We start from the raw sequence: 144179 nt of genomic DNA, 5'->3' as shown, positions 1-144179 counted from the left end.
ATAATAATAATAATAATAATAATAATAAAATGAAGCCACCAGGGTGGGCCCTAATCCAATCTGACTGCTGTCCTTATAAGAAGAGGAAGGAAGTCTGGACCCACAGAGAGAGGCCAGCCGTTCATGAGCACAGAGACAGGACAACCACTGGAAGGGGCAGCAAGAGGAAGGCTGTCTGCAAGCCAAAGAGAGAGACCCCAGGGGAAAGCAGCCCCACCAGCACCGCGATCCTGGACTTCCAGCCTCCAGAGCTATGAGATGATACATTTCAGTCGTTGGAGCCACCAGTCTCTGGTGTTTTGTTATGGCAGCCCGAGCAGACTAGCAGAGCACTTTACCACTGTCTGCAGTCTTGAGGCTGTTTACTCCTTCCGTGTCTGTCTGGCAGAAGTGCCTCGTGATGGTGTTACGGCGGATCCCTCCCCATCTCCCTGCTCACTGCCATCACAGTAGCTTGAAACCGCCGTGGTGGGAATATTTACACCACAGGAATTGGCAGACGTTATAAACCAGAGCTTCCCCCCACTGCAGAGAGCCACATGGGGAACATTTATCAGGACACCGTTGCTTTTAAGGTACCAAAGAAAGAACAGTGGGAAAGCGGGACTGAACAGAGGGAAATGGAGAATGGTTTTGACTTTGTTTTTCCCTTTACTCAGTCACTTCAGGAGACTCTGTTACTTCCCCACTCAACATCCATCTCTGTTTCTTCTGTACCAGCAGGGCCCTGGTTGTGTTTAGGATAATATCACCCTCAGCTAAAGACACTTGCCTTCTCGACTCCCCAGTAGCTGGGGATTGGATTCTCTGCAGTTCGCAGCCTAAAGGCTAAATTTCTAAGTGCCTTATCTACACACTCACTTCAGGAAACTGAAAACCACTGCCTTGGGGGTGGTAGATAAGTACTAGGGAAGGAGGAAACATTCAGAAAGAGCAAATGAACCATGCTCTGGGTGTCCACAAATCATCTTAGCTAAGTGTCAAAATTCCAGTTTTCAAGAACTGGAAAAACTACAAAAACCAAAAACTTCTCTATGAAGGGTGAGATTGAAGTTGGAATTTGCAGTATTAACCTAAGGGAGATAAATTCTTTACACCTTTTGTACACTTATAAAGCCAAAGCAGAGGTACACATTGAGTCAAAATCAAAATACAAAACCAACAGTATTTAAATTAACATCATCAATTAAGGTGCTAGATCATGCTTTGCTAAATCAACTCACGCTTGTGTTTAATAACATGGCCCTGAAGCCTCAGGTCAACTTCTTCCTTAAACTGGTATGTATTTTGACTTCTGTTAAGGCAGAGAACCTCTGCTTGCATGGTATGCTGTACAAAAGGGCATTCCTAATTTCAAAGCTGTGTTTCAAGATAATCCGACCCCATGCTTAACCGAAACTCTACCAGTGGGCAATCTTCAGTGCCAAGTGAATGCAGTGTCCTTGGATCTCCGCCAAGCAGTTTTGTCCCCTTGAACGTGAAGTTAACATTGCGGCTTTATTGAAATCTGCACTAAGTAAGTATCTAATCCAATTATTACTGGAATTGGTTACAGAAAATTTCTTCACGGTGCATTTACAGCTACACATATAGCTAATGAAGTCTTGCCGAGCTGGCACGGTCAGTGGTGGGCACCACACAGAACGTCTGAGCGCCCTGCCAGTGCAAGTCTGATGTCTGAGCACCTGGCTTTTTAAGGGCAGGGGTGATGGCTTAAGCCACTCCCACTTTCCCTATTGGAACTCCAAAAAGATGTTCATACTGTGACATTATCTGGGACTTTATTTCCAGGTGAGCCTTGAGCAACACAGGTTTGAACTGCACAAGTCCATTCATACATGGATTTTTTAAAATAAATATGGTCCCTGTGATTTCATTTTACAGATCTTTAACTGCGGAGAAGTGTGTGTTTGAGTAGAGATCACAGTACGTGGAATCCGAAGAGCTAGGGTTTGAATCCGGATTCTATCCAAACTGCTTCAGCTTCCTGCCCTTGGGGGTCATTTATCAATTCCTTTGTTTTTGAGGCAGAGGAGTACATGTATTTCCTGCTGCACCTGGTGGGTGTTGGGGAGAGGGGTCGACACCCTTAACCTCTGTGCTGTTCGAAGGTCAACTGTCTGTTATAAAATGTTGAGACAAAAGCTGGGGTGTCAGAGTGCCCAAGTTCCATCGTAACTTGCATATTCCTAGCTCTTGGTCTTTGGCATGTTACTCAGACTTCCTGCGCCTCCATCGTCTCATCTATTATAGGGGAACCAATAGTATAATCCTCCTAAAATTGCCGTCAGGATGACATGAGACCATATACGTATGGGTTTAGACGAGTGTCTAGCACCTGGGATGTGCTCAGCTGAGGCTCGCTGCTGCTGTTTGGTTGTCACGATTTGGCCTTTTCTTGACATGAATTCAATCCTAAACACAAACTCACAGTGAGGGGAGGGTATAGCCCAGTAGTGGAGTGTGTGCTTAGCATGCACGAGGTCCTGGGTTCAACCTCCAGTACCTCCATCAAAATGAATAAACCTAATTACCTTCCCCCCACAAAAAATAAATAAATAAAACTAATTTTTAAACAAGTCAACAAGAACAAAAATTCTTAAAAAAAATAATTTCAAACACGGACACTTCTGATGGTTGAACTCCAGCGCCCACATCTTCCTGCAGCCTTGCTTTGTAGATTCATCCCTATATTGCATAGAATTAACCACTTTGCTCTGTGTCCAGCTGTGCCCTGTGCAATCTTCCGTTACTGAAGATACAAACATCTCCTGCCTTCCTACGTTGCTCTCCACCAGCTAAACCCAGGTTCCTACTGTCAGAGGTGAATCCTGACTAGTCTTTGTACCCCAGTGTCTGGCACAATGCCCAGCAGAGTTGTGGGCAAATTCTAAAAGAAAGAAAAGGGAGAGGAAGAGGGAGGAGGGACAGGAGGCACTCCCACACTCCCGGCTTTTCCAGGGAGATTTATAGTTTTTGCAGGGGGTAGGTCCTTAGGTTTATTTATTTTTTTAAATGGAGGTCCTGGGGATTGAACCCATGACTTTGTGTATGCTAGATACGTGCTCTACCACTGAGCTATACCCTCTCCTGCGATTTCTATTTTGAAGGGAGCCCAAACCTTATAAATAAGGCACTGATCGTGGACCAGTAGCTGCATCTGGCAGGAAGGGGCCGTGGGGGTGGAGTGGGCGCAGCAGGTGGTGTCCAGGAGCCAGCCTGCTCCGGCTCCCAAGAGCCCGGTACACATGACTCTTCCCAACTCATTCTCATTTGGGGAGCTTGAACTCCTTCCCCGGCGGGGGAGCATTTATACCACTGCAACTTTCTCAGGAGCCACCTCTCCCAGCACACCACCGGCCACAGAGTTTCTCTGTGACTTTGAAAGCAATGAAATTTTACATCCCGAGGGACAGAAGACTGCTCGGGGGCACAGAGGGACTCTGAAAGCAGAGCCACCATCTGCCCAGGCTGAGGTCGGCCCTGGGTGGGTGCCAGTCCTCTGTGCATCACAGCCCTGGCCCCAGTGTGCCTCTGGGGACCACATCTTTATCACCCTTATCAAAAGTCATCATGAAAGCACCCAGGGAGATTTTCCTCTCGCGGCTGTTGATTGCTTCTAATCTGTTAAAAGGAGGCTAAGAATAAAATTTGTCGTGTTAATGACTTGCTAGTTGTAAAGCCAAACAATCGAATGGACCATTCGCTTAATATTTTCATGAGAGAATGTGCATGTGACCCTGAAGCTTCGTGCCAGTTACACTGCTATTTACATGGAGACTGGGGACAATTAGATCATTTATCTCACTTCGTCACTAGTCCCCCTTTCTCCCGGCTTTCCCCTCCCTCTTCCCCAAAGAAATGAAAAAACGTTTTCATTATAAACTGCTATCTGTTGGTGAAAGCAGCTATTTTTAAAAAATGATGTCACAGCGTCTAGAATGCTACATTGTTCTGGTTTCAGAAAGCACTCAATGGAGTCTTTAGTTCTAGCTGTTTCCACACGTTAACTGAACACAGAGTAACCTCCCCTCCTCATTCCGCATCTTCTTTTATTTTCATTTTCAGAACTGTCATTTGACACCTAGGAAAACTTCTGTTAAGTTTATATTTTTTCCTACGCTTAAAATTATACACGTTTTCTTAGATTGTGTAAGGATATAATCATCTCCATCCTTTATAGGACTTCCAGTTACCATCTTTGTAACTCCAGCTCAGAACTTTCTTGTTACATAAGCATGTATTTATATATTTAAGCAGCTTTTACTTGTTCCACAAAACCTGAATAAGCCTCAAACACTGAATTATTTTCTGTAGGAAATCTTCAGGAATAGCCAGCACATTTTTAAAAATTTTGCAAAGAGAAATAGAATAACTTAACCAAAAAAAAAAAAAGACACTAGCAACAAATATTTATTCTCTGCCTGTATAGAAATGGAAAATTGTCTTTAGGGGTCTGTTTTCCAGCCCTATTCTTTCAAACAATGAGAAGACTAAATTGCACTTTTGCAAGAACAATGTTTTATGTGAGAAAAACAAATAAACTTCAAATTTAACCTTAGCTGAGAAAATAATCTCAGTGCCTTGAATGAGTGTGACCCAGATGCTGTGTTTAACAGGCAGGGCCTCAGTGTTTCTGAGACTCCAGCAATGCGCATATTATAGGCATGAACAACTGATAAATTGCATTAATGCTGTGACAGGGACTGAGGGATATCCTGGAACACTCACAAGCCAGTCAATTAACCTTGCCTGAATCCTCCGCAGTGTGCTTCAGCTTTAATTCATCACACTTCCTCCCCTGGTCCCACACGCATGTGTGAGCAAGCACCATCCACCTAACTCCATCACTCAGACAGCTGAGTGCTGCTCGGTCCCTGAGCAAACTGGTGCTACGTCTCCTGCGCTCACAGTGCACCCAGCGTCCCTCCGTTTCCCAGTCACTGCAGCGGCTGTTTCCACCTTTACCTGTTCTCCGCAAACCTCCTTCAACACCACAGACCACGGTCTATCTCGGTTCCTCCCCTCCCAGGCCTTGCACAGTGTCCCCACTTCCTCCCCATCCACCTAAAACCTTCCCACTCAGCCCCTGTTTTTGCTACTCCCGTTCAGCCACAGCGGAAGAGGCGAAGAGTTACCTTAACAAAGACTCGACCCTCCATGGAGTAGACACTCAAGGAAGATGTCTTTTGAAAAGGATCTGAACAGACTCACAGACATAGAAAACAAACGTATGGTTACCAAGTGGGGAAGGGGGTGGCAGGAGGGATAAATTAGGAGTTTAGGATTTGCAGATAGACACTACTATCTATAAAACAGATAAATAACTCTTACTGTATAGGACAGGGAACTGTTTTCAGTATCTTGTAATAACCTACAATGATAAAGAATATGAAAAGAATATATATGCGTAACTGAATCACTATGCTGTACTCCAGAAACAAACACAACATTGTAAATCATGTATTCTTCAATAAAATAAATAAATAAAAATTTAAATAGTTTAAAATTTTTAAAAAAAGTAACTGAACTCTGGATCTGACCAACCCACCTCTCAGAAACCTCACAGCATCTCCAATCACCTGTCTTTTGTTGTCTTCAGTGTCCCTCTGCTGACTCCATCTGGCATAGACGCAGGCTCAGATCTTCCCCGCCTTGCAGAAAATCCTGCCCCTTCCAGCCCACATCCTCCTCAGGTTAACATGCTGCTTCTCTCCATACTGAAAATTCTTGATCCCACGGCAGAGCGACCTGCCCTCCTCGCTCCATCCCATACCTTCCGTCACCTCTGGAGTGCACGCAGCACCGCACTGACACAGCTCTTGCCGAGGTCACCTCCACAGCGCTGAGGCCACCTGCTCACCTCCTCATCTCCCTCCAGGTCCTCCCGGCATTGACACAGGCAGCCACACACCCGTAAGAAGTCTTCTCTCCTCAGCCTTCCACGTCTTCACATTTCCAGCCCCTGCTGTAGGCAGTCTTCTTGTCCAGCAGCCAGTGAGTGTCCTGCTTCCTCAAAGTTCTGCCCACAACCCTCCTCTTTTCTTCCTCACCTGCACATCCATGGCTTTAAATACCACCTCAAGCTGAGCAGTCACACGTCTGTATTTCCAGCTTCTGTTTCTCGCCTGAACTTCGATCTTAGATCGCCCACTACCCACTGGACATAGTGTCTTCAATATCCCGCGGGCTCTGAATGCTCAACATGGAGGCACCGCGGTAAGTGGATGAAAGCAAGCAGTCCGCCCTAGACCAGTTCTAGCCTGAACTCGGCCACCGCTGAGCTGTGGGGCTTGGACACGTAATCTCGCTGAAACTCAGTCCTCCTCATCGGTAAAATGGTGGATAAAAATAGCTCAGCTCTTAAGGTGAGTAAGTCAATTCATGTGAAGTCCTTGGCATGCTGCCCGGTATATGGTAGCAGGGCTCAGAAATGTGAGTTACGGTGGTGAGGATTAAATGAGACAGTCCGTGTACAGCACCTGGCCCACAGTAAGTACTAAGTGTTGTCTAGTATTCTTACCTCCCAGCCTGAGCTGATCTCCCCAGCCCTCTCTGTCTCGCTCTGTCTGACAAAACTGCTCCTCTGCCAGCACGTCCTCCCTCGGCCAATGGGGCCATTCTCTCCCATTTCCCTACCCCATGGCCGAGCAGTCACCAAGGCCTGGCTGCTCCACTGTATTACCCCCTAATTGCTCTCTCATCAGTCCACCTCTTCCACCCCGTTCCATCCCATCAGCGTCTCCTTCCTGGATTACCTCCTTGCCTCCGGTCCTGCCCCTGGCCAATCCATTCTCCATGCTGCAGCCGGAGTGATTGGTCCAAGGTGCGCATCCAATCATGTAATTTCCCTGAGGGCTTCGCATGGCCCTCAGGCTAAAGTCCAATGCTCTTAATTGGATTACAAAGCCATTTAGCGTGGACTTTGCTTTCCTCTCCTGAGTCAACGCCCAAGCTCACACTACTTTCAGTCTCTGCTTTCTCTGGCCTCTGTGTCCTGTACATTCTTCTCAGACCTCCTCACCTGGCCCACCATCTCGTGCTTGTCCTTTAACATAACTTGGATGAGACCTCCTCCAGAAAGTTTATCTGACTGTCCCCAAGCTAGATTAGGTGTTTGCCCCAGTTTACTCTCCTAGAACCACGTAGATGCTTCAAAGTTATAATTATTGTACTGTTATAATTGCCTGTGTATTCCCCTCCCTCTTACCTTTAGACCATAAAAATCACCAAATAATGGTTGAATGTGTATAAGGGTAACAAACAAACAGCTGTCCTTCTTTCTCAATGGCCTGTGACGCTGTTGACTCTCACCACAATATGGGTGGCCCTTTTTCCAACCTCTTCCTCACAGCCTACGTGCAATGCACTGGACTGTACAGGTGGGAGATCAGGAGAGCTGAGTGTAAGAACTGTCCACCATTGACTAGCTGTGCAATCTTGGAAAAGCCACTGAAGTGTTTTGAGCATCAGTTTCCTCATTTTAAAAACAAGGTCAGTATCCCCTTCCTCTTGGATTGCTGGGAAACTCAAATAATGCATAAGAAGGTGCTGTGTAAACTGCAGATTGCCTCATGGTACCGATTCCAGCATTTTTAGAGGGGCAATTCTTGGTTTGCCCTCTTTCCTTCCTGAGGCTCTCTCTCCCTTTCCCTTCCTCCTCTTTTTCCCATTCCTGCAAGAGGTACCCAAGACTTGGTGACAATGGTTCTCAGAACACCCAGGGTCAGGAGGTTACCAACTGTTGAGGGCAAGTATGGAAGAGCTGGAACTGGTCAACCAGGCACAGTCAGAAGGGACACTAACTCCTTGAACAGTGTTGCCTCATCACTTCTTCCTGGGGTCCTCAGTTTCCCCCATCCTTTAGAGGCTGGGGGAGCTGCACATAGAATTTCTAGGGTGGTGGGTTGTTTCCCAACTATAAATACACTAAATCATTATCTTCCAGAGACTCCTATAGGACCTTCCCCTTCTTTGAGTCAAATCCTTCTGCAACAACTAATGTAGAATCTAAGATGAAAAGTTGGGGATTTGGGGGTTCCTATTGAGGCAAATGCAATAACTTGAGACAAAAGAAACTAAGCACTTTGAAACATTGAATATGTGCCAGGAAAGCCACATATTTTTATTTCATCTACTCTTTGCAACAACTGCGGAGGTGCTATTATTTTCCTTTTTTATAGACAGGAAAACTAAGTTTCAGAGACGTTTAGTAACTTGCCCAAGAATATGCTGTGGTTAAGTGCGAATTCAAATCCAGTTCAGACTCCATATCCCAAGCTTCCAACAATAGAAAAAGCATTTAGTTCATTCACTCTCAAGTTTACCAGTCGTTCAGAATTGCTTTCCACTCCCAACTCTCTTCTATTGTGGGTCCCAAACCCACCCTAACCCTATGTAACCTGAATATAATACAGAAATATTCCACTTAAACTGTAAGTTGACTACGGGCTATGGGAAATCATGCCAAGAAGCTAGAATCTTGCAAGTGGTATAAGAGGATTGCCATCTCTCTGCAGCCACAGCCACTCTCTGTAATAACTCCATTATTCTTAGAAATCGTGATGTAGTGGCTAAGGAGCAAGCAAGTGGTCAGAAGAAGATGGGGCAAGAGAGGAAGAGGAGGAAAAAGAAGGGTTTTTTCAGTGTGGCCCAAGGCTTGAGATGGTGGTCAGCAAAGCATTCATCCACTGCTGCCAAACTCACAATGCAGTTAACCAAGTGGAGTGCCAAAGACCATTAAATAAATTAGAAATTCAGAAAAGGGGCGTTCATTTAAGACAGGATAACCGCAGAAGTCTTCAGCTGGCCAGGCATCATGGCAGATTTTTTGATTCTTTACTCCTGTCTGGAGTGAACTGCCTTATTATGTACCTTTGCGGGAACCCCCAGCAAGAGACAGAATCTGTTTCCCCACCTCTGAATTGGAATGGTCTCAGGATCTGATTTGACCAAAAGAACGTACAGAGTGACTTTGTGCCAGTTCTAAGTCCAGGTTCCAAGAGACTCAGTCTCTCCGAACCCTCTTGGTGCCGCGGGGGTAAGCCCGGGCTAGCCTGTTGGATGAGGACAAACATATTCCCCGGTGGCCCACATCCCCCCAGCCAATGGCCAGAATATCCCACTGCTGACACAAGCTGCATAACAGAGTCCGGGTGAGAACTCCTGGAGCCTGGATTCCCAGCTTCATCCTGGCCCAGCATAAATTTACTGATAAGCAAATTGGGAAGTAAATAAGTGGCGACCGTTTCAAGCCTCTAGCTTTCGATGTGGTTATTATGTAACTATAAGCACTTCAGGGCTCAGTTTGAGTTTCATTTTCCTCATCTGTAAAACCGGAATCATAATTTCCACCCCCTTCCCAAGTGTGTAGAGCCACTAAGCAAATAGGAGGTCTTCAATAAATGTTGCCTTGGAATAAATATAAACACCTAAAAACAAGAAAAGTTTCATCCATTAGAGGGTATCCCTCATCATCTGTATCTCTGATCTGGAGAAACACAGCCCTCCTGCTTGCAAGCCTGGCATGTCCTCAGATGTTCTGCCAGGGTTGCGTGAACCAAATTCAGCATTCCCAATTACTAGATCTAATCAGTTCAGCAGCAGGCGGATTTTGCAGGATTGAACCGTTCAACATACAAGCCCAAGTGAGTTTTAAGGATGACAGATTGATTTTTGCTTCCTGAAAACAAATTTAAATTGATGAGACCTTAATGAATTCTTTCTCCCATTCCTGGGGTGGGGGTGGGGGGTTCCCATAATGCTTTAATCGCACTGTGAATAAGAACTGTTTGCCAAGCTCTCTGATGCTGAGAAGGCACTGGGTTTCCCCTGCTGAAGAATTGTGTGCTTGTTCAGTGAGAGCAGTTCCAGGGTCTAATGGCAACTGACTGTTTCCACTTTAATTGTCAAGGACTCTCTCTCCAGCTTCTCAGAAGTCAACCAACTAACAAGAATTTATTTAGTCCAAGTTACCTGTACCATCTAGGTGCTTGATGGGGAGTGAGAGAGTAGAATCCATAGGCTCTCATTCATTCATTCATTTATTCATTCAACAAATACTAACTGAGCACCACCTCTGTTCAAAGCACCATTCAAAGGATTTGGGGTACAACATTAAGCAAAACAGTCAGAAAAAAATCCCTGACCTCCTAGAGGTATTCTATTTGGGAGAGACAGATTTAAAAAAAAAACAATAAATCTAATGAATGATTAAATTTTTTAAGATGTAAGAAAGTTTTAAGTGCTGCAGAAAAACTAGAATGGAGTAAGGGGATTAGGAATGTGGAGTGGACTATGAATATCAATTTCAGGGGCATCTTGTCAACCTCAGTTGATTTTTTTTTTTTTAAAACCACGCAGCCCGCACTGAGTTAAGGATAGCAGCTGAGATGGAGAAAGCAACTGTGGGTCCAACAGAAAAGGGAGACCAAGGAAATTTGAAGAGGTGCATAATGTATCTCTAACACAGCACTGATGTGCTGGAGCCAATTCAGAACAGCTCACTACACCCAGCTGGGCACATTCCTTCCCAATTCGGTGTTCAGTGATGTCATGTCGGTAGTTTGCAATTGGTCATGATGAGGATATTTACACCATGGAAGATGGCAAATCCTACATATCAGGGCTTTAAAAAAAAAAAGAAAAGAAAAGGGCTAGTTGTTAAGCATTTCTTAGCATACCACTGAGTAGATCCCACCTCCAGCCACACCCTAGGAGGGGTGCAGATGTTTGCCCTTTAACAAGAAGCATAAATGGCAATTCAGTGTAATGTACTTATGGGGAGAGGTCACTAGGGCTAAGTTTCAGGGAAAAGCTTTTGCAAGACAGTCTCTTGATGGAAGAGCTAGGTCAAATTTGCATAACCAAGAGGAAAGAGAGGACAGGGTGGGTAAAAGAGGAGGATTGCTGGAGAATTAGGGCTGACATGGTAGAGAATTCAGCTGACAAACCAACACCAAACTGACACTGAATTCAGCTTCTAACAAGGTGGGATGGGATGCTTTCCAAAATTGAACTAAAATTATCTTGTCTTTCACGCCCCCACCAAAATCATTCCTAGCTCTCAGAAAGCTTTGCAAACCTTGATGAACATGGTCCACGTGTATCTTTAGGAATAGAATGTGGGATCCGCATCTGCTTGATTGGAGTGCTCTAAATCTCTCTCCATGGAAACATGAGCGGTAAACAGAAACTAGAAAGCTGAATGTCTGGGTTCTTTCCCCATCTCCCCTAGCTTCTTGGCTTGATAACATCAGGCAAGTTATCTCAATGCTCCATTTCCCCACTTTTAAATTATCAGTTCGTATTCTGCACTCATTGGTAGATAAACATGTACAGCATCATCTTTGGGAAATATTCCAAGCTCTTTTAAGAAAGATATAAACAGTTACATGCTTATGAGAAGTGGAATCATATTCTTTTTATTCCAAATATGAACATAAACATCCTTGAAAAGCTCAAAAGGGAGAAAGATCTCTATTAAATGTTTCCTTTGCCAGGAAAGCCTTTTCCTTTCAAAGTACTCCTCCTCCAGACCATAAATTTACAAAAGGCATTCCCACACCAGGCGGTGGTTAAACTGGTTCAGAGTATCATCAAGCTATTCAGCTGTAGGAAGGACAGGGTGTGACAGGGACATCCTATTCAGGTGCCATGGTTCACATGACATTGACTCTCTCAGATTCAACCGCCAACTCAGCATCGTCCTTGTGTGACACTCCAGCCCCGGAGGAGTCCAGCTTAGTTTCAGCTTACCCCGGTGCTTCGGGCATGGTGGGAGAAACACACCTCTTGGCAGATTGGCTGCCCTTTAAATTCTTGATCAGCAACCTCAAACGGGCATTCAAGCCCCACTCAACCAGGTTACTGTGCTTTTATAATGTGACTTTTATCCTCCTCCCCACAAAAATTACTTTATATCTCTTCCACATCTCCCTCCACCATCAGCTAATGACTATCTCAGTCAGTGTGGGCTGCTCCAACAAAAATACCGTAGACTAGGTGTCTTAAATAACAAATGTCAATTTCTTACAGTTTTGGAGGCTGGAAAGTCCAAGATCAAGGTGCTGGTAGATTCCGTGTCTGGTGAGGGCCCTCCTGCTGGTTTGTAGACGGCTGGCTTCTGGCTCAGTCCTAACACAGAGGAAAGAGAGAGGAAGCAAGCTCTCTCTTGTCTCTTCCTCTTCTTCTTCTTCTTCCTCCTCCTCTCCTTCTTCTTCTCTTTTGTGGGGGAGGTGATTAGGTCTAGTTATTTAATTATTGTTCTAATGGAGGTAGTGGGAATTAAACCCTGGACCCTGTGCATGCTGGGCCTGCACTCTGCCACTTGAGCTATATCCTCCCCTCTCTTGTTTCTTTTTAAAGAGCCCTAATCTTGACATGAGGGCTCCATTCTCATGACTTAATCACTGCCCCAAATGTCCCAGTTCCTAATACCATCACACTGGGGCTTAAATTTCAACTTATGAACTCAGAGGAGACACTAACATTCAGTCCATAGCATTACTTTGCTTTACTCCTAATTTTCAACATAGAAATCACCCAACAAAACTTTCCTCACCTTCCCACTTCTCAGTCTACAGACCTACCTGCCCATACATCCATTTCTTCTCACTTTTCTTGCAAATAATAGTCTCTTCTCTTCCCAGAACCCAATTCCTCCAGGCAAGTTGTCCATCTCATCTCCCCAAACAGTTGGACCCCAGACCATTGTCCATCACCTCTCTTTCCTTCATCTTCAAACTCTTCAAACTCAAACTTGATTATCCCTGTGACGATTCTAAGATGTGCTAGTAACTGCCATCTTTCACTTTTAACTCTTTATTTTGAACAGAATGTGTGTGGGTGAATGCATATGCATATGTGTGTATGGAGGGAGAAAGTAAGGGAGAGAGAGAGAGAGAATGTACACGGGGCAAAGTGTTAAAAGTTGTTCAATCTGTCAAGCAAAATGATCAAGTCACAGGGGAGAGAAATCAGGCTGGCCTCCGACTTCTTTGCAGCAACACTCGGTGCCAGAAGGTTGGGGCACAACGCTTAAAAGATCTCCAAGGAAAAAAAGTGTTACTCAAGAATTCTTCTGTCCAGCCAAATTATCTTTCAACTGTAAAGACCACAGACAGTCTTGAACAGGAAAGAATTCAGACAATATCCACATTCTATGAACCTTTCTTTGAGAAAACTACCAGAAGATGAATCTCAGCCAACCAAGAGATAATGGGGAAAATTATGAAGAAAAAGATTGGCAGCAAGTTTTGAATACATTTACTGTAGACTAAAAAAATAATTCTACACATTAGAATGATTTGAAGGGATGTGAAAGGTATGTGTCCTGACAATATATAAACAATGTAATTAACAAATATTGGAAAGGAAGAGAGAAAGCAGGTGGGAGGTAGCACATGTTCATGGATTGCTACATCTGTAACAACTGGAAGTCAAAAAACATTCCTCAAAATGGACAGGCCATGGGATAAATTAACTATTTTTAAGATTAAAAAAAAGTTGTTGAATCTGAGTGAAGGGTTTATTGGAGTTTTGTGTCATTCTTGCAACTTTTCTAGAAGTCTGAGGTTATTTCAGATGCCACTTCCTCAGAGAGGGCTTCCAAACTACCAAATCTGAAGTCGTTACACAGTATTGTTTTCTCTCCTAGTAGCCTGTCCTTTTCATTTATAGAATTTACTGTATCTTGGAATTCTATGTGTACGGCAGCCATCTCTGCTGTGTTTAATCGATGCCTTAGACGTGACAAAATGTGTCTGAAAGACTGATGGCAGTGGACCCAGGGCTAAGACGAGGCAGGCGAGGCACTCTCCTTGGACACAGAATTTACAGGGGCACCAACAAGTCAGAAATCAAGAGAAACCATGTTTTAATATAAAATACTAACTGGACAAAACAATGCAAAATAAAAAAAAAACCATGATGAATTAAAGTCACAATTTTAAATCAAGAAAAGATCCAAAGCTTTACTTTCATGACACTGCCTCACTCACCTTACCCTAATCCTGATGTTATTTCCAATAAAACTTTATTTATAAAACCAGGCAGCCATAATTCACCATTCATTTTTTTTAACATTTTTTTTAATTGAGTTATAGTCACTTTACAATGTGGTATCAAATTCCAGTGTAGAGCACAATTTTTCAGTTATACATAAACATACAAATATTCATTGTCATATTTTTTTCACTGTGAGCTACGCCAGGATCTTGTATATATTCCCCCGTGCTATACAGTATAATCTTGTTTATCTATTGTACATTTTGAAATCCCAGTCTGTCCCTTCCTACCCCCCGCCCCCTTGGCAACCACAAATTTGTATTCTATGTCTATGAGTCTGTTTCTGTTTTGTATTTATGTTTTGTTTTGTTTTAGATTCCACATATGAGCGATCTCATATGGTATTTTTCTTTCTCTTTCTGGCTTACTTCACTTAGAATGACATTCTCCAGGAGCATCCATGTTGCTGCAAGTGGCGTTATATTGTCGGCTTTTATGGCTGAATAGTATTTCACCATTCATTTTTAAAAATATCAATCTCAATTTCTGAAGCTTTTGGTGCTCCCTTAAAAAAATTTGCCTCACTCTGGTCCCAGCCCTGGGGGGACCCCTCTACCATTTTCAGGAAGGTCTGCTAGGGAGCCTCCAGGAAATGAGTTGAGGTGAACATTGTTCAAAGACAATGGGCTAGCCTTGAGGAGGAGGGGCAGTTCTGAGCTCAGCACAGTGTCTGTCACTCAGACCGCTGCTTCACCTGGTTGACTTAAGCACCCCTCCCTTGTGGTACCCCAGCACTCAACATATACTTTGCAAGCAGCATATGCATGTATTACCCTTCATTGAAACTATGTATTTATAGACTGTGTGCTCCTTGAAGGCCAGGTTGCCTCTTTATCCTTAATGATAGTGTCTGAGTTATTGTAGATGTAATGGGGTGCTTGGGGGTGCAGAACCTCACATTTTTATACATGTGATAAAACATTAACCGGTGGGCTGAGTGGACTCAGTCCCACTGAACGCCCCTTAGCCCACAGAGCTGTTTGGTGGTGGTTCTTGTTTGGAGAGGGTAAGAGGAAAGGAAATGAATGACTGAACAAAGCATTCAAAGGCCCTTTGAGGAGCAAGCAAATGGATTCAGACCCCCAATTCCTTTGGTTTTGAAGTTCAACATAATTGGGAACTCTCTGATGGAGTGGATGCTGGTGGTAAAAGTCCCCAGAGATGCATTCCCACAGGGAGAAGAACCTGAACTGGTGGCCAGGACTTACGTTCCCAGAGGAGAGCTGGTTCCCAGAAGGGTGTGGATGCCGCGGCATACCTCCAGATCCAACCTCCTTGGCATCGGGGTCATGATGCCTAAACACATAAGTGTGAATTTAGAAAGCTCTAAATTCGGAGTCCAAAGTTGAGGCACTCCTACCACTCGTGAGAGGTCTGGACAAGCAAACCATCCTCAGCGTGATGGACGAGCATCCATAGTTGTGAATAGGACCAATTTTTACAGCAATAGTGAGGTTCAACCTCAGCAGCACACTGATTCCACCGCTGTGCTCCCTGCCTGGCAGAACCAGGGCTAGCCTAGCTTTGGGGGCTGAACTGGTGCCTAATGCTCTCAGACAAATCAGAGGTGCCTCAAGAGGGAGAAGCTGTATTTCCTGCTATGTTGGGCATGTTGGATCTTGAAGGATTCATTGGCAAAATAGAAGAGATGTGATCACATTTGCACACCCAAGTTCTGACCCAGGTCATGCTAGCTTCATTAGATATTCAATAACAGTCTGATGAATGAATGTGTGTTGCAATCTCTTCTGCCCCATTGTCTGGGTCCATCTTTTCCCCTAGAGCATACCAGTAGAAGGTATTTTATCTCTAATAAGAGGAGAAGAGGCTAGGTGATGAGAAAGGAGGAAAAGGCCTCCTGGACCAATGGTGATTTTATCTACCAGCTACCAACCTCCATTAGATGATAAACGTTTCTATCTTTTTCAATAGGGACTATGTATTTACACACCATCTTTCCTCAAATCAGCAAATATTTATTGTGCACTTATGCAAAGTGCACCTTTACTCCAAAAAAATTGCCTATTAAAGCATTTAGAATTCATTCTCAGTCATGCTTCATTGCCATGCAGGATGAATCAGACAGAGATTTGCATCTCTCTGTGGTATCAAGTAAAGAGGTTACAGTAGAATAGAGCCCACTTATTTGAATACCCCAGATTTTCTTCTTTGTTTAGACACACAAAGCTTTTTTCACAACCAGTAATATTCTTGGTACCATAAATATGTAAGGATCTAAGAGGGACAGACCCAGGTTTCATGGACTCTCAAGCTTACATAAATTAAGGGATTCAAAACGTCACATTTTGTACATGTGATGGAGAAAAAGTACAGAATTAAAATTTGATATAAAATGAATATGTAATTCAAATAAGAAAATAAATCACAACAAATAGCAGCTTTTTAAAGCTGATACACCTAGGAAAGCTAATCGAAAAATCCACAAAATGCAATGTAATATTTTTATCAATTTGCTGCCTAGTGGTCTTCTGTACTGCATTTTTCCTAATTTTTCACTTCATTGTCTTTGATCCCTTCTTCACCTGATGATTTTGTAATATAATTTATGGAGAGAGTGGAAAGGTAAATCCCTCTTTTTTCCTAGCATTTCTTTGAAATATTTGTTTATTATGATAATTCCAATAAATACATTCAATAAAATTATTAAAATTAAAATTTAATAAAATTATTGAATTTTAAAAGTCCTTTATGATATTTCTTTCATATGAACAATAGAATTCGGAAGAATTTCCCAGGCTTAATTTTGACTCCACATTTCAAGGCTTATTTCTCTTCCACCCTCCCCATGCTTTGGGGTTGGGTGTGGTGAGACACATTTGTATCATAAGTCCTCTGGCCCCATACCTCCATGTCACCACACTTGGATGGCCAGCAATAATGTAAGTAGACTTCAAAGTGATTGTGGGCCAAAGAAATATATCCCACTAAACCCAGATTCAATCCCAGTAATGCTGAAAATCAAGTTTCCTTTAACTGGATCCCCAAATGCCCATGGCCATTCCAACACCACCAACGGGAGGGGAAATATGACAGGGGGCCAGACCAGTGGAATGGCAGCAGTCCAAATCAACTATAGCTTTTCAAAATGTCTTAATTTTGAAAATTTTACTCAAGTGAAGGCCCACATGAATGCTTCAGTAGGGCCCCCACAGGGTCTTGGAAGGGAACAGCCCTGGGGCTCAAGCTCATTTAGTTTGACTGTAAGTCCTCCTCTGTAGTTCTGGACCATCAGACCCTACCCCATCCCCAGGTCTAGGTGATTAGAGATTCTTGGCACCAACTGGACCAACAGTCAATTTCTCCACCGACCTCACCTTTCTCACATTCCTGGCTCAGTTTCTGCAAAGCTACTGCTTTGTCCCTACCATCTACCATATGCTTGACCGTTCTTTTTCCCCTAGAGTTCTCACCATTAACCCTAGCATGGCGGTAGGTCCCCTTTGTTATGGGAAGACCTGTCCATCCAAGATGATCACAGCCCACTTGCTGGACTCTGAAGACCAGCTGCCCCATACTCTCCCCTCAGTTGTACTTGACTTGCTGGATTATGACCGAATTACCTCCTCTTTAAAATGCTTTGAACTATTGTTTATAGATTCATCATCTCAAAGTTTTCCTAAACATGACACTCAACATATTAATGAATGGCATTCAACTCATATCTTCTCAAATTTTCTACGGTACAAACTATTGACCATCACTTCTTAAAAACTCTTTCCTTTGGTTTTCATACTGCCTGCATCCTCACCTACATCCCTATTTCTCAGTTTTTTCCTGGGTTTCTTTCCCTAATAATTCCTTAAATTTAGGCTTTCTTGATCCTCTTCTTCAAATGAACCTCCCTTAGCTTTAATGACAACGTCTAGAGATGACTCCTAAATATACATCTGTGGCTCGGATATTTCTCCCAATCTCCCGACTATTTTCCAACTAGTTTATAGGCATCTCACATACATGGTTTCAAACTCCACACCAGAGCTGAACTCCTTATCTTCACTCATCAAATGCTCTTTCTCACGTGCCCCACCCTCATCCCCCAACTTCCATTCATTGCCTGAAAACTCACCCTGGGCTTAGACAGCTCTACTTTTCTCCCTCTATCCTTCAGCAAACCTATTAGATCAAACCATGTTGAGTCCAAGTCCACAAAATCTCTCAAACCTGTCCCTGTCCAGTCGGTGTCCATGGGCATCTCCCAAGTCTAGGCCATCATTTCCTTGCAGGCAGACTTTCGCAGTGCTCCCCTAATTGATTTCCCTGCCTCAAGGGTTCCTCAGTCTAATTTTCTCACATACTGTTAACTTTCACTCTTCTGCATCACAGATTGGTCCACGTCATTTTTCTGTTAAAAAAAAAAAAACTTTTATACTTAGCAAAGAAAGTTCAGACTCCTGGATATGGCCTTGAAAAATCTCCACAATATGCCACCAACTTAACTTCCCAGCCTTACCTCCCACATAAACTCCCATGTACATCACAATCCAGCCACCTAACCATGCTGACCCTCCCAGCGCCACCAGCTCCATGCTTCCCCTCTCCTCCCAAACCACCCTCTGATCCTTCAAACCAACCAATCTTCTTTTTTCTCCTCCAGTTTTATTCAGCTATAACTGACATACAACACTGTATAAGTTTAAAGTGTACAGCATAATGACTTGACTTACATACATCACAAAATGATTATCACAATAAGATTATGGAACATCCATCATCTCATGCAGCTACAAAATAAGAGAAAAAGAATATTTTTTCCGTTGTAATGAGAACTCTTAGGACTTACTTTCTTAGCAATTTTCTTACATACCATACAGCAGTGTTAATGATATTAATCATGTTGTATATTACATCTCCAGTACTTATTTGTCTTATAACTGGAAGTTTGTACCTTTTGACCACTTGCATCCAATTCCTCCTCCTTCTGTTCCCCTCAAACCAACCAATCCTCTTAACTCAAGACAATTATTCTCTCCTCGGGCTACAACATTGGTCTGAAAGGATGTCAGTTTGGATGAAGGTTTATGGTTCATAAACATTTAGATGGAGACCTCTCTTCCACATGAAGCTGTGAGTTTTTCCAAGCGCAAGTAGTGGGTCTTCCTCCTCCTTGTTTTTCTTCATTCCTGGCCTTGTGCCTCTGCTCCAGAAACTCACGGTCATGGTGAAGGCTATAGTTTCGAATCCTTGAGGACAGTGTGACTCACGGCAGCGTGGCCAAACTGCTCAGTAGAAAAGACTCAGTTTTGCCATCAAAGAGACCCATGTTCAAAACCAAACTAGACTATCCTTTAATGGTACAACTTTGGGCAAATTCCTTAATCTACTTCTGACCTCAGTTTCCTCATTAGTAAAACTGGAATAATCGTAACTTTACGAAGCTTAAAAGACATAACAGGTACAAGAGTATTTGGACCTGGAAGTCTCTCAAATATCAATCTGACTTCACGCTGTCACTGCTAAGCCCAGCTCAACTTTTTGTTTTTGTTATAGTTCTTTCGTGAGGAGTAATTAAGTTTATTCATCTCTTTATTTAATGGAGATACTGGGGCTTGAACCCAGGACCTTATGCATGTTAGGCATGCACTCTACGACTGAGCTATAGCCCCTCTTTTGTTTTTGTTTTTGACGGGACACATACCACAATCCAAAATTACCTTGAAATGAAAAACACTTCAAAAATCTTTAAAAATCGCAGTAAGGGAATAAAACTAGTAGCTAACACAGTAAGATGATAATAAGTGTTGTAAAACCCTTATTATAGTGCTAACCACATCACAGTGTAATAATTTGTTCCCTGTGTCTCTCCCATGAAGTTCTCAAGGGAGAAGACTGTGACCTTTTGTCCCCAGCACCCAGCACAGTGCTCGGCATGGAGAAAGCTTTCAGTATATGTTTACTGTCTAACTGAAGAGCAGTTTCACAATCTTTCGCAAATTAAATTAGACATACCCTTTGACCTGAATATTTCACTTCTAGGAATTTATCTTACAGATTCGCTTACCCGAGTACAAACAGAAAAGTCCAAGGAAATGTGGTTTGTGGTATTGTTCATAATATCAACCAAAAAAAAAAACCAAGCAAACAAAAGACACCTCAAATATCCAAAATTAGAGGTCTAGTTAAATAAATACACACACACCAAGAAACACTAGATAATACTAAAAACTATGCAGAAGACCTTTAGGTACTGGTGTGGAAAGGTGTCCAATATACATTGTTAAATGGAGAAAGCAACACACACACACAGGCATCGCACACAGGCTCGTATATGCAAGAACAATTTCTTTTTTTCCAATGAAGTACAGTTAATTTACAATGTTGTGTTAGTTTCAGGTGTACAGCAAAGTGATTCAGTTATACTTATATTTATATTAATTTTCAGATTCTTTTCTATTATAGGTTATTATAGGATATTGAATATAGTTCCCTGTGTTGTACAGTAGGTCCTTGTTTATCTGTTTTATATATAGTAGTTTGTATCTGTTAATCCCATGCTCCTGATTTATCCCTCCCCTTCCCCCATGGCAATCATAAATTTGTTTTCTATGTCTGTGAGTCTATTTCTGTTTTGTAAATAAGTTCATTTGTATCATTTTTTAGATTCCACATATAAATGATATCATATGATATTTGTCTCTCTCTGTCTGACTTACTTCACTTCGTATGATCATCTCTAGGCCCATCCATGGCATTATTTCATTCTTCTTATGGCTGAGTAGTATTCCATTGTAGATATGTACCATATCTTCTTTATCCAATCATTTGTCGGTGGACATTTAAGTTGCTGCCAAGTCTTGGCTATTGAAAGTAGTGCTTCCATGAATATCGGGGTACGTGTATCTTTTTGAATTAAAGTTTTCTCCAGATATATGCCCAGGAGTGGGATGGCTGATCATGTGATATCTCTATTTTTAGCTTTTTAAGGAACTTCCATACTGACATCCATAGTGGCTGCACCAATTTACATTCCCACCAACAGGGTAGGAGACTTCCTTTTCCTCCACAGCCTCTCCAGCACTTATTTATTTTCAGACTTTACAATGATGGCCATTCTGACTCCTGTGAGGTGATACCTCGCTGTAGTTTTGATTTGCATTTCTCTAATAGTGATACTGAGTATCTGTTCATGGCCCGTTGGCTATCTGCATGTCTTTGAAGAAGCAAGAACAAATTCTTGAAGGGTATATGGGAACTGTTTATAGTGCTAACCTCTACAGAGTCGGACCAAGAAATCAGGAGAAAGAGGAAGAATTTCCACGCTCGTGGTTTACCCTCCCATACAATTTGAGCTTTTACCATGAGCAGGAACTCTTTTTGGAAAATGTTTAATAATAAAGTAAACAAACATCAGCTGAACAATTCTACTATGCGTTTGTCTGGGTAGAATGTGTTTGCTTGATTACTAATTTCTATCAGCAGAATAAGGAAAGGGATATCTGAAGCCCCTTTCTTTTCCCTTGACGTGAGTTCAAAGACCATGGGAACAATTTCCGGAACAGTCGGTTGCACAGCAGGCATCTCTAGTGGTTTATCGATGTCACTAGGAGCTCCCGATGCACTCATAATCTCACTCGTAAGAGTCAGTTGTGGCTTGGTTCTCTGTGATCAATTACCAGCCCCGTCTTACACTCTGTTAGCAGAAAGCACATCCTTGCCAGGACAAAAGGGAAAAAATGGAGAAAGTCAGCTCTGCCGATTGTTTCTGCAAATTTCTTACTCTTTCCCTGGAAGCCATGTGGTTGCCTTAACAGTTGTCCCAAAGCTGGCACTGCACAGAGAAGAGGGATCTATAGCAGCAAGTGGTGGTGATTAATTTTAAGCTGTCATAGAAAATTTTTTTTGCACTTTAATGTCAGAGAACTGCATTGTTATCATTGGTCTGATGTTCCCTTGCCAAAGCTTTGTGTTTGCTCTCGGGATACAAGATGAACACAGAAAGCTTTCTGGTTGGCTCCCAGGAGCATCTTTTGGAGAAAGGACCAAAGGAAAGCTGCCAAGCCAGCCAGGTCCTCCTGGGGCCCTCAGCAGAGTGTCAGGCCCTCCCCCACCCACCTGCCTCCCTGCCCCAGGCTGGAGGAGGCCATAACTACTCCCCTCTGCCCTTACAGTTGTCTAGAAGGATTCCAGTTTGCCCTCTTGGGTCATTTAGAAATCCCAAATAGTGGTGGGCACCCCAGATAAGAAAAGCATAAAGGAGGTCAAGATTCACTACAGAGAAAAGAAGTTTCGGGGGTGGGGGTTGTAGCTCAGTAGTAGAGCATGTGCTTAGCATGCATGAGATCCTGGGTTAAATCCCCAGTACCTCCATTAAAGTAAGTAAATAAATAACCTAATTACCCTCCCCAAATTTTTTAAAAAATAAAGTTAAAAAAAAAAAGGTAAGTTGCTGACAGGGCAGAAACAGGTGGAGAAGAGCACGGGGGCCGAGATCAACCAGCACACAGAGGTCTTTAAGGTCCTTACCATCTGGGTCTGAGACAGGAGGAAAACCTGCTTTCCTCCCTTCTGCACATCCATGCTTACTGCCATGTTTCACACTTTACTCTACACGGGGGAAGGAGGGGCCTGAAAACTGCCTAGCTTTTGCATTTTAATAAAATATTTATTTCTCACATAATCTGCCAGCAAATTAGACCAAAGAGCTGTCAGTTTATAAAATCCTGCAATTTACAAAAGGAACAGATTTAAAATATACTCCATCTAAAGTAACATTCACCAGGAGGCAGGATTGATTTTCCAAGCTAGAACATATCTAGGAACTAGAAGAGAATACAGAAGACAGAAACTCAGAACATTTACTTCACGGCACTGTATCAGGCCTCCTTTTTTAAAAAACTTAAGAAAATCCTATTAATAAGAATAAACTTCTATTTATTGAGTTCCTACTCCATGCCAGGCCAGGTACTTTACAAATTTTTATTTGTAATCTTAGCATATGGTAAATATAGTTACTCTCATTTTTCAGATGAGAAATCTGAGAATCAGGGAACTTGCTAAGAATGCACTAGAAGGAAGCTCAGACCCTGGCAATCAACCCACCTTCTGTCTCAAGGAATTTGTCTATTATTCTGACATTTTACATAAATAAAATCATACAATATATGGTCTTTTATGAAAGACTTCTTTCACTTAGCATAATGTTTTCAAGGTTCATCCATGTTGTAGCACGTATCAGGACTCCATTTCTTTTTTGTGGCTGAATAATATTCCACTGTGTGGATATACCACATTTGGTTCATCAACTGATAGGTATTTGTGGGTAGTTTCCACCTTGGGCTATTATGAGTAATGCTGCTATGAACAGTCACATATGGGTCATTGTGTGGATATACGTTTTTGTTTCTCTTGGCTAGACATGAGTGGAATTGCTGGGTCACATGGTGAGTTTATGTTTAACTTCTTAAGAAACTGCCAAACTGGTTTCCTGTTTTTTAAAGTAGTTGCATCACCCCAGTGATTTTTAAATCCAAGTTGTTACATTTGGTTTATGAGGCTCTTCCTAATCGGGTTGCAGCCTACCTTCACATCTTCACCTACATTGACACCTTAACTTGAACTGTACACTGTATACAGCTCAAACTGTACGCCCAACTTAGTAGTCCCTAAAAAAATATATCCTCTCTCTTATTTGGGCTTCTGTAAACATTGTTTCCCTTGCTCGGACTGCTACTCCCCAGGCCAACACCCAGTGGTGCTCAAGCCTCAGTAACTATGCTGTGTCTCCCCGGGACCCCCAACAAGACTTAAGTGGTTCTTCTGCTCCACAGTGTGTGCCCTGCATTCACTGCTCAGGCAACCTTGTCACACTGCGTCATCGTTGCCTTTGCCACGATTGTCATCACTGCTGGGCTTGATCCTGCTAACCGGGGAGCTCACTGAGGGTAAGGATTATACCTTTTTTTCCTTGGCCTTGAACTGGTAACCTGGAGGTTCCTAATACATATTCAATAAACTTAACAAAGTCCCCGGTTGTCACTTCTCTTCCCTGCAAGATGAACACTGTGATACAAGTCTCCAGAACTCTCTTCTCCCAGAGGAAATGCCCAATCCGATTTTAAAAATAAAACGTTTGTAGTTCCTTCCTAATTCTGTTTTGCTCAGGCTAATAATAAAATGAGTTGGCATTTCTTGGGTATATATCAACTGACAGTAGAGGGAGCCAAGCCAAGAATGTTAGGTAGCGGGTAGTAGTCTATGTGATTAAAATAGACCATGTGTAATAATGAAGAATTGAGAATCACTCAAATGACCAACAAGTAGGAAACAGTTAAATAAATTTGGTACTAGATAGACAGATAGATAATTAGACGAATCATAATGACGTTACAATTGTAAATACAGAAAGGTCTGTTCAAAATAATCCTTAAAAAAACCTAGAATGTTGACTAGAATAAATACATGGATTTCAACTCTGCAATATTGTGTATGGACAATGACAATGACCAAAAAAAAATGTCATGTCCTAGAACCAAATGAATAGTGGGTGTCTTCTCATGAAACTTGGAATTTGATTTTTGCCATGTATTTTAGCTTTTGCCGTAAAAATCTATAACAAAGAATTATGATGTTTTGTTTCCAAAGTGTGTATTCTAACCTGTTGAGCTTTCTTAAGGTACCTAAGGGCACAGTTTTTAATTTGTTGGAAATAGATGATGCATTTCATCCCCCAATTAAAAAATATACACCTATGCATATGTGTATGGATATGTCTTTCGTGGGGCTTGTAGAGAAGGCAAAATGTTTCACTTTGTTAGTGCACGTTGCCTCCAGCACTTCCGCAAGTCAGATAAACAAGCACTGTGGTATTATCCCCTCTGTCAATTTCACTTTACACACAAGTTGAAACAGATTTACGAGGTGACTTGCTCAAAGAGGCAAGCTCTCAAAGATCAGAAACAAGACCAGACCCTGAGTGTCTCGACACAAACACAGCTCCTTAACTCTGCCCAGAAACCCGAGCCAGGATGACCAGGGTGAGAGCAGCAAGGGATCACTTCACATACCCAGGACCTGCAAGGTTCTTTGCTGAAGCATCCCGCACAGCATCCCGTGTGAGGAGATGCTCGGCTAGCGTCAGTGAACAGGAATTTAACAGGTTGACACTGATCGGCAAAAATTCTTTGGTACACTTGGCTGTATCCGTCTTCTCTAGATCTTCACGACCACTTAGTATTTTTCCTCTACAAATATTTCATCCACTCATTTATTCATTCAGTCTTTGATGATCAGGCCACTATATGTGTAGGAAGCTGTGTCAGGAGCTTACAGAATTCCAGAAATAAGGTATTATTCTTACATTCAACATACTTATAATCTACCAAGAGAATAAGATTTGTATTTTAAAAATCACTATAATTCCTGGCAGAATATGAGAGTAAGAGGGGATAAACAGTGTTCAGAGAGTCCAGGGGAGAGAGAAATGGTGTTTAGCTAAGAATAGAGGCAAGTTTCATGGAAATGTGGCATCTCTGCAGGGCCTTGAATGATAGGAACAATTGCACAAGAAAGGATGGGGGAGGACATTTCAGGAGAAGCAAAGCATTATAACAAAGGCACCACGTGAGAATTTTCACAAAGTGAGGCCCTAAGAAACACTGTTTCCTTCGAGAAACACATTTTGGCTAAAATGTGTTCTCTTTTTTTCCACGGTCGCCTTTTCCATCCAGTCTCTCTGTCTGAGGTGAGAGGATGCTTTAATCACCTCATCTGACTCGTGCAGGTGCTAGAACCCCGGCCCCAACTACACGGGAATGTACGGTGAGGGCCTGTCTGTTCATTTCCTCTCCTTTATGAACGAGGTAGGAAGTATTATTTGCCGTGTTTTAGAGGGAGCATGAAACAAAGGTGCAGAGAGACTGGGAACTTTCTCAAGGTCACAGGATGAGTCAGCTGGAAAGAAACCCTAGAACAAGGGCTGCACCTCTCCAAAGGAAGCCACAGAGGCACGTCCATGTGAGGGCACAGCGTGTTCCCACCCAGCTCCCTCGGCATCTGTGCCCTGCCTTTCCCTAGGAGTCCAGCATGCACGGCAGACACAACACGACTTCATCCTCTCGGCACCCATCCTTTTCTCAAATAGACAAATGACAAGTCCCCAGGGGATCCTAAGTGGTTTATCTGAGAGCAGGTAATATGTTGAGTGAAGCCGGCCATTGACCCAAGAGTAGTGTCTTTTTTGACTCTTGTCTTGGGACGTAGGGCCAGTTAGAGAGGAGGTGGGCTGAAGGCTGAAAAGTGGGCCAGTCCATTTAAAACCTGAGGGCTGACCCCAGCTCTGCCTCTCGCCTGCTGTTTGATCTGCGGCAATCGCTCAACCTCACTGAACCTAGTTTCCTCATCTGTAAGATGGAAATGGCATGATACATTTATATCTCTCCTCAACACATGCTTTTAAATGCTAAGAAAAACATCTGGGAGAATTAACCCCAAATCCACTGAAAATGGTTACTTTAGAGGAAAAAGATGGTACTGATGGGTTTCTATCTGTACCCAGGGTGCTTCTATTGCATTTGGAATTGCTTAAAATGACCTAGGCAGACGAAGCATAAAAATAATAGCGCTCACATAAATTACTGTATGAAAAGCACCCAGCACAGTGATCGCCAAATACCACCCCCTCGATCAAAGTCAGTTTTACATTAAAAAATGAATCATTACGTCCTGGGGCGAAAAAGAGGTAGAATTAAGGCAGGAAATCAAGGAATCAAGAATAAAACGATAACACAAAGTTTCTAATCAAGAGCTAGATTTTTCGGGAGACAATGAATGGAGAAGAAAGAGTACAAGCCGTGGGTTTGAAAAAAAGACCCGGTTTTGAATTCAATCACAGCCACATCTGCATTCGATGCCACTGGAGAAGTTCCAGCCTCTCTGGGCCTCAGTTTCCTTATCTGTAAATGGACATCAACAGTCTCCGCTCAGAGATTGACAGTGAGAGTTCTATGGGACAAATATGTGACATGGCGGGCGGGGGGGTATAGCTCAGTGGTAGAGCTCATGCTTAGCATACACAAGGTCCTGGGTTCAATCCCCAGCCCCTCTTCTAAAAATTTATAAATAAACCTAACTACCTCCCTCCCCACCAACAACAAAAGTTTTTTTTAATTAAAAAAAAAAAAAAACCCACATGGAATGCTTTAGAAGGCACTGAATGCTATTACAGAGGGTGCGGGCCACAGAAATAAAAACTTTGTTTGCACACACGGAGCTCCTGTTTTACCTGTTTCCAGCAGGTAGAGTGTTTCTGAAGGGTATTCCAGGATCCTGTCGCCAGGGATTGCCTCCACTGTTTAAGCCACAAATTATTCTTTTAAAAATATTTTGTGTTGTATCCTTGGAAGTTATGATAAGGGTAGAGCTTTAATGGTCCCACCATAACAGCAATAAAATGGTAAAGATGTGAGGGAAAGTATGTCGGGACTAGCCTGACTATGGAAACCATTTCGCAATACACATGTGTATCCAGCCCTCACATGCTACACCTTAAACTTACACAATAGTATGTGTCAACGATACCTCAATAAAGCCAGGGAAAACGGCTTAACAAAAATAACGCTAAAGGCAAGAGAACACCTTGAACACCAGCCAAAGTGGATCTACCTCTCAATCTTTCCGATCTAGACTGGCTTTCCGAGGATCGGATGCTGACCTCAGTGACCCTGGGGCTTCCTGGACAAACTGCAACCTTTACTAACAGATGTCTTTGAAGAGCGAGAACTCAGCAACGGTAGATGGAAACGTGCTCGCTTTCCCCCGGGCTTCTTGTTCTGATTCCAAGAGTTGCTCCTGGGGAGGAATCGGGCCAGCGTGCTTGCTTGGTGTACCTGAGAGATCTTTCTAGAGGTAACTCAAAATCATGATGGTTTTTGTCCGCTTCGAATCAGAGCCACGGGTTTTCTGTTTCTTCACCTGTGAAACGGAGCCGCCTCGTTGTCGTGACAGCGTAAAATCACAGCTTGCTGTGAGATGTGAGACACCCTATGTGACAGGGTTTTGCAAACTGGGGACAGCAAGCCATCCAGGAGAAAACGCCCGCGGCGAGCTGAGGTCCCAGCGCTAGAACTGAGGGGTCTATTCCCTTGTCTGAGGAGAGGCTCAATGAAGACTTTCCCTAAAACCCAGAGGAGTGTTTTCGCTTTTGAACTTTATTTTATTTTTATTTATTTATTTTTTTTTGCCCCAAATGTCCCATTCCTTCTGACCTTAATCTCAATTGCGGGCTTTCAATTTTGATTCAGGCGTTCTACCTGTGTTTCATCTCTGCCACCTTTCTTCCTCTTCTCTTTGCTGCCATGGGCGTTTCCAGGCAGCACGGGAGAGGGGCATTTGCTTCTGACCCGTGGGGGTGGGGGAGCCGAATTTCTCAGAGGAGGCAGAGGCGGACGGGGACTGGAGGGTGCGCCCAGCCTCTCTTGCTAATTTCGTCTCTTAAGGATACCATGAAGGGCGACAACCGTTTCCTAAAAACTTGTCTTTTCTCATTTATCGAGTGCTTCCAGTGTGCCAGACTCCGTGCTAGGTGCTTCCCCCACCCCCCATCTTGCTTACAATCCTCCCGACAGCCCTTCGGAGGAGACTTCTACTTATTTCACAGAGGAGGAGAGCAAGGGTCTAAGTGAGAACTTCAGTCACTTGTTTGAAGTTACACAGCGAATTAATGACAGAAGTGGGATTCAACTTCAGGTGCATCTGATATCAAAGTTTCCTACCAAGCATGCTAAAACTCTTACGCGACTCTAAACTCTTAAATCTGACCCCACCTCCCTACCATTGGCAGGGCTGTCATTCATCAAGCCTGGGACATCCTTTTCCCTGGAGAGAGAACCCCGGCTGACTCCTGCCTGTCCTTCAAGACTCAGTCCAGGAGATGCCTTTGCTGTGAAACCCTCGCCAGTATCCCCAGAGTGACTTTAAGACTCCCTCTAGGTTCCCACAGCCCTAACTCTGTGAATTTTTATGTTTCAGTTGCTGGTTTAGTTGTGTGTCTCCCTCACAATGTGACCAGCAACCAAAAGGCACTGTGTGACACTTTCTGTGCATTTCCGGTGCTTAACCAGTGCCTGGCACCGGAATGTAGCTGGCCCTCGGTACTTGTCTGTTGAGTGAATAAATGGATTAATATATAATGAATACATGCACAGTGACAAAAGCGACAACAAAGAACAAGTCAAAGCTGCTCCTTACCTCTTGCACCCTCATCCGTATCGACGCCACCAACCAAGTAGCATTAAATCAATTCAACAGATTTATTGAGCCGTGGGGCGGTGGAGCTGAGTGCTGGCACCCTGCATCAGAACGTCTCAGATGCAAGGACCCTGGGCTCAGATTTCCTGTCTGTAAAAGGAGTATAATCAACATACCTTTATCACAGCGTTGCCATGGGGTCAAATCGCAGGATGGCTGCAAAAGCACTTTGGAAGCCTCGAAGGGGTACGCAAACCTGGGCGGTCGCTATTTTGTTGTCACTGTGTACAAGGCACTATGTCAGCTCCCAGGGGAGGGCTTAGAGGCTAGTCAGCTACTGCCCACAGGACACCCGCCCATAATGATGCACTCAGAGGACTGTGAAATAAGGCAGAAAATAATAAAAGAAGTTCGCAGGCCTAGAGGGGTTCAAAGGAGGGAGAAATGAGGGGTCAGGGTCAGGGTCAGGATGGGCATCGTCTAAGCAGTGGGAGCTGACAGAGGCTTAGTAGCAAGGTCCCCACTCGCGATTTCCAGTCACAGGCGGCGTCAGGTACCGCTGAAATGCGTGATGTTTGGACGTAGGGAGCTTTTCCAGCGTGTGGTAAGTGAAGGCATCAGAGACCTAGGCTGGATCTCAGAGTGGGCTGGAAAGGAGGAAAGGGAGGATGGAAATGGCAGGACTGAGCTCAGAGGGCCTGGGAGACGCCGAGAAGACCAGGGCAGAGGCGTCTGTGCTCCAGCGCAACCTCCTTCCGTGACCCCAGGCAAGGCACCAAAATTGTATGAAGTGTCACACTAGGTCAGATCAATAGTCCATTCAGCGCGCTGTATTTGGACTGTAGCTCCAGGGAATATTTTGGGAGAGCCTCTGGTTGTCTTATTTGGATAATCACTATCTTTAGTGATTAGGAAGATAAATTATATACTAACCCCTTATGGAGCAGTCATTCATGAATTTTTATTAACCCTATCTGCCTCTATAGGCAAACATCCCCCAGAAAGAGCATCTTAAAGGAATGTTCTATAATACAAAGCTGCTTCCATGAGTTCTCAGATGACTGACAGAGGAAAAAAAAATTTTTTAACATAAAAAGCAACCCTAAAAAAAAAATTCCCAAAACTATAGAGACAGAAAGCAGATCAGTGTTAGCCTGGAGCTAGGGGTGGGACTGGGGAATGACTGCAAATTGGCACAAGCCAAGTTTTGGGGGGAGGGAAGCATTTGAAATTTATCTTACAATTGTTGGATTTTATGAGATGTGCATTACATCTCATAAAATTTTTCTTAAAACCTATGTAAGTGCTTTCTCCAGTCCATACTCATAAAACATTATTCTTTATGAAGAAATATATAACAAGGGCAGAAATGAGAATAGGAGGAAACTCAAAATAATCATGTCACAGGAGAAATGTTTCAGGGACCTGGGGGTGTTCAGCCCGGAAAGGTGAGGGGGAAAGAGGAGAGAAAACCTGGGGGCACCTGGCGGTGTGCGGGGAAAGGATTAGAGGTTGAATCAGCCAAAACAGATAAGGGTTGTAGCTTGCTCTGAGAAGTAGGGAGCCCACCGACACGGGGAGGGTTCAAACTTAAACCGGATGCCTTGTTGGATGTTGCAGGTTTTTAAACAATGAGTGAGGACATGGAGTACCAGGACTCCAAGGCCCTTTCTCACCCTCCAAGTCTCTGATTCTGTAAATGGGCTGAAATGTGGGTTTGCCCCTTACACTGGGAGAATTGAATGACCATACCAGGCTTCTACGTCTGCAAACTTGTGTAAAATGTCCCCACAATGGGGCTGGGGAACCAAGATGTCAGCAGTCAGTGCTACCTTCCTTCCTCTAGTGTTTTATTTCTTTTTTCTTTTTTTGTCCAACTATTTTTTTGGGGGGGGATATAATTAAATTAATTCATTTATTTATTTATTTTAATGAAGGCACTGGGGTTTGAACCTTGGACCTTGTGCTTGCTAAGCACATGCTGTACCTCTGAGCTATACCCTCCCCTCTCCAGTGTCTTATTTCTTTACAGTACCTAGAGGTTGAGGGTCAGCTCTGTTGTGTCTTTGAGTCTTAAAGGCCTTGACTTGGCATCCAGAAGTTTCTGTCCGTAGAATTCTGAGGTCCCTTTCCAGCCTCACTTCGACATTCCCCACTGCAAACCACCTGTTCTGGGCAAACCAGGCAACACACCTTTCACATTTTCCATTCTGCGTCTTTCTTCAGATCATTGCCTCTGCATGAAATGCCCTCCTCTGACCCACACACTTGCTGAAGTGTCCTAAGCTGCCCACAAGGCCGAGGTCTGGCTGCTTCCGGCCTCTGCCCCGCAGGTGAGATGATGGTGGAGGTGTGTCCTGGGCGGGCCTCACCGGGAGCCGTCCACAGCAAAGGCCAAAGCTGGTCATTGGAGGTTGAGGCTACAACAGGCCCAGGGTGAACACAGTCGTGGAGACGGGGAATCCAAAATAGGTCAAAACACAGGGGATGATGACTTTGGGACAGAATTGGGGGATCCAAACAGAACACTGATCCAGTTGGCTTATTTTTCTTTCAAAATTTTAACATACATATACTTTATATGTAATATTAAGAAAGTTTGAAACAGAATAAAATTGTATTATCACCACTTAAATCATTTACTTACATAATTACCATTTTTCTTTAAGTTCTAAGGTGTATTCTGATTTCATTCTTAATTAAAATGATGCCCTTGTTGGAAATGTAATGGTCACTGAAACATCATTTCATAATTTTAGGCAAACCAGAGAGGGGTAATTATAATTTCCCAGTCTGTGGATTTCAGGAACCAACTTACTGGGTATTCTCCAAAAGGCATCCTCTTGGCCTTTGAGGGTTTCTATTTTCAAACTTAAGAGGAAAACTTGAAAATGAGGAGACTATATCCCGGAGGGTTTCAAAATTAGAAAATGTTATAAAAATTCAGTTTATATTTTTATAATCATTCATCTATGGCCTCTATAAAAATTTTACCTTCTTATTTTAAGATACCACTATATAAAGGCATGTCAGGCACAAACCTCATGTGCATAAGTATCTAATAAGTGAAGTAAAATGGTAAACGCAGCTACACTATTCCTGACAACCAAACCCACTTTTGCTTTCCAGCCTTTGGTGACACAGTTGGATAGCTTGTCAAGTTCAAGTTAATTACATCCTTGGAAAAAAAAGTTGTATCTCTGGGAGCAGAAGACTGCATCAATTTTAGGTCCAATTCCTGGAAATTTCTCAATAATCAATATGGGATAACCAAGATTCATGTATTATCATCTTCTCTCATCTCAACTCCGAAGTTGTTTATCCTCAAAGAGGTAGCCTCGTAGACGAGTGGATTACCAACAGCAGCATCAATCTTGTCACAGAGTCAGGGAAGCCCAGACAATGTGCACGCTTGGCATACATTGGCTGTGGTTTGAAATCACTGATTAACCAGCACTCGGCATCTTTAAAAGGAAAAACATGACTCCTGGCTCCAACCTCATAAGTGGTTTAATAGCTCTTTAAAGACATTTTTTTTCCTCCAATTGTAGTGATAGTATTAATAGGCAAATTGGGGCCACACGTGGCTGGTTCCATAGTGCAAGGATGAGACATAGATGACAAGATACATTCGTGAGTCTCCATAGAGAGACTGAATGTCACAGATGATATCAGTGGAGAGGCGGAATCTGTCGAGGTCAACGTAATGTAGTTGGGAACGTAATAGCTGGTGGATGTTGGAAATGGCCATGGACAACAATGAGAGACAAATGTGTGCCTTTGCAGTGTTTAATCCAAATTTCAGCCTCATCAAAGGGGAAGCCTCCTCCAATACTAGCTCCAGCTCTGTTAGCATGGGAGATGGGTCCAGCTCTGCCATCAAAAGGATGTGAGTCCCTATGAGCCCCTGTGTCAAACACATGATACTGGCAGCCTCATCAGGGTTCCTCTGTCTGAATGGCAGGGGTCACATCACTCCGTACTTAAAAAGCCTTGTGGGTGGCGTGGTCAGCATCCTTCCACATCATGGCAGGAGTGTAATTCTGTAGGTGACATGATGACCTTTTGTCCAGACTGGATTCCCCATCATTGTGCTGGAACTGGTGACTACTGGGTACTCCTCAGCCAGGTGTGGACATCATTGCCAGAGGAGATGCAGCCAATGGCCCGGTCACACTTTGCCCCAAGAGCTGCCGTGTTTCCTGGATTTTGCGTGACCACCGTGAAGTTGCTGATGACTCACTTTGAGCCCTGGAGTTCTTTCCATCTGGAGAAGATGCCTGGGTATCTTTATGCAAACACCACATCGTTTTCTCCTGGACTTGTGCTGCAAGGCAGAGCAGCAGCTCCAAAAGCAGCAGCTTGAAGGACCAGAATTAAGAAAAGAAACTTCATTTTAAACGTCTCTTGGAGCGTTTAACCCAATATACTCTGCTCCTTTTCAGTCTTCAGCTTTTGTTCCTGTCTTATACATATGCAGGCATTTCCACCCCCGGAGTCCCTGAATGTCTCTGACACCAGATCTCAGGGAACACTCCCTCCCCTGGTTTCCTTATTATCTGCAATTCCTACTTAATGATACCTTATATTATTACTTAAATTTTCGTAAAAATGATCTGATTTACCAGCTGGATTGTGAGACCCTTGAGGGCACAACAGGCCAACCTGAGTTTCCAGATGTATTATTATTGTTGTTGTTTCTTTGTTATTTTTTCATTTTATAGGCTGACATCAACCTTCCACCTCTCACTCTCTCCTTTGACTTTAAACCTCCAACTTTAGACCAAGAAGGTTTTCACAGGTGCATTCAGATGGACAATGAGGTGAGGAACAAAGAAATACTGTTCAGCCAGAGGGAAGGCAGCCCCCGCACTGGGGATCAATGTCCACAAATAATGGCATTGTAAGTATCTCAGGTCAAACCTGATTTTTAAAATCAGGGCTCTGAGGGGAGGGTGTAGCTCAGTGGTGGTGAACATGCTTAGCATGACCGAGGTCCTGGGTTCAATCCCAGTACCCCCATCAAAAAACAAATAAACCTAATTACCTCCCCTCCAAAAAACAAAATAAAACAACAACAACAACAAAAAATTAGGGCCCTGTGTATCTACAAATGTATATTCAGAGCTTTTATGCTTTATGGAGCATTTAGTTCTTGTTGTTGTTAAAGCAAATAAATTCTGTTGTGAGGGGTCCAGCCTACAGGTTCCTTCAGCATAAAAGGACTTAATTCAAACATTTTACTGGAAATCACTCCATACTCTACTATGGCTGTTATTGGTCTTGCCCACTAAGTGGGCAGCCGTCGAACTTTTCCTGAGCCCCCTTTACCCGTAGGAGGCCCACAGACATGCTTATAAGTAACCCCAGTACAAGTGGAGGTGGTTTGCACCCCAACACACACCACCTGCCATGGAAGTCCTAGAGAGGGGCCACTGCTTTATCTTTTTTTTTTTTCAAATTTTCCAAATAATTTTACTTGAAATTGTGTGAAATAAATATAGAAATTGGAAGAGCTATAAACAGTCTGCTTTACAAAGACGTTTCCGCATGTAGCACAGCTAATCTCTTCCCATTCCGCCGGCCCTTTTGACACATTTTTACTGTAGTTCCAAGGAGTTGGACCAAAATAGCCTGCCTGGACCCTCACCTCCTGGCTGCTCCCTTTTCTCTCCGTGGAAGGAGCCATCTTCATTGAATACCCAGAAGGAGCGGTTTTATTATATTTTTTCCATTTTTTCATTTTATTTTTAAATCTATGAAATCCCCAAAGTTGTATCATCACAATTGAAATAGCAAGACTGCTTTATCTTTTATTCAGGTGACTCACTCTTGCTTTGGGCATGGAATTGTGTTTAAAAAGGTCAATTAAAATAAAATAATAAAATAAAATAAAATAAAATAAAATAAAATAAAATAAAATAAAATTTTTTTTAAAAAAAGGGCCCTTAGAGGTTATTTAGCTCAAACTCCCAGCAAATCCTGGGATTCTCGTGTATATCTGGCCCCTGACCACTCCCAGTGTTGGCGGGTCACTAGTGTGTGAGGCCGTCCTGCCTGGTGCTACACGGCCAGGGTTGTCAGGAAGCTTCCCACGGCACGGGCGAGACAGGCCTTCCCAATGTTTGCCTGAAATTTTCCCCCGTCTGCTTTCTTCATTGAGTGTAGTGTGTCCACCTGCCAAGGCAGATCCAGCCCCGGGGGCACAGGACGCACGTGGTGGTGAACCACTGACTGTCAAAACCCAGTGTAGACTCTGTTGGAATTTGCGCTGCAGCATAACCTTTTTTTCCTTCCTTCTTCCCTTATTTCAGATAAGTCAGACTTAGAGAGAGTCATACAATCATTCAACTTCTAGGGGACTTTGGAGGTCATCTGGATCATGAGTTCTCAACATAGGCAAAAAAAATTTACTATTTTTGTATGCAAAGCAGAAATGTACACACAGTTCATAAACAGACATACAGTATATCTGGTGGTATAAAATTTTTATGGGAAAGGGCTATTAGGGAAAATGTATCTTTAAAAGGGCTCCTTAGGGGTGAAATAATGGGGAAAAAAATTGAGAAACACTGACAGATCAGTGTCTTTAGACCAATTAAATCAGAGTCTAGGCAGGGAGGGTATGGCTCAGTGATAGAGTGCCTGGTTAGCATACACAGGGTCCTGGGTTTGATTCCTAGTATCTTCGCTAAAAAAATAAATCTAAGAGGGGTGGGATCCAAGGAGCACTCTTTTAAACTATTTTTCTACTACAGTACAGCCAGGACTGAGAACCACGGACCCAGACTAACCCTCTTCTCTTTCACAGGGCAACCGAGGACCGAAAAAGAGAAACAACCAAACTAGACAGGAGTCCCTTGGGTCTGCTATGTCAATGTTGTTTCCACTCCACTTTGGTGTCTTTTCCAACTTTTATTCTGCACAGTTTTATTACGTATTAGCCTGCTGATAGTTGGTCCACGTTTTTAGACCAAACTTTATCCTGACAGTTTGCATGATGACTTACGGCTCTCTGTAAAAGTTGAAAATGTACTACGTGCCCATGGTTTTGAAAAATTCAAATATAAAAAGTACATTCTGAAAACTAAGTTTCCATTTCTCAACCCCAACTCCAGTCTCCCTGTCACCAACCCCCTTCGCCAGAGGCAGGCTCTGTGCCAAGTGTCTTGAGAACCCATCCAACAACTCCCGGGCCTCCTTCTATTGCTTTTGAATAATGAAAGCACTTGATAATAACACAGACGAGAATAATGCTCAGCTCAGGGCTCCTGAGTGTCTTCACTCCTAGCTTCACTGTATCCTTCTCAGGGTTTGGCAATGACAAGTTCACATCCTTCTCTAGGAGTGAGAATAGCATCATTTTGCACAGCGCTACGATTATACTTTCATTTTGTACCGAATCTGCCTGCACCGGAAATGTCCCGGCTATAAAACAGGGCTCCAACAGGCTGTCTCATTGTCCTGCTCTAAGGCAGCAGGCGTGCTAAGTTCCCCAGCATTTCACAGAACAATCGACTTAGAGGAAAAAAAAGAACCAAAAAACAAAACAAAACAAAAAAAAAACCCTTGCCTATCACAGAGTTCCTTTCCTTTCTTTTCATTTTTTTGTTTTTGTCTTGAAAGCAACTTATGGTGAAAAAGAATATGAAAAGAAATATATGTATGTTCATGTATGACTGAAGCATTGTGCTGTACAGCAGAAACTGACACAACATTGTAAACTGACTATACTTCAATAAATATATATATACAAAAATAAATATACCAATTTTAAAAAAGGCAAATTGATCCGAATCCTTTGTAACTGATATAGTTAGTAAACTGCAGAAAACCTGGTGATCTTTCAAATGCATACAAGCATCTATTAACTTTGCTGGATAATTTAGATAGTTTGACTATTGGTTCCTTGTTTTTGTAATGAGATTTTTTTAAATAGAGCACCTGTCTTCCTTCACCAGGATATTCCTGATGTCCCCAAAAGTGACCTGAGGCAGTGACAATCATCTATAGACTCTTATTCTAGGCTGATGACTAATCTCCAAAACTCTGTGACTTTTCTCTGCCCCACCCCCAACTCCAAAGTGTTACCCCAAGGAGAAAAACAATTTTATTTTGCTGGGAAGATAAATTTTAAAAACTGTTCTCTTGGAATTTATCCCTACACAGAACATGCTGACATAGAAGTGATAACGGTTAAATTTAGAAAGTTCTCTCTCGAATCAAAGAATACTCCAGTTGAGAGGAAAAACAGAACTCACTCTAGCCTGTTATTTCATTTTACAGACAAGGAAATCGAAGACAAGGGAGGTTAACTGGTTTGTCCAAGGTCATGTGGGAAAAATCACTTCTTTTTCTTAATATGTAGTTACCGGGTGTTGACCATGTGCCCTGCATGTTCCAAGCACTGGGGCACAGCAGGGACTGGGTTCCATCAGGGACAGGAGTGGCGGTGCCGGGGCCAGAACTCAGGTTCTGACCTCTCCCATCCTCCACCACAGTCCCCTCGGGGGACCTCTAGCTTTGCCTCCTCAGAGGATCAGCGTTCAGAGTGATAAAAATAAGACAATTTCCAGGAAGATGGAGCCTCATTTTTCTCAGTCCCTTCTGGCAGGAATCAAAGGACATTTGGGAGGAAGCCAGGGACACAAATGCGTCCTTATTTGTAGTGACAACACCACAGTCCCAGGGCCCATAGGACATAGGCCTTAGGTGATTTTATGGAGAGCCCTCCTGTGGTCATGTACGCCCCCCATGTGAATCAAGACGGAGTCAGGGCGAGAAGTGGACACGGTGCCCGCAGAACACACAGCAGGAGCACGCTGACCCACTCAGGGATTACAGCCAAGGCTCCGTCTCCCCTGAAAAGTGCTGGAGACATTTCAGCCACAAACAGACCAGCCCTGCCATCCGACTTTCAACCAACGACTCACTGGTTTCTGAAATGTCTATTTATTTTCGCTTCATGACTTAACAGGAATAGTGTGAGTTAAGATGACATGAATCACTTAGAGCCTTTCAGATGGTGAAGCACCAGCCTAGACAAGAATAATAAAGCAAATCATTCAGGCAGGCACAAGGCATGCACATGAGCGTATGCAGACACACATGTGCGCACACACACGCTGTAGCTAAAGCTCATCCTTGCAAAAATAAAATCTGACTGTAGGAAACCTCTTGGACACTGACTCTAGACTATCTCTATGAATGACGATTCATTTTGTTAAACATTTTTTTTTCAGATAAATGAATAAACCTTAAGGACCTCATGCTAAGAAAAAGAAGCCAGTCACAAAAAGGCAACTAGAGTATGATTCATTTATATGAAGTCTCTAGATTATTCAAATTCATAGAAACAGAAAGTAGAATGGCAGTTGTCTGGGGCTGGGGAACAGGCAAATGGGGAGTTGTTTAATGCGTGCAGAGTTTCGATTTTGCTGGGCGAAGAAGTTCTGGGGATGGATTACACAACAATGTGAAAATACTTAATAATACTAAACGGTACTCTTAAACATGGTTACAAAAGTAAATTTTACGTTATGTGTATTTCACTACAATTAAAAAATTTTTTTCAAATAGAAAAGCCATAATACTTGCTCTCCATCAAGGGTTTTCTACACAAATGAACTTGTTTACAGAGCAAAAACAGACTCACATAGAAAAACAAACTTACCAGGGGGGAAAAGGGTGGGAAGGGATAAATTGGGAATTCAAGATTTTCAGATACTAACTACTATATATAAAATAAACAACAAGTTTCTTCTGTACAGCGCAGGGAGCCATACTCAATATCTTGTAGTAACCTAGAATAAAAAAGAATATGGAAACGAATTATATGTATCACTGAAACATTACACTGTACACCAGAAATTTTTTTTGACATTTTTTATTGATTTATAATCATTTTACAATGTTGTGTCAAATTCCAGTGTTCAGCACAATTTTTCAGTCATTCATGGACATATACACACTCATTGTCACATTTTTTTCTCTGTGATTTATCATAACATTTTGTGTATATTTCCCTGTGCTATACAGTGTAATCTTGTTTATCTATTCTACAATTTTGAAATCCCAGTCTATCCCTTCCCACCCTCTACTCCCCCTCCCCCAGTAACCACAAGTCTGTATTCTCTGTCCATGAGTCTTTAGATTCCACATATGAGCGATCTCATATGGTATTTTTCTTTCTCTTTCTGGCTTACTTCACTTAGAATGACATTCTCTAGGAGCATCCATGTTGCTGCAAATGGCGTTATGTTGTCGGTTTTTATGGCTGAGTAGTATTCCATTGTATAAATATACCACATCTTCTTTATCCAGTCACCTATTGATGGACGTTTAGGCTGCTTCCATGTTTTGGCTATTGTAAATAGTGCTGCTATGAACATTGGAGTGCGGGTGTCATCCTGAAGTAGATTTCCTTCTGGATACAAGCCCAGGAGTGGGATTCCTGGGTCATATGGTAAGTCTATTCCTAGTCTTTGGAGGAATCTCCACACTGTTTTCCATAGTGGCTGCACCAAACTGCATTCCCACCAGCAGTGTACACCAGAAATTGACACAACATTGTAAACCAACTATACTTCAATTAAGAAAAAAAGATGTTTTCTATCATATATGAGGTACTGAAAATAGGTGTCAGGGAGGTAAGTTAAGTCCTTGAGGGCCTGTGAATTAAGTTGACAAAAGCTAGAATTGCAGGAGAAGAGACAATGTTTATTCACATAGGCACTCAGGAGCTCACAAAGAAAGTAGTTCAGTTTAATGCCTAACGTTAGCAGTTTACATACTTGATTTAATAGAGGAAAAGGAGGGGAGAGAAAAGGGTTCCCATGGAAAGAACACGTGGGTTTCTTTAGGAAAAACAAAGGGGCTTTTAGGAGAACAAAATGAGAGGGAAGGTAGTTTTAATAACGTTCGCTTGTGCAGGTATGAGTGGTCCTCCTCATCTTTGGAGCATGAAATGCCCTTGGAGACAGGATTCCTGGGAGCTTCATTCTAGGTCCCCCTGCAAGTGGAACTGCCCAGAAGAGGGGAGTTAACACAGTCTCACTCCCAGAATTTCCTTTTAGTCGAACAAGGGGAGTAGGGGGCACTGGGGTCAGACAAAGACTTTTTCTGCATCTGTTGATTCTCAGATGTCTCTTCAACTCAAAATAATTTTTTAGGTCACTATGGTGTCATTTGAATTGCTTTGTAGGTGTGCTTCCAAATACTAAAGGAGGAGCTGTTTATATTTCCCCAAACTTGAATCATTATGTACACCAAATGAACCTCTTCCCTCCTGGCAATGGGTTCCAACACACACAACATACATGCATATACACACATGCATACGTACCACATACACACATATATACATATATATGTATTTGTGAGACTCTTAATTGTTTGTTCAATTTTAGTCCACAAAAACCTGAAGCTAAAAGTTCAAAAGATCTTTTGAAATCAGTTGTCACTGAAGAGGAGCGGTGAAGTGAAAAAGTTGGGAGAAAATACGGTTTTACATCTGGGAGGCATCAGCTGGGTGACACAGAGAATTTGATTTTCACTCTAGATTCTAGAGCCCAGAAGAAATGACATGAGAAGAACATGCCCTCCTTGAGGAGATGTCCATTAATTCTCAGGACCGGAACAGGTCTGAGATGCTTTTAGAAAGAAAGTTTGTCTACTTAAGGGCATTTTTCAGTATTGCTCTGGTTCTTAGAATTCCGTGCGCTTCAGTACTTCACTGCAAGTATTTGGAATAGGCCGCCATTTTCTAAGATGTTTCCCAGGCAGAGCTAGAAATTTTCGAAGCCTCGCCCCTCAAAGTATGGTCCTAGAACAGCACCACGTGGGACCGGGTTAGCAATGCAGAACCTCAGGCCCCACCTCTGACTTACCGAGTCAGAATCTGTATTTCAACAAGATCCCCAAGGGATTCCTGTGTCCCTGAAAGGCTGGTGAGAAATGTGGAGTTCTGGGTTCCACCTCAGTGAATCTTCCCGAGAGTCTGAAACCCACCTGGCCTGGAAGTCTCCAGTTACTTTAAACGTTTCGTGTAAAAATAGGAAATTTCATATCAGTTCCTACGTTAACTCTGACTGCTTCTGGAGGAAAGAACAAGGAGACAAACTTCTGCATCACAGCTTTTGCATGGCTTGAATTTTTTTAAATTATGTGTCAAGATTATCTTTACCATGGTAGAGTAATCCTGAGCTGTTTCTAAGCAGCACATTCCTCAGACCATTACGATGTACCAACTACTTTCCCCTCCATGATTTCACAAATACACTGAACAGCCTTACTAAGAAGTGACACATTGAGACATCCCTGTATTACAGACGGAGATGCTGAAGGAAAGAAAGAAAGGCCATGAAGAGACACTGAAAATTAGAGCCCAAAATAGGATCCAAGTGTTTAAAATACTTTTATTATGAAAAATGTCAAACATTACAAAATAAACAGAATACTATAATGGACCTTCATGTACCCATCACTCCTCACCACCTACTCCCCTATTATATATATATATATTTTTTTTAAAGTAAAATGTACATACATTGAAATGCATAAATCTTATCAGGATCTTTTTCCCCCTTAATTCCAATCTTGTTTGGCAAAAATCTGGTTCTGTTGCTTCCCAGATGTAAATGCTATTGACGGATTTCCTGCTGTTTCCTACACAGAGTTGAATCATCCTTCCCTCGATTTAGGTTTAGTTGGAGAAGAGGAATGCTTTTGTTTTCAGTCGGAAAGCGTGTGGGGTGCTGAGTCCGGCCGCTGCATTGCCACCCGTGCACAAGTGAGACCCAGGCATGCACCTTTACACAGTCCTCTTGGCCAACAGGCAAAAGGCTCCCTTCAAGATGGAAGCTCAGAGCCCCTTGGCCGTGTTCCACCCCCAGCCAGCCTCGCACCACCCTGAGTCAGCTACGCGGGCCACCATAAATCCACTCAACAGTGCTTTTATTCAGTCCTGCTACTTGCCAGATGCTGCCTGCACAGGACCCCATCTTGAAGAGGTCCAAACTTGTAAGACTCCCTTTTCCCTTTAAAAGCTGGGAAAGAGAATATCAGCTTGTCTCCCATCTCATTGCAGGAGATGAGTCAGCAGAACAGGAAATTCTCCTTGCACAGATCCCGTGGGCTGGGTGTGTGTGGTATCGAGCGAGGGCTGGGAAGGGAACCGGCTTCTCTGCTGGAAGCTCTTTGAAAGGTGAACAATGCAAGTTGACCGGTGAGTTTAGAAGTGTTGACACACACACCTCGCCAATTAGAATGGTCCCAACACGTCTGAGGGAAGAATTCAGCCGCTTCCAAATAAGGAACAGGGCAAATAAGGAAACTGGTTGTTGCCAAAGTCTAGGTGGCTGCAGAGTGAGCGGCTGGAGGAGTTACCTCCCGTGAAACTCAAGAGGCACCTGAGCAGTAAGCCTGGCTTTCAGGATGTTTGAGGAAGGAGCGAGTTAAGGTGGGGTTCAAGGAAAGCCCTGACACGCCAGGGAAGCCCCAGTGGTGCAATTTTGCACACGAAGTGAATTACAGAAGGAGGAAGAGCTGTGAGCATTGGAAGCGCCTGCGTGACAAGGCCACCGCTGGCCTGAGCTCTAGCGACAGAGCGAAGTCCACCGTGGGAACCCCAGCTGCAGCCTGGGCTCCGCTCCTCACCAGCTGTGAGCCTGCGAATAAGTCATTTAATGTCGGCGGGCCCCAGTATTCTCCTCTGCAGAAAGTTAAAACGCCATAAACTCTTCCATATCTAAATCCTGTGGCTCCTTTACAAACTCAAAACTGGTTTAGCATTAACCCCACTTTTTCCCTTCCCTTCCATTCCTTTTCCAGTGAAACAGGGACAGAGAAATAGCTGAGTGTGACTGGGGGCAACACCAGGACTCTAAAACAGCTATTCCGTGGGAATCAGGCCCTGGGTGCTGTGTGTGTGTGTGTGTGGGTGTGTGTGTGTGTGTACACATTTCTATTGGGTGAGGCCCTGGAGAGCCGGCGGGGTGGGGAGGGCACGAAGCCAGCGCCAAAGGTTTCAGCTTTGTGGAAAAAGAAATGCAGCAAAGATTGAGGAGGGAGATTTTGCATTGGAGAAGGAGGTGGGGGAGGAGTAAGTGTGCTGAGATTCCAGCAGGGAATTAAAAAAAAGGATGAGGACGCAGTTAGGAAGGGTAGGCTGCCAGCGAGCCAAGAAGTAAAAATATGCCGGGGCTTTTAAATAGGGTGTAGCCGGAGCCGGTTAAATCCTACTCTTCCACTCCGACTGGCCTTCCCCTCACCCCACCTGGCCCCATTCTAAATTCTTTCAAGGCTCGGCTCCCTCCCCCGCCTCCCCCGCGGAGAAATGATATAGGAGCCGGGAGGAAGTGACACATTTTCCTGCTTCAATGGAGCAGGCCCTGCAGCCGCCTCTCGGCGATCGTCAGCGAGCTTATCTCGCCCCGGCCATCGCAGGCGCCCGGTTCCTCAAACAATGCTTTCCTCTGGCTGAACCCTGGGTGATGACTCCAACGCCTAGGAAAGGTCCGTGCTTAGAGGTCCAGGGCACCCCGTGCATGGTTCAAGTTCCTTTTGAGTGCAACTTCCAAGTCAATAATCGAGCACGGAAGATGGTGCCTAGAGCTTTGTCAGACCAGTGAAGGGGACTTGAGCAAATGCGGGACCCTTGGAAGGTGGAATAGGAGAATCCAACGACTGGGAGTCCTGGAGACCTGAGTTTGCAAGCCAGCTCTCTCGCTTACTAACTAGCTGTGTGACTTTGGGCAAGTTTCTCAGCCTCTCTGAATCTCTGTATCTTCCTCTATAAGAGGAAGGGGGATTGGTAATAATAACTGCCTCAAAGGGTTGAATGAGCCTTTAATAAGGCAGTTGGTGTGACCTGCTCAGAGCATTGTAGCTGTGTGAAGGAGTCCATCAGCTTCCCCTCCCATCTTGGACACCCCCCACCCACTGGTCCAACCCGCACTATTCACCTACTCCTTAGCAGCACTTTTGTTTTAGTATTTTACCCGTTTAACGATTAATTTCACACAGTTGTGTTATAGTTTAATCTCATAGATCTCGTTCCCTCAGCGACACCGAAAACTTAAATCAGCATTTCAGTCTAATGTCTCATAACTAGCTCTCAAACGACGAAGTAAACGCTATCCTAACAGAATAACAAAATTACATAAAAACGGAAAGTGACAGGGGGAGGAATAGCTCAAGTGGTAGAGCACATGCTTAGCAAGCATGAGGTCCTGGGTTCAATCCCCAGTACCTTCTCTAATAAATAAAAACCTAATTACCTCTCCCCACCAAAGAAAAAAAAAAAAAAAAGGAAAGTGACATTAAAAGCATCCCAGGTGTGAATGGCCCCTAGTTCTTCCTGTTCCCACTTCTGTTTTTGTCCTGCCGCAAAAGAATCTCTCCTACAGAGAATTTATCTTACCCTGTTGGTGGTGACAGCCGAGTGGAGACGGGACAGTGAAGGGCCTGTGTTCATCCATTGACTTATATCAGTGTGCTTATAGTTACTCTTCATTTTTTGTTTCTATTCTGATGAAAAATTTTGCAGTTTTTACATGGTTACTGAATAACAAAAAACCTGTGACATTTCACCACACGTAAGCCATTCAGTCAACTTTGGACAGTTCTATCGTGTTTCGGACACTTGTAGAAACATGTTCAACTCCTCTGGGATGGTGAGGATGTCACATGTCTGCCTTTCCATTCCTCCATGCTTCGTTTATGTCACTGTGTGACTTCCAGTGCCAACGCAGGCAGACAAGATCAGGAACATGACTGCATGGTCCCCCTAGGATGTTCTGTTTGGTGACAGAGGAGAGCGTGTTCTTCAGGAGTACTGGAAAGAGGCTTCCTAGTGAGTCACTGGTAAAGCAAGTACATGCCACTGAGTTGCAGAAGAAAGTTCAGGATTTCACAGTGAAATTCCAAATTGCAAAGCTTTGGCTGATCAAAAAAAAAAAAAAAAAAGAATGTGACCTGCATAAATATCACAGCACTTTGCATCAGTTTTTAGGAGCTAAAGGTCACAGATATTTTGGCTTTGGCCACAGAGTTGATTTTTCTGGAAGGACCTGAGTCTTTCCCTGAAGGATATCCAAGTTCTTTCTCCTTTAAGCTCCAAAGCTGTGAAGCACATCTCTAAGCATGACCTGGAGGAGGTAGCATCTTTGGGAACGAGTATGAACTGTATTTCCCTTGGAGTCATGTATGGACTGCCAGCTGATGGAAGTGGCATAAAATGGCATATTTTTCATGACTGTGGTTTCAGACTTTCTGCAGAGGAATTCAGCTAGTGACAAAGAAGAGTGGGGATGGCTCTTCCACGCCAAACCAAAGCAGCCTGCTTGCCGTCTTCAAGGTTTGGAGCTATCGGTCTGCCTTTCTTCCCAAACATGTCTCCTGTGAGCACTTAGGAAAAAGGTCATGTTCTCAACCAACTGTTAACTAGAAACTCTTGGTAAATAAATAGAAAGAGAGCACATTTCATTGCCTCATACTCCAGTTCCCTCAACTATGAGATAGTGTCATCCTGGTTGTATTTTTGTCCCCCTAAATCTCTTACCCAGTAATGATGGTAATGAGGCTGAAAACCATTACTTGCTTTACAGCAGTTCAAAATATTTGTTCCTAGTTGTCCAATCAGTCATCTCCCTTCTGCAACACTTAGGTAAGGACTAAGGACGGACCCTGGAGTCAGACTGCCTGCGTTTGAATCACAATTCTGCCACTCGTTAGCTGAGGGACCCTGTCGAATTAGTTATACTTTCCGCGCTTCTGTTTTCTTACCTGTAAAATGAGTATGATGGTCCCTGCCTTCTGGGGCTGTTGTGAGGTGCAAATGGGTTAATATACGTCAAGGGCTTGGATCAGTGTCTGGCAGAGCTGGTAAGCGTAACGCAAATATTTGCTGCTTCCATTACTGTTGTCACTCCCTTCTGAAAGCACTTAGTCAGTACCAAGAGCAAAAACTGGCCAGGCTGATTCTTCCCACGACGTACCTGTGGGCCAAAATGGGCAGCATTAACCCCATTTCATCAGGGAATAGGGCCTAATAAAAACACATTACCTTATTGGGAGTTGTCCGTTTGTAACCCAGAGCACGGACTCCTGGGGACTTATCTTAAAGGGCCAGTATTCTACCAACATAAGGATATGTGCTATCCCAAATGAATCATCTCATATCATCTTTTTCTTTCCAATAAATCAGTGGTTTTTAATATTTTGGATCACGATCTCCTTTAAAAATCTGCTGCCATCTATGGGCCCACTGCTCGGAACAATGCACATTCACATATGCATAGAACATTTTGCATGTAATATTATGGGGTTCACTGACTTCAAGTTAGGATTCCCCTGCTATAGACCCGGGAGGATGAGAAAGAGAAAGTTCTGGAATAGATCTTCTTTCCAAAATTCTCTGAAGCCGGTCTCCATGGTGACTGTTTCAAATGCCAAATTCCAAGGCTACACCTTTATAAGACGCACTTTGGTATCCCATGATATTCACATTATTTGCAACTTCCCTTCATGCAGTGGTTCTTAGTCTTGACTGTATGTTATGTTAAAATCACATAGGGAGCTTTTAAAAAATCCCAGTGTGTGTCCGAAGCCACAACCTAGATCAATTAAATCAGAATTTCTGGAGGGCAGGAGCAAAGCATTGCGAGTATTTAAAGTTCCCAGACCAAGGCTGAGAAACACTGTTCTACTGCCTGCCCGTAATTAAGAGAGTAATTCGGTTAATCTGGGCATTCCCGCCTCTTACAAACCCATGTCTTCTGTCTTCCCGTGACACTCCTGTGTAGGGTATGACAATTTCCTCTTTAAGCCAATAATTGGCTTTCACCACATGTTTACTGAGTATGTCACTAAGAAATATATTATTCAACTACCGTGTAAGGAAGACTTCATTTGACTCAGAGGTTATAATGGAGAGAAAAAGAAGCAGAGGAAAACAAGAGCTGCCTTCGGTAATTAAACTCTATCCAGTCTCCTGAGTCTGCTTTACCAAAAGAGCAAAAGACAAAGAGGAGGTGGTGGCCAAAAAAAGTTTTTTTTTAATTTTAAAGCTGACTTCAAAGAGGTAGATGACTCAGTGCATAAGGGAAGACGTCCAGAGACGAGGCAGAAGCATCTAAGCAGTGATGTTCCTTTCATCGTAGGAGGTGAGGAGTAAGGTGAAGACTGAGTAGGTGGGACTGAAGAGGCAGAAAACAAAAGCTTTTTCTGCAGTCATACTTTTAGAACTAGGAGAGACCACTGAGAGCCTCAAGCACTATTTCTTTCATGTTATGGAAGAGAAAGCAACCCAAGTTGGTGATGTCCCTGCCTGAGGTCTCAGCTAAAAGTGGCTGGGTCAAGTGTGAGTCCAGATCTTCTGAATTCAGAGGGTTCTCTCACCCTCTGTGATGTCAGACTGATTGGGGCTCCCGGGGCCAAGACCAGGTGAGCAGAGAAAGCGAATGTAGCACATTAATAACCTGACCATACACCTTATTGTCTAAACCGAGACACTTTCAAGGGTACAAAAGGACAACAGGCAACCCTGGACTTATTTCTCCCCAACACTTGTATGTTATCTTTCTTGTTTCACATTATCTGTCACCATATCAATAATTCCACCATCAGTAATCCTTTGTAGAGAGTGACTATCAGTAGCTTTTCGATGCCCTTCAGCTCATCTGCCAGCTCTTCCAGTTGAGAACGCCGAGCTGTCAATCAAAAGAGAATTTGACTGGTTCTAACTTCTGTTACTGCTCTTTTTCCTTCTTCCATCTGGATCCTAGCTTTCCTGTGTGGAAACACATGGACTCTAGAGAGAATGGTCTCACGAACACGCCTTCAGCGGTAGTAAGCTCTCAGATGTGTGTCCTGAACATCATTCTCCTCTTCCTTCCTTGCGGAGTTTCCGGGTATGAAACCTGCCCTCTGTAGGACGCCTCTCTGAGTTGACATCTCTGTTTCCCAGAGAAGCAGTGTTCTCCTTCCCTCCATAGGATTCCTTTTTGAGAAGACAGTGCTTTGATTTCTGCGACTTTTTTGCTTGCTAAAGGAGAGACCAGCCCTCTTTCCAAATTAGGCTCTGTTTGCTTAGGGCTGGATTTTAATATCTGCCAAATCTTGGTCAGTGACATCAGTGGTACCTCTCGTCAGTTTTTTGTGGGTGATGCTCTTCGGATTTACTCTGTTAAAATTTTATCTTTGGGGACTTTCCAAGAACAGAGTACCATCTCCTTATCTGAGAGGAATGCTATTTCCAAACGGGCTAATTATACATCTCTCCTGCACCACCTGGGTTTTTCCCCAAGGCGGTCCAAGGTAGTTACCAGACTCTGAGATATTTGGTAAGCACTTTATGATCTCTCTGCCCTGATGCAGAGTGAATTTCTAACATAAAACTCTTGGGATTGGCTTTTGGGAATTCATTTCTAACCAAGATCAGGACAGGACAAGCCGAGGCTACTCACTCCTTATAAAGTATGCAGATCTCAGTTATCAGTACTTCAACGTCCACCCAAGATGTTGGTCTAGGTCTACCTGAAGATGTTGCTGTCTCATCTTCAGATTTCCTAACGAAGCACCTGGTTAATTCAATTATCTGAAATCAGTGACTTACCAAGCTCTGGCACGCTTCAGTTACTTTGCTCTTACTGTAGACTTTGGCTAAATTAAAGTAGCTTAAGCCCATTTATTCTTGGATGTGTCCAGACATTAGCTGTGGCACTGTCTCCCAACTGGGTTGGAGCTGTTACTACCTTATCATGTTGTCTTGATTTTGACGAGCCTCTGTCGCCGACACAAAACCCCTGGATGAGCTGTTTGGGGCCATAAAATCTACAGCGATAAAAGAGGCTGAATCGTTGAGGTGGGTACCTGTGCTGGAGGGAAATCTTCTTAGGTTGGAAAGGACTGTGGCAGGGAACGGAGGTGGGACTGTCAATAGCATCCTTATGTGACCTTCAAAAGAACCACAGATTTTTCCTTCTGCAACTTGGTGGGGACTGCGAACTTTGCTGTGGTGGAGGAGGTTAGATAGTGGAGGTGGGTGCTTCAAATAGCATTTGCAGAGTGGTGCCTCATCTAATTTCCCTGGCTGAAAGCAATTTTGAAGTTTAACTTTTGTCATTGCTTTATTGCCTTCCAAATTAAGAAGTTATTAAATTTAAATTTTTATTGCAAAGCTACCAACACACCATGTCAGAGAGGTTTTTGCAGGTCTATTAAGTGTAAGCCGGATTTGATTCATTGAGCTTTCCATTTTCTCTAAAGCCATCTTCAAGTGTTTGGGGAAGCATTCATAACCTTTCTTTGGGGTTGGGGGAGGAGGGGTCTGCTCTAAAGATGAGGGGTATACTCGTACCAGGCCATATTTTGGAGCCTCGTAGATTAGTTTACATGTTTTATCCCCCAAGGAATTTTTATTCGGCACATTATGGTTTGATTGTTTTTCAAATGTGTGTGCTTGAGAATGTATCTTCTGTAAATTCTCTGGGCCAAGGTAAACAGTTGAGACATAAGCAGCTGGGTAGGATAATGGAAGGAACAGAAAGAGGGGCTCCCAGCTCCCAGCATTTCTACTAACCAGCTAGGTGACCTCGAGCAAGCTACCCACATTTAATAACAAATGCCTTAATCTCTTAGAACCCATCATTTATATTAAGACTATCTTTGAGATAATATACCTCACAAAGCTAATGTACTGTCCGAATGCAGAATATTATTGTTGATTTTGTTGTCATGAATAATAATATGAGATTGAAACCTGAATTATGGTAAAAACTGAAATGATCAAGGCTTTGGCTCACTCAAAAATCTGGAAGGTGGCCACAGGAAGCCTGGCTTGGGCATCCCCTTCCCCCACAGCTGTCAGGGGCTTTTAGTGCTTAAGGCAGACTCAGTGTTGGACCAGAGTTTGAATTCAGCAGTCCTGTTGCTGAGGTAGGTATTGTGAAGTCTGTGTCAACATCAAAGGCTATTTTCCAGATGGTTAAGTGACAAACTGTTTGTTGCTGAGGGGGTGGAAGCAACAGGGACTGAACTTGGATCCAGTAATCAGGGTCTTGCATATATCAGACTCAATAGCTTATCCAAGTAATTAGTGTAAAACTGATGAGTAGAAAGTCTGATGGAAGCACACAAAGGATATAGCATTTGGGGCTGAATGCCCCTTGGGTAAGAATGTGTGTAAGTAAGGAAATGTGCATAAGTAAGAATTCGTGGAAATGCTGTTTTATCAATGTTGTCGATGAGTCCAGAGGAATAATGAAGGACAGTGCAGAATCGCCAGTCATATATTTTTCAATATATAATAAATACGGTATTATCAACTATGGTCATCACGCTGTCCATTAGAGCTCCAGATCTCACTCATCCTACATAATGGCAACTCTGTACCCTTTGACCAATGTATCCCCACTTCTCCCTCCCCCCAGCCCCTGGCAACCACCATTCTACTCTTTGCTTCCATGAGTTTGACCTTTTTAGAGTTAAGTATAAGTGAAATCATGCAGTATTTTCTTTCCATGTCTGGCTTATTTCACTTACTATAACGTCCACCAGGTTCATCCATGTTGCTGCAAATGGGAGTGTCTCCTTCTTTCCTAAAACTGAATAATATTCCTGCATATACATCAAAAATTTTTTTTATTCATTCTGCTGTTGACAGACTCTTATATTTGTTTCCATATCTTGGCTATTGTGAGAATCAGGCCAGTTAGTGTCTGAAGTTCCCTCCGACTTGGAGCCTACACATTTCTGTTATTTAGACACAAAACAAATACTGGTGTCATAGCTAAACTCAAATGCCACTTTGAAAATTTACAACATGAAGTAGACATACTTCAAACAAATAAGCCTTTTGAATAATACTTTGTCTACATCACAGAGCATTTATGATCGTTTAATAAGCAACACTGAAAAGAGATTTCAGAGATAATGTTTAATTTCATAAAGTTTGCATTGTATACCAAAGAGACATTCGGGTTGTACGCAGTTATACAGTGTACCTCCCATGAAAGCATAAAGGAAGATTTTTGGTTGCAATTTACAAACAGAAGGTAATGACATGAATTTAATAATCTTGAAATACATGTACTGTTAAAAGACCGAAACAAAATGTTTCTCTATTTTATGGTAAAACCATGGATTAAATCACTTCTGTGTATAATGGACCACCACCTTCACTTTAATGTGGAAAATCTATAACATAGAATTTATCCTCATGCTCTTCGACCAGCATTAGACTTGACCTTAAAAATTAAGTTTATTCTTCTCCCTGATATATGTTGATTATAGAATATTTGGGAAAAAGCAAATGTCAAAGGAGGAAAAATCACCCATTGTGCCACCGCCCAGATACGTTTCCCCGAACACCTTGTGCAACTCCTTCCTGTATTCTCCACTCTACACATATTATGTATGTTTTCTGTACCTACTCGCGATCATGTATTGTAGCTGCATTTTGGGTCCTGTTCCTAAAGCACAAGAAATTTCCTCTGTTATCACAAACATTTGACAACTAATAATCTTCCTGGTGGATTCACTATCGTTTTCCTTAAACACTTGTTAGTGTAGGATATTTTGGTGATTTGATAGTGAGTTCTACACCTGGAACATTGTGGGATGAATTGTCATTATATCAGACGTTGCAGAGTTTGGGGAAACTGCCTTCCAAGTTGAATTTGCAGATATTAAAAAGGTATGTAAAAAGCTGACATCTGCCTATAATTTTCTCTGTAAAGTCCTTGAATCTGTTCCATGTCAGAAAGCATGGCCCTGGTGGGTTTGCCAGAATTTTAAACCACATCATTGTCTAATCAGGGACCTCTCTTTTTATCCTTGAGTTGATGGTTTTTCCTAGACACCCCGAGTTCTAATAGCCTAGAGGAGAGATCTAAATCATGTAGTTCTTGTTTACTGCAGAGGAAATTTGCGTTATTAACTCCAAGGGAAAGAACAACTTTCAAGGGCTTCTCCTCCGATAGTGTAATATTCTTTCAAAAGCCATCTTGCAGAAACCCATGGGTGAGTCCCATTAGCTCCATACTGCTGGTGACATTGTGGGAGTCCTTAGTGCCTCTCAGCTTAGGTTGGAAGCAAACCATCTCCGGGCCTTACAGACTCTGCAGGACCTCACTGGGAAAACCCAGAGGGAGTTTTCCTCCGGGTGTGCCTAAGTTGAACTCAGTTCTGCTGAGAATTCTTACTTTGTGCACCTCGCATGTGGTCATGTGCTGAAGTTCTGGCTCAGGCTCATGTGAAAAAAAGGCTTTCATGCATGCATGTGTCTCATGTGGATGAGGGAATGGTGTCCTATGGGATTCTCTTGGATAATATATATTCAGGAACAAAGGATCAGCTGGAAGTAGTGGGGACGATTCGATCTATAAACAACTTACATATTTAACTAACTATTGCCTAACAAATGTAGATTGGAATGACCAAGATAATTTGTAAAATGTCTCTTTCTTCCAGGATTAAGAAGGGTGAGTGAAAACATTTATGGGAAGCTTTAAGGAGCCAACATGTCAGTGGTTTTCTTCCCAAGCCAGAGAGATTTATTCGTTCATGCATTAACCCAACAAATTATGTGGCGGTTGATATGGAAGTGAATAAGACATACTTCCTACCCTCAGAGAACTCAGTCTAGTAACAGACACATATTTAGATAATTCTAACATGATCTGGTAAGAGAGAAGTGCATTTGATTTCATGAGAACATCTTGGAAGGGCACCTAACACAGCTTCAGGTGGGTAGGGAGTGGGGGAAAATATCAGAGAAGTCTTCCTGGAGGTAGTTACACCTGCATTGGTTTTTAGACAACCAGAAAGAGTTTTCTTGGCTGAGGAAGGAAAGAGGGATGGGACTGTGGGAGTGTTGGGATGGGGGTAGGGTAAGTGGATGGTGACATTCCAGGGAAAAAGACAGCATCTGCCAAGGTAGGGAGGGGATGGGGAGTCAGGACATATGGTCTGACAGTGCTTGTTTTGAAATGTCTATTGGACATCTGTAGAAACGTCAAGTAGGCAGGGAGAGGTGCGTGTCTGCAGTTCCAGGATGAGGACAGAGCTGGAGGGCTAGATTTGACAGTCACTGGTAAATACATGGTATTTCCATCTGTAAATTCCCCTAAATACTGAGGCTGCCTGGGAGAGTGCACAGTTAGAGAAGAGGACCCAGGGAGACAGAGCACCCTAAGATTTAGAGGGTAGCCTGGGAGGAGGAGCCAGCAAAGGAAATTGAAAAGCCTGGCTAGAAAGTTGGAGGGAAACCAATAGTGTGTCGAGAAAAAAAAAAGGGTCTCAATAAGCATGGTAATCAGCAGTTTCAAACACTTTTGAGACGTAGAGAAAGAGAAGTCCAAAGAAGTGACCATTGGATTTGGTAACATGGAGAGGATTAATGACCTTGACAGAAACTGTTTATGTGAAGGGGTAGGGACACAGCCCTTGTGCAGAGGATGGGAGATAGAATGTAAGATAAGGAAGAGGAGATGAATAAGACTAACCCTTGTCTTTGTGCTAATGGGTTTCCTGGCCTCTCTTCTTAAGTGCCATTCAGAAGAAAGAGAGGCAGCTTGTGGTCCACTGAAATGATGGTCCAGGGTCAAAAAGTGCCAGGTCACTCACACCAGGGCTCCAGGGGGGCACTGAGCCTTCCTTATTAGGCCCATCTCAGCTTCCATAGGCAGAGAGCACTTTCAAGACTCTATATAATATTCCTAGAATCAGCACATTGTCAGTGCTATATGAACCTTTGTTAAACTTATCCCAGTTTCCAGGCAAGCATCTAAGAAGAACAAATCATTTATGTAGACCAAATCACTTTTCAGGAAGTGTGAAGATACAAATCTAACACACGGCAAAAACTGAAGGATAAAAAAGAAAAATGACTTGTGTATAGAGTTGCCAGTCCTCTTGTTTAATGATCCATTCTCTCTCTCTTTCTCTGAGCTCTGGCTAAGCTTTTCCAGAGTCTAGGATCGAATTATCAAACAAGGGCAGAGAAAATAAAAAGGAAAATGAATGGTACAGGCATATCCAGAGAAATACACTTAGGAAATCAACCAAAATTGAAGTCAGCACAGCACACGGTGCATTCAAGCTTTGTATCTGTTTGCACAGGTAGCTGAAGGATGACAGATACAGGATACATTTTTAGTTTTGGTTTGTTAATCGGTCAAGTGAGAAATGTTAATGTAGGAAAAATACAGTGGTGCAGCTGTTCCTTGCGGAGAAATTTCGAAACTTGTTTTTATAGTCAAACTGCTCTGCAGATCAAGAATAAGGCAAACAAAAATTTAAAAAAGGAAGACTAAAGTAGAAAGTGGAGCTAATGGGGAGGAGGTATACAATAATCATGAAGTTCTCCTTGGCCTCTGAATGCCTTATACACCTTTCTGCCATAAGGTCAAATTCTGGATGTTTTTACAGGTGTCTGTCACGTGGGGAATGTGGTTATCTATCTCTCAGAGGTACTGCGGAGACTGAGATACGTCAACTGTACAGTATGTTGCGACTGCATCTTCAGTGCATCTTTGAATGAAGTACACATCCCTTCTTGGCTGATGGCTGGTGTTTCCAGTTTCTTTTTTCCCTTATACCTTTTAACTCCATTGAAGGTGCTTTCAATACAAATCTAGTCATAACTGCAGCCAACGTTTATTGTGTACTCAAAATAAGACATTTAATCTTCAAGACGATCCTGTAAGGTAGGGTTGTGTCCTCATCTCGCGCGTGGAGTCAGCATTCGGCAGCCTGGCTTCAGAGCCCAGCTCTTAACTACTGTTTCTCCACTTTCAGATGGACAGACCTGGGCCACTTCCTGGGCCACATTCTGCTACTAGCAAACTCAGCTTTCTTTTTTGAAACCACTCTTAACTGCCTTCAGTTGCCAAGGGCTCTCTCGCCTCAGTTCCCAGGGCCCATGAGAAGGTAATTTAATTCACCCGGATGGCACCAGCCCAGCTACGTCCTCCTCAGAACCGCGAACTTTCACCTCGGCTGAGCAGCGAGTCTGCACCACCGTCGCTGTATCTCATTGGCCTCGGGGCTGCCCCGAGGGGTCACTATTTTAAGTAGCAATACGGGTATTCTCTAAAAAGACACAGGACCCCACCAATCCCTAGAGCGAGCACGTTAACTGGACCACCGAGCCGACACGGCGCGAGGGTGTGGGTACCGACGTGCAGCAGGATCTCGGACTGGGACGGGCAGAGTGGACACAGGGGACGCAGCTGGAGACCCGCAGCGCGCGGGCCAAAGCGCCGCGCAGGCCAGGCCGGCGGGGACGCAGAGGGCGGGGCGGGGCGGGGCGGGAAGGAGCGGGGCCAGGAGCCCGCCCGGCCGCTCCCCGCCCCTTCCCCTCTGCTCCCCGCCCCAGCCCTCGCCCCGCCCCGCCCCTCCGGCCCAGCCCGTCGGCTCCGCCCTCCGGGTGACGTCACTGGCCAGGCCAGCCGGCGCCATTTTGAAAGTGGAGTCGCCTGCCCTGCCGCTGCCGCCGCCGTCGCTGTCGTAGCCGCCGCCGCCGCTGCCGGAGAAAGAGCAAGAGCGGGGAAGCCCCAGAGTGAAATCCACCATCCTGCCGGCTGGTCTGCCCGCCCCTCCTTCCTTCTCCCCCGACCCCCGCCCCCTCCCCCCACAGGTGCCATCCGCCGCCATCCGCCCTCTCTACCCCCCCATCCCCAGGTGAGGGGGGTGAGTTCAGGAAGCGGAGACCCCGAGGAACCCAGCAGGGTCACCATTTGCAGCGCAACATGGCAGGTAAAGGAGAAATCACCCTCTCCACTGACAAGGCACCGCTTCCTTCCTCCTCCCTCCATCACCCCCTAGCGACCGCCTGTGCCTCTCGGAGAGCCGCGGGGCGCCCCTCGGATTTCAGGGAATTGGTCCTGTGGGGTGGGGTGGGGGCAGGGAGGGTTCTGGGGAGGCGAGGGGTCGCTGTGGCATCGAAAGGCTTTTAAAATGAGGGCTGGAGCCTTGGCATGGGTGGGGGTGGGGTGTGTGCCGGCGAGCGAAGGGGTAAGGCGTGGGTGGGGCGGGGTGGGGGCGAGTGCGGATCTGTCCCCGCCGCTTGGGAGCCCGGTGTAACCTCCGCCCCCACCCCCGGGGCTTTTTTTTGCGGTTCTTCCTTCATTTAATGCCTATTTTCCCCCCTGCCGCAAGCCTTCTTGGATGTTTATACAAATAAATACATTTTGCACCGAGAAGGAAGAGTGCTTTTTACAAGTTAAAATACAATGGGGACGTATGTGTATTTCTTTCCACTGTGGATGCGTGTATTTTTTGAGACTGTAAGTCTGAATTTTTTTGTCTTAAGCCATCTCCCTGTCGTTTCTTACCCTTCACGTCCAAAGAGTGCAAGGCCTCTAATCCAGCAAGTTGCATGAAAAAATGTAATTTAAACTTTCCGTTTTGCATGCTAGCTTTTGTGCAGATGTCCCTTTCCCAAAAGGGTTTCTGGGAGTTAGTTAAAATAGTTGTGTGGAGTTCAGTGATATAAATAGCCTAGGGGGGGAGAGATTTAGGTAAAGGCTTGGAGATGGTGGGGGGAGGATGCAGAGAGAAAACCAGGATGGAATATTTAGCCAGGAATGGAGGTGAAGGAAGAGAAAAGTAATTGCTTTGAGGATTATTTTCGTCTGTTTTGGTGTTGCTGACTCTCTTCCTTCATCCACTAGAATCAATTTTAGATCCAGAGTCGGTTTCTTTCTTCATAGATCCAGGACGTTTCCTCCTCCGTGCTTGGAAGTGAAATTGAAACATTCGGGGGCTAAACCCGTTTTCCGTGCTTTTATCAATGTTTAGATGGATAATTCATTCCGTAAAAAAGTTAACGTGTCGGTTGACTTACAATTTGCTATAAACAAGTTGCTTTTTAGCCTTGTTGAATACTTAAGTGAGATTAAAATTGCTTTGCACGGGATGATGACAAATGAGCAAAATTCATTCTTTGCGGGGTCCTTTGGATTGTGAGGGATTAGGGTGAAGGGAGGCAGAACGGTCTTCCTTCGGCAATCTCTTCACCAGCTTTCCGTTCAGTTTCTTTTCCTCTCTGTCTGGAGCCAGTGATTTGCTGGTAATGAAATGCAAAGAAATGGGTGGTGAGGTCGTGTTTGCTGTGTGTGCTCTGTGGTGATAGGGTTCATATGAATCATTGCTCCTCACCCAGGCAGTAATGTTCCTGAAGTTTTCTCTTCGTTCCGTGTTTTATGGTAACTTTACTAACTCTTCTGCAGGCTTTTGTACCCTTAAAGGAAAACTCTCTTAACTCTGGTATTTCCTTTTTTCTGGTAGGTTTTGCTTGAATGTAAGGCTTTTTACTGTATTTGAGGGGAAGGGAAAATGGAAGGGGAGTTTTGAACACATGTACAAGGTTAACGATAGTACATGGCCTTTAAATATTTGAGACCTGGAATCTCTCTCTTTTTTAAAATCGGTACTAACTATTGGGGACTTCTTCTTCTTCCAAGTTGGTGTTCTGGGGTGGTGGTTGTATGTGTGGGCAGTACCAGGCTATTAGTGTCATGCCAACCATGGATACCATCCCTGTGTTTACGAGAGTAAACACGAACGGAACTCAGTTTTAATTGGTCTGTTTTCTTTTTCCAGGAGCTGGAGGAGGGAATGATATTCAGTGGTGTTTTTCTCAGGTGAAAGGAGCAGTAGATGATGATGTAGCAGAAGGTAAGAAAGCTTTTAATATTGCAACATTTGGATAAAGAATCTTCAAAATCTCGATTGCTGAAGGATTTCCTTGCGGTCAAGTCTTAAAGTTTAAAAACATTCTATGTTTGTTGTCCAAGGAGTGGAAAGACAGTTTTTAAAATCGCCTTTCTGGGAAATAGTCTTAAGTCTTTCATTATCTATGCCTTGTTTTATTGTTATTTTTCCCTGATTAAAATAAGGAACCCTAGATGATGATCTGTATAAAACTGACACAAGAAAAATCTAAGGCCCATATGGAAAAGGGGACCTTGCTGTGTAAATTCCTGTATACAAATAAATGGTGATGCATTTCATGGTTGTCCATTGTGTTTAGATAATTGAGTTAAATACGTGCCATCAACGTTTAGCTCAGAAATATTCTTGATAGCATCTTTCACTTTTGAGAGAAGATTTTTAGGTTTTGGTTTTTTTTTTGCAACTTGCCTACTTTGAGAGCGTGGTGTTGATTGGCATATTCTGTGAAGAAGTGCTGGTTCAAATGATGCATTTAATTGTCTTCTAAAGGTTAATTTAGGTGGATATGAAAATAAGGATATTACAGATAGATAACATGCTTCTGGGAGCTTACTGTGCAGTTGGAAGCTATATTTGATGAGTTGAAATACTTATTGTCTTTATTTTTCCCCTACATTTATTAGTGTATTTCAAAATTTCAAAATTTTGAAACTTTAGGATTTTGCGCTCATTTGAGATGGTTTTAGGTGGAGGTGGGTCTTGAGATGGAGGAGGCATTATTTCCCATAAGGTCGTTGGATTATTTCATTGTTCAGAAATACTAAAGTTTGAATTTTAATAGTATTCTTTGTCTTGAGTTGCAGTAGGGATTTTCTAACAAAACTTAGATAAATTAAAACATGTAGTTTTAATTTTCAAAAATTCATCTAGTGAAAATTTATAAATCATCTTTAGATTGTATTGTCCTCAGATTAAGATCCTATTTCTGACCTGTCAGTGTACTGTTTGTCTTGAGGATTTTTCCCAGCGATGGTAGGGTGGGGGCCTTGTGTGGAGCCAGCTGAATGCTTGAATTTGCTTGTGTCAGTGTCATTCTTGATGAAGTGTATGATCATAGTTTGTTGAGTCCTGTGGGGAACCAACTGGCATATGTTGTTCTTCTGAATAAGAGGACTTTCACATTTCTTTCTCTTGAACCCTCATCTGTTTCAGAGATGAGAAACTGGAAGCTTAAAGAAGTTGAGGCTCATTGTTGGCCATACAAATAGTGCAAATCAAGGTTTTCTGGTGAAGCCTTTGGTGCTTGACTTGTTCAGAGAAATAAATCCTAATTCAAGGGAGGAGTCAAGTGTTACTCATTTTGTAACTGCATTACCTGTTGAACAGTAGGTACTCAGATATTGGATCATTAGTTCTGTGCTGTTGTGTAATGCTCACCAAGTTATGAAAGTGCTGAATACTTGAAAAACATTCCTTGGTTGATCTCCACTTACTGCTGGGGGCCTCCTAGACACTGAGCACCAGGGGCTGCAAGGTGTCTAGAATATAACCCTGCCCTGAGGGGCTCACGGTTTACTTGTGAAACAGGCGGAAAGACTGAGTGCATGTTACTGAATCAGAAGAAATTGATGATTCCGAACTTACCTAACTGAACCAAACAATAGTTCGTGATATGTGTGATGGATAGTTGTAGTTTTCTGCTGGTCCCAAGTAGCTGCATTTTGCTACTGATTCATTAAATAATTTTAACCTGAGGTTGTTAAATACTACTTTTAACATACAGTGCGTTCCTAGAATCTTAACATGCTAAAGCTTGGTATGTCTATTTTAATAAAAACGTAACTTGTTCTTGTATCTATGTCTGTACAAATGTACTGAGTATAAAAAGCATCCTTTCAAATGACACAGCTTTAATTTGGGGATTTTTGCATGCTATAGTTTGCATATCATAGTCCAGTTATGTTTATGTTACCAAGGGAAGTTTTACTTTTCTGAAATAAAATAAGATTAGTACTTTTTCCCCTTGGTTTAGACTATAATCTCTAAACGGGTTACATCTGGCTCAACCTTTAGTTTAGCTTGCCTGTGTTTTCTGTTAATGATACATCCCAAGTTCTTTTCCATGGAGGGCTCCAAATTGTCTTTCCCCTCCTGTACGCAGCAGCTGTCATGGCATACACACCCTTTTTACTTCCGTAAGACTTTTAACCTTCTTTCCATGCCCACTGTCACCTTGGTTGTGGTTCCCAGTACCTCTCATCAGGATTGCAGTGACTTCCTAAATGATTCCTGCTTCTTGTCCTATGTTTTGCTTCTAAGTTAATCTTAAATGCAGTCCCAGTTTTAATTTCCTTATAAATCTTTAGTGTTCACTGTATCCACAGGATTATGAATTACATTCAAGCACTGTAGCCTAGAACGTGTGACTTCTTCCCTGTGCGGCCCCTGCTTCTCTCAGTGATTTGCTGGTCTGGTTTACGATCCAGCTAGATGGATACTGCTCTTCAGACAGTCCTGTACTCTCTTACTTGTGGGTCTTTTTTTTCTGTTGTTCCCACCTTGGAATGCCTGACACTCCTTCCACAGTTCTCTTATCAGAGTTGTATTCATCCTTCAAGTCACATCTGTAACCCTTTTACTCATCTCTCTTTTTTGGAAATATTTTAAAAACCTTCCTTCATAGCACTTTGTATCCCATAATATTTAGTACCCCGGTTGTACTGTCAGCTGAGTGCAGGACTGCTGTATCTTTGTGCTCCGTATGGGACATTCTATATATAAACTGCTATGCTTAGAACAAAGCCTGGAACACAGTAGGTGTTCACTACTTACTGAGGGAGGGAATAAAATTTTACTGTTACGAGGTTATGAAGGAGGCCAAGAACAGGTGAAAGGTGGGGTGGCGGAGACATACTTCTGGTAATCATGGATTTGTTTACTTGACAGCTTTGTAACTGAATCGATGGTACCCAGCTGTATAACAGAAAGAGAAAGAAGTCAGGAGACCTTGGGGTTTTATCCCAGTGACAAACTAGGATATGTCACCTTGGATAAGTACGCCTCTGGGTTCCAGTATGCGTAGCCTTAAGGTAACAGAACTGGATTAGGTGATTTCTGTTGTTCCTTATACTCTAATCTGGTTAATTCTCAAAGATGTCTTAGAAAAGAAACAGCCCCACATTATTACTACTGGTAAATTGTTTGAGATGTTGGACTCTCTGGAGGCCTTAATTTAAAAATGATTTCACTGGACTTAGTAAGTCCAGGCTCAGCATTTTTCCCTCAGTGTATTACAAAACTAAGGCAGAATTTTGACATTTGACCCGATACTCTCATTGTCCTTCAAGGACACTTGCAGCCTGTGTTGGGATACACTGTGCACAGGGCTCTTCAGGCACTTTAAGTGGTTTACCTTTGGTGTAATTACTTGCCTGGGACAAGGATGAGGCACCAAAATCGCTATCACTGGGATATTCTCATATCATGTAGTTTTTATTTTAACCTTCATGGTAGCAGTAATGACATTTTATCATATTCTTTACTTTACATTTTCCCTTTATTAACAGCTGTTCTCTCATGAGAAGCAGCTCAGAGCAGACTCTGGTGCTAGGCTGCATGGTTTGACTCCTACCCAGTCACCTGCTAAGCTGTGTGATCTTGGGCAAGTTAAGTCAAACTCTTTGTGCCTGTTTTACCCCTCTGTAAAATGAGGGTTGCAATAAAACCTATCTTGTAATGTTGTTTTGATGATTAAATGAGTTAATATACCTAAGACAGAAACCCAGCACATAAGGGTTCAGCTATCGTTGTCACGTGAACATTTATGACAAGTAAGGGAGAGTAGGAGAATGAGGAAATTGGGCAGTTGTCTGTAAAGGTCACTAAAAACTTCTCATCGGCCAAGGTGAAGAAAATGGTATGTGTATGTTTTATACATATTCTTTGAGTCCACTATTGTAAAGTTCAGAAACATTGAAAAGTAAGCCATAAGTTTAGAGACACATTTGAAGCTGATAAAATTCTAAAGAATAGCAATGAAGTAATTACTATAAAAGCCAAGATAGTGGTTGCCTTTAAGCAGTGGGAAGGAGTTGTGAATGCGAGGGTGTCTGGGAGGCTCGTGCGATGGCCAGTTGACCTGGATGGTGATTGTTCAGATGTTTGTAGTAACTGACTAACTTAAACATTTTTGTTTGGATTTTCTGTTTGTTTGTCACAATAAAAAAAAAATTTTTTAAAGTCCAATACTGTACTAAAGGGTTTAGAATGACAATGGCAGTCCCTTCCACACCCACTCCATAATCTTCCCTAGTCCTCCTAAAGACAGTTACGTGAAACTCTTCAAGCTGTATTCCCTTGTGCTTAATTACATTTTTTTGTGAGTAAGATATTTCTATTTTTCCTCAGTTTTAGACATTTCCAATTGACTTCCTTCCCTAACAGATGGAGATTAAGCTGTTCACATTGTTACTGCCCCCATGCCCAGCGCTCCATCGCGTGTATGGTTAAATGAAAAGTCAGTGTGTACTTTGTTATGACCGTGCTCACAGTTCATGACTGAACCAGTACCACTCCAGGGTTGCTCATTTCTTTAGTATCACTTCATTTTCCTGAAGCTAATGATTGCCTGTTTTTTAATTTGCCTAGTTCTTTTAGCATTTAAAAAAAATTTCATTATGGGGATTTTGAACGTTACAGGAAGTAGATGAAACAGTATAATGAACCCCCATCACCCAATATCATCAACCAGTGCTGCCCCATGTATATCTGTATCACCTGACCCCTTTCCAGTTCTTTGTTACTTAGTAACAGAAGTATTACTGGTTTTGTTTTTAAAAGCTAGATTCAACAAACTAGAAAACCAAGTTCAACATTTTAAAATGAAACAGTAAGGAATTTTTCCTCAATTTTTTTGCAGTAGCAATTTTGGTTATGTTAATTTGTTCAGATTTTACTTGTAGAAATAAATTATTAAAAATTCAAATACACATAGATAATACAAAGTGTGTAATTCTGGGTAAAAAGTAAGGAACAACCATTAAACATGGTTATTTTAATTTAATGCAAAGTTTTATTATTTAATGTAGTATAATATAATTAGCATTAAATCATAAATATTTTCATTATTATAATGTAAGTATAATTTTCCTCATCTCCGTATTTGACAAATTTAAGCTTTCTTACAAAGGAAATAATTTTAGGATATCACTTTGTTAAAGAAAGCCTCTGAAACTTGGATCCAAATGCATTGAATCTTTTCAGCACTTTGCTTCCTGTTTATTTTTGGTAGGATTTAGGCTTGTGGACTGGTTCTTGGAAAAAAATTTTCAGTGGGAGAGTCTAAATACTTCCTGAATAAGTACATAAATAAAATTTGAGAAACAAATAATCTTTGGGATAACACATAAAATATGATGGTTTTAAATCCATTCAGTATGTCTAATGAGACAATATAAGCAGAATTTAAGATCATTTGTGTTCTGTGTTTCTTAGGTAGTATGCATGTTAGATTTAGGTAGTAGGGTTGATTAGTAGAAAAAAAATAGTAGAGCCCTGTTTGCAGATTTCAGAATATTGGCACATCAGTTATATTCCAAAACCTAATGACTCATAGCAAAAGTGTTACTTAATCTAATCACTGGCATCACTACTGACAAAAGTCTGGTATAAGGCAGTACAGTCACTTAAAAGTCGTGAGCATCTGCCCATTAAATAACATGAATGGCCGTATTTATCTAGTGTTGGGCAGTATCCTTGTTTTCTTTTAAGATACTGAAATTCTTTTTATTCCTTTATTGGCTAAGAAAAATAAGAAATAATGACTTTGAAAGAGCATTAGCTGACATTTTGTCTCAGGTTATTAAAATAAACCAAAAATTAAACTTAGGTATTTCTTAGTACTTTCTTTTAGTGAAGTAAATTTTAAAATTCTTGAAAATTGTGGAATAAGCAGAATGATGAGAGATTGTTTGAAGCAAAGAATTTATTAAATCAGTAAAAGAAGATTCCCACATACTGTGTATTTGCACATCTATATTTGCCTAGTTTAGTTGAGCTGCAGGAAGAAAGGTAAACTTTAAGCTGCTTTTGCTGTTGAATAGGAAAGTTGAAGGGTTGGAGATAGATGTTTTAGCTAATATCCTCAACTATAATCCCTTTGATAATGGAGATTAAAATTGAGTGATCGGAGGTCTGCAAGTTGCTTTCTTAGTAGAAAGAAAGACAAGTAAAGGCCTGGTAATATATAATATAGATTTTTTGACTATGTGCCAGCTACTGTTTTAGGTGCTTTTTATATATTAATTTATTAATCTTTACAAAAACTCTGTGAAATAAGTAGATGCTGTTTTTCCATGCAGATGAGGAAACTGGGCTAGGAAAGTTAATTTACTGTGTATCCTTGAGCAGGTGGAGCTACAATTCTTACTTCAAACTTCTATTAAACTTCCCTAATGTAATTTTACTTATTTCAAAACTTGAGCTACTTCTTTTACTTTAGGTGAAGCTGTTTGAGGTTGTTGGAATGTGACTTGTTTAGAGTTTATTTGTAATGCCTAGTAGATTACAAGTAAACTCTAATTGTTGGTTTGAACTAATTAAATCCAACTTGGAGATTTACTGAACTTTCTGCTAGTGGAATTTTTAAGACGTGAGATAAGGGATTTTTGAACCTTCATAAGTGTGTATGTAAAGCTGTACTGTGTTTGCTTGTAATGTTTCTGGACAGAGGGGGTCCATAACCATCATGAAAACAGCAGTCATTTACTCCATTTTGAAGTGGGGCCTTGCAACCCCTCAACTCTTTCAAAAGGTCTCTGAAGTTCATACTTTTCATAATAATACTGAGACAATAGTATTTTTTCACTGTGTTGACATTTGCACCAGTGGTACAAAAGCAATGGTGGGCAAATATGCTGGCATCTTAGTGTGCGTGTATCAAGGCCTTGGCACCAGACGGTACCAGTGGTCAGAGTAGTCTTCATTGCCATGTACCAGCAGTTTTAAAATGCCAGTTTTACTTAGGAATGTCTTTGAAGCCATAAAAATTAGTTTCGTTAAGTCTCGACTCTTAGAAGTATTGACTCTTGAGTACATGTGTGTTGAACATTGTGTGTGACAGAATGGAAAGTACACCTGAAGCACTTCTGTCACAGGCCTAAGTACAGTGGTTGTCTGGAGGAAAAGCATTGGTGCATTTATTTGAGTCTCAGGCTGAACTAGCTGCTCTTTTCATGGAACATTATTTTTACTAGAAAGAGCTACTGACAAACTATAGTTATTCAGGCTTGGTAGACATTTTCTCAAATGAACAGTGAATCTGTTGCCTTGATGGATGGTATTTGTTGCCCATGATAGAATTTGAGCTTTTGAGCAAAAATCAAAATTTTGGAAAACATTTATCTGTCATCCTAAGCTTGGTAACTTCTAAATACTTGATGATTTTTTCAGATGAGATTACTAGTAATACTAATAACTGATTTTTGATAATTGTGTAATGAAATCTATCAACATTTGGAAGATTGCATAACTGAATCAGTATTTCACAAATGGTCAGTGCCTGTGATGTGAAAAGATTATGCATATATAGGATATTGGATTTTAATGTAACAGATAGCTGGTACAGTTTCATATTACACAAACCTTTAAGAGACTTGAGTTTTGTTTGATGTAGTATCGAAGGGATATTCATAACTACCTGAAAAGGTATTAAACTACTCCTCCCTTCCCAACCGCATACCTGAGTAATTATATTCTCCATATATAATTAACCTACACAACACAGTGTAGTATATTGAATGCAGAAACAAGAGAATCCAGGCATCTGTTAAGCCAAACATTAAAGAGACTTGCAACAATGTAAAACAGTGCCATTCTTCTCACTAACTTTTTTGGAGGGATGGGGTGGGACATAGTTTTTTTAAATTAACTTTTTGGTTGATGTGTAGGGCTGCTTATTACATTTTTAAATGAATAAATATTTTAAAATTTTAAGTCTTTGGGGTCTTCAGATTTTAATAGTGTAAGGAAGTCATGCCATCCGGAAATAATCTGACAACTGTAGGTTATGCTGTTAATTTCATTGTACTATACCTGAGTCTTACGAACCACAGGTGAGTGATCAGAAAGAATCACTAAGTGCTGCTTTTGTGCATGAGCATTTAAAGCTTTCTTACAGAAACTTTCCTTGACTTCAGGTTATTTCAGCCTACTCCCTTGCTGTTGTTTAGGTACCAAATCAAGTCTACCTTGAGCTCTGTCATCTGGTGATTTTGGTGAAGGATGTATACCTTTGGGACTTTAAAATAATCTTATTTTTAAATGTATCTTTCCTTTATGGAGATTAAATGCTAGGACATATTTGCCAAAATACTTTAGCCCTAAAAGTTTTTTAGGACTTTTCCGACTGTATCTGCTGAGGTCCAACTATCATTAATACTTAATGTAGGATTACTGAATCCCTTAAACCCTAGTCTAGTATTCTGGGTTGACTACCTAGTCATCAGAAATAGAATGCAGTATCAACTATTTACTGCTTTTTTATTTTCAGTGTTTTTGTGGCTATTTTTATACTTTTTAAAAACATTTGCAAAAGTATATAGGAGTTTTAAAACTAGCTTCACCAATTTTCCACCCATGTTTAAACATTGAATTTATTAAAAAACAAACAGCTAATTTTTTATTAATACGAATATTTTTAGATTATGTTAACTGTATAGTTGATTCAAATGTCATCTAGATTTTTGCCTGTGGCATATGTGGAGTTGCTGGCAATTCATTGTTGAATGCTTCTGTGTGTCACTATATATGAGGGTCAGACTCTTGTAATTTTAGTTTCTATAGGTTGACTTTCTCTTTGAATGTTTAAATATCAGCTGGGATTTTCTCTTCTGAAGTCCTTGAATGGTCTCTTTTATCCAGTTTAAGGGGGTTCATGGACCAGTGACCCTGTTTAAGAACCTCTGGTTTAATCTAAAATTTTGTCTATGGTTATATGTATGGTTAATTGGAGGAATCAATGATATTTTATATGGTAATGATAGTTTTTAGACTATTACAAGGGTATTCTTTCTTAGGAATCTTCTTAGTACTTATTGTTCCTGATATATATTAGAGGGATGCATCTTCTAAGATACTGGACTTGACAGCTTTAGTGTATTTCCATAATAAAAAACTGTTGTCTCCTTAACCATGGGTAAAAATGTTAGAGGAATATATTGGGTTTTGAACCAGTTGCTTATTTTTATTTCATTCAGAAGAAGAATACTGAATTCTTCAGTAGCCTGTATTAAGAGAGAATCCAAAGTAGGTAAAAGGGATTGGTGGGAAGTTTTTTTTTTTTAACTACTTGACGATCTGGAACAGTGTTACTTTTTAGAACTTAGCATTGTGGAATTTCAGGTCTGCCCTGTGTGAAAGTGGACACAGAACCTTTTTGGTGTTACTCTGTGTGTCTGTCTGTCTCTCTCTCTCTCTATTTTTTTCCAGCTTACCACAAAGAGTTTTTGTGGGCCTGGAGTAGATGTGTTCTTATGACTGTGTAAGAGAAATCTTTGATATTTTCTATTGACTAATAGATGGGGAAGGCTCTGTTTCAAGAGAAATAAGCTATTGTAGACAATAAATAATTCTTGTCAAATTCCTTATTGAGGGATACAACATTAAAAATGGTTACTATAGGAATTGATAGTAAAGAAGGGATTGCTCCTAGTCTTTTTTCTCCCTGACAAAGAGAATTATCTTTTTCTAGCAGCAGAATCACTTTATTAAGTGAAGTATTTTTTAGCTCTCTAATATTTTAATGTATTTTTTATGATAAAAACACAAACATAACGTTTACCATCTTAACCATTTTTAACTGTACAGTTCATTAGTGCTAACTGTATTCACATTATTGTGAAACAGATCTCCAAAACTTTTTCATCTTCCAAAACTGATACTGGATCCATTAAACAACTCCCCCTTCTCTGCTGCCTTCAGCCGTGGTATCCACCCGTCTGTTTTCTGTTTCTATGAATTTGACTGCTTCAAATACCTCATACAAGTGGAATCATGCAGTATTTGTCTTTTTGTGACTGGCTTATTTCATATCCTCAAGGTTCATCCATATTGTAGCATGTGACAGAATTCCCTTCCTTTTGAAGACGCTGAATAATATTCCATTGTATGTATACTACGTTCAGTTTTTCCATTCGTCTTTTAGTGTACACTTAGGTTGTTTCCACCTCTTAGCTATTGTGCATTCCTAGCCTTTTTATGTTCAGCTGGGGTTCTGTGGAGAGGACCATCATAAGTACTTTCTGTAAGTGATTAGAGGTGGGCAGGAAGGAAGAGCCCTGGGCAGAGCATGAAAGTATCAGATTAGAGAATATTAAAAGAAAACAGATCGGAACTGCTGTGATACAGATTTGTTACCCAGATTAACAGTTTAAATGAAGACAAGAACTGGGTTACTTTATTTTGTAGGCTATTTCAGGATAAGATTAGGCAAAGTCTAAAATTTTGACCAGAGTTAAACCTCATTTTTTTTCAGTTTCTGGTTTAAAAGTAGAAAATCCCATGGATTTTATAAGTCACATTTCATTACTATGAAACTAAGAATAGAGACAGTCAGTACTTTGTTTCATGTGTGTTTTAATTAGGCAGAGTCTTCAGCATATTAGGAAACTTTGATAACTGCACTGCATTTCTTAGCAATAGTCTTTGAGATGGACATTATTGTCATTTTGTACACAAGCTCAAAGAAGTTGAGCAATGTTAATGTAAGATTACAAGTTAGTAAAACTATTTTGTCTGCTTTTTTAGGCTCCCACATTGCTTCTGTCGAGTTCAATTAATAAAAAAACAACCATTTAATTAAATCTAAATCTCTGGTTCTCATAGGGTGTGGAGCTGAAGTGAGACCCTAAGTATATTCATCTGCAAGTCAACCAGTATATATTGAGTGCCCAGTATTGTGGAAAATGTGAGGGAAATAGAGAAGGCAAGGTTCCTTTGCTTTAGGTATATTAAAAAAGTCAATTTTGTTACAATAAGCATTTTCCATAACACGTTGTGGCCTTTGTTATTAACCTGTTCACATTACTAGGTGATGCTGAAATGTGAGTTGTAAATTATTTCTCCCTTTGCAAGCTGACATTGTCCTGCTTGATATTGGGATGCTATTGTAGTACAAACACTTACTTGTTCCGGCGAGTGTTAAATGAAAGAATCACATATGTCTCAAGTCTTTTTAAGATAGAAGTATATCTTTTGGTGGTTTCAAATGGTTGTGAGATGAATGTACTAATGAATATTATTGGAGATTGCTCCAGGCTTGTGATAGCTTACAAGCCTTTTTCTCTCTTTCCTCTGTATCCTATGTTTTAAAATCTTCATTTTAAATTTCTCAGTTTTTTAAAAAGTTGAACACAGATATACTGTGTAACCCAGCGGTTCTACTCCTAGGTATGTACCTAAGAGAATTGAAAACTCTGTTCACAGAAACTTGTATGTAAATGTTTATAGCAACATTATTCGTAATAGCCAAAAGGTGGAAACAAACCAAATGTCTGATGATGCATACAGAATAGGTAAGGTACAGTGGAATATTACACAACCATAGAAAGGAATAGCGCACTGATAAATGCTGCAATATGGATAGACTTTGAAAACACGCTAAGATTAAATGAGATGATGCACGCAAAGTGCTTACACTAATAGCCAATTAGCTAAGTTTCTTGAGCACTTATTTTATAAAATAGATCAGACATGTTTGTTTTTGACAGACAAAGGAAGGCCAGAGGGTAAGGAGACAAACAGTTGAAAACTACTGTGTGCTTTCTTATCTGTGAGTGAGTTTAATAGTACTTGAATTGTTATTCAGAGGATTAAACGTACATACATGCTTAGTTTTGACACCTACGGAGTACTCAGAAAATTCAGTAGGTGCAGTTATTTAGTTACTTAATGCATGATTAACAGAGATAACAGATTAACAGTTAACAGAAGAGTAAAAGCATATTTGAGGTCTGCAGATGAAGATCAGCCAGTTTTTATGATTTGGGGCAGATTATAGGCATTTTCAATAGATATATGTTGCATTAATGAATACACCGTTAGTTTGGTTGGGGAGGAGTTTGGGAAATCCAAAGAGAGAAGTGGAAAGATCAGTTTCATCATAATTGGGGTTAGGCTGGGGTCTGGCATTTTGTCTATTAATTTGACTAATATAAAATTACTGTGTGGCAACAGAAGTTCAAGCTTTTCTTTTTTACCCCCTTATTTTCCAATTTTTCTCAAGTTCCTCCGGTGTTTTGTTCTTCCCCATGATTGCTTACTCCATATCTTCTCTCAAGAATAATATAATTTGGGAGTGAGGGGGGCTTGAAACAGGTGGTAGAGCCCAAAGCATCCTTCACTGTTAGTTTCATTTTCCCTTAGTATGTAAGAGTGGAATTTGGGACACCTCAATGTGCAATACCAGGAAAATGCCTGTGTGACTATTGACCCTTCTGCTGAGGGTCTAAAAAGCCCCATTCACCCCCTACCCACTTGTCTAAGGCAATGGTATCATAAGTGCTTTATCCTTTTACATTATAACTATTTTTCTCACTACTCTTTCCTCCACTCCTCAGCTGTTTCTGTGATCTGAATCCTTTATCAAACCTTAAGTAGCCTGACAAAGAGATGTAGAGCTCATAAAAAATTCTGTAGGAGTCTGAAGAGTAAGCAGATTTTATTGTACCAATGAGCACCCCTATTTCTCTCCTCCATTCCTTATTCAGAAGTGCGCTGTTTTGTTGTCAGAGGAATGGTATTTAGCCCAAAACAAGTACTTCTCAAGCTTTTACGTGCTTGTGAATTTCCTGGGAATCTTGTTAAAATGCGTATTATGATTCTGCATATAGGTCTCAGGTGGAGCCTGTGATTTTTGCATTTCTGACCAGCTCCGGTGCTGGCCGTGCTGCTGCCGCTCTGGCGGCCCACAGGCTGCATCTGAGCGGCCACGCAGCTTAGAGTCTTGTAGAGGAAGGGGCACAGGTAGGGTAATATCTTAGTTCTTTAACTCAGTATTTCTGACAGGCTGAATAGATCCATTGTGCTGTTCTCACATCAGTCAACATTTGTTCAATAAATGAGTAAACACCTCCTGGGGAGCTTTGTACTAGTTGTTAAAAGAACAGCTTGCATCATAGTACTACATGTTAGCCATCCCTAATTGTTAGATTAAATTTGTGTTTGTATTTCAGTTTAGCTCAGGCTAAGCGCTTACTATATTTACTAGGTTTGCTTTCACTAATAATTTGCTTTTATAAGTAGATTGGCCCCGAGTACTGTGAAAAGGATAAATTTAAGAAGTGAAATCTTAACTTCTTAATTGGTTGTTTCATACCCTCTGACACAAGTTTTTAATAAGTATAAATGGTGACCTTTTCATTTTTCTGTTTGTGATTTTTCTGTTTGCTTTATTACCCTTGAGAACGTACCTTTTCAGTCTCCAGTCAGGATTTCTCCCTCCCCAGCCACCTAATACTCTTAGTTTTGTTTAAGGTTGATTTTTATTTTATCCATGTAGCTCATGCACACAGTTTAACAAGTCAGTAGTTTCAAAACACTTTTGAGGAAAATTAACAGTTTTCTGTCCCTCCTCACCTATCCTCATCTTGACTCCCCTTCCTCAGACTCTTTTAGCAGTTTCTTCTGGTGTTTATTTTCCTGTTTCTGAACAGTGTGCTCGTAGAGCTGTTGCTTTATCAATTTTAGACATCCTCACATGTAAGTGGCAGCTAAGAATTGAGCTCTCTTCTGCCCTCTTACTGCTGCTCCCTCAGGATTGTTGTATCACTGTTGTTTAAACCGAAGTTCAGAGTTGTGGCAGGCTGAATAATGCCCCCTTCCCTTCCCTTCCCACAAGATACCCACTTTCTAATCTAAAAGTGAATATTGTGTGGCAAAGGGATTTAAGATGTGATTAACCTGAGGATTTTCAGGTAGTTTATTTTGATATATCCTCCTAGGCCCTAAATGTGTTCACAAGGGTCCTTGTAAGGAGAAGAGGAGGAGATAAGATCTAAGGAGGTAGTAGATATGATACCAGAAGCAAGAAGAGTGATGCAAGGAAAGGGTTTGCAAGCCAAGGAATGCAAGTGGCCTCCAGAACTTCAAAAAGGCAAGAAATATATTCTTTCCTAGAGCCTCTGTGACGAGCTAGCCTAGCCAGTAGCTTTAGTGGGGTGAATCTGATATTGGACTTCTGGCTTCCCAAACTGTCAGAAAATAAGTGTGTGTTGTGCTAAGCCATCAGATTTATGGTAATTTATTACAGTAGTCACAGGAAACAAATACGAGAGTGGACAATATTATGTCCATGTAAATACTATTCACTGCTGCCGGGTAATGAATTATGATTCTTTCTGCTATGATGTTGTTTTCTCTAGAAATAATTACCGGTTAACTTTTTAAAAATTAAAAAACAGCAACTTATTTTGTGGGGGGAGGAGGGTAATTAGGTTATTCATTTATGTTTACAATGGAAGTGCTGGGCATCCAACCCAGGACCCTGTGCATGCCAGCATGTGCTCTCCCGCTATACCCTCACCCAATAATTGCCATGTTTTTTTCCTTTTTTTTTCTTTGTTTTAATCTACCATCATTGTTTTCTTTCTAAACCTTTCTATAGCCTTTCAGTATAATTTCCTGCGTAGTCAAAAGAATCATAGTCTTTAATCTTCTGTGAATCACCCTCAAATCCTCTGACAGGAGACGAGATCTCCTGACAGTATTTTGAAGCACATATCATGTTCTGCCAGTTTCACTCGCGCCTTGAGCTCTATCCTTCTGATGCTCCTGGGTGTTTTCTAAGTTTATTGTGCAGTCTTGGGAATTACCTTTTGTTCTTAACCTTTTCATGTCACCATCATGGGACTTCCTTGTGCCTTTTCTGTCTTGGGTCCCCTTGTTCCTGGCTGCCATGTTTTTTTCTTTTCTTGGTTTACTCTCTCATCTTATTAGTATACAGCATTCAGGATTTCATGAGAATGATTTCATGAGTGATAGTTCTTAAGATCTTACCTCCCTGGAAAAGATGTCTTTATTCTGCTCCCACTTTCCTGGGTGTGACTGTTTATTGGAAATCATTTTTCCTCGGAGTTTGGAAGACATTTCTTCTGTCTGCTAGTGTCCAGTGTTGCATTTGAGAAGCCTGGTGCCGTTCTGTTCACTATTTCCTCTCACACCATCCAGATGTGCCGTGGTGTGAGTCTTTTTAATTAGTTGGGCTGGTACTCATTGGGCCCTTTGAACCTGTAGATTCATTTCCTTCAGCTTTTTCTTCTGTTTGATTAGTTCTTTCTGAAACTCCTGATAGGTGAATCTTGGGCTTTCTGCATTGATCCTCTAGGTTTTTTCTTTTGCTTTTTCTTCTCCTATTTTCCATCATCTTTGCGCTTTGTTCTTTCTGGGAGTGTTCCTCAATTTTGTTTTCAACTCTATCACTGATTTTTACAATTTCAGTTACTATATTTTTAAAAGCTTTTTTTTTATTTGAGTATTCCTTTTTCACCCGCCTGTGTTTTGTAAATGGAGTATCTTTGAGAAGATAAATCTAGTTGACATTCCATTTCCTTTGAGTTCCTTTTTTTCTTGTTTGTTTAGTAGAATGCAGTATCTGGTGATCCTTAGTTGTGAGGTGCTCAAAGTGGATTGCAAACACTGTGTTTACTGGCAGAACTAATCACCTGGTGGGCTTTGCTGTAAAGCAGTGAGCCCAGGACTGGTTCATTGAGAAGGAAATCCCAGTCCTGTCTCAGAGGGAAGTGTGTATGGGTGTGGAGAGGTGGGTGAGGGCCTGTCATATCTTCAGCCTGGCCGCTCTGAGAGCCAGGACCATCAGCTCGTTGGTATGCATCCTTTCACCTTATCTTCTTTTCAGTTTGGTGCTTCACCTTCAGCCTCAGCTCCAAATAATTGTCTTTTTTGCTCAGTTTCTCCAGCACTCAAGTAGTAGGCTTCTCTGCATCTTATTTAGATGTTTCAGCCAGGGGCCCTGCTTTGAGCCCCGTGTCTCACTGTGGTCCTTTCCTGACCCCTTGCAGGGTCTGCCAGGGGGATCTGCTTGCCTTTCTTTGGCACCCCTCCCACGTGCTCTTAGGTTTCAGTTTCCTTTATTTTGCTAGGTTACCTGCTTTCCTTTCTCCAGCACATTTGTTGTTGTCTTCTGCTGTTTCCCTGCATGATCCTTTGTTCTTACTGTCTTAAAACTGTTTTTATTCATTTATTGTCATTTTGTGGTGACCTAAAGGGGAGAGATAAATGAAGTGCTTTGAATCTCCACGTTTAACATGTTTCTTTCACGTGCCGGAACACTTGGTAATCCCTTTCTCTGCCGTGAGACAGAAGAATTCACAGAATTCGTAGTTCTGATTTTTTGAAACATAAAGGTAGATTGGGTTGTTTTCTCAGATATAAATGCTAATGTTATGTACTATTATTCTTAATATATTAAATCTTCGGAAATTGTGTAATTATTTTCCTCAATTACAGCAAAAATGAAAGAAGTTAAGATACTTTCATTTTCAGACCTTAAGGAGTCAGCCAAAAGGAGTGAGTTTTAAAAATTTATTCTCATTTTTGAACTTTGAAATGTATTCTGATACATTCAACTCTACAAGGACCAGGTCTTTATTTACTGCTATTACCTTCAACACCTGCAGCAGTATCTGGCATGCACAGTATGTGCTCATGAAATATTTGTTGACTGGATGCATATGTGAAATTTGTTCACATTTAAAATGTGAGAGAAAGCCTTAGCTTTATTAGATATGAATGACTTTTAAGGGTTTTTTTTTCTGCTCCTGAAACCACTTCTAATTAATTGAAACATTTGTCCCAAAGTAAATAGAATAAGATTATAGTCAGTTACTGATTGCAGGGTAGCTAAAATCATTATTTTCTTTTGGGAACATTATTTGTTCTTGTAACCAAGGTGTAGAATTAGAGAGAAATAGTTTTTCTCTATTTTTTATCAGGAGCACGTGTCGCCTGACATTAGTACTGTAACTTTGTACAGTTAATACCAGGCTGCCTCTGCCCACCTCTGAGATCTTTTCTGTCATCTCCCCCTTGCTCACTAGTAGCTGCAGCCACAGGAGCTTTCTTGGTGGTCCATGAGCATACACAGTCTTGTTCCTGCTGAAGGCTTTGAACCTTCCTTTTTCAGCCTGGAATCTACTTTGTCCAGGTTTTGCGTGTTCTTCCTTAATACCTGTGCAGATTAACTGATTCCCCTCTCAACCCCCCAATGCACACTATGTTATCTGTTTTTTGCCCTCTTTTCCATTTGTACTGTCATTTGAAATAATCTTGTGTGATTGCTTATTGCAGACTTCCTCTCAGATGTAAAGTTTTCATGCATGAGAGAATGAACTCTTTCTTTTGTTCTGCCACTGTATTCTTAGCATCTTGAATAGCCTCAGACACACAGTGATTGTTGACAACATAACAGTTGAATGGTTAGATATGTTGTGCAGGGTGTTTTCAGAGATCATCCCATTTAAACATACTTAAAACTTCAATTTTTTATTTTACTTAATGTATATACTTTTTTTTTAACAAAACAAAATATAGTAAGCTAAAGAAGTTAATAACATTCACGTCATTCTTCTCAGTTTTGTGAACTAGTAAAAAGAGACCAGAGAACTAGTCACACAAGCTATTATAGACCAAATTGCTGTAAGAGACCCATATGCACAGTGGTTCCCAAAACTGGAAGCTTATTTCTCTCACGTAACCCACTAGTGGTAGAGAGGAGTCGGAAGTGGATAAGCTGCTTCTGCCAGAGATGATCCAGCATCCCAGGTTTCTCCTGTCTTGTCTTTACCCTTCTAGGGTGTACTGCTCTTACTGCATGGCCAGATCTGGCTCACATCTGGCTCACATCTGTGTTCAGCCCTTGGGAGGAAGGTAAAAAGAGGAGGACAAGGAGCTTCTTTTTTAGGATGTGACATGAAAATTTTGCACTCATATCTCATTGTTCAGAACTTGGTCATGTGGCCTTAGGAGAGCCCAGTAAATAAAACCTCTACTTTCCTGTTAAACCTCTGTGTGGTTAGCTGGGGGCTGGGGGTGGCAGGGTGATGGGGAGTACCGGGGTGTCTAGAACTAAAGGGAAAAAGGGGGAAATGGCTGCTTACAGGGCCAGTGAGTCTCTGCTATAGCTAGTAGTTCTTACAACTTGTACTTGCACCTGTTTACTTCTCAGTTCAGTGCTCTTTCCTTCTTACTACTTCTGTACCTAACATTAGATATTTTCTTCAAAAAATTAAAAATGGTAAAAAATGTGACGGTAGCTTTCATTGTCAGATAAAATGTTGGTTAATGCAGAATGGAATATTCTGGAGTAGTAACAGAATAGTAACAATTAAAATTTTCAGCCTTGATTGTGTCTTGATGGAAGAGGGATGGAATGTAGGCCTACATCTCCTTTTTAAGAGGCATGAGTCCCCTTCCCCCAATCACGAGTGCCCTATATAGCCTGGTCAGAATAGGGGAGATTATCTGGCTTAGTGATGGTTTTGGAGGAACATGCCAGTTTAGATCTTGGTTTTCGTACGGGCTATGTAGGAAAAGGCTGGTCTGGCATTTTTTCTTTATGGCTTCATAGTTTTAGGCCTAACTAAATATGAAAGGAGGTCAGACAGATAATATTAGATCTGTACAATGGAATATGAAGAGAGATCTGCTGGGGGCAGGAACCAGAGGGTTGGTTCTGTGAAAGGCTTCACAGCCCCTTAAAAAGACACCCAAAGAAGAGAGCTGCTGGTTTGGGGCCTTTTTTTTTTCACTACAGTGTATGGGAGTGTACCTGGAGCTGCTGTATTCTCTCTCTCTACTCCCTTTCTTCTCCAGCTCTTTATTTTGAAAAATTTTAAGCCTACAAAGAAGTTAAAAAATAAATACGAAGGTAACTGTCTGTTAATTTCCTTATGTTCACCAGTTGTGAACATTTTGCCCCATTTGCTTTATTTACACCTGCATTCCTGCCCCTAACTTTTTTGAAAGTACATTGGAAATAGTGTGATGCTTTACCCCTGAAAAACTCAGCATTTATCTCTTAAGAGCAAGAATATTCTCTTACACGACCACAATACCATTATGACACCCAAGAAATTTAGCATTAATTCAGAAATGTTCTGTTACACAATCCATATTTAAGCTTCCCTGAGTGACTCAAAAACTGTCCTTAAATTTTTCTTTTTCAGTCCAAGATCTAGTCAAAGCATTCTGATAATTTTGAGGAGTCAAAACTTGTTATGAAATACCTCACTTTCTAGATTTTACTAGTTGTTTGCTCATAATTAAATCCAGGTTAAACATTTTTGGTAAGACATATTGCGTAAGTGTACATAAAGTGTACTTCCTAGCGCATCAAATCATGCAAATTTGTCTTATTATTGATGACTCTTAGTTTGATCACTTGGTCACGTAGTGTTTGCCAGATCTGTCAAAAAAGAACCTTTAATCCCTGTGTAATTAATAAGCAGTTCATTAATGGTCCTTGCCTGAGACAGTTATTAGATTGGTGGGTGCAGAGTGGTGATTTTCTAATTTCCTGTCCTTTCTCCTTTTTGGTTGCAGTGTGCACTTGTAGGTCCTTTTTTTATTATATGTATTAACAGTCTGTTAATGCTGCCCAATGTGTTAATGCCACTATTTCTTTTGATCCTCAAGTTGTCCTAAATTTGGCCAGTGAGAGACCCATCAGGTATCCTTCCGTTTACATTCCCAGTCAGTCTTTGATAGTTCCTTTTTTTTTTTTTTTGACGCAAGATGTTTCCAGTTGTACTTTTTTTTGTGTGTCCCCAAACTGGAATTATTTTTCTCAGGAGCTTTGTGTTCTTTTAGTAGGGAATGGTATTTAGAAACTATCATGTGTACTAAGTGTATTCTTTACCACTGGAATGTCTTTATTCCTAGGCCCTGTCATTTTTTCTAGACAGAGCTAGAGAATTAAAAGGATTTTGGGGTTTTGTTTTTAAATCACAAGTTCATATAGGTTGAAGTATGTAGTACCTTGTTTTTTTCAAGAGATAATTTACAAGTTTAAAAAAATAGAGAGGGAACCTATAGATTTAAAAAAACTTAAAGGATATATCAGTCAGTTGTAATTTGAAAATTATTGGATCATAATTTAAATAGGTAAACTATTTTTTTTGACCTAGGGCAATTGGAAATTTGAATGTGTGCTGGATATTTTATACTTGTACTACTGATTTTTTTCAGGTGTGATAAAGTACTGTTGACTTTTTTCAGGCATGGTGTTTGGTTGTATTAAAAGTGGTGGTCTTAGCTTTTAGATATAACTTTTGAAATATTTATGGGTAAAATAATTTGATATTCTGGGATGTGCATGAAATAATATGGGATGACTTTAGAGATGAAGCAAGACTGGCCCTGAGTTTGTAATCGCTGTAGCTGGTTCTGGGTGCTGGGGATTCGTTTTCTACCTGCTTTCATATATGACTGAAATGCTCTGTAATAAAACTTTTAAAATACCAGTTTATTTACACTGATCTTGCCAGTTTAAACTGACTACCACAGAACTCTTCCTTACCCCGCTGTTCTATATTTATATCTTTTTCTCCCATGATAGGAACCCTGGATCCCAACCCTATTACTCTCTTTTGACAGAGTGTAAAGAGGAAAAGAACCTGGATCTCCAATTAAATAAGCCAGTGGATTTACTAACACTGGTTTTAATTGCCCTACTTTAGGACTTCTTGTGGCAGATAACAAGTAATTTTTTAATTCTGATAAAATATACGTAAAATGTACTGTTTTAACCATTTTTGTGTGTACCATTCAGTGGCATTAAGTATATAACATATTATTGTGCAGCCTTCACCACCATCCATCTCCAGAACTTTTTTCATCTTCCCAAACTGAAACTCCATACCCATTAAACGGTAGCTCCCCAGTTGTCCACTTTCTTTTCCCCTGGCAGCTCTCACTCTACTTTCTGTCTCTATGTATCTGACTACTCTTGGTACCTAATAAAAGTAGAATTATGTAGTATTTGTCCCTTTGTGACTAGCTTATTTCACTTAGCATGATATCCTTTGTATCAGTCCATTCAGGCTGCCGTAGCAAACCACCGCAGCCTGGATGGCTTAAGCAATAGTTTATTTCTCAGAGTTCTGGAAGTCCAAGATGGAGGAACTGGTGGATTCTGTAAGGGGCTGCTTCTTGGTTCACAGACTGCTGTCTTCTCACTGTGTCCTCACGTGGCAGAAGGGGTAAAAGAGCTCTTTGGGGCCTCTTTACAAGGACACACTAATCCCATTCATGAAGGCTATGCCCTCATGACCTAATCACCTCTCAGAGGCCCCACTGAAGGTTAGGATTTCAACATAATAAATTTCGGGGGAACACAGACAGTTCATAAAGTGCTCAAAACTCATCCATGTTGTATATAGCATGTGTCAGAATTTCCTTCCTTTTTGAAGGTTGAATAGTCCATTTATGTATATACCATTTTGTTTATCCATTCATCTATTGATGTACATTTGAGTTGCTTCTACCTTTCGGCTGTTGTGAATAATGCTGCTCTGAACATTGATGTTCAAATATCTGTTCAGGTCTCTGCTTTGAATTCACTTTAATGTATGTCCAGACATGCAGTTGCTGAATCCTAAGATAATTTTGTGTTTAAGTTTTGAGGAATTACCATACTGTTTTCCACATGGCTGCACCATCTTACATTCCCAACAGCAGCATTGTACAAGGGCTTCAGCTTCTCCATGTCCTCACCTACACTAGTTAAATGTTATTGTATTTGGTAATAGCCATTCTAATGGATGTCATGTGGTATCTCATTATGGTTTTGATTTACATTTCCCTGATGGCTAGTTGCACTGAGCATCTTTTCATGTGTTTTCTGGCCTTGTGTATCTTTATAGAAATGGCTTTACCTATTTTAAAATGGGGAAATATTTTTGTTGTTTGTATGAGTTTTTTGTATATTCTGGATATTAATCCCTCATATGATTATGATTTGTACATATTTTCTCTGTTTTATGGGTTTTTTCATTGTTGTGTCCTTTGATGCACCAAAATTTTTGCTTTTGATGTTCAGTTTATGTATTGTTTTTGCCTGTTTTTCCACTGTCATAGTCAAGAAATCATTGCCAAATCCAATGCCATGATGCTTTTCCTCTGAGTTTAAGAGCTACAGTTTTAGGTCTCATGTTTAGGGCTTGGGTCTGTTTTAAGTTAATTTTTGTAAATGGTGTAATGTAAGAGTCCAACATCGTTCTTTCACATTTGGATGTCCAGTTTTCCAGCACCGTGGGTTGAAAAGACCTTGTCAAGAAGCATTTGACCATATGTAGAAGGGTCAGATGTGACTTTATATGCTGTAGAATAGTGTTTGTTTCTGGACTCTCTGTTCTGTTGGGCTATGTATCTGCCTGTATTCCAGTCTCACACTGCTTTCATTTCTTAGCTTCATAGTAAATTTTGAAATCAGGAAGTGTGTGAGATTTCCAACTTGGTTCTTTTTCAGGATTGTTTTAGCTGTTCAGGTCCCTTGAGATTCTATATGAATTTTAGGATGGATTTTTCTATTTCTACAAAAAACACCATCAGGTTATTGATAGGAATCACATTGAATCTGTAGACCACTTTGGGTAGTATTAAACAATATTAACAATATTAAATCTTTCAGTCAGTGAACACAGATGTGTTTCCATTTATGCTTTTATTTTGTTACAGTAGCGTTTTATAGTTTTCATTGTATAAGTATTTTTCATCTCATTAAGTTTATTCTTAAATATTTTATTCTTTTTGATACTATTGTAAGAATAATTGCTTACATAATTTCCTTTTCAGATTGTTCGTTTCTAATGAATAGAAATACCACTGATTTTTGTGCTAATTTTGTACCCTACAACTTTGCTAAGATTACAGGTAACTTTATTCCTTAAGTGAAGTGCTAAAATGTTTGAAAATACTATTTCTTTGACTTAGAATATATCATCTAGAAATCTGATGAGCTCAGACCCAGGGTTTAACCCTCAGGCACTGTGCCTTCTGTATCTGTACAAGGTGGCTGATTGTGTAGGTTAGATCCCAGCAGCAGTATGTAATGGCCTTGTGTCACTTGATGTTTTTGTGTTAAGTACTTTCTTAATTCTGTTTCCAACGTATTCATAAGGAGAAGACAAAGAACCTGAGTTCTGATTATCCAGTACCAGAGTATCAGAAAATTTGTTGACATCTGATTGAGTTTTTGCTGATTCTCTTCCTCCCCTCTTTGTTCGTATTATGAAGAAATAAGGTGAATAAATTATCTTAAGAGGCATGAGGGTGGAGTAGAGGAATAATATGGCACAGGAAAATATTTTTTATTGTTAAACCAAAAATGGATATTTTAGGTTGTGGGTTAAAATACTGTTGGTATTTTGGCTTAAGATTTGTCTTTAAAGTGTTACATCATCCCATAGTGCTAGGTGCCCCCTGCTGGACATAAAGTTGTAGGGGCTTCTTTACAAACCTCTCTGATGAGTTCATCCTGCTGAGCAGCTGTGTCTGATTCGTTGTAAGATATTGTTAAAGTGTGTCTATGCTTACTGAGTTTTCTGATCATACCAGACTGAACTAAGTTTGATGACTCTGCAGTTTTTAGAAATCAGCAAAATTTAGTTGCTTTAATAATGACCATGGTAGAGTATATCATGAGAATTGGTATAGATTGAAGTGTCTTTGTTTTATCCAACAGCAAGACTGATTTTTATATATATATATATATATATATATATATATATATATGAATAGGAAAACCAACAAGCATTTCCTGTCACACTTAGCAAAACAGTCTTTGAAAGAATGTGTAAAGTGCTTAAACAAATAACTGTGTTGACTTTCAGTGGCGGATGATGATCTAAGCCCTTGTGTTAAAGCAAACAGACGAACACATACTGAAAAGACCAACAAGCATAATGTGGAGAGTCCAGTCTCTAACCCTGGAAGAGTGTTATAACTAAAGTAAAAAGAATTTTGGCAGGAAACGGTAGAAATGAGAAACATAGCGAGGGAAGTCCTTCCTGGCTGACTTGGTTCATTTATGTAGTTGAGAATCCCCCCTGGGGTGTGAGTAAAGGAGCCTACTTTGAGCAGGCAGAGCTAGAATTGAAGGGGGTCCACAGGCAGTTGGTTGGTGAGACATTTTGTACTTTAAAGCAGGGATTAAAAACTGAATGCCTCAGAGTGGTTCTTACCACAAGGATTATGACCAGTGGAGAGGGTGTGGCTACCCATCATTGCAGGAGAGAGGCCAGCCGTGAAGCACAGTGTTGAAACTCCCTGCTCTGAAGCTGCGTTCTTCAACTTGCAGCTCTGCTGCCTGACCACATACTGCTGAATGGATAAGCTGGCGAAGGATGAAGTGTGGCAGGCAGCCTCTGAGATGGCCCCCAGTGACCCCTGCCTCCTGGTACTCTGTCTTTTATGTTATTCCCTCCCTTTGAGTGTGGACCTGGTGACTTGCTTCTACAAGTATGGCATGAGTAGTGGGATGTCACTTTCAAGGTTGGCTGCAGAAGGGCTTTGGCTTCCGTGTTGAGCTGCCCTCTCATTTGCTCTGAGGGAAACCAACTCTTCTGTGAGGTTCCCTGTGTAGCTCATGTGGACAAGGAGCTGGTGTTTCTGGCCAACAAGCCAGTGAAGACCTGACACCTGCCAGCAGCCATGTGGGTGAGCATGGTTTGCAAGCAGATCCTCTTTCTCTCTGTCAAGTTTTGAAATGACAGAGGCCCTGGCTGACACGCTGACTCCTGCCTTTTGAGTGATCCTGAGCGAGATGCGCCCAGCTAAGCCACACGCACATGCCTGATCACAGAAACTGTGAGGTGGTACTTGTTTGGTGTTTCAGTGGCTGAATTTGGGGTCATTTGTTAGGCAGCAGTTGAGAATGAATACAGGAAGTAACAGCGTAAACATCTCCCTGTCCCCAAAGAATTGATCTTAGTTTTAAATATTTTTTGGTTGAGCCCAGCACAGTTCCCAATATTGCATAAACACAGACTTTTTGAAGTTGAATACACAAAAAGACAGACAGACTTAGTAGTCTGAAAGGTGACAGACTTACTGCGAAAAGTAAGAGGAAAATGTTGAAATTTAAAGAACAACTAATTAGTATTCTCAAGGAGACTAATGAGCATTTCAAGAAAAAGTATCAGAAATAGGAAAAGGAGTCGTAAGTGAAATAATGTGATTCTTAACTGTTGGCTCTTTCGAGGCAGGTAGCAGCAGGGCTCTAGAAATATTCCCACAGTTCAGAGGGAAAAAACAAGGTGACAATTACAGATGAAAATTTAAGAAACACAAATAATAGGTTCAGTGTAGAATACAAGTTCAGAATGAGAGAACAGACCAAAAGCGCCCAGGGAATATATCTGACATTTATTGAGCACTTACTGTGTACCAAATGTTTGGCAAGTTGAAACGTATTTAAAGTTCTCTACAACTTCCTTGTGGTAGGGCTGGTTAATATTATTTTCTTACAGGTAACTAAAGTGTCTGCCAAGCAAAATGGGGTCCACACCTGGAAATAGCCTAATGATTCCTTCCTTCCTTCCTTCCTTCCTTCCTTTCCTTTCCTTTCCTTTCCTTTCCTTTCCTTTCCTTTCCTTTCTTTCTTTCTTTCTTGTCTGTCTTCGTGTCTTCCTTCCTATCTATTTTTAAGTAGGAACCTAGTGAATTTTTAAATTCTAGAATGTAGAAACAAATAGTACAAGTATTGAGACAAGAAACAGATTACCTGCAAAGGAAGATCTATCAGGTAGTCGTTGCATTTGTCCTCTGTGTGCTAGAACTGTGCTGTCCAGCTAGTGGTAGCCACATGCCATGTATAGCTATTAAATTTAATTGAAATAAATTCATTTTCTCAGTATTACTGCTCACAGTTCAAGTGCTCAATGAATAGCTACATGTGGCTAGTGGCTACCACGTTGAACAGTGCAAAATAGACCATTTCTATGATCACAAAAAGTTTTGTTGGACCATGCTGTGCTAAAAGACAGCAGAGTAGCATATAGAAAACTCTGAAGAAAACCTAAGAATTTTAAATTGGTGAAACTGTCCTTCACATAGGGCAACAAAATAGCATTTTTCAAGCTTGAAGTGACTCAAAGTATATCACTCAAATGCTTTTCTTGAAAAAAATACTACTCTCAGTGCACGCAGCCAGCTGAGAAGTCAGCAGCTCTGGAACATGATGAGTCAGCCCCAGAGTCCTGTCTGGTTAACTCTTTGTTTCCCAGAATAACCCAAGTCGTATAAAAGTAAGGGGACATCTTCATCAGTGGCAGGCATAAAAGAGGATGCCCTTCATGGGTCACATTTCAGACTGTTAAAGAAGTGATTTCAATCCTAGACAGCTCAGCGCCAGAGCTGTTTCTCCTTCTGGTAACTGTAAAATAAAGCCACAGAAAACAGATTTTAAGGATGCTAACCCACTGAAACCACTTTTGTCACAATCACTCAAAAATATCTGTATCAACAAATCCAAGTTTAATTCTCAACCTTCTCTTGATCTCTGTGCACTTTTTGACACAGTTTATTACTGCCTCCTTTTAGAAAGACCAGCTTTGCCTGACTTCCAGATAAGTTCTTCCTACCTCCCCAGTAAGTAGTTCCTGTGCAGTCTCCCTTCCCGACTGGTTCCTCCTCTTTTGTCCTAATTGTGAGAGAGAGCCTGAAGGCTCAGTCCTCAGACCAGGCCTCTTGTTTTCTTATCTGTACTTGCTCACTGGGAAATCAGATTTAGCCTTTAAATGCCTCTGTTAGCTGATGATACCCTAATTGGTATCTCCTCTTCCCTAAACTGTCAAATCTGTCTGGCTGCCTGGATGACATTTCTACTTGCTTATCAGGTCTAAGTCAACGCCAAAGATGTGAAAATGGAATTTTTGGCTCCTTTCTTACCCCAAACCTGCTCTTCCCTGGTGTGTCTCTCCCTCATAAATAGCACTGACTTCCCTCCACTGGACTTGGTTCTGAAACCTTGGACTCATCATTTGACACCTCTGTCCATCAGCAAGTTCTGGCAAGGCTATCCTCAGAATGTATTATGAATTCATTCATTTCTCTATGGCTGCCACCGACTTCAGACCATCATTGTGCTTCGGCTAATGCAGTAATTTATGAACCATTCCTCTTCATTTTTTTTTTTACTATATTAACACAATAGATAAGCACTTTGAAACATAAGTTAGAAACTTTCCAGGGATTTATGACTCTTACAACAAATTCACAGTCCTACCATGGCTTACAAGGATGAATATGGTTTGGCCTACTAAATGCTCTATCTCTTCTACCACCTTATTTTGCATTAGTCTTATCAATGAAATAAAATGAACCGACTCATTTCTACTTAGGCCCTCTACTTGGAATGCTTTTCTTTATAAGTTTGGATAACTAATTCCTTATTCATTTGGATTTCTGCCTAAGTCATCTCAGAGAGGCTTTCTCTGACTACCCTACTATATTTTTACAGTAGTACTTAGCACTACTCATTATGTTTTATGCTTATCATTTACTTGCTTATAATATGCCCCCATCACTAAAATGTATGATACATGAGGGCAGGGATTTTTTTTAATCTGTCTTATGAAGTCCTATATCCCTGGCACCTAGAAATGCTGGCACAGCTTGGAGTGTCTAATGTGTGTTAGATGCTCAGAAAAATATTTGTCGAAGGAATGACTCTTCAGAATTTGTTGAAAGAATGAGTAAAACAAAAATACGCATGATTTATAAAAATAAGATCAGTTATCAGAATTAGAGGAATAAACCTTTAGTTCAAATAAAAAGACTTTCAGTTCTCTTTCAGTGAGATTCATGAAAGAAACTGCATCTTTGAAAATAGAATCATGTGAAAATAATTTCAAATTACTTGAAAAACATGACTACAATTGTTTAAAAAGTTTAGCAGAGACAATGAATTGCATTGTAAATTCAATTGAAAACAAGGTCCGGAAATTACCACCTTGAGCCAAACTAACCTACCAGAAGCAAGAAGGAAAGGATGAAAAAGGGGAAGATGAGCAAAAAGAATTTTCAGAACTAAATTTCCTGTTTTTGTAATAATATGTGTTCCTTTTGGTTAAGAGTTTTGGTGAAATTATTCTTGACATAATCTTCTTCATTTTTCCAATGGAGCCTAACTTTTTTCTTTAACCTGAAGTTAGACCCACCATTTAGATACTGTTAAATAATATTTAGTGTGAGATAAATATCTGTCTATTGATGGTGATAGTTAGCCAGCATGAGAACCTGGACATAAATTATCAGTTGTCAGGCCTTGCTTTATTTACTTTATAAATGAATTTTAAAGTCTATACACTTTGTCCCCTCTTTTGCCTCTATGCTTTAGTTTCTTCGTCTGTTAAATGGGTGTATTAAGACAACCAGCTTCACAGGTTTGTTGTGAAGGTTAAATACCTAACATACTGTAAGTGAATTTTAAATGTTGGGTAGACATAACATTATAAAATGACTATAACTCAAAAAATGTTTAAAAAAATAATAAATGTTGGGTACTTATGATACTATTATTACTGTAATAATGCTGATTCACTCAGATCACTGTCATTGCTGGCCAGGATTTCTGGAGTAACTAGGTTGGTTTCCTCTACTTACCCTTCTCCCAGTTCCAGTCCACTACAGCCTAAGTAGTCTCAGGTGCATAGCTAGTTGGATTACTTGTATCTAAAACCCCCAGGGGGCTCCCTTTCACCATTGGAATGAAGTCTATAGCACTTTTTTGTATCACATATTAAGGTTCTCTAACCTTTTTCTCTAAATATTCTGCCCCATTTTACCTGGTTTGTAGGTGAGCTGGAGGAATTCTACCAGAAAACAAATTTGCGCTGGATGTGAGTCTACTAAGACGTGCTCAACAAAGTGCTTTCTGATTTTTACAGCATGACCATCATAATCCTAGTTTGTAAAGATTTTAGGCAGGTATTAATAACTAGTTACCGTTCTGGTTATAAAAATATCTTAATAAGGCATGCAGAGATGCAGGAGCTTTGTGCAGTCCTGCTTGTGTGTATAATCTCCACAAGAAACTCTTTGCATTGCATTTTGATAAGGCAACTTAATAAGGTGAGTTGCTTTGTGGACTTAATTATGAGTCGGTTAAAAGTTGGTGAACATCTATGAAGATGGCAGCTAGGTTTAGAATGGTCAATTTATAGCTCTTTCTAACATTATATATAACATTAATATACCAAGGCTGGTTTGTTAAGATCACACCTGTAGACTAAATGGATTAGCAACCGTTTATCTTTTTGTTCTTTATTGCAGGAGGGTATGGTTCCATTACATTTTATCCAAACATGATATCAGATTATCCAGGAACAAGTTAAAAAGAAGGGAGACTGGTTCCAGAACACATCTCTGGAAATTACCCTCTGGACCCTCATGGCAACTCTCATGGCAACATTGCAATGTAGGTTCTGTATGAGCATCAGCAGCCAGTGGTCTTTGTTGAGCTTATCTCATAACGTGATCCTGCTCACTGAGTCAGAGGTTGAGAAAGGGTATTATAAAGGCCGTAAGCAACTTAATTTCTTCTTGGGAGTCATGGTGTAAACAAGGTGATGTTTTGACCAGGACACAAGAGCACAGGATCCTGTCCTCAACCAGTTGTGCTTCCGCCTGAGGCCTCTTGAGCGCATCTGCCAGGCAGCAGCACGCAGGGCAGCTGTGACACTTGGTGCCTAGTTTGGGCTCCTAGGAGCTAAACCTGACCAGTTGGAGAACTTTTTTCCCTAGGCTAGACTGACTGACCTGAATGGTCTAGAAGTAGATAAGGGTAAATGCTTGTTTCTGCTTCATGCAACAAAGCCCAAACCTCAGCCCACACCTTGTTTACCGGTGTGCCTGCTGTGGGCCTCGTTCAAGGCTCATTTCTCTGCATTTATTGTTTATTTAGCCCTGAAAGCAGCTCTGACATAGGTATTTAAAGATGAGGAAACTGAGTTTTTAAGGGGCCGAATTACTTCCTTGGGTCATACAGACAGAAGTGGTGATTTGACAGTGGGGAAATGACCAGGCTGACTTCCGGTCGTTTCCTACACAAGCTCCCTGCAGATGTGGCCCCAAGACTGTGGTACAGGTGTGCTGAGGTAATGATCCCCAGTCCTCGGTGGTGGGTGCCTGAGAGGGGCTCAGCTGACTGGCATTCCTGCGCAGACATGAGCGGCCTCCCCTCCCCTTGTTACTAATGTGTGCACAAGTAAGGTCTTCCCTGCCGGGAAGGAGGTGGAGATGCACTGGCCTGCTCCGCTGATGGAATGCATCGGCAGGAGCGCTCACAGCCGCCCTCCCTGCAGCCTTACAGCCCACAGTAGTTTGCCCTAGTCAGCGCCAAGTAGGAGGGGAGGAGTCCAGAAGGGAGAGAGGAAGAAATGGTTGGGGCCTCCTCACCCCAGGAGCAGGTGAGCAGGTCAAGTATTACTCAGTTCTCGGGGGCAGGAAGTTCCTAAGGGATGACACACACTTGACTTGCTCTTCAGGGTGCCGGAATAAAATGTTTTTAAGTTTTGAACACACCAATTTGTGGGAGGAGTGTCCTGACCTTTGGGAAAAGTAACAAGAACTTTGAGCTCCCTCTAGAGGTCAGCAGTGATAAAGGAGCATCAATAGTGGCCGGTAAGGAAACAGTGATAAAGCGTGCTTATCCTTTATCAGGAAACTCGCATTTCATAGCTGCATTGCCCAGTAAAGTACTGGGGAGTAGGTACTTACCTTTGAGAAGAAATTTGGGTGAATCATATTCTGATAAGTATTGGGGTCAATCCTGAAGTCCAGTGTTTGCTACATAGGCATATTAAATGAATAGAGGAGGGAGGATCGTGCAAATAGGTCGTGTGTCCAAACAAAATAACGTGCTACTAAATGAGAGCTCTAAGTGTTGAAACAGGCCAGATCAAAATGAGAATTAATTTCTGTGCTGTTACGCACCAGACTATTTTGACAGAGTATTTTGACTATAACAGAGTAGTTTGCCTGCTCACCCCTGCCTGCTCATCCCTGCCTGCCCGGCATTTGAAAATAGAAGAGCAGTGAGTACTGGAAGATTAGTATTAGGAAATCCAAGTTGTAGACATGTGCTGAAACTTCTAAGCAGGATGACACATACAGCTTCTTAACTCTTAGAACCTCGGCCGACCAAATGAGAGTCTGTTCCGGGATAGAAATCTTAGTCGTGGTCATATGTGCCAAGGATGAGAGTCAGTTATGTTGCTGACCTTTACTCTAGTCACTCCTCTTGTTCTCAGATATTCACACTTCTCTTTAGAACTTACTGAGAGTTCAGTTCTTAAAACTGAACTCTTAAAAATTACATAGTATTAGATTATAACCCAAAATACGAAATTAGTACCTGTGAATTCCTAATGATAAATGATTGATTGGATAAATAAGTGAAGGATGAGACAAATTTCCCATTTGGAAGAGTTCTAAGTAATTTACATAGATAGTCTTCTTCAAAGGTGTGGTGCTTAACACACACACACACACACACACACACACACACACACACACACGCACACGTTCCTTTAGTGATTTCCTTACCGAGTACCTTGTTGGGGACTGAGTGACTGTGGTGGAGAAATTTGGCAAACGTAGCCAAGTATTCTCAGTTATCATCAGTAAGTCATAGTGGTAGGATGAACCCTTGATGTGATGTGGTAAGAATGACACTTCATCTCTATGACCTTCTTGCCAGTCACCCATAATTGCAGTCCGGCCGGAGGAAGGCGCATTACAATCCCAGATTGAGGGGCATGCTACAGAGTACCTGATCAGTACTCTTCAAAACTGTTAAGGTCATCAAAACCACGAGAAAGTCTGAGAAACTGTCACAGACCAGAGGAAGCTAAAGAGAAATGATGACTAAATGTAGTGTGGTATCCTGGCCATGAAAAAGAACACTAGGGAAAAACTGGTGAAATCTGAACAAGTGTGGAGTTCAGTTAATACTGTTATTCAAGTGTTAATTCATTGGTTGTGACTGATGTACCATAGTAATGTTAGGTGTAAACACTAGGAGGAACTAGGTGAGAGTGGATCGGAACTCTCTGTACAGCTCTTCTGTAAATATAAAACTAGGCTAAAATAAACGTATAGAAGACAGAAGGATCCAGCTCAGTTAACTCTTCTGCCATGTAGCTTTTGTTCTGTGATATTTGAAAAATGGGGAACTTTTCTGTTACGTGTATGTGTATTGTCACTTGCAGTTAAGTAGTTTCAGACTTGATATATGAAAGTGAGGACAAGCCCACCTCATGAAGGTGTGAGAGTCAGGACGGTGACCCGGGAGTCTCCGGGCCATGCCCTCCTGCTGCAGCAGGGGTCCGAATTGAGCAGAGCAGAAAGCATCCTGCTTCATGATCGTGGTTCCATTCCGATTTCACCGCTGAGGAACTTGTAACTAACTGGAAGTAACATTCATTAAATCACTACTGTTGATAAATTCCACGTTCAAAAGGAAAGAAATCTGGGATCCGTTTTTGTCAGAGTGAGATCTCTAGCAGGTCCGTGGTCAGTGGATAGAGTTATGCAGCTTTTGCCAGATGTGTTTTCCTTTTAGGTCTTTAATTTCCATGTTAGAAGTTTCCTTTTTTCTCCAGCCATTATTCCTTTTTTTTTTTCCCTTAGATGTGTTTGAGTGTATGTTGTATGTATGCTCTGTGAAAGGTAAATCCTCTGAAGAGATCATCCATATTTCTTTGCAGATGAGAAACTTGAAGTTCATAAAGTTTAACTGACTTATTCATGATAAAATTATTACTTACCAGCAGAGCTGAGACTTTTCCCAGACATCTTGTTAGTCTTGCTTAATGGTTAAGGGAGAGCCAGGACTTGTAGGGAAAGGTGGAAAATGGAGAAAGGTTTAAGGAAAAATTAAAGGAAAATGTGAGAGGTTATTGGCAGAATAAGAACATTTGATGTTTCTCTTATATTCACTAACACTTTAATTTGAAGACAATAGTGAGTATCTTTATACATTAAAAACTTTTTTTGGATTATTTCTGTAGGATGACTTCTGGAACTGACTGCTCTAAGGGAATGAATGCTTTGCGGCTTCTGAGATAAATTATGAAATAGTTTTCCACAGTAATAATATATACTTTATCTACAATGTAGGCAAATACCAGCCTTTTGAACAATTTGTATTTTCTCTCTAGGAGATGGAAAATGGTGTCTTACTGAAAATTTTATGTAATTTGATTTAACTGGGATATTTCCTTATGTTTTTACTAGTGAATTGTTTTCCGATGTTGTATGAATTATTTTTAGAAATAAAGTATTTTTCCTAGTCCACTTCTATTTAGTTATTGTGTAAAAAAAAGTATCGTTTCTTTGATTACATCTGTAGGTATTTTCTGTTGTGTTTCTACCTCTCTAGAGATCTCATATGAATTAATTTTTTTCTTTTTTCTGCCAGTGGGGCACATACAGAAGGGCTCAAGGAATGGGGAGAGGAAAGAAAGTGCTTCAGGCAAGGTAGACAGTATACCTAAGCTAAAGCAGTAGTGATCGTGGGCATGAGTATGTATGTGGGAGGTGTAAAACCATCAGCTTCACTAGAGAATTTGGTGGCTGCTCTGGTACTAGAAGGTAGGATGGTGCACTTAAGGGAAGTGCTCATATTATGGAGGAGACTGAATGCCAGGCAGTACTTCAAAAGATCTTGTGGTATCCTTAGAGGACCCTGAAGGTTTTAGAGCAGGAAAGCATTTTGTAACCAATAAGTAAAACGTAAGAGACAGATTTTGGAGTGTCTGGGATGAGATTCTGGTATCTGGATTTTGTTCTTGTTTTCTTGTTGTATAGTTTACATATAGTGAAATTTATCCTTTTTATGTGTAGTTCTTCAAGCTTTGATTTAAAAAGAAAAAATACAGTCACTACCATAGTCAAGATAAAAAGCAGCCCCATCACTCCATTAAGTTCCATGTTCCCTTGTAGTGAACTCTGCCACATCCCCACCCCATAGCAACCACTGATCTCGTCTCTGTCCCTCCGGTTGTGCCCTTTCCAGAACGTCAGATAAGTGGGATCATATAACATGTAGCCTTTTGAATCTGGCTTCTTTCGCTTAGCATAATGCATTTTGAATTTTATCCATGTTACTGCTTGTATCAGTTTGTTCCTTTTTATTGCTGAGTGGTAGTTCATTGTGTGGATGTTTTGTTTATTCATTCACCAGTCGGATCATTTGGGTTGTGTCCAGTTTTTGGTGATTACAAATAAAACTATGAACATTTGGATTCAGATTTTTGTGAACATGTTTTCATTTGATTTGGATAAACCTAGTAATGCGATTGTTGGATTACATGGTGTTTGCTTTTAGCTTTATGAGAAACTGCCAAACATTTTCCCCCCAAGTGGGTGTGCCATTCCCCCAAGTTGGGTTACATTATTCCTACTAGTTAAATGTGAGAATTCCAGTTGTTCAATACCAGCATCAGCCGTCATCAATTTTTAAATAAAAGTTTAGTCATTTGAATGGTGGATAGTGCTATCACATTACTTTTGTTGTGTTTTAACCTTGTAGAGTTTCATCTGTTGTCAGTTTCTATCTTACTTTTATGCTAGTTCTGTCATGTATCTGTTACCTGGTCTCCCTGTCTAAATAAGCTCTGGTCACCAATTCCATAATACTCTGTTTTATTTATGTTACACAAGTAGAATCAAACATGATTTGTAACTTTTTTTTTTAAAACTCAGTAGTATAATGTTGATAACATTCTTTCTCAGTATAAGTAGTTTTTTTTTTTTTTTTTTTTTGTACTGGGCTTGTGGAGTACATATGGACAGCCTTTGGAAGCATGTACTATATTAAAATTCTCTCAAGTTGGGGTTTAAGAGTGATGATTATCTTCTTTTACAAAGTAGTTATATTTGTGTGATTAGAAAAAGAGTAAAATTAATTTTAATTATAATTCCATTTCTGAAACTGGTCTTACAGAAATCATAGTATATACAAATACGTCTGATACCTATTTTGCAATTTGCATGAATTTGCTAGAAGATTGTTATTATCCATGGTTATGTCTTGTGGAATTTCAGGTTTTTTATTCTTTCAGTTTTTATAAGTTGGTTAGTCTTATAGCGATCATTGTAATTTTTTTAAGCAAAATATTTATATACTTAGTTTCCTGAAAGTCTTTTAAAATATCTTTATTGCACTACTGATTTTTATCTTTGCCCTTATGGTTTTAAGGTTACCAAGTGGTTGATAGAACCAGTGGTTATTAATCTTTCCCTGATTTTATTGTGGTTAGAGAATGTGGTCTTTAAAATAAGAAAACTTTAAGGAACTCCCTGTGGCTAAGTGTGTGAGGTGGTTGGTTTTTTTAATTGTATAGCTTTGGGGACGAAATATGTATTTTTATATTGGTATAAAGCTCTCTGTGTATCAATTACGTTTTCAAGTGTCTAGCCCTCCTTCCTTCCTTGTCCCCCCTCTTTTTTTAGTCTGTCATGCATGGAGAGGGTTATGTCTGGCTTCTATTACTATTCTCAACTCTTCTGTTCCTAATAACCCTGAAATATATAAAATGTAAAAGTAAAAATCTTTGGCCATAAAGATGGATGACCATTGCATCTTCATATCTTTTATCAAATATGTGCATATCATGAACTCTTGTCCTATTGAATTCTTTTTTTTTTTTTTTACCTAATTTTACCAATGATAGGAGGCATTATGAGCATTTACTATGCACCGGCCAAGTGTGGTAGCTATTTGGCAGTTTGCAAGACAATCTTGAATGAGAAAAAGTTGTTCCGTGCTCTACATGATTTAGAATATTCTGCCAAGTGTTCTGGTGTTGGAAAAAACTTTATTTTCAAACCCTAAAACCCAACTCTATTTTATTAAGTGTTTTTTCCATGTGTTTAATGGGCATACTAAAGTTTACTTAGTAAATCAGGGAAAGATTATGCTTTGAAAAGTTGGTATTTTGCAAAGAATTCTTCATGATTTTGCAATCACATCACTAATGCAAGACTATTGATAGCTATTGAGTTTCCACTACTATGTACTTTTATAAATCTGTGTTTATAACTGATCCCTTGGTTTGACTGTAGAATAATCGGTGTCATAATGCTTGAGCATTTACATACTGGTCATTTTGTCACATATTCCCCACCTGTTTTCCTGGACTGCAGTGATGATTTGTTAGAACACTTTGATATTATTCTACAGGTCAAGTCTTTATTCTCCCCCCCCCCTTTGCTTCATTTTGTTTTGATTCTATTAATAGGCCTTCAGTTTTTTTATCTTTTCTACTGTGGCATCCAACCTGCTGATCCCATCCAGCATGCCTTTCATTTCAGACAGTATACGTTTCATTTTCAGATGTTCCTTCTGTGTCTTTTGCCTTTCATTTCTGACAATGTTTATTCTATTATTCTTTGTTCTTGAGCATATGGGGCATATTTACAACAGCTTTTTAAGGTCCTTATTTTAAGGTCCTTGTCTGCTGGAACCTTAATTGCTTCTGTCTTGTCACTTCTGGTTCTGTTTCTATTGGTTTGTTTTTCTTTTGGTTATGGGTCATATTTCCCAGCTGCTTTACATTCCTGGTGGTTTTACATGCTAGACATTGAATTTACATTGTTGAATGCTGGATTTTGTTCTAGCATATAGTTAAGTTACTTGAGATCAGTTTTTCAACATTTGCTAGAAGGCATCGTCAGGACAGATTCAGTCTGGTGCTGAGTTAGTCTCATCCCTCAGGTGACACTTTTCTGAAGACTCTGATGCCTTGTTAATTAGGTTGCTCTGCTCTGGCCGAGTGGGAGCCCTATTTATTCTGAGTTCTTGTAAGCTTTCTGGTGGTTCTCTCCTAGGCCTTGTGGACAGTCACACCACACATCCTCAGATCAGTATTAAACCAAAGATTCCAAGTGATCCCTCTGTAAACCCCTTGTGCTTTCTCTGTGTTCTGCTCACAAAGTCTAGCTGCTTCGGCTTTCCCTAACCCCCAGTTACTGACTCCACAGTCCTGTGAGTTTGCTGGTGTGTGTTTGGATTCTTCCTGACTCACCACGCTGTCCAGGCAGTAAGCTGGGGCAAATATAGGGCTTGCAGTTCTAAATTCCATGTTGTCTGTAGTCTGAAAACAATTGTTTCATGTATTTTGTTCCATTTTCTAGTCGTTCACAGCTAGAGGATGAAGCCAGATTGTCTTACTTCGCCATGGCCAGAAGCAGAAGACCAGTTAGATTTTTTAATTTTGACTTTGTCTTTCACTTCAGTCATTTAAAAAAGGAAGTACTAAAAAGAAAAGGAGACTGATCACCTGCTAGAGTTTTGCGGGAAATTAAATACTACTTGTACAAATGTACGATTCAGTATAGCCAACTTGCTAATAAGTTCATAGTCTTCTGGGCATGAAAGTTTCATTTTACGTCTAGTGTACCACGCTGGCAGCTGCTCTTGGAACAAGTCTTTGCAGACACTTGCTTTTTTCCCCCCAGGGCAATCTCTTTTGAGATAATATTCACACTGCAGAATTTTAAGGGACAATCGTTACTCATAGAATTTTTGTGAACCTCATGATATTTTGTGTGAACTTTTGTGAACCTCTTGCCTTGAGATTTATGCTGTCTTGTGTTGCATAAGGCAGATATGCTTGAGTTTTTAGAGTTTTTTTTTTGTTGCAGCAATGTTTATAGTATTTTGTGAGTTTCAACCTTTTAAATTTTCTTCTTTGTTATTTAGCTTTAAAGCCTGATCATACTGAGAAAAATAATAGGATCGGTTTTGTCAGCATTCAGTAGATGCTGTGTTAATTGTTTCAAGTGAAACTTTTGGAAATCTGTAATCTAGATGGTTAAAAATATGTAAGCACTTCCTTTCGGTTGATCCTTCCCCCTTTATTTTTAAAAGGAAGGGAACATCTTTATGTATTTATTCAGTCTTTATGTCTTAGAATTCATTTTATAATAGTTTATTTTGCCTTATGATATTCCTTCTTTGGTTCTCTTAAACATTTACTAAATCTTTTCTAGGTTAACTGTTTATCTGTTGTGATCACATTCTGTTTATAAGCCTCTTTGGAGGGTAGAATTTACATTTTGGATAACCTGGAATAGCAAGTGCTGAAAAAAATACTTAGTTTTATTGTAGGGACAGACAGGTAATTGTAATGTGGTTATTAGTAAATAACATAAAGTCAGTGTAGTTTGACTTTAAATGTTTTTTTGAACACAGTCATTTTGGCAATGAAAAAGAAGCAGTAAACTGAACACTTACACATATTCCTTTATTCATCATGCAGTGATTTATAGGATTCTGTGCTGCCACCGTGTCTATATGGTTGTTCACACCTGCTGAATTTGATTCCTGGCTCTGACACTTGACAGAGGTGTGATAGGCAAGTTACTTAATCTCTCAGTGCTTCTCTACACTCTCCTATTAATTGTAAATGATACCTAATATTATTGTGGTACTATAAAGATTAAATGAGAAAAAATATATGTAAATGCTCAGTACAGTGCTTGGCACATTTTAGTTGCACGTATCTGTGTACAGTGTGTGCTTTGACATTACTTTGTTATGTCTTTGTACCCACATAAATCATATTTGTTCTTTTAATGTCAAGCATTTATGTCAAGCAGGGGATGACAAGCATTTCCTGTAAAGGGCCAGATAGTAAATGTTTTCAGTCTGTCCCAACTATTCAACTCTGTTTTTGTCAAGTAAAAGCAGCCAGAGACATATAAACAAATGGCACAACTGGGTTCCAATAAAACATTATTTACAAAAACAACTGTGTGCCAGAGATTACTTTATATTTTCTCATTATTGAATGTTTGCAATACATTTAGCTTATTTCATTACAGGCACATCTCAGATGTTGAGGGTTTGGCCCTAGATGACTGCAGTAAACAGAAGTGCACGATTTTTTTGGTTTCCCAGCACATATAAAAGTTGTTTACAGTATACTATAGTTCGTTAAGTGTGCAATAGCATCATGTCTACAAAAAGTACGTATTTTAATTGAAAATATATTTTATTGCTAAAAAAAAATACTGACCACCACCTGAGTCTTCAGCAAATGGTAATATAAAAGATTACCAACCACAGATCACCATGAAAAATAGAGTAATAATGATGATGTAAAAGTTTGATATATCAAGAGAATTACCAAAATGTGACACAGAGACACAAAGTGAGCAAATGCTCTTGGAAAAACAGTGCTGATAGAATTGGTCACACAGGTCTGTCACAGACCTCCAATTTGTAAAAAATTCATTATCTGCAAATCACAGTAAAGGGAAGTGCAGTAAAATGAGGTCTGCCTGTACATAGATAATTCACCTATAACCACGTTGGTACTAACTTTAATTGGTTTCTTCCATATTATTTATTTGAACCATAGTCCTCAAATGGAATTATAAAATCAATGATTAACCCCGTAAAGCGTCTTACAGTGCGAGAGTTGATTTAGAGGATGTCAGAGCTAATAATAATTTGGTCACTTAATACATAGTAATTACTGTTAACTGCTACCATTTATATATACTATTAATTTTCCCTCAGCTGATTTTTATGCTGAGTGTGTTATATTTTTGAACCTTTGGCTGTCTGATTGTGTCCTGTTCTGCTTATTATAGGGCACGTGAAATAGAGACGGTAGGTAACAAGGGACTGGTGTAGCGTGCCTGACGAAGTGAAATCAGACCAGTACAGTAATACTGCTGTTGTCATTCCCACTGCCGCTACTGAGTACCACTCCACCCTCAAAAGATAGCACTGATTTCACCTTCTTAGGAAGAAACCTGGGTGCTGATGGTTTAGAAAGAAGAGGTTGTAAGAAATTAGAGTTCCATAATATCATAAATCCCTTGGTTTTTATTAATAGTATATATAATTTCATAACAAAGTTCAAAAATAGTGTTAAATTTTTTCACCAAAAATTTTCACCTTTTAAGTCTTGCCTTTATGTTGCACAATTTGCAAGTCAGTGTGTGCCTAAAATGACTGTTAACTTTAGTGCACAGTAGGGCAGTTGACTGGTGTTCTGAAAGAGAGTCCTTCCTTATTAAACTATATTAGAATGTTCTTTTATATGATTGACAAACGCATTGTTTTCATTGTGAAATAACATTTTTGTTGGTCATAGGAAAGATTCTTTTTTTCTCTTTAGAAGAGAAAGTTTTTCCTTCTTTGATTTTTGTAGTTGGTTTATGAGAACAGACCTAGTTGATGTGTTATACTGGACCACGCCCTGAGTTCAGTAATATGGCGCAAACAGTGAGGTTAATATTGTTGCCTTTTTAAAAGCACGTGATAGTTACTTTAATCTCAAGAATGAAGTGTTCTTAAGTTTTCAAAGCTTTATTCGTTAATAGCATCCAGGAATCTAAATTTTCATGAAACACATTTGCATTTTCAGCCTCCTCTTCTGTGGGTCAGCTGTGTGAGAGAGAGAAAGTGTAAGGTAGCCACTAGCCACATATGGCTTAAGTTGAAAATTCGGGAGCCACATGTGGCTAGTGGTTACTATACTTGGGCAGTGCAGATATAGGACACTTCCACTGTAACAGAGTTATGTTGAACAGTGCTGTTGTAGACTTTCTGCAGTCATCTTCTCTGTAATTTTTTAAATGTTTCAGAAGTCTGAACATTAGAAGAATATTTCCTAGGAATAGAGTTGTTATTTTTCAAAAACGTAGTTGCCAGTATTTGACCAACCTCTTGGGTACAGCGTGACATGGGAGACTGTTTTTAGATTCGTACTTCCTCGCCTTTTGCTCAGGATGACACACTTGAAAACAGTGATGTTTTGCATGGCACACTGAGTTAAAGAGCGTGCTCACAACTGGAGGTTACAGATTTGGGTACTTGCAGTATGCAGGCAAACCCATATCTTCTTCTTGGCACACCAGTATGCGGAGGCACGTACAGCTCAAAGCTCAGTTTCATAGCATACTCTCTAATGGATTCCTGGATGTTTTTCTTGAGCTATAAGCAGAATTTTATTTTATTGTCCCTTTTATTCATCCTTTTTATAGGTCGTATTCCCAGTGAGACCTTGTGAAATCTAGGCATTTTACAACTCAGGATCTAACTTTAAAAGCATCATTCATACACTTGGAGATTTAATAGGTGCTTATATATATGGTGGCTCTCACACATGGACAGATGGCCATGCATCAAGAAACTGCGGTGTTTCTTTTCTCCCCGTTTTTGGGAGAGGAGGGGAAGGAACATCATGGCAGGTGCCTATTTAATTTTATCATACAAACTAGGAAAATAATTTACCTATCTGAATATGGCTATATTAAATATATACAGTACAAAATCACATCAGGAGGCCACGAGTCTGTCTACCCACTACTCCCCCAAATGAAATTCATCTATACTATTTAAATGGACAGTAGTGGCTTCGTTAACTATTCCTAAAATTATCTGTTTGTTGGCTTTTGTCAAGATAAATAGTCACAAACACTAGGGTCTTAAGACTATCTATAAAATGAGGACATTGTTTGCCTTTTACTCAGTATCTCTCTCTCTCTCAAGGATTTAAAGTCAGTTGTCTCTTATGGTGTAAATCTTTGGTTCTTGTTGTTTCCTGACGTTCAGCTTCTCTCTTGGTAGGCCAGTTGTTTCTGGAGTTCCTCAGCCCATCTCAAATGTACCTCTTAAAGTTTGTGCCTTTGCTGCAAAGCTACAGAGCTGGCTCAATGCTAAGCCCATATCACATCCCTTTACTCTGGAATTCAGTTGTCGTAAAATAACCATTCCTGGCCTAGGAAGTGACATATTGTAAGAGCAGATGTCTGATTATTCCTGTTGTATTCTGTAATACATTGTTGGTCTTTTTCTCTTCTCTGATCTCCCCTCCCATGCATGTGCACTCACACACAGAATTTCTCCTTTCTTCCCCTCCCCACCACGTGTTCAGTGACCTCACTGCAACTGGCTCTGTCAGTCAGTAATATCTTCGGCACTTTGGGGTGTTGTGCCTGCTGCTTTAATACTTGATTCTTGTTCTGTCTTCTGAGAATAATGCAGATGTGGAATCCCTCCCGCCACCAGACCCATTCCAGATCTCCGCAGTCCTCTTATAATGCTCTCCTTTCTGACTTAGTTACTTCCAGATCTTCCCCTGTCCAATTCACCTAAGGGAGATGGAGGTTTCTCTCCTGTTGGAAATGGGGCTCACCCTGCAGCACAGCTCTCCTGCCTGCCTTTCACTGCTGCTCAGCAGAGAGGCCTGCCAGGCTCCTCATACTGTGATCACTGACATGTCCCCTGGCAAATGTTAGCTGACAGCCCATCTACCTGATAAGGGGTTGTAATTTCTTTAGTTTAGGTGAATGCAACAATTTGGACCTGGGGAAAGATGAAATCAGTTAAATACTGAGCCAGCTTTTCCTGCTATTCCATTGGGTGAACAGGAGGATGAATCTGGAGTTGGTGTCAGGTGTGAGCATTTCCCCAAGCAAGAGCATATTCTGGAGCTCAGAGGTTAGGTATTTCTGGTACAGCATGACTTTATATTCAGATTAACTAGTTTGTTTGACAGATTAGCCAAAAAAACCACAAACTGTCAATGCTGTAGAAAAAATTGGCTGAATTGGACTTAAAAGAATAAGAGTTTACATCTCCAAGTGGTGTCTGTCTGAGGGGTTTGAATTTGAAGATAATTTTTAATATTTTTGGTTTTTACCTTATTCCCTGATTTTAGAACCTAACCTTCAAATAAGAGGTAACTCTGTTTGCTGTTAGCTCTTAGCTCCTGCTTATTTCCTGTCTGCAACTGTAATGTGCTCTAAGTGCAGGGACTATGTATGTTTTGAATTCTTTATTGTATTCACTACAGAAGTAAATACAGTACAGAGCACCTAATAGAATGGCTTTTAAGTACTTATTGATGTTCAGCATTACAAAGAAGTACAGTATATTCAGTTTTACACCATGGTGTTACATATGCATGCAGTGCAAACACTAGATTTATCCTTTTCTCCTGATACACCAACCATGGTGAGCTGTCCAGGCTAAAGTTTTTAACCTGGAGGTGGAGTGCTGTCCAAACCCTATGAAATTATATGCAAATTTTTGTGTGCTCTCAAATACGTACAATTCCTTGGGGAGAACGTGTAACTTTCAGTGGGTTCTCAGAGAGTTCCAAAAAGATAAAGTGCCTTGGATCTAGACAATGGCAGAAGCAAGGGAAGCTTCCCCCAAATCAAGCTCGACTTGGAAAATTACTAAAATGAAAATAAAGTGTAGTGGTGGACAGGTTATTGATATATAATAGATTGGTCAGTAAGGGTTTTAATTTAAGGTATATAGTGTTCTTTCTTATATAAAGTCACATTGTTAAATTCTTACAGTAAGCTGATGTAGACAAGAAAATGACTCAACTTTTGTGGTACAAGTTTGCTTACTTATTTAAAACGCATATGATGGAGTTTTTCCTAATTTGGCATAATGCTTTGTAGTCAAGAACTTGTAGTGATGGTGAATTGGTGAAATGGTGAATTGTATGGTGTAGTTGCTTTCTCTTAATGCCAAATTCTGTAACTTAGATTTTTTTCCCAGGAAAATGGCTCTGGTGTCAAAGATCAAGGAAAAAAACCCTGATAATTTAATTTGAACTTGACTGTGAAGTTAGCACCGACTTTGGGTGTAACATGACTGATTCTAGTAGCCCCTGCTGTGTTTGGGAGCCACAAGAAGAGCTGTGCATATTGAAGGTGCACAGCACAAAGCATTTCTGGTATAAGTGTATTCTGTTTGCAGACATTTGCTTAAGTGGCCATAGTTTGAATTTATTTATCTATGACTGTTAAAATTCCAGCTGAAATTATTTTTACATTTAAAAAAACTTCCCATTTTAGTTATATCTGTCTTAATTTTGTAGACCATCTTTGGGTTTGGCTAAAGAAGTTTATCATAAGTATATAAGAAAGAAAATTAGCACAGTAATTGTTAATGTTTAATGGTGCTGTCATAGAATGATTCACAACTTGATTTCTTTACATTCATGAATTTAGTGAAATATTAATAAAGCAAGTAGTATTTATTATTTGTTGTGTTCCTGTTTGTTAAAATAGTGTCATACTGGTTTATTCTGGGGAGTTTTTTTTCTTTTCTTTTTATTGGTGTGAACCAAAATATTCATAAGAGAACTTTAGAATTACTTTATTTCTGATATCAGGTTGATATATAGACTTGAATTATATTAGGAGAAACATGCTAAGTTCTCACTAAGAAACTGTAGTAAGTTGGAAAAGAAGAACTAATGTATTTTTTTCATTTTTGTTTCAATTATACAGCAGATATAATTTCTACAGTAGAATTTAATCATTCTGGAGAATTACTAGCAACCGGAGATAAAGGTGGTAGAGTTGTCATCTTTCAACAGGAGCAGGAGGTAAGTGTTTAAAGTTTAATACCTAAATTTCAGTTTGCTCTTGGGACTGAAGCTTATGCTGGAGAATCTCATCAGAGGATGTTTGTAAAAAAATTTTTTTTAAGAAAATGTGTTTATCAAGCAGAATACCCAGTGTGTAGATAGCTTTGGTTCTCTTGAGCTTTGTGTCTGTGTGTGTGCTGTTTTAATTGTAAAGATATGTGGCTAGAGAAAGGGGTGGGAAGTGTGAAATAAAAGATTTTAACTGATTTTGAAGCCTTAGCCCTCCTTTTTTTCCTCTTAAAATTCCATAAAGCAATTTTGCTTTGACGTCTTCGCAATGCATAGTTTTTCTTTGTGTAATTGAGGGTGGGAGGCTAGTTTAAAGAAAAAGAGCTGCTCAATTATTTTGACATCAGTTCGTACTAATAGTATTACTGCGATTTAAGTATACAGATTTTGTGTTGCGTGTTTATGCATGCAGTGTAATTTATAAGCTCGGTAACCCTCTTAAGTAGAGTTGATTTGAAAACTGTTTCCCTTTCTCTCTGAAGAAAGGAATTTCTCACCGCAGAATCTGCGTTTAAAGTGAGTTTGGTTTTGTTTTGGGGTACAACTTAGGCACACTTCTAATTCTGACTGACAAGATTTCTCACTGAAATTTTATGCAAAACAAAATTTTCACACTAGATTTTTCCCTTCCTTTCTCCCTCCGTTTGTAGAGCAAAGTCACACCTTTAGAATCATGTTTCCAAACATCCTGCACCTGTCTATCTACAATTATTTTAAAAGAGTTTAAAAGTAATGTGGGTAAATGCAGGATTTTACAAATAGATGTCTAAATCATAACAAAGAGTTAGCTTTTAAAGGATTGTGAAATTCCTTAAATAAGCGAGAATCTAGTAATAATACTACTACTTTGCACTTCTATAGCGCCTTTGACCTGAGGATCTCAAAGTGCTTTACAAACACTAATGAATTAATCCTCACAACACCCAGTGAGGTAGGTAATTTAATTTTAAAAGAAATGATTAATAGTGTCTGACTAGAAGATGCACAAACACTAAATATGTCTCCTTTTATTTATTATTTTTTCAGTTGGAAGAAAATATGAAAATAAGACTCAAGCTTTTCTTGACAAAGAATGTTCTTGTGGGAAGTGGGGGGCAAAATCAGTTTTCTATTCCTATTTTCAAGCAGCTAAAAACTTGACCATAAGAATCTTGAAATACTTAGAGATATAATGAAACCTTACAGATCATTACAGTTTCTCTTTATTTACAAATGAGAAAGTCAGGATATTAAGAGATGACCTGATTACTTAATGGCAGAATGAACAACCAGAGCCCAGAACTTCCAACATGTCATCTTTCAGTGTGCTCTGATGCCTTCCGTGTCAGATAACCAAAATGTGAGTGTTAATTTTGTCATTCAGAATTTAGAGCTGACTTTCCCATAGGCATTCTCTGCCTGACAGTGCTTTTTTTTTTTTAACTTAAAATGAATGGCTTTCTACACTTTCTGTTTTAAAGAAACGTGTTTGAAGAAAAACATATAAAATTAATTTTCTGTCCTAAGCAGTCCCATCTTGAAGGGCTTACGTTGAGGGTTTCTGAGCAAGCCTACATTTTTAATGGGAGCTTTACATTGTTTAAAAATGTAAATTGTCATTCTTAATTGTATTTAGGAATTCAAGACAGAAATTCATTATCTAGAACCTCAGATTAGTAGCATGTCTTTTGAGAATTACTTAGTGTAAATGTCAGTGTATTTTTTAAGTGATAGATTAAATAACAATGGTGTAATTATTGATTTTTCCTTTCTGAAACTTGATTTTGTTATAATATTGATGCATTTTACCTAATTTATTTTCCACATTTTTAAGCCCTGTCTTATAGTGGAACTTCGAACATAGTGCTGTCTTCAGGACATTCAGTGTGTGTCATTGATTATAAATGTCTGTACCTTACACCTGGAGGCACCTTTATTTCAGTACCTAACATATTTAGATTAGATTTTCTGAATTCATAATTATATGTCTTTAAAACAGCGTTACAGTTTGAAAAGTGGAAGAGAAGTTAGAGATAGTCTTTTCCTAACGTTAGATAAATTCCAGCAAAAGTTTATGTAATACGGTTATATTGCATAGCGTAATAGCAGAGCCCTGGGATTAGAACTTGGATCTCTAAATTTCAGTCCAGCCTTTTCTAATAGCCACAGCCATTATACACACATTCCAGGGTACACTGGCACTTAAGTGAGTGTTTCTTAGACCCTGATGGTGATTCTAGCTCTCTCTACAAAACACGGTGGCATTTGAACTATTGTAGCTTTATCCTCTCACCCAGTGGCAGAGTTCCTTGCTAAACTTCACTTGACTAGAGACCAAAATATTTCCACTCACTCTTTATTGTCCTTAGTTAAGAAAAAGTCATACTGTAGCAAGAGTGAACCTGACACATCAAAGTTGCCATCTTTAACCCACCCTTCTGTCTCACTTCTTTTACCCTTCAGATGTGGCAGACCCCCTTCCTGTCATCTTGTCGGGTACCTTTTGCTGCCTATTCTGTGTATATTCCCCAGTCAAAGAAACAGTGGTCATTTACAGGATCTTCATTCAGTTCAAGTATATTTCAGCCTGGTGATCCTGTAACATTTTTTGCTGTCATTTAATATTTTTGTAAGTAACACGTTTGAACAGTTTTCTTTCTAATAGAATCTCTGTGATAGAAGCAGAGTCTGAAGGGAAATTGAGGCACAAGGTGAATTGATTTCCATGAGGCATCACATCCATCACGTACGTGGTCAGTAAAGAGTCCAAAATTTTGACGTCTAGTCCAGTGTTATTTATAGCATTTCCTGAAATAGGTGACCCATTTTACTAATTTTCACAGCTTATATCTGATAACTTTTGACAGCAAGGTAGCTGGTGCATTATATTGTTTTTGATACTAAAAATATGGGGGAGAGTCCAGTCAACTGTTAGAATAGATTGTGGTGCTCTTCAGTTTTTAAGAGATCTTTGTTTCCACGGATGCTTGAGTTAGGTGATAAGCAGTTGTTGAAGTAGTTGGTTTTCTGTTGGCTTTGGATTGCTCAGCCCTTCAGCTTCTCTGAGGCTTTTTGAGGTACATGATTAGCTTATGTGGGTGGAGGGTTGATATTTTTAGGGGACAGTTAAGGAGAAAGGGAGGGGGGGTGTTTGTTTTTTGATTTCTAGGTTCTTTCTAGGTTGTTTTGCAGCCTTTGTTTACTATTTTCTACAACTGCTGGCAACTTTCCAGGATTTCTTTCTCATTGTTTTTGTTCTTGATGTCATATTCCCCAAACCCCTTAACAGAATATGTAAGAAACCTCAACATGCTTATCTCCAAAGAGCCATAGTGTTGATAGTATGGTTATATTTTCTAAATTATTTGGAAAGGCTAGAATGGGGCTCAAAAGCAACAGGTTTCAACAGAATTCGGTCTCATTTATAGAAAGGCGTTGCTTTAGTTTGATGTTTGTTTAAATGAAGGAACAGAATCTACTGTTTCAGGGTGATGTGGCAGCATTCACTTAATGCGGTACTTACTGTGTGCCAAGCGGAGTAGCAAATTTAGAAACGTCCGTGAGGAATGGTTGAAGGGATCAAGGCTGTATAGCCAGATGAAGAGCCTGGGAAGAGTCTTGATATCTAGGGATTCATGTGGAAGAAGAGAGTAGTTTATTTTGTGTATAGAAATAAATAACAACACAGGAGCTGGATGCCCATCTGTCAGGAATATTTGTGGCAAGGATACAAGAAGTTCAAGAAAATACCACTGTGGTTTCTTCCAAATCAAAGTATCTATAAAATGAGGTTCCTTTTCTAAGCTACCCAGCCTTAACTATCTTCATTTTTCATTCAGTTTTTGATCAAAGTTTGTGCTTTCAGAGTAAAATATGTTAGAATCACCTAAAAATGCACCCAATCATCTAAAATTTTTAACCAAAATGTTATGATGCAGATTCCTAGATTGCAGTTCAGAACCACTAAATCACAATTTTTGGAGGCCTGAGATGCCCATGACCTTTTTTTTTTTTTAAAGTCCTCCAGAGACTTCATCTAAGAGAAAATTGTAAAATTAAAATTGACTGCGTTCTAATACGAGAATAATGATAAAAGCTCTGAAATACAGCTTCAGGTTTATATTATCTAAAAATACATTTAAACAGTTTCCCAAGATAGATCATGTATATCGAAAAATGCATGGAATCAGAAGTGTTCAGTTATGGTTCCATGAATTTCCACAACAAATATACTTATGTAACTATCCCCTGGGTGAAAAAATGGGATATTACTGGCACTTCAAAAGCTTTCTCTACTCTCTCTGTCACTAATACCTTCCTCTCCCCAAATAACTGTGAATTTGTCTTGCCTGTTTTAAACATTATATGTATATGATGTGATCATATAAATTAAAGAGCTAAAATTTATGGGGTTTCCAAGAGTTCTTAATCTTTTTTATGCCATAGATTCCTTCAGTAGTTTGGTCAATTCTGTGGACTTCTCAGGAATGTTTTAATTGTATAAAATACATAGAGTCACAAAGGAAGCTATATTGAAATACATTTTTCAGAGTATTGAAAAAACTCACTATTTGTGGTTTTTGTGGATAACAGCTGAAGTGTGATTTAAAAACGTCATTTCTACAGTGACAGGGTCACAGGTATTGCTGATACTGTGGTCTGTTGCTAAATGCAAAATTGAAAGAAATGCTGAATTTTAGCTGGAAGTTAATAAAAATAAATATGTACATTTTTTCCACATTCAGGTTCACAAAACCCCACAGACCACTGGTAGTGTTGAGTGGGTCCCAAATTTACAACCCCTGGTAATGCAGTCTCCCTTTACAAATAAAAAAACTGGGGGACTCAGACATCGGCTTTACTCATCTAAATTCATACCGTTAACAAAGACATTAACCCTTACTCTAGAAACCTACGCATCCCAGTTCCTTTCCCCGTTCTGACCCGGGCACAGCAGCGGCGGTTTCTGTGCCGGACCCTCTGCCAAGCTCTCTGAGTCTTACTAATCTTCACAGTAAAATAACGAAAATGTGTACACACTTCCTGTGTCTCAGTTTATTACACATTTACAAATGAATTGAGACTTAGAGAAGAGTATCTTTTCGAAGGTCACAAATCTAGTCAAGTGGATAAAAAAAAAAAGCTAATTCTGCGTAAATTGAGATGAATATCCACAATACTGGATATCGTTTAACAATGAAAAGATTGATTTTCGAAATGCACCTGTATCAGACAGGATATAATTTTATGGAGTTGTGTTTAGTCTTCACTGTATTTTACTTTTTCAGTGCTTTAAGGATGTTGAACTAATTATTCCTTCCATATTGTGACTGAGTTGTAAGACAGGTTTTGAAATTTATTGAAAATGTGCTCTTTCTTAAATACCTCTTTATGCTCTTTCAGAGTAAACACGATTAGAATAGAGGTTGTTTAAGGTTCCCTAATTTGAGACACTAAAATTAGGCTCCTTGAGTTCCAGGCCATTGTATACTTAGCTACATCATGTTGTCTCTTAAATGGCATAATGTGGATTGATTAGACTTGGTCCCTGTCTGGAAGGGAAACTAATATTTGAACATGAATTTACTGTCTCACTTATTTCTCAAAGCCATCCTGACCAAAAGTAGTGAGGATAAATTCTATTCACACATGAGGAAATTGAGGTCCAGAGGATTATTACTTTATTTTATGAACCTGTAAAGTAAAAGCAGGCAGTTAGTAAGAAGAAACACTCCTCCCTTCCCCTCTTAAATCTAAGACCAAATTGGATTCATTTGCTGAATGTTGTATCACCGAGAAACCAACTCATTAAGGGTCTAAGTTGAAATTCTTATTTGAGAGAAGCATGGTGACTGAGCCTTGAGATCTACCCTTTCTTAGTGATAAATAATGGGAGGAAAGCTGGTCTGAGAAGGCAGAGGGTGTGCGTGCGCGTGTGCACAGGTATGTGTGGGTTTTTGTTCAGCAGCATGCAAAACTTCTTCCTGTGTAACGTTCTCTCTTATTCTGTGTCATAGTTGAGAACTAAATTATTCTGGTTAGTTAGATAATGTGAATAATAGCACATTAACTGCTTTGGATTGTATAGCATTTTCAAGCATTACAGCTGACCCTTGAACAGCATGACAGTGAATTCATGTACCATCTGTAATCATCCCTTCGCATCTGCTGGTTTGTAGTGCTGCAGAAAAATACACACATATGAAAGGTCCTGCACTGTTCAAACCCACATTTTTCAAGGATCAACTGTATGTTAATTATAACGTACATTTTCTTTAAAGTTTATTTGAATATTACAGGCATGAAATAATACTGCTTGATTTGATTTTTCAAATTGGTTCAACCAGGTATCCTTCTTATCTGTCCCACTATCTTGTTTTGTGGGTAGGAAATTATGACTGATATTCTTCTGAATTGCATATTGATTGGTTTAGTACGTGATAGACACTCAGTGAAAGAGCATTAGTTTATTACTACTGAACGTAACTTAATAGGATCCTGCAAAATCTTCAAGTATTTCCGCTACTATCATTGTGATCAGTTTAGGAAAAGTGTTGAGTTTTCTTTCTGTTTTCTGTTTACATCTTCATGTTGTATTTTGCTTTATTCTAGAACATTCCCCTCATTTGTTGAATGTATTGATAGTGGTTTGTTGTTTGATATAAATTGATTTTGTCTTGTACCATTTCTGTCACTGTCCCTGCTGAATTGCCATTTCACAAGACTATTTAGAAAGAGTCTTTTAGTTGACCCTTGAATAACAGATTCGAACTGCATGGGTTCAAACTCAGATTTTTTTCAGTAGTAAATACTGCAATACTACATGATCTGAGGTTGGTTGAATCCGCAGATGGGGAGCCACAGTGTGGAGGGCCAACTACATGTTATGTGTGGATTTCTGACTGTGCAGAGGCTCAGTAGCCATAACCCTCATGTTGTTCAAGGGTTAACTGTATTTTGAAGTATAAAACAAATGATTGCCTGTGACAAATAAAGGATTAAAGGAGCATTAAAAAACAGTAACTGAATTTTAGTAGTGTTCTATTTGGAGGCTTAAAATTTTTCCATTTACTCATTTTTATAAGACGATCAAAGTAAAATACATTTAATGTTTTCTAAAATTTTTAATGTTTTGTTCAAGGAGCAAAGTAAATATTTTCTATATTTTTACAAAGTTTTATTTAAGGCAGAAGGAAGTTATTTTTTTTAAAGCACAGTGCATTTACTTATATTTAGAACCAGCATAGAAAAATGAAAACTGTATATTGTTTCTACAGAGAATAAGATAAAAATCCAAAATCATCCCATCACATGAATAAAGCTCAATTTATGTACCTGTGTTTATTCTGAGGCTGTATTTTGCAGAAATGGCATCATGCTGCGTATATATCACTCTGACTTTTAGTTTTGTATCTGTTGGTGTTTTCTCCAGTTAATCTCAGTTTCAACTAGGGAAGTGAAGAGACTGTTGGAACCATTGGGTGGAAAGAGCATGTGTAGTTTGAAAGAGCATAGTCTGTCTTTATAACTTAAACGACAAAAGTTTAATAAAATTGTAGCTTATAGGGTCTGCAGAAGATAGGAGCAGTAAGCATTGCACATAAATTACTGTGGTTGAGAAAGCTGGATCTGCCATATGAATTTAATTGGCTGTATAGCATTTCATGATGTACTTGACTCGATGGACATTTAGGTTGTTTGTGTATTGAGTTGTTCATACATCTTTGTATACATTCTTTTTCATTAGCTTTTAAGTGGAATTATTGAGTTCATTTTTAAGTCTTTCAATAAGTATTGACAAATTATCCTCCAGAAAAGTTGTATAAATTTATACTTCTGGTAGTGTATGACTTTGTCCATATTCTCATCACTAAAAGAGTGGTCATTATCATGGTTTTTATTCTTCATCAGTTTAAGGGCAAAATATTACTACTTAATTTTGAATACTAATAATGAGAAATTATGCATATATTTGCTGACTATTTCTTATGTAAATTACCAACTTTTGAGGGTGTTTGTATTTTTCCTAATTATGTGTGAGGACCTTTTACACATGAAAGATGTGTGAAACAAGAAGGACCTGTTGTCTTAAGATGCACTTTTCTACCTGGTGTATTTTTTCTTCTTACCTAGTCAGGTGTCAGCCTTTATCTGCTCTTTGCTTTTGTTTTTATACTTAGAAGCTCTTTTCATTTCAGAATTATATAGAAAGTTTGCCATTTTCCTTTCTTTTAGCAGCTCTTGTTTATTTTTAAACATTTAATTATTCCCTCTATTTTTTGTGTACGAAATTAAGTTACAGTTTTCTTTCCAAATGTTTGCTTGGTTCTAACGCCATTGGATTTTGCTGCTGTTGGTTTGTTTGAACCTCAGGGACATACTTGAGTCCGTGACATACTACAATTGTAGACCATAGAGACAAACATGTGCACATAGTTGTGTAGTCACATATGCATAAACTATTATTTGCATAACGTGCTCCTATTCACCTTTCCCTTTGTAGATAACAGTTTGAATGTGTTCTTATAATTTGTATTTTGTTTTTGTGTGCTGCATTGTTACTTAATTGTGGCAAAATATCACATAAGGTTCCAGCCTCCCAACAATTTCCATGTGTGCAATACAATTTTGCCAACCCAGTCATACATGACAAACTGTACCTACTGAACAGCAACTTCCCACCTTCTTCCTTCTCCAGTCCCTGACAGTCACCATCTGTTTTCTGTTTTTGTGAGTTTGACTACTTTTGATAGCCGAAATAAGTGGAATCATGCAGTGTTTGTCATTTTGTGACTGGCCTCATTCACTTAACAGAATGTCCTCAAGTTTCCTCCATCTTGTAGCGTATGGCAGGAGTTCCTTTTTTAAGGCCGACACTCCATTGTATATGTGCACACCACATTTTCCTTACTCATTTATTTATCAGCTGATGGACATTTAGGTTGCTTCCACCTCTTGGATATTTTGAGTAATTTCTTTGAGAGCCTGTTTCTAGTTATTTTGGGTATATACCCCAGAGTGGGATTGCCAGTTCATACGGTAATAAGGTCTGTTTTTTTTTTTTTTTTTTTGAGAAACCTCCATACTGTTTTCAAAGCAGCTGCACAGTTTGTATGCTGTGTTTTTTTTTTTTAACTTTGTTGAAATATACACAGAAAAGCACACAAAATGCTAATGGATTATCACACAACAGGCTTCTAGGTCAAGAAATAGAACTTCCCACCCTTCCATCAACCCTTCGCATCCCCCATCCCAGTCACTCCTTTCTCCTTCCTCCCCTGATAAGCCTATCTGCTAACACTTAATTTGGCCTGTAGATTTAGAACTTTTTATAAATGTAATCATGTGGCAAGTATTTTGCTTGACAGCTTCGCTCAGTAATATAATTTGCTCACTTTCATTGCTGTATGATGTTCTTTTGTGTTACTTACCGCAGTTCATCCACTCTTTTACTGAGGACATTTTGGTTGTTTCAGTTTATGGCTGTTAAGAATAAGGCTGCCGTGAATGTTCTTGATGTTTTGTGGTGCATACGCGTAAAGTTATGTCATGGGGTGGGCATTTAGTTTTCGTAGACGACACAGTGAAAAGTGGTTCTGCCAGTTTTATTCTCATAAGCAATAAAGAAGGTTCTGGCTGTTGCACACCTTGCCAGTGCTTTGTATTGTCAGTTGTTTTAAAATTTAAACATCTTGGAAGTTATGAGTGTATCTTACTGTGGTTTTAATTTGTACTTTCTTGATTAACAATGAAGTTCATCTTTAATGGGTTTATTGGCTATTTGGATATCATCTTTTGAGAAGTGCCTACAGAAATCTCCTGCACGTGTTTTCTGCTGAGTTGTCTGTCATTTTTCTTATTGATTTGGAGGCTTTACACTTTCTGAATATGAACCCTTTGTCACAGTTATATTTGTTGAAAGTATCTTCCGTTCTGTGTTTGATTTTTCTGAATAGTGTATTTTGAAAAATAGAGGTTCCTAATATTAATATAATTCAGTTTATCAGCGTTTTCAGTTTATCAGTGTTTTCTCTAGGCTTACTGCTTTTTTCTGTCCTGTGTAAGAACTGCTTCTCTACCTCAGGAAGAGGTATTTTCCCGCTGTCTTGTAGGTAGAACTGTACTCTCTAGTAGGGTGGTTATTAGCTCCATGTGGGTATTTAAATTTTAATTAGTTAAAATTAAGTAAAATTTAAAATTCATTTCCTTAGTCACAGCAACTGTATTTCAGGTGCTCAGCAACGACACGTGGCTAGTGGCTACCACACTGTCTTTATTACTTTGCTTTAAAACTTGGTCATGATACAGTATCCTTTGTATACTTATGAATTCTGCTTGTGTCTATGTTGAAATAAGTGATTTCGTTTTTGTGGACTGTGTTTCTTAATGTATGTGAAGGATATTATGTCTTGCCTCTCATTCTGTGCCCTACTTTTATCACTAAGAGCTATGTTTTCAAGAACCTTCTGTCTTGCTGTGTGTGCATCTAACCCATCCTTCCTAATTTCTGCACCATTCTCCATTTGCCAGTTAACTCCAACCTCCGTTTACCATACTGGCACCATGTTTTAGTCATTCTTTCTGTTTTTACCTTTGTTCCTGTAGAAATTTTTTATTCAATTGCCTGTTATATGCCAGGCACAATTACAGGTGTTGGATTGAAGCACTTCTAAATTTATTACAGAAAATTTCACATAAATAGATTGTCTAGCTAAGAAAATAGATTCTCTCTTAGTGATGATAACAGCAAGCTAAGAAAAAGAGGCAGGTGCAGAAAGCTATGCAAGAAAAACCCAAATATGAGGCATTCTGGAATGTATCATGATTGTTCATGATTGTAGGAAAGTTTTTAAAACAAAAATAAAATAGCCTTCTTTGACTTTGATTTATTCTTGTTCAAATGGCACAGTGTTGAGGACATGGGATTATGTTCCTTTCTCTTCCTATTTGCTAACTGTACTTTAGCTCTTGTGGAGAACAGCGTTGATGTGATCATTATAATGTAAATATTCCCCCCCCCCATTTTAGGGAAAATCCCACTGCTAGCTAAGGAAGGGTCTGGCTCTCTGCAGTTTGCAAGTCAGTCACCACTCATGCGTCTGTTTTATGGCATCTTTCATTTGTTACTGCTGCTGTCATCTCTGCTGTTTTTTTGTTCTTGTCTATTACCTTTAAAAATTTTCACTGTGATTTTTGCAGAATTTCAGGAAAGATTGCACACTGATACATGAGCCCAGTCTGGCATCTCTAACTTTTCAGCCAGAACTTTCTCCTTATATGATACATTTTTTTTTCCTGTTGCAAAGAAACAGTACTTCTTGCAGTCCGATGAGACCGCCAAACCCCTCTGAGATTTTGTGTTTGGATTATGTAATAGATCATGTTTAGACCCGTGTGGTTATTGAGGCTTTAGGATGATGTTCTTTTTCTGTTTATTTTTATATGGTTGTGCTTTTCTTTTTACTTACCACTTTTTTTCTTATCACTAAATATAGTGTGACCCAAATAGATCCAGTTTTTTATATAAAACAGTGTGTCCTTATCCTTGGCTCTTTATGTTGCTTACCTGAATTATATGGACCTTAATTTCAACTTTTGACTGGAGTTTCACATACACAGGTGACCTAAAGGCAGAGATTCTTTGTTAAATCTCTCTATACCTCTAGGACCTAATGTACATAGTACTTAGCGCATAGCACTCAGTACATAGTCTATTGCTTAAGTTAAAAACACGGCATTTATATTAAAAATTGAATTGCCATTTATTGTAGTTTTCTTGGAGAGTAACATGACAAACCTATGGAGACTTGAGTAAGTAATTTTTAGTAGATTTCAGTAGAAGAGAAGAAGGAATTTCTTCTCAAGTGATAATAGCTTATACATAATAAACGGATTGGGTTGTTATCCAAGTTGATTTAAGAGTGTGGTAATGAGACCAAGATTCTGAGCTTGATCTTTGCCCCTTGTGTGTCCCCAGTGTGGATTATGTTCTGTGGTGTGCTGTCACCATGTGTGATCAGTCCAGATAATCAAGCTACTGAAAAAAGAACCCAAAACACATGATGATTCAGTAAGGTTTTCTTTTTTGTAAGGAAAATAATAACTACTAGTGGACGATTCTTTTTTATCAAGTAATCTTAAACACTTCATTTGATAATGCACTTTTACCTAAAGTAGTTGATTATCAGTAGTATCTTTCTTTTAAACTTTTTCCATTGGTTCTTTGAACTAGATATTTACTGGTTATGATGTAAAAGATTTTTAATTCTGTGATGATGGGTTAAAAGATGAAATTCTGAATGCGATTATAATTCTCATTTTTGCTAAGGTATTAGTAGTGTTAACTGGAAAAGTTCACAAGTAGTCTCTTAATCCAGTAGCGTAAACTGTATTCACTCACACTGATACTAAGTGAAATAAGCCATCGGTGTGTTCTAGGCTCATAATATAAGAAGGATTAACTAAGGAGGTTAAACAGTTGTTGAGGGGGCCATAGGGTGAGGTTTGCTGGGTAATGCTGAATGTGGACTTAGAAGTAATAGAGCTTATAACAGTGGTCTTGTGGGGAAGAGGGGTCGGGGGTCTAATGTGCTGTTGCATTTATGCCAGCTCTTCTCTTAAGTAAGTTTTTCCCACAGTGAAATGACTGAAAGGCAGGCATGAGAAAGGGAAAGGAAGAGGACAGTACATCATGCTAAATAATGGATAGAGAATTGACCCTTAGAACAATGGGCAGATGAGGTGTGTCCCAACCAGCTGTTTCTGACAAGCTTTACCTGATGAATTGGGCCTATTATTAGTCTTTATGTAGGTTTTCCTCTTTTTCTTTTAAGCATTTGCATTTATTCCTTGAAAGCCTTGAGGTATAAAAAATAATATAATTGTATACAAGATGCAGGTAATGAATTAACCAGAATTTGCAGGGTCTGTTGGAATTGATTGCATGTTTGATTAATTTGAAGTATTTCTCAACTGGTCCAAATATTTTTGTTTCCATTTTAGAACAAAATCCAGTCTCATAGCAGAGGAGAATATAATGTTTACAGCACCTTTCAGAGCCATGAACCAGAGTTTGACTACTTGAAAAGTTTAGAAATAGAAGAAAAGATCAACAAAATTAGGTGGTTACCCCAGAAAAATGCTGCTCAGTTTTTGTTGTCTACCAATGGTAAGTGCCAGCTTTTCCTTTTCGCGTGCCCACTGTGCGCGCGTCTCTTGTAGAATACTTGCTTATTTTGAAAGAGGAATGGTTGTTAAGAGACCTCTGCAGATAGACACTTGGAAATATTTCTTCTCTGTATAGAATGTAAACTCTTTTTTGTCTTCCCTTTTTTATTCTCTTAGTTTTTAACTTCTGTGGAAGAGATCCTCAGGTGTCCGTTTTCTTTTAGTACACACACAGTTTGTAGTGAAAAGAATGAGCTTTACTATTGGATTTTGGTCAGATCCTGTTTTTGCGACTTCTTGGCTTAGCAGCCTTGGACAGGTTAAGTAACCCTAAATCACATTTTCCTCATCTGCAAACTGAGGATGGTAATCTCTATATTTCAGTATGATGAGTGCTCATTAAATACTAATTTCCCTTCCTCCTCCTTTTTAAGTGTGCCTGACTCCAAAGAGTGTTTCAAACTGTAAATACAAAATAGTCTGTCAAGGGACGGTCCCCATTCCAGGATACTCTCTAGGAGAACACTCTTCTTACTTGATCCTCGTCCAACGAGGACACAAAGGAGTTGACTTCCTGCCTTCTTCCCAGGAGGCCTTACGGCTGGAAGAAGGGTCTTCGTATACTGTTCTGTTTGCTCAGGAAAAGCAACTGAATGAGGGTTAGAATTGTTTAATGACCCTACCAGAATTTAAAGTCCTTTATGACAAGTTAAGAATGGGGCCATTTCTTTTTGTTGTAAATTTTCTTTCACATAAGTTGTTGTGACTTGTTTTATCCTTGTGGGTTTAGGTCTAAAGAGAATCATTAGAGTGATTGTGGGATACTTCAGCTGTTCTGGGTAGCCATGGTCTGCAAAAATATAGATTAAAAAATTCTCTGAGGCTGACACAAAGGTTGGGGAAAACCTCTCATTTTCTCATCCCCTCACTAGTAATAAAATCAGTTTTTAGCACTTAGACCTTACCATTCTTTAGCACTTGAAGAATGTCAACTCAGGTGACTTCTGGGGTGACACAGTAGAGAATACTGAGTGCTGGTCTCCTCTGCCTTAGGCCTTATCACCCACTGTATCGAATTCTTGGAAATACATTCCACAGAATGACGCCACTAGCTGACGACATAAGTGTTTGCTTGCTCTTGGGTGCCTAAACTCTGTGATTGTCAAAGCTCTCCCCAGCCAGCCCCTTGAACTTTGTACCATCTACCTGCTTTCATTTCACATAAACTGTATTCCTCTGTCTTCTCCTTATTAAAAGAAAAATAAATAGAAATAATGATTTAAAGCTCATAACTTACAGCATCATAGATGGAAGAAAAGCATTTACTCATGTCATATGTTGGCTTTTAATCTTGGTTCAGTTTTAATTCACATAGTTAACTAAGTTATTTCAAATGGCACTTGAGATACTGCTCTTTGACATCAAATAGTATGTAATTATACCATTGATATAGTTTCTAGTTTAGAAGTAGATGTCCCAGGAAGTGTGTTTGCTCTTAATAATTTTGGCAGTTCGCTTCTTATGGGCTACATTATTTTACTTTTTATAAAGGAGGATTTAAAAAATACAGGCTGAACTAGAATAATGAAGCCCCGTATACCCAGCACCCATTTTCTGCAGTTCCTTGTTCTTCACCGGTGTTTCTCAGGTACTTCTCCTTCCCTCCTTCTCAGTACTGTTTGGAAGCAAATCCCATTTCAGTTCGTTTATAAATTAAATCTTAAATGCCTTTTAGATCTCATTTATATCCACATGTGTCTTCCATGTGCTCCTCCTCTGTGATTTGAAATAAGCAAGGCATCGTGTAACCAGACGAGCCTTTCTGGACACTGAAACTCTACAGAAGCTCAAGGGAAGGAGAGATCACTGGGAATTTCAGTGGTTGGGTCAGGGGTTATGTGAATAATCCACGTAGTATTTTTCTGTAGACAGAGTCATTGGTGTTTCCCAAATAGGTTTACTGTGTAAATTTGAAAAATTGTTGGTTAATAATACAAATTGTTTTTAAGGGCACTACACAATGCATTGTAGGTTTTTTGTCTTTTTCTTGTTACTGTGTTTAATGAATACTAAGTAAAATACAACTTTGGTGGGGCCTCTGTTTTGTGCTAGAAATAGAGTCCAATGTGGAAGGACAGAACACATGCATGTGGGGAGGGGATGGGAGGAGTAGGACTTGAGCCGGATCTCAAAAGCTTTTTTCTTTCAAAAGAGAGCAATTGTGGGAAAATGTCAACATCTGTTAAATCTGAGCAATATCTTTATATTAGGTATCGTTTTCTCTGTGCAACAGAGCATAATAATACCTCCTCTTCTTCAAATGTAATGGATCTTTATACTCAAAAAAGATTAGAAACCACTGGGGAGAAAGGTGGAAAATAGAACCAAGCGTTCCAGCTTTGAATAACCAAAATTAATCTTACTTTCATCCTTGAATTGGCTTTCCATGATCATCATGAACTTTTGAGTGTTTCCAAAATTGTTTCTACTTAAATAACTTCATAGTCATCTTCTTATAACTTTATTCATTTAATGTTTCTTCAAGTGATATTATTCTTTCTCTTTAATCTTCTTTTGCCTTTTTAATGTCTTTACATTGCAAAAACATCCAACTCTTAATCTGTTGACCATGGTCTTTAAATATCTGAATAATACAGGTTTACTTGTAACTAGGTTGTGTTTTAACAGCTTATTAATAATGAAGCTGTTTGGATTTTATATGAGAGCTGCATCCCCACAAAGGAAACTTGGTAGTATGGGTTTCCCTGTCCCAACCCTCTGTGGTGAGGGGAGCATTTGGACTTGAGGACTTCTGGAGCACAGCTTTAGTTACTACGTTCAGATGTAGAGAAGCACTGTACAGCAGTGGTCCTTAACCTTTCTGGAAGTAACGTATCTCTTTGAGAAATCTGATAATCCCCTGCACAGAAAATAAGTACATTCACATAAGCATGCATGCAGCTTTATAGAGTCTGATTGTTCTTCTGTTCCTCCACCTGTGGGCCAGAAACGCCAGACAGGGCACCTCTGTAGAGATAAGAATTTTGATTGTTAAATTTCTGACCTGCCTTGTTCTCAAGTACTGCACTGAAATTGGGTAGTACTTCTGTATCCTTTTCATCATTAAATTTTTTTAATCTCTTAAATCACACACATTTTATCACGTTAAGACTTTTGCTTTGAAGTTTAATTTGTTTTAAAAATCTGCTTACCCAGTTTTTCTTATTTGAAATGTTTGATTAGAGTATTGTAATTTCTTTATCTGGATCTTTAATAAGATGAACAATTTCAACAAGCTGCAAAATAACTATGGAGGTTGGGGTGTGGGGTTCACCCGTACCATCTTAGACTGTCATTTCTCCCAAAATGTAACATTTAGGCTGGACTCATTTATATGACAGATTTTGGGACAAGTTATTCCAAAACATACCATTCTTTACCTAAAATATATAAATACATGTAAACTGGCCATAGAAAACACATATAACTTAACAGTAATGTAACTATAAAGAAGATTATGTAGGATTCAGATGAAATACTAGGTTACAAATTAGTCAAATTAGCAGTTCTTCTCTGTGTACACGTCATCTCTGCCAAGGACACCCCCAAGGGCAGCTTGGCTGGCGCCTCTCCACCAGGCAGAGGCCTTGCTCCTTCTCTGTATGACAGAGTTTTACCAAGTGCTTTCATACACTATTTTTTCAAATTTTGTTATACCTATTTGCTTATAAAGGACCATTAAGAATGTGATACTTTGATGTGCATGCACCTTTAGGATTATAACGCAAAGTATTAAGCAAAAATGCATGTGTCCATAGCAATATAAATAAATGTTTGATTGAATAAATAAAGTGGGGAGAAGGGGTGCTTTTTACAGAAAAGAATTCCAGGTAATGTGTGGGTAGGTACTCCTCCCTGCGGGGACTGTAACTTAATTGTCCTTCTGAGTGTGGCCTGGACTTAGTGACTCATTTCCAAAGTAGAGTATGGCCAGGGGGAATCCAGTGACTGCGCCTGGCCGTTACTTCCTTAACCGAGTGATCAGATCCAGCATCAGCCGTGGAAGGGTCATGCTGGTACTGTGTGTGCCCTCTCTGCACCTCTGGTGCTCTTCCGGAAACCCCATGAGCCCAGCCTCGTCGTGAGGAGGCAGCAGACACACCCAGTTGAGGGACGTTTTATACACTTCCTCACCACTGCTGCTCAGAACTGTCAGGATGATGAAAAATAAGGAAAGTTGGAGAAATTTTCAAAGAGAGACTAAGGAGATTTGACAACTAAATACAGTGTTGTTTGGATCCTAGAAGAGAGAAGTGGCATTAATGGAAAAACCTGGTGAAATCAAAGTCAAGTCTGGAGTTAATTTCTTAGTTTTAACAAACGTACCGTGCTTGCATAAGATGCTGACATCAGAAAAAACTGAGTGCAGGGTATATGGAAAAACTGAGTGCCCTTCGTGCCTTTTCTGTAACTCTAAACTTGCTCCAAAATTAAAGCTATTTTTAAAAACGCCATTTTATATATTCTTTGTTTTTTGTTTGGGGTTTTTTGGGAGTGTGGTAATAATTAGTGTTTATTTGTAATGGAGGTACTAGGGATTGAACCCATGACCTCATGCATGCTAAGTATACACTCTACCACTGGGCTCTACTCACCACCCCTCTATATATTCTTGATACCTAAGAATTTTGTCTTGAAGGACTTGGGGAACTCTATGCTTTTAATCAGTCAGTTTTTTTCAGGCTCTGTTACCTACTTGAGTTGAATCTCTAATGCAGCCGAGAAAAAGGAAGATTTTAAACAGAGCTATCCAGGCCTATGAAGGAATTTGTGAAGTCTTTGATAGCATCTGCTAGGAAGTACAGGACCATGGAAGATAGATATTCCTTATCATTTCTATTCTATAAGAGTTAGGCTGTCTTAACTGACTTTGTTGTTTGTTCTGTTCTAAAAATTAAATATTAAGCATATATGTGTATGTTTGTATATATGTATAGACATATATGTGTTTATATAGACATACATATACAGTTTTTTTCCCCTCTAGCTTTATTTTTGAAGGATAAGGACCTGGCTGTGACTTGATCTTAATATCATACGGATTTTTTGAGTGCCGTTAATGTAAATTTGTGATTTCTGCAGTGTATTTCTCTGGGTATGTGTTTTTATTCACCTGGTAATGGGAATTTTGTTTTTTATTAAGTCAGATCAGGGATTTTATTCTTGGTATCTTTTGGGGTGAAATGCAAAATGGAATGTTTAAAAATGTTTTTCTTCTATCAGATTTTGATCTTTGTTTTTTTTTTTGAGGACTTCCTTTATTTTCTCCCCAGATAAAACAATAAAATTATGGAAAATTAGTGAAAGAGACAAAAGACCAGAAGGGTATAACTTGAAAGAAGAAGATGGACGGTATAGAGATCCTACTACAGTCACTACACTTCGTGTAAGTACATAAGAAAAAAATGATCCTAATTTTGATGGATAGTGTTCCATGTTCATATTGTATCTTCCAGATCCTCAGCAGAACTTGAATAGGAATAATTAGTCTGCCCCTTCCCAAGGATTCTGTAATCAGAAAGAACGTTAAAAGCTCAATTTTAAGCAGACCCTGACCTACAGAGAGGTCTCACTATGATCAGGGCTGAATCAGGACCCAACACAAGACTTGTTTTATACTATGCCACATTCTTTTCCTCTCATGGTTTGAATTTCAGCTATTAGAAGGTTAAATTTCAAGATTAATTTTCTTTCGAGATCAAGAACGTAGAAATGGACCAAATCTTCTAGTTGAATTTAAAAAATACCAAGAATTAGACTCTCTGGGTCAGTTTCCTTTTTAGCCACTTTAAACCACAAACATTTCTTAGCTTTGCAAGTTTTTAAGCAAAGGATTGAAACCAGGAAAAACTGCAAATTCTAATAGTATTGCTATCTATAAAAGAAGGTAAAATGTCCAGATATTTCATTTTTCTTCCCATTTCGACACTTTAAAGAATCAACATTAGTTGCTTTATAAAACTAAATCTATTATGTTGTTTTATGTTCCCTCAAGAACTGGAGTATTGAAGTCTTCTGGACCTTCAGTGCTATTGTAGACAATGAACATTTTGTAACAGCTGTTTTCCATGTGTTTTATTGACAGGTGCCGGTCTTTAGGCCCATGGATCTAATGGTTGAGGCTAGTCCACGAAGAATATTTGCCAATGCTCATACATATCACATCAACTCAATTTCTATTAATAGTGATTATGAAACATATTTATCTGCAGATGATTTGCGGATTAATCTTTGGCATCTGGAAATTACAGACAGGAGTTTTAGTATCCATTTGGTTTCTTTTGGTGTTTGGTAAAGAAGGCATGTTATGCCCATATTAGGTTTATTTTCCTTACTCTCCTTAGTGTATTTTGATTCCTTCTTTTTATAGTGGCTTCTTATTTTATAACACTTTTTCTTTGTGTGTAAGTGATTGAACACTGAGGGAAGTTATTTGATAAAGGGCCTAATGTATCAATTTAGAAATTAGATTCTTGGGTGCTCACTTTGGCAGCACATATACTAAAAATTAGACTCTTGAAATTTTAAGGAATATGTTGTACCTATGAAAATAGAAAATTTTTTAATAGTTGAAATTCTTGTAACAAAACCAAGTACTGTGAGTAGTATTTTTAAACAATGTTTTTAATTATAAAAATATTCCCATTAAGGTTGGAAAAAGAAATTCATAAGTCATAATGCTGTGTGGTGGTATAAATACTTCTCCAGACTCCATCTGCATTGTTACCCTCCGGAAATTTTTCTGTGCATGTACAGGTGTGTGATAGACACAAATATAGACACAAAGTGTGTGATATGTCAGCGATACACACATATGCACATATAAATGGAAATGTATGTATATGTCCGTCTGTAAGTTCTTGATAAATGTTAGTTATTACAACTACTATTGATGTATGTATTTCCAAATAGGTATCATTTGAGAAATTAACACTTTACTATGTAAGTCATACTCTACCGATACAGACACACCTTGGAGATACTGCAGATTTGGTTCCAGACCACCACAATAAAGTGAATACCGCAGTAAAGCAAGTCACATGAATTGTTTATAATTTTACAGTGCCTGTAAAAGTTACGTTTACACTATACCATAGTTGTTAAGTGTGCAGTGGCATTATGTCTTTAAAAAGCAATGTATATACATTAAGTTTAAAATATTTTATTGCCAAAAAATGCTAACCATCACCTGAGCCTTCAGCTAGTCGTAATCTTTCTGTTGGTGGAGGGTCTTGCCTCAGTGTTGAAGGCTGCTGAACGATCAGCGTGGGGGTTGCTGAAGGCTAGGGTGGCTGTGGCAGTTTCTTGAAATAAGATGGCAATAAAGTTTGCCACATCAGTGACTGTTCTTTCAAGAATGATTTCTCTGTAGTCTACAGTGCTGTTTGACAGCATTTTACCCACAGTAGAACATCTTTGAAAACTGGAGTCAGTACTCTTAAACCCTGCCACTACTTTATCGACTGAATTTGTATAATATTCTAAATTTTTTGTTGTCCTTTCAACAGTTGACTAAATTTGCCACCTTATATGGGGCATAGTTCACGGTACCCCAGAACAATTACAATAGTAACATCAGAGATGGCTGATCACAGACCACTGTAACACATAGAATAATGAAAATGTTTGAAATATTGTGACAGTTACCGGATTTTACAGAGACACAAAGTGAATAAATGCTGTTGGAAAAATGGTACCAATAGACTTGCTCAACACAGGGTTGCTCCAGAGCTTCAATTTGTAAGAAATGAAATATCTGTGAGGTGCACAGTGACCCGAGGTCTGTCTGTATTGTGTAGAAGAGCCTGTTGTCCTATACCCTTACCTGTCCAGTCAGTGAAAAGCTGTTGTTTTGTTATGCATTTTTTATCTTGAGTAGACGAGCATTTTTTCGTATTTGTCAACCATTTGTATTTTTGCTTTTCCAGTTTTTCCATTGAATTTGCATATATTCTTTTGGGGGTTTTTTTGGTTTGTTTTTAAAGCACCTTTTTTATATCAAGTAAATCAGCTCCATTGTCTGTGTAAACAATTTCCTCCTTTTGCCCCCTTCTGGATTTTTGCTTTGTTTTGTATAAAATGTATACTAGGTTCTTAATATTTAGAAAGATAACTTACCAAAATCTTCTTTATGGCTTCTGGGATTTGTATCATACTCAGTAAAAAAGACCTCTACATTCTAAAATGATTTAAAATTTGCTCATGTTTTCTCCTAATTTTTTTTTTTTAAGAATTAAAAGGTTTGATCCCTCTGGGATTTATATTCATATGAGGAGTCATACACAATTCAGAATTAATACTTGTGCTAAATCTATGAATGGATTTTAGATTTGGGAACTATAAAATTATACTTGCCCTTTTTTCTAAGTGGAAATTCCTTAATAAAATGCTATCCAGATATTGTGGATATCAAGCCTGCCAATATGGAGGAGCTGACGGAGGTGATTACAGCAGCAGAATTCCATCCAAACAGCTGTAACACATTTGTATACAGCAGCAGTAAAGGCACTATCCGGTTATGTGACATGAGGGCGTCTGCCCTCTGTGATAGGCATTCTAAACGTAAGTTTGTCACATCTGTTAGATAATATTTTTTATGTCTTAAGACATAGTAGCCAAAGTTACGTAGGTTTACAAGGCTCAAACCTGTACCCTCTGGTGAGCTGCCTGACTCCACAGGAGGCGTTATGGTTTATTCTCCTGGGAGAGCGTTGGAGGCTCTCAGGAGCTTGTCTGTTGAGTCCTAGTGGATATATCTTGAATGGGATGCTATTTGGGAATTTGGGGTTGGGTTTTCCAACCCCGTATTCAAGTAGAGCAGCTCCTTTCTTTTCTTCCTCTCTCCCTTCTCTCTTTCCCTCCCTTCCTTTCTGTTTTGAGCTTTCTAGGAAGGTTTCTTCTGAGAAGGAGTTCCTTTGGGTCGGGGAAGGGGGGAGAAAGTACCAGCTTAAAAAATTAAGGGGATGTGTTATTCTTACCTTCATGTTATTGAAAATTTTTAAGACTCATGAAGATTGGTACATGTCTGGTATCAAAATAATTTTACCTGGCCACAAAAAAAAAATGCTAGTATGAATTGGAATGGTGAGGATGCTTTGTTTCTCATGGTGATGATGCAAAGTCAGTAAGATACCTGTAGCACCTCAGACCTGGGGCAGTGACGTCAGGCGTCCGGATTGAGTCTGCCTCTGGTGAATTAGCTGCGTGACCCTGGAAGGTGCTACATGCATACTTTTGCATCTTTAACTTCAGTATGAAGTCATTCTCATCCTCTTAAACTTTCAGGGAGACTTTGTTCTTACAGCCAGAGAAACGTTTACTAGCCTGTCATTTTTAGCTCACTCTTTAAAAAAAAGTTTGTGAATGGTTGGTTGAGCAAATGCTTTATCCGAGCCAGAATATTTACAAATTGCCCTGCCCCCTTTTTGTTTGTTTTTAGTGTTTGAAGAACCTGAAGACCCCAGTAACAGGTCTTTTTTTTCTGAAATCATCTCCTCTATTTCTGATGTAAAATTCAGCCATAGTGGTCGATATATGATGACCAGAGACTATTTGTCAGTCAAAATTTGGGACTTAAATATGGAAAACAGGCCTGTGGAAACATACCAGGTATGCAGTTTTTTTCTTTCAGCGAGTATATAACCCGTTTATTTAGTTTTAAGTGTTTACAGAGAAAGATTTTCTGCTGTGTGTTATCCCAGTACAGTGTGTGTTCACCATCAGGCTTTTTCCTTCAGAGACACGTGAGTGTGCCATTTTTCCCTATGTTTAATTTACATATGCTTTTGTAGGTTGTGTGGTTCAGTCAGTTTGGTTCAATAATGACTGCTGCTTTTTTTTTTTACCCCCTGCTGTTACCTACATTTAAGGTGAGGACAGCAGAGCACCATTTATTAAGGCCTGGGGGGAGAGGACCAGGGAGAGTGGCCAGTCCTGGGAGAGCTGTCTTGGGCGGAGCACGCACAGTAGTTGAGCTAGAGCCTAGCTTCAGCGTGCTGGGTCAAATGGACTGGCCACCGCCTCTTGGCCAGTAACTGGTATCTTAAGCTAAAGGAGAAGGGCTGGTAAAAGCCCAGCGGGCAGCTTTAGGAGCTGCTTGTCTGTAGTGGGACGTCACTTCTGGATTCTCTTCTTGTCAGCCAAGCCTCTACAGTGGATCTCTGCCCCTTTCTTCTGGAGACGGGAATGAAGATGCCCACAGCTGGAAAGAGGGTGGCAGGGGTGGCGGGGGGAGGGGCGGCAGAAACCCTAAGCTACGGTGTAGAAAACACAACTCTGTTTTAGGAGCACAGAGTTTATAAATGGGTTCTCAAAATTAGAAAGGTGTTTCTCTGACTTTTTAATCCTCTGACAAACATAAGCTACTTAAGGTTCTCCTTGATGGTATTTGAAATATCAAAATGAATGCTGCGTTAAAACAAAAGCAGAAGGGTACAATACTGCTTTGTTTTTAAATTACATTTGTGCAACTGCTGACATTCTGATCTGACTCCTGGTAATCCTCATCACCGCCCATTCCCATTGAGAATACTTGGTCTGAACCTCACTTTCATACTCTTAAATTGTTGGGTGAGAAACCTATATGTGCATTCCAAAAGATGGCTGAATTATGATTTACCTAATTTTAGCCGGTTTGCGATTTTTCTGCCTATGCTGAATTAGGTGAGTGATTGACAGTAGAGTCACCCCACACTCAGCTGGAGCGTGTGCAATCCAGCTGTTCTTGTTGGACTTGAATAGGCATCTGGCTGAGCTGTATGCGAGTGAAGGGTAATTTTTTGCCTTACACATTCACTGTGGATCCTAACCCATGTGAGCTGCAGTTCCTCTGTTAACAGATTTTCACTTAATATGTCGCATAGATGTGGTGTGAATCATCCCATTATTAAAGTAGAAATGGACTCTGAAAATGACTTTAGGTTGTTTCATAGAAAATACGGAAAAAATTCTATTTAGAAGGTACCTATTCTTTTCTATCATGACTTCTTTTTAAGGGTCTCTTTAAGTTAAAAAGGATAGTGATATAGACTCCCTTTTCCCCTCTTCTGATCACAACAAATACTTTGCAACTTTTCTCTGTAATTTTTGTAATATTAATACAGAAATATATCATTTCTCAATAATTTTTATATAACAAGTTTTTTTTAGTTGATCCCTTTGTGAAATACTAATGATTAAATATAGAATTATACTTCAAAAAACAGCTACATTTTCATTAGCTTTGGTTATTGTATAAGTAATATCCGTTATATCAAATATTTCCATGACACATGCTTGAAGTAACCATGTAACTTATCACCAGGACATGGTCATGTGATGCATAGCATATGCACTTAATGACGCTGTAGGCTTCAGTTATTTATGCCCCAAAAATGGTAGTTAGAAAGGAAGTAAAGCCACAGCGTTACATATTTTCTTATCAACAGTTAATGGGTTGAAAGCCAAGTGTTAGCGTATTCAAACACTGCTATAATATTCTTTAATTAGTCTCTCGTCTGTGCCATTTTCAAATGTTTTCTGGCCTAAAATATTTTAGTCAAGCTTATAAAGAATACATGTGCCAGGCCCAGAAGGGTATTTTCTCTCCTGTGCAGTAGGAAAATGGGTGTTCATGGAAGGGGATCAGATGTTTGTAGAAGGATAAAATGCCTTTATTGTTTCTAAGAGAATTGAGTTTCAGTAAGATTAAAAGGTATATGTGTCTTTTAAAACATGGAGACTTGTTAAAATATTTTCCAATTTCAAGAGCAGTAGATTTTAAGATATAAACTAAGTATGTATGTGTATGTTTTTTCTCAGGTGCATGAATACCTCAGAAGTAAACTTTGTTCACTGTATGAAAATGACTGCATATTTGACAAATTTGAATGTTGTTGGAATGGATCTGACAGGTAAATTGATTTTAATTTGAACCCCTTGTTCAAATGTGATTTTTTTTACTAGAGGAAATTTACTGTTTCACTTCTAGTATGGTTGCCCCATTACTAAAAATATGGCCAACATGGTTTTAGATTGACAAATCCTAACTTCATTTTCCCCCAGGGTTTTCTTGAAATAAGTTTAGTAATCTTACAGCAATATTGGCAAATAAAAATTAAACGTTGTGTTTTACTAGTAAATGTGAAAGAAAACACATGCAAAAATTCTAGTCATCATAAATTATGATATAAGTATCTTTAAGCTTTTTCCTTTTATGAACCAGGTCAGTCACATTTTTGACATGCACTGGTTAAAATGGTGAAGTCTCAATTTGATTGTTACTTTGCTGTTAAATTGTTTTCAGAAATAATTTAGGCAGCAGATACTACATTTGGAGTGTTACACACCAGGTTTTCCAGATACTATATTAATACCTTATAAAAGAGGTAATTACTAATGTATTCTTTTAACCGCATTACCATGAGCGAGTGGGCTTTTATAATCCACAGCTTTGCCGTAATGTGATTACTTTTTACTATGTCATCAAAATATGTACCATTATTTCGAAGGATAAATAAGTCTTAATGTTTCCATTTTTAGTTGTCAGCATTTATTTACCATTTATCACGTTCTTATAAAACAAAAAAATAGTAAAAGAAAACATAATTTTGAAGTATTAAACTCACCTTCAAGGTATTCATGAGTCATTTATTGAGCAGTAGTTTTATCACTGAAGCTTGGTATGTTTCAAGTTTCATGGAGTCATAGAACATAATAGAACTTGGATCATTTATCTTTTGTCTTATTTTTAAATTTTTCTTACCTGACTATAATATGCAGCCCTGTAATAGGCTGGCCACAGTAAGCCTAGAGGAATAAACAGGCTTCGCCCTTGCATGTCACAGCCCGACCTAGGGTGTCAAGGAGGAAACGGGAGGGAAGAAGAAGATACTGACAGTAGGAAATGTTGCACTTACAGCCAGCGCTTCCTCATAGTGTTTCAACATCATGTTAGCAGCTTTAGATTATGTTCCATTACTGGAAGAATTGTTTATTTCCCTTAACATTAAAATTTTTTTGAAAGACACTCTCCTGCATCATGATGGTCAAGCATCTGAAGCAGGAAAGTTGTCATTGATGCACTTCTGCCATCTAATCCACAGATCACACGAAAATGTCACCACTTCTCAGTCTCATCCTTTCTAGCAGAGAAGAAAAAATCTGGTCCACTCCAGAAAGTATTTGTTCCCTTGAATTGTCACATCTTGTTCGTCTCCTCTAATCTGGAACAGTTCTTCATTTGTTCCTTGTCTTCCGTGACTTTGGCATTTTTGAAAAACACAGGCCAGTTATTTTATAGAATCTTTCTTAATTTGAGTGTTGTCTAATATTCCCTTATGATTAGATTCAGGTTATATATTTTCAGCAAGAATACTGCAGAAATGCTGGCTAACAACACCTTTTAAAACAGCCATAGACCAGGCATCCCAGTCCATTTAAAACCTCACAGATTCAACATGGGTGTGCCAGTCTAAATTATGTAAATTATTTTAAAAGGAATGCAACTTTATTACCTTCAGGTATATGCACCACGTTCGATTAAAATGTTATGAAGTATCCCTTGGGAGAATTGAGATTACTGAATAGATGATAGTCATTTGTATTTAATGTATGACCTGTATAATATTTGTAAACACGCAGAGATGTTTTCAGGCATTATTTTAAATAGGTCCGGTAACCTCTACTCTTACTTACAATAATACTTTAAACCAGTAAAGGAAGGATGTGGTAAGTAATTGTAGCACCAGACCCTTTTCAAAGTAGTAATGGTTTCACCCATGGTAAGTTTTGCTTATTAGGATACTTAGCAAATGCTGAGCAGCCATGGGTTGCAAGTAGACCTGACCAGCAAAGTGTCTTAGGGAGGGGAGAATTTGGCACCCCTTAAACTGATATTAACAATATTTGTCAAAAAATACATGCTTAAAATGTATTCAGTGTTATAGGTTAAATGATTTTCTTTTAATAATAATTGTATACGCTACTTTCTTAATATTCTCAGGAGCAGATTTCTTGCAACATACTTAAGATGTTATTGTCAGAACCAGACAATGTCCTGGGGACAAGTTAAATAGCTTATAGTGTAAATCATAAAATAAAGAAAGCATTGGTTTCATATGAACAACTGTATACCATGCTTTTTGTTTGTTTTTTTGTTTTTCCCTGGTTGGTTCTTCAAGAAGCTGCCTGGTCTGGTTGATTGCATAGCCTGAGTTGCAAAAAATACTCAACCAAGATAATTCAGTACTACTGAGAAGCCTTACTTGAGGATGCTTTCAACTTTGCTGGTAGTTTTGTTCGTCATGAGAGGGAGTCATTCATAGGAAATCAGGTTAAGTAATGCTGTATTCCTAGCTTATTCCAGTGACTGGTCCCTGGGTAGGTGTCCGCAGCCCTCTTCCTAAATCCACATTTGCCTTAAGAAGCTATTTCTAAGGAGCATTAGGGAAGGTTTCATCACTGAGTCATTTCACTGAAAACTGATGTTCGTTATTTGACTGAGTGCTCTGTCTACTTTTGCAGTGTTGTCATGACTGGATCGTACAATAATTTCTTCAGAATGTTTGACAGGAACACAAAGCGAGACATAACCCTAGAAGCATCACGGGAAAACAATAAACCTCGCACGGTTCTGAAGCCACGCAAAGTGTGTGCAAGTGGCAAGCGAAAGAAAGATGAAATAAGTGTTGACAGCCTAGACTTCAACAAGAAAATACTTCATACAGCCTGGCACCCCAAGGAAAATATCATTGCTGTAGCTACTACAAACAATCTGTATATATTTCAAGACAAAGTGAATTAGGGTTGGCATTCCTAGCAGAAGAGCCCACTTCCTGCTTAGTTGAGATAGTTGAATCTAGCATTCGTACCTAAAAGAGAGAGAGGTCCATTGTGGCGCCCCTTTCCCAGTGTTTGACAATGTGCCATTCGACAACACATTTTTTATAGCTACATGGAGAAAGCTCTGTGGATTCATCACTGTGGTGTTCTCCATGTCTGCTAGCCATTTAGGTAAGGGTAGGGCACTTTTAATTTAAATGACTTCTTGCACCATCTTGCCTAATGGACTAGATTGGACTGTATCAACATTGATTTACTCCACTTTTTATGCCTTCCATTGTGATGACGTCAAACACAGTGAAAGCCTTCAGTCATGCTTATGGGATTTAATTGTGTATCCTCATTACTGTATCATTTGTGGGGTACACCCCCTCCCCCCTTTTTTAAATTAAATACAGCTCATTCTTACTGTGGCTTGTAGCATTCCTCCTCTTCTGGCCTCCTGGACTCTTCCCTTCGTCTCTCTTACCCTTGCCCCTCCACCCAGTCTTGGTGGTGGTATATTAAAAAAAGAAAGAACGAAAGCACACAAAATGAGTCAAGTTTGGGGTCAGTGGTAAAGGGGGTATATGTTGCGAACAAATGTTTTAATAACAGTTGGCTGTAATCACTCCTTGCCGTGTCTGGCACTGAAAATAAGGAAAAAAAAAACTACTACTGAATAAAAGTGACAAAGAATGGAGAATCTGGTTTTCTTTTTCTTTTTAATCTACCTCTTTAAGCCAATATTTTGTGTCATGCCTTTGGGGTGCAGTGAAATGAAATGAGGATCCATTGTTTTACTGGTATTTTTGTTAATCACTTTTAACAAGTGTTCTTTTACATGGAGAAGCAGAGGTATTGGTTCTGTATGAACATGTTCTGAATATATATCGGTGTTACTAAGGGTATCACGATCTATAAATGCTACTAGTTATAAGGCTATTAGATACATTGTATCTACACTTAATTCATTATCTGTTAATGAAACTGTTGTAACTCGGAACCAAATTTGTAGAACTTCATTTTTAAAGACTTTTTATAGTGCTTAATTTCATTTTTGCCTTACTAAATATTAAATCAAAGACTTAAAACTTTTTAACAAGTTAAAACTTTTTTTTGTCATTCAGTCATAAACCATAACATAAAACTATCCTTAAGTGATTTACATAGATAAAATTGACACTGCACTAAATACGTTTTATTTGTATTTTACTGCTATCAAATCGGAATGAAATGTACTTTGCCATAGACTTTTTTCTTCTATTTTTGATTTTCCAAAGCTATTAATATTAAAGACAAACTTTAAAGGTACAGTGGTCCAAAAGTGCTTAATGGACTCCAACAGCTGCCTCAAAAAAAAAAAAAAAACTGAGTAATATGTATATGACTACATTTTCCCTAAGTGGTGATACCTTAATCCAAAGATGAAGAGTACCCCTATTTTTAATAGGTAGAATGAATCTTTATGTCAATCTTGCAGAAGCTTTAATGGAGAAAAAACAGACTATTTTTAAAAGATAAATTGAGTAGGCATTTATATTACTAGAGAATGGGAGTATGTTTTGGTTGAGCAGTAATATACAACGTTGAATTTTAGAGGACTCTGAGTATTTCTTGTTTGTCCCCTATCTTATTGTTCTATTCTCATTGACAAATTATTAACCAATTCCACAATAATTTCCTCTACACTTAATCAAATATTATATCTTGTAACTTAACATTTTTACCACATAGGAGAAATTTCATGTAATAAAATTCCTGTATCTTTTGGACAGATTTGAATTTGTACTTAAACACATTGATTATATGTCTGATAATTCTTAAAATAATGGCACGTTTACTAATTTATTTGAGGATCTTGGGTGCAGTCATAATTTGTGTTACTTATTCTTCGCACTTGACTTGGAAGTGAGCTGTTCCCCAGCCGCAGGAAGACACTGATGCTGTGTCTGATCAGGTGTTTTCCAGATCTTTTCAAGAGATTGTTTGCCTGAAGTTTGGGTGTAGGTCTTGAAATGACACCATCTAACAGCTCTTGGTATTTTTTCATTTAGCAGTAGCTATGATGATTCTTATCCATGACACTAAGGGTTAAATTAGTTTTTATAACTTTAAGAGAAATATTGCTTAAATTAAAATGCCTCTATAAAGGAATGCTATTATAAATTATTGTAACTATTCTCAAGTATCAATTTTTAATTTCTTTTGTGTAGCAAACTATAAGCCCAGCCACTCACATGGTCATGCTTAATCTTTTTATTAATAAAATTTATACTTAGAATTAACTTAGCCTTGTCAACTTGCTTGTATTCTCCTATTCTCTTGACACTTATAAACATACACATAATCGATCCTGTCTTTCATAACCTTTTTAAAAAAATTATGGTAGGAAAAAGAACTTTCATTCTGTTAATCTCTTTTGATCTTTATTTAGTGGCTGGGCAATAGTTATATAAATCTCTATATAAACACGTTTATATAACTAATGGGTATTAGGCTCTCTTCTGTGAAGCCCGTAGACTTTTGGAATAGAAAAGTCCACACATTTTTTTATCCTTTCAAATTAGGTGAGGATTTTTTTTTAACCTTAAATGTAAGAATTATCTGGTGATAGAATGCTCCTAAAGAAAACAAGGAATATGAAAGCTGAGATTCTTTTAATTTTAATATTCATACACATATTTATTCTTAGAAAGTTACTTGTGAAGGCTAAACAGTTGATAAAAGTATTTTTAGTGAAATTTAAACCATCACGTTATTTGGGAACATTGCTTCAGCATCTTTTCTCCACCATATAAAAATTTAACTGGAGACATAATGTGTGCTTCAGGTAAAGCCAACCCAAGCCCCAACCCCCAACCTCCAACCCCCCAAAAAGAAAAAGTTTAGGTATATGCTAGGTGATCAAGAATCAATTTACTTCAGTGTCTAAAAGCATTACTATTTTTTTATGTTTTTTTAATTGAAGTACCACCAGTAACTGTCAATTTCTGGTTTACAGCAGTGTCCCAGTCATGCATATGCATACATATATTCATTTTCATTAAAGGTTATTACAAGATGCTGAATACAGTTCCCTATGCTATACAGAAGAAATTTTTAAATCTATTTTTATGTGTAGTGGCTAACATTTGCAAATCTCAAACTCCCACCCCCCTTTCCCCCAGTATCCGTAAGATTATTTACTATCTGCAAGTCTCTTGAGAGCACTACTATTTTCGATACTTACCTGTTCAGATGGTTGATAAACGAAAGCTGTGTGTTACCATGGTTACAAAGTTGTTTTTTTTTTTTTAACACACCCCTCCTCTCCAAAAACTTTTGGAAACTGATCCTGCTTCCTCTTGTAATCAAGCATGTGAGGTCAGAATATTGTAACTTACTCTTTAGTATTAGTCAAAAGCTTAGAAAATTTACAAAGTCTTAGGGTGTTTTCAAATGCTGAAGATACTTAAAGCGTAATGATAAATAGTCTTGTCGCCTTGACATTTTATTGTGTAATAGTCGTGACCTATTTATTATCTTTGTGTAAGAATTAAACACCCACCTTACAGGCTTAAAAGTTAATAATACATATGAAAAGTCCCACCTTAGCACAGTACCTATAAAAAAGAGGGCACTACAAAATTTAGTTTCCTCCAAAAGGAGGGATTTAGCAAACAAACACAGAAAGGGGGAAAGCTAGAAGTTGCCTTTTTAAATGTTCTATGCTTACATGAACAGCAATCAGTTGTTGGAGGACTTCCCCACTAGGGGGCACCAGTTAAGTCTTGACTGGCATTTAGGAGGTATTTTTGTGAGTGCCTAACAGGATTGTTTCTGTACTGTAGTTTCATTATTAAAAACCAAACGGGGGGTGAGGCATGGTATAGCTCAGTGGTAAAAGCATGCTTAGCATGCATGAGGTCCTGGGTTCAATCCCCAGTACCTCCATTAAAAAAATAATAACAAAACTGGGGACCAAATAAAGGGAACGTCCAAGTGTATGCCCAAATAAAACTGCTATTCAACATGACCCTGGGCTGAGTGATGGAGAGGGAGCCCAAATACCAACTATGCTATCTCTCATGGTCATACCATACTGGAGAAGCAGCAAAAATGAAGTTGGGAGAGTTTCTTTCAGTTATAGGTTACCCAGTCTGCCCCCTTACCCTTGCAGAATCAGATCCATATGTGTCATGTTGGCTTCCTCCTTTACAAGGAAACCAGGAATTTCGTGCTGCACGTTTATGCTGATTTAACTCTGGAATGTATAAATTCCTTTAAAAAAGTAACTTCTGTGTTCTCAACACAGAAACAGCAACACAGAAAGAGCAACAAAAATTACCCACCAGTAAAGCAGAGAAAACTCATTTTCACATTTGTATGTATTTCTTTTATTCTCTTGTGGGAGTAAATTTTTTTTGATAGAAAATGAAATCATGTAGTTTAGTGTCCTATTTATCCATTTAACATGTCTTGCTTGGAAAGTTACCAATATCAAATATTCTCTTTAAGCCATATTTTGCCTCTGCATAGCCTCAAATTTGTGGCTGATTCATTATTTATTTAACTAGTCCCTGTTGCCAAGATTGATTTTATTTTCATTTTTGCAAGTGGAAGCATTGGAATGGTGAACCTGCAAACCAGTCTTGGTGTGTAAGATTTTTAGGATACGTTCCTAGAAATATAATTATTGTACTTGACACATATTGTCAAATTTCTGTTCCCCAACTGGAAGCTCCATCACAAATGTACCCCTATCTTGTCACAGTCTCACTATTGGACAGAAATCCCATGATTTATCTTTGTCGATTAGAAAAAGTCAAAGATGGTAACCCAATTTGTGTTTATATATTTCCAGTCAAATATTTTCTCTAATGTGGGTACAAGACCTTTATCATATATGTGCTTTATAAATACCTTCTCCCGATACAACGTTTATCTTGTCTTTTAACAGAGCTTTCTGAAAAGCGTAAGTTCTTAATTTTTACGAAGTCCACTTTATCAACTTTTTCTTTGATGGATTATGCTTTTGGTGTCATATCCAAGAAATCTGCCTAAACTTAAGGTGATGAAAACTTACAATATTTTTAGAAGTTTAGTAGTTCTTAGTTTTTACATTTAGGTCTGTGACCCAGTTGAACCAGTTTCTATGTATGTTATATCTAAGAAGCATATGGGTAGCATGTATAGATCAAAGTTCATTTTTCTTTGCACCTTTTCTGAAAATCAGTTTATACTAACAGTATGGATCTATTTCTGAACTATGCCATTAGTTTATATGTCTGAGCTTTCAGCCTACTACATTGCCTGATTACTGTAGCTTTACATAAATAATGCAACTTGTGTTCTTTTTGAAAAATATTTTGCTATTTTAGTTCCTTTGCCTTGCCATATACATTTTAGAACCAGCCTATTGACAAGTACAAAAACACCTGCTTGGATTCTGATGACTGCAGTGAATCCATAGACCAGTGCAGGGAGAGTGGACGTCTTAATTAGTATTTGTCCTCCAATCCATGACCTCAGCATACTGCTCTATCGACATAGGTCTCTGAATTCTTTTGTCAGTGTTTTTAGTTTTTAGCATACAGATCTTGCACATATACTGTTACGGGTTTTTGTGTGTGTGCTTTTGTAAATGGTACTTAAAATTTTTTCAATTTCCAAAATGTTCGTTGCTGATATCTAGAAATACAACTGACTTTTGTATACTGACCTTGTATCTTGACACCTTGCCAAATTCACTTATGTAGATTTTTTAAAGTTTTCTACATAGTCATGTCTGCAGATTTGTAATAAATGTTTTATTTTTTTTTCCCAGTCTTTCCAGTTTTCCTTTCCAATGCCTTTTATTTCTTTTTCTTACCCTGCTGCAGTGGTTAGACCTTCCAGTATGATGCTGAAAGGATACCAGATACATCCTTGCCTTGTCACCAACATTAGGAAGCAAGCAGTCTTTTGAGATTAAGTATGTTATAGTTGTAGGTTTTTGTAGATAGTTTTTACTAGGCTGAGGAAATTTATTCCTAGTGTTCTGAGGGTTCTTAATCGTGAACGGATGTTGGATTTTATCAGATGTTTTTTCTACATCTCTTAAAATGACCATACAGTCTTTCTTCTTAATGTTGATATGATAAATTACACTGATTTTCACTTGAGGGACCAGCCTCACATTCCCAGAGCATCGCTGGACTCTGTTGCTAGTATTTTCTTGAGCATTTTCGCTTCATTGTTCACAAGGGATGTTGATCTGTAGTTGCCTTACCTTTTAATGTCATTGTCTGATCAGTGCAAAATCGATCTTAGAAAATCTCATTTTCCCTCCTCGCTTATATTACCAAAAATGTTGGGTAGAATTTACCAGTGATGCCAGTTGAGCCTCTTTGTTGGAAGGTTTTTATCTGAATTCAAATTCTTTTAAGACATAAAATTACACAAATTATCTATTACTTCTTAAATGAGTTTTGGTAGTTTGCCCTTCAAGGACATTGAACATTTCATCTGAGTTGTCAGATTTATGTGCACAGTTACTCATAACATTCTTTTATCTTTTGTCTTAATCTGCTCAGAATACTTCCACAAAATGCCATAGACTGGGTTCTCATTTTTTATTTTATAGCCAAACCAAAGAGTTATTTCATTTATGGTTAGAAAGTCCTTCTCCAGCCTAAAGGGAGAAGAGGTTATTTCACGTTCACTTTTTATTTTTAATGCTTTTATTACAAATCATTTTATTTCTTCACTGCATTTTCATTTCTATTAATGATGACAGATGAGAGCTATTAATTTAACTATATTTTAAATTTACCCATTACATTAAATTTTCCCATTAAATTAAATTTAGTAATTCTGTAGTTAGTTTAGTTAGCATGTCAGCTGATTTTTTTGGTGTTTTGTATAATATATTGTCTCCAAATAATTTCATTTTTTCCCAATATCATATCTCTTATTTAACTTTCCTGCTTTATTTGCAGAAACTTCCAAAATATTGCTAAATCAAAGGCAGAAACAAAGTATGTTTGTTTTATTCATGACTCCCTAGGAATACCTTTGGTATTTTACGTTAAGTATAATGTGGGATCTTGGTTTAAGATACTCTTTATCGTGTTAAGAAAAAAATCTCCCTGGTCCTATTTTTTACTGTTTTTTTTTTTTCTTTTCTTTTAAATCAAATGTAATGGTATTATGTGCTAAGGCTGCCTTACCTACCAAGTATTTTTTTACCCCCTTTGAACTACCAAAGTGATGAATAATATTTTTGGAACTTTACTTCTATATACCAAATGAGATGAATCTTTAGTTTTTTTGTGTAGCTGTTTCTGTCAAGATTTGGCCAGCTTCATAAAACTAAATGAGACGGTCACACATCACTCGATACTTCAGCAGAGTCTTGCTTCTCACCCAAATCTGCTCTCGGTCATTCCAGGGGACTGGGGGGTGGGATGGCAAGAGGTGAAGTGATAATTGTCTGGTGGTCATTATCTTTTCTAAAAGTCCTTGTTCTAATTCTGAACTCCATCAAGGTTATAAGAGGTGAAGTTACTATGGGTAAAGTATTCACTTCAAAATACCAAAGACCGATACATCAATAATTACTTAATTGCTTAAAGGGACCTCAAACCTCATTAAACCAAACTCCTCATTTGAAAGATGACAAAATATAAAGTTGTACTGTGAGTCACTCTACAGAGAGAACTGTAATATACATTCCCTTTTGAAAATTGAAATGTATTACTTTATTCTTTTCTAATCAGAGTGAAACACCATAATTTGACGTTTTCCAAGTGACATCTTGCTCCCTCACAACATCTTTGAAAATGTTAATTTATTAGCCCAAGTCTAGATCAAACTCTTCGCCCAACAGTTTACTTAGTAAAGCCTGAAAGGATCCACTGGTCAGGCTATGCACTTGTTACCTAAAGCAGCAAAGAACAGGTGGTTAGGATGTGGTGGAATCCACACTAGGAATCCTGCCAGCCTAAGAGTGAAGAGAGAAAAACAGTGTCCTTTGTACCTCTTGCTTTCTCTTCACTCTCAACTGGCCGGCAAGTGCTGACCTGTCTTGCAGGGAAGTTTATTCGGTCACCAGATGAGAATGCCTCCCAGTAGCTTGCTGGACAGTTTATTCTACCATGTTTACTTACTTCCCTTTCCTTCTGAAACCATTGAGTTTGCCCCTCTCTTGCTTCAGGGCCAAAACAAGGCAAAATTACTTGTAATTGGGTATGACAGGGAACCAACACTCAATTAACAATAATGAGACATTTTGCAGAGTACATCATGGTTTCTGTAGCATTCTCACATAAAACATCTCATTTGATCTCTGTCCCTGAGATGGTGAGAAAGGATTACTTTCCCCATTTGACCCTTGATCAGGCTCAGAGAGGACATCACTTGCCCAAGATCTCACCACAGGCAAGCCTGGACTCGGACCCAGTTTTTCTTGATCCAGGTCCCATGTGTTTTGTGCTGTATGACACATAATGCCTCTTTGAGATTAAAGATGTTTGTATTTTTACTTAATTTCCATTTTATAATGGTGATGATGACAGTTGCACTGTACCAAGGATTTTACATAATTTAATTGTCTCAGAGTAACTTGCCGAGAGCCACACAACTAGTCAGTGGTAAAGCCAACAACCCAGGTGGGTCATCTCCAGAGCCCGCTGTCTTAACCGCTGCTTCAGCCTGCCAGGGAAAGAAGCTCATCTACAATTCTACCTCTCAGAGATCGTTTGTTTTGCTCTCACATATACAAAAACTGGACGCTATTCATACTGTTTTGTAAACTATTTTTACGTTTTGGCCCACGTTTTCCCATCACTGATGAACATTTTCCTTTTTAATGACTGCATTACAAGGCTATGCCATTGTGTATTTAAGCTGACTTCCTGTTAGCCACATCTAAATGTTTTTTAAAGTTTTTTGTTTGCTACAATGACTATGTATGTACAGACTTTATTTTGCGAGACCAACTTCCTGAAAGTGAAAGTTCTAGATCAATAGACTGCATTTAAAACGAGATACACAGTGTCCACCAGAATGGATGCAGACAGAGCTTTGTCAGACAGTGAAAACAAGCTTAAGGTCCTAGTTTAGATAGCAGGTGCCAAAACAGTTGCCCACATTTTGGATCAAAATGTCCATTTCCTGACTAATTTATATTATGTTTGGTCCTTATTTTTCCAAAACCAGTGACACCATAGAGTTCAAGAACTTGATGAAACTCCAGAGATCAAGGTAAAACATTTTCTGCATGATATAATCATGGCTCTTAGATTTCTCTTGGCAGGAAAGTAAAACTATAATTTGAGAGAAATCATTCCCAGGATTAACCCACAGGCAGCCAGCATTTTTTTTTTCAAGCATTTGAAAGGAAACAAATCCTTTCCTACAAGTCAAATGCTAAATAATTACACCTCATAGAATGAACTTTGCATAAGCCCATAATTTAAAAGTAGGAGCCCTGTGATTAGTAAAAAGTTCCAAAGGGTGTCCGGCTATGCAGCTGGTGTCAGATAACTCAACATGTGCCCAGGTGGCATCTCTGTATGTCCAGGTGAAGAAGAATCTGGCCCAACTGGAGCCATTTTTCAAGACAGTGCCTCAGAGGCCAAGAAACTAGACTACAGTCAGAATACACTGGCCACTCCGTTCTCATGTGTGAGAAAATGAAAAGGGACCACAGTAGCTGTGAGTCTGTACTTTGCAGACAAATGGTTCTGGATCCAAGTCCCAGCCCTACCACTGTCATCCTGTGGATGGTACTTTGCAAGTGTCTCCATTTCTTTTCTGTAAAATAGTCACACCTATCTCACAAAATTGTTGAGAGAATTAAATAGGAAAACTACATAAACTACATGAAGTACTTCTAAAGCCTCGTATTTTTTTTTTATTACTGAAGTGCAGTCGCTTATAGTTTGTCAGTTTCTGGTGTACAGCACAATTCTTCAGTCATACATGAACATACATATATTCATTTTCATATTCTTTTTGACCATGTTACAAGATATTGAATATAGTTCCCTGTGCTATATAGTATAAACTTGTTGTTTATCTATTTTATATATATATTAGTTAGTATCTGCAAATCTCAAACTCCCAAATTATCCCTTCTGACCTCCTTCCCCTACCAGTAACCGTAAGTTTGTTTTCTATGTCTGTGAGTCTGTTTCTGTTTTGTAAATAAGTTCGTTTGGGTTTTTGTTTTTGTTTTTGTTTTCTTAGATTCCACATTAAGCGATATCATATGGTATTTTTCTTTCTCTTTCTGGCTTACTTCACTTAGAATGACAATCTCCAGGGCCATCCATGTTGCTGCAGATGGCATTATTTTATTATTTTTTATGGCTAAGTAGTATTCCATTGTATAAATATACCACATCTTCTTTATCCAGTCATCTGTTGATGGACATTTAGGTTGTTTCCATGTCTTGGGCATTGTAAATAGTGCTGCTATGAACATTGGGGTGCCTGTATCTTTTTGAATTAAGGTTCCCTCTGGATATATGCCCAGGAGTGGGACTGCTGGATCATATGGTAATTCTACTTTTAGTTTTTTGAGGAATCTCCATACTGTTTTCCACAGTGGCTGCACCAAACTACATTCCCACCAGCAGTGTAGGAGGGTTCCCTTTTCTCCACAGCCTCTCCAGCATTTATTGTTTGTGGACTTTGGAATGATGGCCATTCTGACTGGTGTGAGGTGATACTTCATTTTAGCTTTGTTCTTCATTTCTCTGATCATTAAAGATACTGAGCATTTCTTCATGGGCCTATTGGCCATTTGTAATGTCTTCACCCGACTTTCACTTCTGATTTTAGCTATTTGCTTCTTTTTCTCTCAGTCAGTTTAGCTAAAGTTTGGTCAATCTGTTGATTTTTTCCAAAGAACCTACTTTTGGTTTTGTTGATTCTCTCTGTTGTTTTGCTACTTGTCTGTTGTGTTTATCTCTGCTTTAATCTTTATTATTCACCTCCTTCTGCTAGCCTTTGGTTTAGTTTGGCCTTTTTCCACTTCCTTAAGTCATAAAATTAAGTTATGGGCTTTTAGGTAAATATTAAGAGAGAACATGATCTACCGAAAAATGGGCAGCAGAGGGAAAGGAGGAAGAAGAGGAGTTATACCAATTTCAGTATTGTTCCTTTCTGAGCATTAAAAGAAGCCATCTAAAGAAATGGAGGGATTGTATAAGTATATACTTATAAAGGGAACTAACTGAATAAAAATAAAAATTTCTAGGTTACAAGACGAAATATATTAAGAAACAAACAGGCCCACAGTGAAAGTTATTTTAAGATAGTAATTGGAAAGCATGATATAAACTAACGATATTAAACCCAAATACAGCTAAACTGTATTTGTTTACAATAAATATAAATATATTAAACTATTCTTAAATTAAGAGAAAAAGAAATTCTGATTAGATCCTAAAGCAAAGACTACTTTTCTGCAGTTATCAAGTGATATGCCTAGCAGAACGTGGTTCAGAAAGGTAGAAAATTTCAAAAATGGGTATAAGTACATCAAAATGTTACAACTGAACAAAACCAATAATAATAACAATAATAAAAACCGACATCACAATTTTAATACCAGACAAGTTTTAACTGAGGACAAAATGACCAATTCATAACGATAAAGTGACAGCTATGAATATCTATGCATCAAATAATGAAGCATTAACTGCCCCCAAAGAGATAGAAGAAACAGAAACATTAGGAGTGGGAAATCTTAACTGACCCCTTGAAATCCATGACACAAAGAGGTGAAAAATATACAAAAATTTACCTAGAGATTATTATACTTAGCGAAGTAAATCAGAGAAAGACAAATATCACATGATATCACTTATATGTGGAATCTGAAAAAAATGATATACATGCACTTATTTACAAAACAGAAACAGACTCAGACAAAGGAAGCAAACTTGTGGTTACCAAGGGGGAAAGGTGGGGGAAGAATAAATCGGGAGTTTGGGGTTAGCAGATATAAACATACTATACATAAAACAGATAAACAACAAGATCCTACTGTATAGCACAGAGAACTATATTCCATATCTTGTGATAACCTATAATGAAAAAGAATATGTATTTATAACTGAACCACTATGCTGTATACCAGAAACTAACACAACATTGTAAATCACCTATACTTCAATAAAAAAAACATAAAACTTCAATGACATTATTATTGATGTAGTTTCAATAGATACATCAAATCTGCTGCCCTGAATGTAGAAACTATACCTTCTTTTCAAATATTCATGGAACGGTCCCCAAAAGGAACCATATATTAGGCTTCAAAGAAAACCTAAGAGAAATCTCCAAGCGAGAAACAGCACAAAACAGACTATGACCAGGGAAAAATTCTTAAATACCCAAATAAAGAAAGGATGAATGAAATAAACATCAAGTGTAAGAAGATTGGAAAAGATGAGACATAACTAATGAGCACAAGGCTGCTCTCTGGGGTGACAAAAGTCCAAAATTACGTGGTGGTGATAGTTGGACAACTCTGCATATAACAGAAACACTGAATTGTGAAGTTTAAACGGATTAACCATAAAGTATGTGAATGACATCTCATTTAAGCTGATAAAAAGGATTTAAGAATAATACAGTTAGGAAGAAGGAATTAAGTTCAAAGTCAATAAAACTGATAAACTATTAGGTAATATTAAGAGAAAACAGAGGACAAATAACACAAAAGAAAAAAGTAAAGGCAACATCCCACAGAAACAGAGGTAGGCCCTCCTAAAAACACCAGGTCTGGATGTTTCCTTATGGGAAACAGAAAAACATCTTCAATTTTATCTATTTAAGACCATAGAAAAGGAAACTTTCTAAGGTCTAACTTTTTCAGGCAATGAGCATAAGATTACACCAAAACTCAGAAAAGATTAAGAAATGTTAAAGACCTTCTTAAAGAACACCTCTTAAAAAAGTTTAATGAAAATAGAATAAGGAGAGATACCAGTGTGAATGGAAGATAATTTTGTAAATATATCAATTATCCTCCAAAATTCATCTGAAGAGTAATTAGTTATGAAAATTTTTTAAATGACAGATGAAGAGAAACTTTCTCTAACAGTTATTTAATAGAGTTATTGTACAGAAACTTGAAATGGACTCACGTTTTATTGGGAATTTAGAATGTGATAAAGATGCAATTTCAGTGTGGAAAGGATGACTCAAAAATTAATAAATATTGTTGGGTCAGTTGGGGAGAACTGAAATGAAATAACTTATATAAAAATAAATTTCAGATGGAACAAGGGTATAAATGCAAAAATTTAACCTATAAGAAAATTAGAAAAAATTGTGTAAGGAATAGATTCAAAATCTTGGTGTGAGGGTATTCCCAAGCCATACACAAATAATAGATCTGACTGCCTGAACATTTTAACTTCTGTAGAGTAAGTCAAGGTTAAAAGACAAGTGACGGACAGAGAAACAAACGCCCACATCAATGAGACCAAGGAAAAGACAAAGACATGGAGATACGAAGTAGGTGGACTGTTGAGGGACATCATACTTTGCTGTCACCCACGTATAGGGAAGATGGCTTCCCATGTCCTGTCCCAGAAATAGGTTAAGTGATGAGATTTGGGTAATTATTTTCTTCTCTATGTTTTCCTGAAATTCCCCCCCCCCTTTTTTTAACAATGACTGCATTTTACGTTTATAATTAATTTTTTTGTTTAAAAGTCTGGCCTGTTCGGAGTGCCA

The 144179-nt window shown here is 39.4% G+C and overlaps 1 protein-coding gene and 1 long non-coding RNA gene across 5 annotated transcripts; one reads left to right on the top strand and one right to left on the bottom strand.

Moving 5' to 3' along the window:
* Positions 1–44337: 44337 nt before the first annotated feature.
* LOC140690688 (uncharacterized) lies at positions 44338–47613 on the bottom strand. Of its 2 annotated transcripts, none has more exons than XR_012065948.1 (3): positions 47160–47613; positions 46054–46265; positions 44338–45675 (listed from the first exon to the last, which is right to left on the bottom strand). It is a non-coding gene; the product is annotated as an uncharacterized lncRNA (long non-coding RNA). The 2 variants fall into 2 exon arrangements; XR_012065949.1 differs by lacking the exon at positions 47160–47613 and adding an exon at positions 46334–46549.
* An 8115-nt stretch (positions 47614–55728) lies between these two features.
* Positions 55729–131163, top strand: PPP2R2A (protein phosphatase 2 regulatory subunit Balpha). 3 transcript variants are annotated; one of them, XM_072952775.1, is made up of 11 exons: positions 55825–55856; positions 55954–56028; positions 57877–57951; positions 102304–102401; positions 115434–115599; positions 120932–121044; positions 121744–121921; positions 124056–124220; positions 125098–125267; positions 127458–127549; positions 130161–131163. In XM_072952775.1, the coding sequence occupies exons 2-11, from the start codon at positions 56022–56024 to the stop codon at positions 130438–130440; spliced, it is 1344 nt and encodes a 447-aa protein (XP_072808876.1). In that variant the 5' UTR covers positions 55825–55856; positions 55954–56021; the 3' UTR covers positions 130441–131163. The 3 variants fall into 3 exon arrangements, with proteins under 3 accessions (XP_006203279.1, XP_072808876.1, XP_031548396.1); XM_006203217.3 differs by having other exon boundaries at positions 55729–56028; XM_031692536.2 differs by lacking the exons at positions 55825–55856; positions 55954–56028; positions 57877–57951 and adding an exon at positions 87295–87439.
* The last annotated feature ends 13016 nt before the right edge of the window (positions 131164–144179 follow it).

Source organism: Vicugna pacos, chromosome 31, assembly GCF_048564905.1.
Source record: "Vicugna pacos chromosome 31, VicPac4, whole genome shotgun sequence".
NCBI classification, from domain to species: Eukaryota; Metazoa; Chordata; class Mammalia; order Artiodactyla; family Camelidae; genus Vicugna; species Vicugna pacos.
This window is presented reverse-complemented; position numbering and strand designations above follow the sequence as displayed.

What these genes read in the sequence shown, in the direction of transcription:
- PPP2R2A (XM_006203217.3), top strand. An exon ending in CTGTGATAGGCATTCTAAAC is followed by an intron (nt 124,221 to 125,097) that starts GTAAGTTTGTCA and finishes GTTTGTTTTTAG; the next exon opens with TGTTTGAAGAACCTGAAGAC. An exon ending in GGCCTGTGGAAACATACCAG is followed by an intron (nt 125,268 to 127,457) that starts GTATGCAGTTTT and finishes GTTTTTTCTCAG; the next exon opens with GTGCATGAATACCTCAGAAG.